This window comes from Podarcis melisellensis, assembly GCF_964234715.1.
Source record: "Podarcis melisellensis genome assembly, chromosome: 5".
Taxonomy (NCBI): domain Eukaryota; kingdom Metazoa; phylum Chordata; class Lepidosauria; order Squamata; family Lacertidae; genus Podarcis; species Podarcis melisellensis.
The window spans coordinates 83,330,406-83,474,584 of NC_138537.1; the positions used below are offsets into that span (position 1 = coordinate 83,330,406).

General features: G+C 45.2%; 2 protein-coding genes and 6 long non-coding RNA genes across 9 annotated transcripts in view; 4 read left to right on the forward strand and 4 right to left on the reverse strand.

Moving 5' to 3' along the window:
* Positions 1-3,150, reverse strand: part of LRMDA (leucine rich melanocyte differentiation associated) — a 733,109-nt gene extending 729,959 nt beyond the window's left edge. Inside the window, 1 exon segment of the mRNA XM_081913871.1 lies at positions 2,896-3,150. Coding sequence (XP_081769997.1) covers positions 2,896-2,925 — 30 coding nt within the window. The 5' untranslated portion in view covers positions 2,926-3,150.
* Positions 3,151-9,730: 6,580 nt separating this feature from the next.
* LOC309371200 lies at positions 9,731-21,606 on the forward strand. Of its 2 annotated transcripts, none has more exons than XR_014168902.1 (4): positions 9,731-10,486; positions 17,429-17,561; positions 19,844-20,003; positions 20,455-21,606. It is a non-coding gene; the product is annotated as an uncharacterized lncRNA (long non-coding RNA). The 2 variants fall into 2 exon arrangements; XR_014168903.1 differs by having other exon boundaries at positions 9,761-10,486; positions 19,844-19,966.
* LOC309371266 lies at positions 15,416-17,528 on the reverse strand. The gene is made up of 3 exons (XR_014168989.1): positions 17,418-17,528; positions 16,881-17,144; positions 15,416-16,666 (listed from the first exon to the last, which is right to left on the reverse strand). It is a non-coding gene; the product is annotated as an uncharacterized lncRNA (long non-coding RNA).
* A 6,294-nt stretch (positions 21,607-27,900) lies between the features above and the next one.
* ZNF503 (zinc finger protein 503) lies at positions 27,901-34,881 on the forward strand. Its single transcript, XM_081913620.1, has 3 exons — positions 27,901-28,811; positions 30,551-31,025; positions 32,453-34,881. Exons 2-3 carry the CDS (start codon positions 30,639-30,641, stop codon positions 34,004-34,006), a joined length of 1,941 nt encoding a protein of 646 aa, XP_081769746.1. The 5' UTR covers positions 27,901-28,811; positions 30,551-30,638; the 3' UTR covers positions 34,007-34,881.
* Positions 34,882-35,912: 1,031 nt separating this feature from the next.
* LOC309371033 lies at positions 35,913-50,208 on the forward strand. Its single transcript, XR_014168799.1, has 3 exons — positions 35,913-36,232; positions 46,332-46,472; positions 50,058-50,208. It is a non-coding gene; the product is annotated as an uncharacterized lncRNA (long non-coding RNA).
* Positions 49,674-56,743, reverse strand: LOC309371032. Its single transcript, XR_014168798.1, has 3 exons — positions 56,652-56,743; positions 50,818-50,923; positions 49,674-50,104 (listed from the first exon to the last, which is right to left on the reverse strand). It is a non-coding gene; the product is annotated as an uncharacterized lncRNA (long non-coding RNA).
* A 1,533-nt stretch (positions 56,744-58,276) lies between these two features.
* On the forward strand, positions 58,277-82,332 carry LOC309371251. Its single transcript, XR_014168970.1, has 4 exons — positions 58,277-58,436; positions 58,669-58,781; positions 78,056-78,124; positions 82,046-82,332. It is a non-coding gene; the product is annotated as an uncharacterized lncRNA (long non-coding RNA).
* Positions 82,333-86,843: 4,511 nt separating this feature from the next.
* On the reverse strand, positions 86,844-98,243 carry LOC309371254. Its single transcript, XR_014168974.1, has 3 exons — positions 97,921-98,243; positions 87,222-89,025; positions 86,844-87,173 (listed from the first exon to the last, which is right to left on the reverse strand). It is a non-coding gene; the product is annotated as an uncharacterized lncRNA (long non-coding RNA).
* Between the last annotated feature and the right edge of the window lie 45,936 nt (positions 98,244-144,179).

Genomic DNA, 144,179 nt, shown 5'->3' on the forward strand with positions numbered 1-144,179 from the left:
AGAACCGGAACACTCACTTCCAGTTTTCAATCGTTCGGGAGCCGAAACCTTCAACTCTGAAGGTGTTCGGGAACAGAGGTACGGCTGCATAGTGAAGACCATCAAGCCTATCAAGAAAGAAGGATCAGAGAAGGATTGCTCAACAGCACAACTTATTTAGGACAAGAAAATGGACTTTTCTACACAATAGATCATTATCAAAAGAGACAGTGGTGACTATTAGCATAGGGTGTTAAGACAAACCTTGTGGAGAGCATAGGTTTTTCAACAGCTATTACCAAAAATAGAACATCCATGTTCAGAGGCAGTAAAGCTCTTTCGTCTGGTACAGCAGAGCTCTTTTATGGTTGTAATTCATTAGTTGCTGTCTCAAAGAAAAGTCTATTCCTCTACCCTCAGACGTTTTTGTAATCCGTGCAAAATGTTTCTCAAAAAAAGGAAGAAAATTGATACATAGTTTGTAGGTATCTTTGCGTACTGTTTAAGTATGTTTCTATCTTGCAGAAACAAATACACACAAACACCTGAAAATGGTTACAGTACTACTATGCTGAAAATGGAAGTTGAGGCATGGGCAGTAAACCCCCTTTTCAAAATAAAAAGAACACACATACACCATATTTAATTTCATGACAGCTATGTGCAATTTTATTATTTTCTGTTTTGCAAGCAAAACTTCAGTGTAACTATGTCAGCACCCACAACTGATTTGAAACATGTATCGGACCCTCCCCATGGACACATGGCTTTTAAGTGCAGCATGTTGTAATGAGGACATTGGTAGCGGCTGCAGCATAATGGCAGGAATAATAATTAGTATTACCACCTGGGAAAAAGTGCATTCTGCAAAACGTGTTAAGAAAGCAAGCCTTTCTCAATGGGCTTGCTGGAAGCCCCCTTGGTCCAAATCTTACAACTGTTGTGAACTCAGTAAGTGGCCCTTAGGCAAGCCACTCTTCCTCAGCCTTTTCCCACCTGCAACAGTCAAGATAAAATAGCTGGCCTATGTATTACAGGGTTGTTGCATACAAAGCAATGTGTACAAAACTCTACACGTGCTCCTTATCCATATGAGACATGCACAGACCCTTTAGCAGCAATGGGAGTGGGGACCTTAAGAGCATGCTTGGTTTTGATCATTTTATCTGTGGGTCAGAGAAACTTAAACCTTCTGCTAGTAAGCGGAATATATACTCTGCATCCACAGTGAAGTGTAAAGCAACAGTTAGAGGACATTACCCCTACAGTAAGAGTTTGAGGGCACAGCCCTGTTCCAAAGAGGTGATGTCTGGGAACCCAGGAACACAAATATTGCTTATATCTGTTACCTCCAAGGAAAGAAAGAAGAGACTCCACTCAAAGTTGCAATCTATCACCTTCTAAGACTATTGGGGGGGCCTGTTTGTTTACTCCTTAAATTCATAGAGAATACATGCGGCTACAGACATAAGAGATTCTCGCATATGCCCATGGCCTTGTACAGTACTCAGGAAACGTACAGATGCACAGGCACACTAAAGAGGTCTGAGGCTTCAGAACACCATAGCCATGTAGAGCTCCCAAGCTGCATTAGAAAGGGAGAATTTTGGCAGGTAAAGCTTCTTATAACTACAGTACCTTGATGGGAGAAGTTGCATCTAAATCCCTTTAATGCATTAGGCACAGGGGCCCTGCTTCACACTCAGTCTGACAAACAGCCTCATAGGAGAGTATACAAGCCTGTACTCCAGAGCTTTCCAAACTTTTCATGTTGGTGACACACTTTTAGACATGCATCATTTTGCAATGCAGTAATTCAGTTTTGCATCATTTCATGACACAGTAATTCAGTTTTACTAGCAAACCGGAGGTTAAACTAACCCCTTTCCAGCCCTGGGAGGAGCGTGGGGAGCATTTGCACAACACACCTACACACTGCAGCTGACACACTAACGTGTCCTGACACATAGTTTGGAAAGCTCTGCCGTAATCCTGTGCACACTTACTTGCAGTGTAAGAAACTCACATAGATAAGCTAATTGCCAAATGGCACCTTAAACAGAGATTATGGTCACCACAAGAGAATATCTAGGCACCTTTTCTTGCAATGAAATTTATTATTATTATTTAGGGTTGTCATATTTTGAAGAGCAAAAAAGGGGACACTGTGATGACTCTCGTTTTAAATACCACTACAGTGGTACCTCGGGTTAAGTACTTAATTCGTTCTGGAGGTCCGTACTTAACCTGAAACTGTTCTTAACCTGAAGCACCACTTTAGCTAATGGGGCTCCTGCTGCCGCTGTGCCACTGGAGCACAATTTCTGTTCTCATCCTGAAGCACTATTTCTGGGTTAGCAGAGTCTGTAACCTGAAGCGTATGTAACCTGAAGCATATGTAACCCGAGGTACCACTGTACTATATGTAGGCTATAGAAGCTGTGATCTATTGCTGAGGGGGGCAGGAGAAGTGAAGAGGAAAGCAAGTCTTCAACCACCAGTCATGACTATGTCTCATCCTGAAAGTTCAATGAGCAGGAATTGCTCCCCATTAGATGCAATAATAATAATAATAGTCATTTGAGAGAGCTTTCCCATACCCAGCTTGAACCCATGACTTGGGACAAGGGGGCCTGACGCCATGAGGAGAAAAGGGAGGGGAAATTCTTCCCCTTCTTCATCTTCTCCTCGTTGCGTTGGGGGAGGGAGAGAGAAGTCAGGCGTTTTGGGTAATAGGAAGCACGAGAGAGAAGTTTTAAAGGACTCCAAGCAGAGGCTGAGAAAGGAAGGGGGCGGGATAAGAAAGCGAAACTGAGAGACGCTGAAACGAAAGACGCCGCCCGTCCCCCCCCCCCAACCAACCAAGTGTTTCTGTCAAACAAATAGGGTTAGGTGGGTGAGTGGGGAGGCACTTACTTGAGTTCCATTTACCACGACCCCTGACATCTCTGCCCCCAAAATGTGCTGCCTCTCTCTCCCCACACGCCCCACTCAAGGGAGAGGCAAGACTCCTGAGGGGACTTTTCGCTTCTCCTAAGGTGGCCGCCCCTGGTGGGCTGAGGGGAAGGAGCGCGACGGGCGGGGGAGGGGGGAGGAAAGAAAAAAAAGGCGCGAAAAAGAGCTCCTCAGCCTTCCCCAGCTGCGCCTGCAATTAAATGCCCTGGGAGGAAGCCCAGCTGTCGTCAGCTGATCCCGAGGCGGAAGAGCCCGTGTTAACTGACGCCGCGCGCTATTCCGGGTTCCTCACGTGAGCGAGGCGAGGGGCCTCTTGCGCGTCGACCCAAAATTGTCGGGGGCTGAGGTGGGATGCAACTTCTCCTCCCAGGATGAGCTTACCTGGGAGCAAAGAAGCCCCTCCCAAAGACTGCCTTTTTTTTCAAACTTGGGTGCCCAGATGTTGTTGATAATTTTTATTAATTTTTCCTCTTTTATTAAGTTTTCATTTTACAATCTTTAAATACATCCTTCCTGGATTTTTCACTTTTTTTGGCTCATATGAGCTAATCGGCTTCCTTCCCTCCCTCCTCAAAAGTAAAGGACCCCTGACAGTTAAGTCCAGTCATGAACGACTCTGGGGTTGCGGCGCTCATCTCGCTTTACTGGCTGAGGGAGCCGACGTTTGAAACGTCCGCAGAGTTTTTCCAGGCCATGTGGCCAGCATGACTAAGCCGCTTCTGGAAAACCAGAGCAGTGCACCGAAATGCTGTTTACCTTCCCACTGGAGCTGTACCTATTTATCTACTTGCACTTTGACATGCTTTCGAACTGCTAGGTTGGCAGGAGCTGGAACAACGGGAGCTCACCCCGTCGTCGGGATTCGAACCGCCGACCTTCTGATCGGCAAGCCCTAGGCTCAGTGGTTTAGACCACAGCGCCACCCGCGTCCCTCCCACCTTATGGTTGCATTAATTCTTTATTGTGGTTGCCGCAGTCACACCTCTTCCTGATTACTTTATATCATTCCAATTAAGCAATTTTTATTCATTTTTCAGTTACAATCCAATAATCGCCTCACTATAACAATACCAAATTATAATGCAATTACCAATACCAATCATACAAATACCGAATTATATAATTCAAGTCCACACACACCCCGCGTGCTATTTTTGATAGTTTGATTATTTTCTTTATTTCTGCATTCCAAAATCTTACTAATTTCAATTACATTCCAGTCAAAATAATAATCCCTTATGCAACAACTGCAATATTAATAACTTCCATCCGTGCTTGACACATTAAATGATTTATAGAACTACAAGTGAGGCACTCAAACTATATCCTTGTTCTTCCTGTGTGTGTGGCAATTATTCTGTCCGTGGTATTTCTTCCTGTCCTTGTAAAATGTTACGTCTATCTTTTCCCGGTTGTTGTTGTTCTCCATCAGATGTTGTTGGGCTACAATGCCTATCATCCCTGACCACTGGTCCTGGTAGCTAGGGATGATGGGAGAGCCAGTGTGCTGTAGTGGTTAAGAGCGGTGGACTTGTAATCTGGGGAACCGGGTTCGTGTCTCCGCTCCTCCACATGCGGCTGCTGGGCGACCTTGGGATAGTCACACTTCTTTGAGGTCTCTCAGCCTCACTCACCTCACAGAGTGTTTGTTGTGGGGGAGGAAGGGAAAGAAGGTTGTTAGCCACTTTGATACTCCTTCGGGTAGTGATAAAGTGGGATATCAAATCCAAACTCTTCTTGTGGTTGAGCTGCAACTCCCATGATCTCTAGAGAGCAGGACCCAGTGGTCAGGGGTGATGAGAGTTATAGTCCAAACACAGCTGGAGTCCCAAGTTTGGGAAACAGTAGTCTAGCCCTTGCAGCTGCTTCCATTGACACATTGCTTGCTGTTAGGACACAGGAATAGGTTAAGGCTGAGAGAGATACTGGGTGGTCTTACATCAGCTAGTGAGCTTCATAACTGAGTGGGGATTTGAACTCAGGTTCCACTGGCCCAAGTCTAACACACTTCCATACTGTCACATTGTCCTCCTGAAACCAAAAGGGGTTGTAGCCAGAGAACCAGCTGGAGCTTGGAAAAGCACTGAAAAAAAGGTGGGGCTGGGAGAGATACTCCTGCTTGAACCCCTAGAGAGCTGCTGCCAGCCAGTGTAAACAGAAGTGAGCTAGAGGGGCTGATGGATCTGATTCAGAATAAGTCAGCTTGCTATGCTCCTATGGTTACAGAGACAAAAGTAAGGGCAGATTGTCTCCAGTCACAGAACAAGCACTACTAGAAATGCACCTGCAAGGGAGGAATATCCTGGATTTAAACTGGGTTTAAATGCCTCTTAATAACTTGCCTCTGAACTACAACACTATCAACCTAATTTCCTTTTCATGATCCTCGGTACATTCACCTCTTCTTGTGTGTGTAGTCCAGGCATGGGGAACCTGTGGTCCTCCAGATGTTGGACTATAGCTCTCAAAATCCTTGGCCATTAGTGATGCTGATGGGAGCTGGAATCCAAGAACACCTGGAGGGCCACAGGTTCCCCATGCCAGGATTAGCCTATGTTATTGGAAGCCTGCGACCAGGTCTGTGCTTTTTATTTTAGTTGATGCCTAGCTATTAACATCATTTTAATATTGAATTCAATGGTGCTTATGCAGAACTTCCTAGTGGCTTGTGTGCCACAGATCATCCTGTCACTCTGCCAACCAGATAAGCAGATAGCTCAGTCAGTAGAGCATGAGACTCTTAAGGTCAGGGTTGTGGGTTCAAGCCCCATGTTGGGCAAAAGATTCCTGCATTGCAGGGGGTTGGACTAGACTAGATGACCTTCGTGGTCCCTTCCAACTCTACACTTCTATGGTTCTATGGTTCTATGGTTCAACCTTAATGGCACCCAACATTCACCAGCTGCAGTACAGGTTTAACCTTGCCTCATGGAATAGTTACTTCTGGTCTGACAACATTTTGTTATTGTATGTTATTAATGCTGAGTCACCTGATTGTGGTGTTGTTTGCACATGGTTGCTAAAATTGTTAATCCACCCCATGCACTTGTGTGCAGGACCAGCCTGCCCATTGGACAAAGTAGACATTTTACAAGGGGTTGAGGAAGATGGGGGGGGGGGAGAGAGGTGGAGGTGGAGGGAGAGTGGAAACTATTTGCATTTATCATGGATAGCTTGCTGCCTAGCCACTCCAGCTAACACAGAGACATACATATAAGAAACTATGATATGGAGCGCTTACATGGATGCAGACCTCTGGCTAGGCCGCAGGCACACTCAGATCTGGTCCTGTGTTTAAGTTTATTCTTGAGTGTTAATGCTATGCCGATCCTTAGAGAGACAAGCAGATAAGGGGATATCTTAAACTGGATCAACTTCTATTGGTGATGTGACATAGTACATGTCATCACCTTATCTAATGTGTGTCCTGCAACATATTCTCAGTTTTGAATGGGTTTTACGTTTCCTTCCTTATCTTGGGCAAAGCCCCAATACCTTAATATATAAGGTGGTTGCTGTTTCCTTTTCTACCATGCTTCATTGTCCTTACATAGCTGTCAGGCATAGTAGCACATTCCAATATAAAAATGTGTGATCTCTTGCCTCCCAGAGCTGAACACGTGCCTGGAAGCAAAAGATCCTTTGGAAGGCATTCTCGTAATAGTGTCCTATCTAGAGTTCTGAAAAAGTGTGACAACCACAAAGGTAAGTATATACGTTCGTATTACGAAAGTCGGCATGCATTCTGCAAGTATATACACATGCCCCTGGCTGCTGCAGGGAATTGCTTGTCCATTTCCCTCACAAAAAAGGCTGGAACTTGGGGAAAGAGCTGTTGCTCCAGCAATGAAGTAGCTCAGACTGGGGACTTACATAGAAGCTGGAGACTCTGCTCCTTCCTAGCACTTGGGCAGACCCTGATCCATGAGCTACCACCTCATCCTGAGCCTCAGATGCAGCTAGCCAGGCACCTGGGTGGCAGCACTGAAGCTCCCATCTGGATCACCATCTCCTCTGCTCCTATGACCCTGAAGAAGATGGGAAGGGGCGGGTCAGAGATCCAGCCAGGGGAAGCCATGCAGCAGGTGTGGTGACCTCTAGTCCTTGGCAGGTATATCCAGAGTCAACAGCGCTTCAGAATCATTGGCATTGTGGAGATCTGCTGGAGGTGGCTCCTCCTCCTCCTCCTCCAAGGTCTGAGTAGGCTTGAACCTTGAAGGACTGCTCCCAAAGGCCAACCACCATCTATCTTCAATTTGGCTTGCACTGTGCTTGAGTGCTTTTGCATTCTGCCAGGGGGTAAAGCAATCTAGTTGTCCAATATTTATTCATTTTCTACATTTTTCAGATGCCCAATAGCTCTTTGAGCATCATACAAGAAAACAGCAAAACAACATAAAATCCCAACAAGATACAATAAAAAGCAGCTTTACACAATTATAAATAGGAGCTAAAAACATAACAAGCAGCAAAATGCATTTTTAAAATACCAGTGAGTAAAAGCACTTAATAAAAACAACAAAAAGCAGGAGCAGATAATTTAAAACAGAGAATTTAAAAATTAAAAACATTGGATTTGAACTTGGGAGGATCCAGGGAAGCTGAATACCAGAAGATTCAAGACACCAGTTTACCAAAAAAAAAAAAAAACCAACCCACCCAAAAATGGTTGCTGGGGAGCACAAGTGGGAAGTGTGTTGTTGGGTTCAGGCCTTGCTCTCAAGCTTCCCATCTCATTGGCCTTTAGTCAGATCCAGTGGGGCCCATCTTATATTCTTAACAACAACAAAAAATGTTGGAAATACATCCAGTTAGGTACCAGGCAGACCACTCTGGGTAAACAATATAGTGGTACCTCGGGATGTGAACGGGATCCGTTCTGGAGCCCCGTTCGCATCCTCAATGGAACGTAAGATGGACGGCACGTCTGTACGTGCGTGGGTCATATTTTGCCATTTCCGCGCATGCGCATGGCCTCATTTTGAGTGCGCATGCGTGAGTGGTGAAACCCAGAAGTAATGCGCTCCGTTACTTCCAGGTTGCCGCAGAATGCAACCCAGAAGCGCTCAACCTGAAGCACATTGAACCCAAGGTATGACTGTATTGTACCATTTTACAGTCATGTCCTCCATTTTGAAGGCGTGACTTACAAACAATTTTAGATTCCCTCACCCCCTCCCACCTCAAAACAGTACATTTTGGACTATATATGTGTACCAAATGTCAGGTTTCTAGCTCATGAAGAAATATCCTTATATTTGATACCATCTTCAGTAAGTCAACCAGCCCATTCAAATTCCCCATATACAGTGGAACCTCGGGTTGCGAACGTGATCCATGCGGGAGGCGATTTAGCACTTCTGCACATGCGTGAGTGCTGAAACCTGGAAGTAACCCGTTCCGGTACTTCCAGGTTCGGCGCAGTGTGCAACCCAAGAAAGCATAACCTGAAGCGTCTGTAACCCGAGGTACCACTGTACATACAGAATGGCTATAGTTACAACTATTGATGGCTTTGGTGCTCTTAATAAACCAAGTATGTTGCTTAAACAAACAAATGGAAATTTGCAGGTTGTTTTTTAAAGGCATGATGGGTTTTCACTCACTCACTGAAATATAGAAAGAATATATACCTGTAAAATTGAGCAGGTTACCTGAAAACGACTTGACAATACAGCGTATGGAAAGAGCTCAGACTCTGGTCTTTCATTTTTAAAAAAATATCTTGCCCTTCTAGACAGAAAGGTATGAAGCAACATATGAAGATACCTTACTGAGTGATGTATATGAAATGGCAGAAAGGCAAAAAGAGCAAAATCCAGAACCACTGAAGCCAGGCAAGACTACGATGGTCTTCATGGTCCTCAAACAAAACAGTGTAGGCTTTCTGTGAGCTCCTTTAAACAAATTCCTGCCCAATAGTAACAGAAGGTATTTTCTAATCTTCTATCATATTCACACTTACATGAGAGGAAGCCCTCTTGAACACAGTGTGACTTCCATATGTTATGATTGCAGTACTAGAGGGTTTTGGGGCGGTTAGTTTCTTCCCAGAGGGACGCGGGTGGTGCTGTGGGTTAAACCACAGATCCTAGGGCTTGCCAATCAGAAGGTTGGCGGTTTGAATCCCTGCAACGGGGTGAGCTCCCGTTGCTTGGTCCCTGCTCCTGCCAACCTAGCAGTTCGAAAGCCCGTCAAAGTGCAAGTAGATATATAGGTACCGCTCTGGCAGGAAGGTAAACGGCATTTCCATGCGCTACTCTGGTTCACCAGAAGTGGCTTAGTCATGCTGGCCACATGACCCGGAAGCTGTACGCCGGCTCCCTCGGCCAATAAAGCGAGATGAGTGCCGCAACCCCAGAGTCGGTCATGACTAGACCTAATGGGCAGGGGTCCCTTTACCTTTACCTTTACCTTTACCCTAGTTTCTTCCCTTCTTGTTACCCTATCACAGATGGCACACATAGAGATACTCACTTCTTCAAATGCATTTGTCTTTTCCTGCCCCCCTATGGTGCATTAACCTCTTCTCTATTTATATTAGCTTTCTTTTATTGTTTCGTCTTTGTCTATATATCTATATGCCTATGAGGTAGTGCATTTGACTGAGGTCATTCTGTCTGCAACATCCATCACCTCATTGGTCACCAGGGTTGATTTGATTGACTTGGTTAGCTAGGCAAGTGTTACCTTCCTCCCTCATGCTCTGTGGAAGAAGGAAACCATCCCAGAAAACAGGAATTTATTGCTTTTCACTTAAGGGTTTGAGACACTGGACATCAGATGATCCAACCCCCCACAGTAGGTTGCCAGGAATGGATAAAACAAGGAAAGTTCTTACCAATGTTTTTTATTCAATATTCACAGAGAGAGGCTTAGAAATCCAGCCTCTTGGAGTAATGGTGTTGCTTCAAGTGAAACCCCACCCCCTCCGTCTCTCCCACTTCCTCATGAGTCATTGCTACGGGTGCTTGAAAGGGCCTTTTGCCTTTGAGCTCTTTGCTCTCCTAGTTTCAATGCTCACCGGGTTTGGGAGAGGGGTGGTCTGGAATGCTTTCTAAAGACACTTAGTCTCTCAGCTGTGTCTCTCCTGGTGGTGCTTCTTCCTCTTCCTCCTCCTTTCCCATTATTTCCCAGTTTGTCCCCTCATCTGCCTCTGAGCTGTGACCTTCTTCAAACCCCTGTTGTAATTCTGAACTGTCTCGTTCTTCTCTGGAAGGGTCAGGCTGGGGAGGCAGTCTTCACCATTCCTCTTCTGCCCAGTCCCTGACACTGAAGAACATTCACCCCACATAGGTGAATGTTTCTAGCCCCCTCCCTAGAAACAATGGTGACATCACTGATGACTTCATAAGGAGCCTACTCTTATACTAAGGTCAGACCCACTGCCTACCCCAATAAAGTCCCAGACAATGCTATTACCCAAGATCCTCTGACTGGAAATATCAGGCCTTGAACCCGGGGTTTTCTGAATGTGCAGCATGTGTTTTACCACTGAGCACAGCACTTTTCCATCTGCTGTCATAGTATGGGCTTAGACAGCAAGAATACGGTATGTGATGTTGCCATTCTAAGACTTTTTTTGTAACCAAGAAGTTGAACTGTTAGACTGTTAGATCACCATCATGATGACCCCGGTTAATTCTGAACCCTGTTCCCTATTGCATTTCACTTTGCAACAACTTTAACGTTTTCCTGATTCTGTTAGTTTTTATTGAAATATTCTATGGGTAAAGTGTTCTAATTTATAAGAAATGTAATACAAGTAAATATCAGTGTTTAACAGGCCTGGCTAATTGCTTGGCTTTTTTGAAGACCAGTTTTGAAAATGTGTTGTCTCAGTGTTCAAAGGAGATGGACGCCACATTGTAGTTATCTTTTACATACTTCTATCCACGTTCTCCAGGTATGCATAATTTTGCAAACCTCTCACTACACATGTCTCACTTCACCTGTGTTTATTCTGGGACTGAATCCCTGTTCTTAATAATGCTTCACTCATTGCTGTCATGGAGATATATCTCATTTGTCTTCTCCTGCCCTTTGCAACTGGTGCTTTCTGCCACACTCTCAGACGGCGAAATTAAATGGTTTCTGGTAATGAAACGGTTTCTGCGTAACAGGCAAAGATCAAGTAACTGAGGAAGTGACTCTGGGGGCCAAGGGAGCATTTTTTGTTAGACCAGGAAGCTGTTATCGCTTGTTACAATCCCTCTAGTGTTGGTTAACTTATGTATCTGAAATAGCTAACCAATTACAGCTGGCGAATAGTGAAGTGTGGTGGAGGAAAGCTGATTCATTTGCAGTCACCATGAAAGTGTGGTCAACATCTTTCCTGTGTAACATCAGGGCACACCTCTGAGAGAAACCCGGACTTGGAGAGGGTTCTACCATGGAAGTGCCTGAGGTTCTTGCCAGCAGATAATCAGTTAACAACACCCACTACTTCTCTCGTCAAAACTGCTTCCTGACAGTGCTATCAAATTTCAAAACTATACTGGCAATCATGACAGATTACCATTAGGTAGCTAGTGATTTTTTTTCTCACCTTCGAAATCCAAAGAACTTCTCTTTTCTTTTCATATCTAACTTCACCACTGTAGATACATATAAAAATGAAACTGTAAAAAAAAAAATGGAATGGGTAAGAAACAAAGAGTAAGGTTAAAAAGCAAACACACCTTTACAGCACATCCTAAACCATGTCTAACTCAGAAGAAAATCTTATTGAATTCAAGGGGGCTTAGTTCTAGGTAAGTGGGGTTAGGATTGTAGGCTTGGTGGTTCCTTTTACAATATAAAAGAAAGGATGGAGAGCATCTGGTCCTCCAGATGCTGAACTGTAACTCTCAGCAGCCCCAGCCAGATGGCCAATGGTCAGGCACAGTTGATGGGAATTGTAGTCCAACAACAACTGAGGGCCACAAGTTTCCTCTCCCTGTTTTATACTTCTGTTGCTTGTGCTAGCTTGATCATCCTGCTGCCTCATTAAGTGAGTGCCAGGGGCACTATTTCATGTTTCATTGAGGAAGAGACTATCGACAAGGCTCAAAAGCTTACTCTTGAATGTATTAAAGCCTAATTTACAACACCAGCCATGTATTTTAACCCTATGTTGTTGCTATACAATGTCTTATAATAAGCAAAGTCACTGACGCTACTGTGAGTGTTTCGGGGGGGGGGGTTCATTCACCCTTCACAATTGATGGGTATTTTGTACTTTGGTCTTCAAATATGCAATGCCTAATGAGAAGAAGCAGCTTTCAGTGCCATGGCTGCCGTGGATTCCTAGGAACTTGTCAAAGGTAGAAGTCTGGAGGCATGCTGAGAAGCAAGCAGGCAGAGAACTCAGTCTTCAGCTCAGACTAATGAGCCAGGCTAGAAGCAGTTTTATAGGACAAGGTGACATCCTTTTGGCCCCTTTTTAGCATATGATCTCTGCTGGTAGCTGCAATACCACCCATCAGCAGCAATAGTGTAGTAGAAAGTAGGCCCTCCCTTCTCCGCCAAGCTACCATGATGGTGTAAAACATACAAGGGTCCTACTGTGAGAGAGTCCCCAGGGCCTTACAGAATTGTAGCACTATGTGAGAGCTAAGGATTTTTAACAAGAAATCCCTAATCCACTTACAAGACTGCATTTTCCCCCAAATGTCTTTATGTTACAGTTAAACCAGCATAAAACCCATTAAAAATTATAGTGTTGATCAGGGATCAAGACCAGTGACCCTCCAAAAGTTGTTGGACTCCAACTCCCATCAGCCTAAGCCAGCATGGTGGATGATGGGAGCTGGAGTCCATCAATATGGAAGACCAGAAGTTCCCAATCCCTGCTGTAAAGGTAAAGGGACCCCTGACCATTAGGTCCAGTCGTAGCTGACTCTGGGGTTGCGGCGCTCATCTTGCTTTATTGGCCGAGGGAGCCAGCGTACAGCTTCCAGGCCATTGGCCAGCATGACTAAGCCGCTTCTGGCGAACCAGAGCAGCGCACGGAAACGCCGTTTATCTTCCCGTCGGAGCAGTACCTTTTTATCTACTTGCACTTTGACGTGCTTTCAAACTGCTAGGTTGGCAGGAGCAGGGACCAAGCAATGGGAGCTCACCCCGTCACGGGGATTCGAACCACCGACCTTCTGATCGGCAAGTCCTAGGCTCTGTGGTTTAACCCACAGCGCCACCCGCGTCCTAATCCCTGCTGTAGATGTACTCAAAATAAAACAATCATAGTTGCACAATATTTGAATTGGTTTGGAATCCAGCAGAGCAAGTGGTCTCTTTACATATCCCCTGCCCCACACCAAAGAGATGACTGTCTGGAGGAGAAAGCCAGTTCAACACAGAGTGCATCCTTTCCTTGGTCCCTGTCACACCAAGGTGGGAATCCTTTGGCTCTCCAAATGTTGTTGAACTACAACTCCAATTAGTCCCAGCAAGCATGGCCAACGGCCAGGGATTATGGGACTTATAGTTCAGCGCAAAGGTTCCTCACACCTGCTGTAGTGCAAGGGAGCTGCACATAGAAAGCTGAATTGGGGGCATACCATGCAGAAAAAAGGTCAAAAATAAAAAAGGAAACTCAGAAAACTCTTAGATTTTAGAAATTCGATTTTGTGTTCAATATTACAAGTCAACATTGGCACCTTATGAACCCTTATCCTGAATTTGTAAAAAAAAAAAAAGCAAAGAAAGGAAAAAGCTGTATCTGCAGGGAAATGGTTATTAGTGTTTCTCTTTTTTCTGCCTTAGTGCAGAAAATATTCCCTTTTTTCCCCCTTAATGTCTTCTGCTTCACTTCTTCCCAAACTTTATCCCCTGTGGTTTTGCTAAAAAAAATTATCTACAAATGAGAGATCACAAACAAATGGGTCCCTACATATTAAAGTGGTACTTCCCCCACTTAATGATTGGTTTATTATTGCAATACTGCTTCGTTTAAAATACACAAAGGAGTTTTTAAAATTATACTGCTTCTAAAGGACCTTCCCTGGGAATTTTCAACATATTCTTTGCTTCCAGACCATTCTGTCATTGGCTTTATCTGCAGCGGCACAAAATGAGGCTGCAGGTATTACTTGGGCCACACAAAGACTTAGCCCACTAGATTGGCTCCGAATTCTCCTTCGACTCTTGGTCAAAGCCAGGCTCAGAGCCCATGTTATGCTGGTCAAAGGAACCAATCCAAATGGGGTGATCACCAGGAGGAGCTAGCAGGGTGCAAACACCAACAAACAGGTTAAAGGCTTGATACCTTAGGAATGGATATGGAACAACTGATTGGTTCAAAATTGGGAAAGGAGTACGCCAAGGCTGTATATTGTCTCCCTGCTTATTTAACTTATATGCAGAATTCATCATGTGAAAGGCTGGGCTGGATGAATCCCAAACCAGAATTAAGATAGCCGGAAGAAATATCAACAACCTCAGATATACAGATGACGCAACCTTGATGGCAGAAAGTGAGGAGGAATTAAAGAACCTTTTAATGAGGGTGAAAGAGGAGAGCACAAAATATGGTCTGAAGCTCAACATCAAAAAAACGAAGATCATGGCCACTGGGCCCATCACCTCCTGGCAAATAGAAGGGGAAGAAATGGAGGGAGTGAGAGATTTTACCTTCTTGGGCTCCATGATCACTGCAGATGGTGACAGCAGTCACGGAATTAAAAGACGCCTGCTTCTTGGGAGAAAAGTGATGGAAAACCTAGACAGCATCTTAAAAAGCAAAGACATCATCTTGCCAACGAAGGTCCGTATAGTTAAAGCCATGGATTTCCCAGTGGTGATGTATGGAAGTGAGAGCTGGACCATCAAGAAGGCTGATCGCCAAAGAATTGATGCTTTTGAATTATGGTGCTGGAGGAAACTCTTGAGAGTCCCATGGACTGCAAGAAGATCAAACCTTTCCATTCTTAAGGAAATCAGCCCTGAGTCTCACTGGAAGGACAGATCCTGAAGCTGAGGCTCCAGTACTTCGGCCACCTCATGAGAAGAGAAGACTCCCTGGAAAAGACCCTGATGTTGGGAAAGATGGAGGGCACAAGGAGAAGGGGACAGCAGCCGTGCATGATCATACGAGAACATGATCCGGCCCACAGAGGGATCTCTGCTGGAGTGAACCAGCCCAAACGAGGTAAACCTTGCCGACCTCTGGGTTAGAGCAACACAGAACTTGTAGTAAAAATCAAGTCACAAACGATCCCTGGGCATCCCTGTTCTTTCAGATTCCATTGGAAGCTGGAGTGGAAAACCACTTCAAGTTTAGACCAGATGTGCCAATACTAAGACGTCAACAGTGTGTGACTTGTTGTGTTGTGTTATTGCTAGTACTGTATAGATGGGCAGCCTGAGAGAGCACAGCTGGCCTTGAAGCAGGAAGTGGTGTGCGATTGGCGCTCCTGGATCACCTGACTCCCAAGCAAAGAAGGAATCTGGCTGGCTGTCGTGTCTGTTTCCTAGCTTGAAATTAATAAGGAGTAGGTAATGGGCATATGGCCAGATAGCTGTCCCACTATGGTTTTTAATCACAATCACAATAATAAATTCATACTAAATGCAGCATAAAGGATAAAACTTGACAGTTTCCTGACAGATTCAATACATGATGCAGACTCCATTTTAAAAACCTGAGCAGGAGCTTGATAGCAAGAGCACAAGTTGAGTTAACATTCCAAAAAAAGAAGAAAAAAAGAAGTGAATAAACGTTTGGTTTAAAAACCTGATGCTTTATTACGTCTCTAAAAGAGGCTTTACATTTTCACATGATGAATAAAAGCTTTTAATTTAGACACTCAATCAGCTTATGTAAAGTGGTATAGATTAAGATGAAAATCATTTGTAAATGTATTTGTCAGTGTTTCAAACTACCACCCTTTTCCTAGAAGAAATATTAATCAGAGAGAGCAACCCTAGTTGCTTGCAAAAACTACATAAAGCTATTTCTCATTCTAAGAAAGGACTTGTTCAATGCATTGAGTATTTATACATTTTTCTACTTATTCAAATCCATTTACACGAAATAGCAATGGCAGCCAACCTTAAGTTTACATTTACAAATCTTTAGTCATCTGTCATGTAAGGAGAATAGCTATCTCAAGATAGTACATCAGATCTCCTGAAATTTTTCCTTTAAAAAATGAGAGAGGAGGAGGTTTTATCATTTTAAGTCCCCGAAGGAACTAGAAAATTAAAGGTAATACTGTACATGAATTAAAGCTCTTGAATGGCCAAGATACAACAGCAGCCTTCTCTGGAGGTAGATATCTCTGCATTAAGTTACATCTCTGACGTAGCTTGTTCCATTCAGACACTGCAAGTAGCAGAGTGGTCTCTATGCCACATGTAATTTGATAATTAAGTAATTCCTCACAGAGAGACAATGCAAAGTGCCCACTGAGGAGCCTCACCATTGTATCTCTGTATGAGCCAGAATGTTGACTCATGCAGAAACTTAGAAGGGGTGGCGTTCCATTTAGGGTAGATAAATTAATAGTGTTGCAGGCAAGTAAAGCTGCCTTCGGTTTTAATTCAGAAAAAAAGATGTCTCAGCTATCAGATGTTTGGGAAGCAATGCTCTGAAAGCTGCTTCCCATGTTAATTGCTCATCGTAGGTGAACTGAGAAACGTTGGCTGTAAAAATGGCCCCAACAACTGCACAGCACACCTAAAGAAGGTGGGGGGGAGTTAATAAACAACATGCATTGCCCCCCTCAGAGCAAAACACTGAGATTTTAGCCTTTGATTTGGAAAACCATTAAAAGGATATGCAATGAAATTCAACCAAGGGGAAGCGAGGAAGTCACTTAACAATGTTAATAAGTGTAATTTTCAATAAGGCTATGATTTATGTTTGTTTGTCTTATGTGTTTGTTTGTTTGTTTGTTTGTTTGTTTGTTTATAATGTTGTGAAAACCAATAAAAAAAATTTGGGGGGAAAAAGAGATTTTAGCCTTTGGCTGCCTTAATCTATTTGGCATTGGGTGAGGAATGACTGGAACCTGGCACTGCAGACAGCCACCTGTATGAAATACAATGGGCAGAGTTAATCCATTGCCTAGTGGGCAGCTGCATCCATGAGAACATTTACACTGTGCATCTGATGTCATTGAAAGCTGCTTTGAAGGCTTAACCGCCCTTCTCTCTCCACATGCTTTAAAGTTACAAAACATGCATGTATACTCAGGATCTCATCTATATCTTATCTGTGTTATGTACTCCAGTGTGTACTTGAGCAGATCCTGAAGCTGAGGCTCCAGTACTTTGGCCACCTCATGAGAAAAGAAGACTCCCTGGAAAAGACCCTGATGTTGGGAAAGATGGAGGGCACAAGGAGAAGGGGATGACAGAGGACAAGATGGTTGGACAGTGTTCTCGAAGCTACCAGCATGAGTTTGACCAAACTGCGGGAGGCAGTGGAAGACAGGAGTGCCTGGAGTGCTCTGGTCCATGGGGTCACAAAGAGTCGGACACGACTAAACAACAACAACATGTACTTGAGCATGTACAAAAAATGAGAAGTGCCTTCCAGCATCAGACCAACATTAATCTCATCTAGCATTCTTGAAAGAATCCCAGGAACCAGGTAGGAGACCACAGCCTAACATCTGCACAGCTGTTTCTGCTGCTGTCTGGTAAGTTTCGAAGGAAAAGGGAAGTGAATGGGATGGGATGGTTTTGGCAACAGCAGAGAGAGAGATGTCCTAGATAACAGCACCAGATTATCCCATTTTGAATCAAAACCTCATTTCAAGGCAGGGGACTGGACAAGCTTCAAAACGAGCCTTCGAAAACAGAATAACTAAAGTTGTGTTCCAAGCCCCCACCCTCAATAAGTCAGCATTGCACATACAGTTTAAAGAGAAATATATTGTTTGTGTAGGACATCTCTCTCTTACCACTGAAAACTCCCCCACTTTCCTTACAGTAAGATTATTTACCACACCTTGATCCAAATATAGTTATAGCCAGATAAAGTATAATTATGGGCCAGAGAATATTGCTCCAGTGACCACACGGTGCCAGTTGGTTATCCCTGCTGAATAATAAAAGCAACATGCTCATCAGCTATAGTCTTATCTTTCATGTTAATGAAAATTGCTTTCAGACATTCTTCCAACAACTCAGGTTAAAAGCAACCCTGCCATCTTGTCATCATTTACAGATTTATCTTTCTTATTTCCCACTAATGGAGTTGCAAAGGCTCACTTGCTTATATGCTTCAGTTGCTTCTTCTCACCTCACTGCAGCCCACAAGCTGTTTCACAATATTCACTCTGTTTCAGTTGGAAGTTTTTGCAAGCGATCCCTTTTTATTTGTTTTTACATAACAAGATTTATATACTGCTTAATCAAAAAATCAACAGATTTTAAAAAGAAGTAGGCATAACAAAATTCAGATTCAAAGACCAATATACACAATAAGATTAAATGTGTTTAGATGTGTAAATCAAAAGGGTTTGTGACTCTGACATGCATAGGAAGTACACAATCTCATTTTAATTATTTATAATAATCTTGATGCGTGTCAAAGAGTGAGCCAGCAGTAAATCACACTGTTCAAAGTTATTAGCAAAAACACAATCTTCACAGACTTGGCTGAGTATTAGACCTAATGAGCACAGCAGCTCATCTCTGGTGGGTCTTACCCCATGAATCAGTTGCAGAGACTGAAAATCCCCTCCTCTCCAGGACTTTTTCCAAGCAATCAGAGACTGTGCCTGCATGCAGCCTGCTGCTGCTCTGCCCATTTCACCCCTCTTCTGGTTCTGGGAGACAAGGAGGGAGGAGAGCTTGTCACAGCAGGAAGGGAAGACACCTGTGACTCTTCACCCAGCTGACTCATCTCTACGTCTTGGCCTCCCTCATCTCCTGCACCAGCTTCTGCCTCTGAACTTCTCAACTTCTCTCTGGCACAGACTCTCCCTGATCACAAAGCCCCGTTAACTCTTCAGCTTCTGACATCTTCTCTTCCCAGTCTTCTCCCTCTTCACACTCATCATTGTTCCACCACTACTATCTGGGCTCTCAGCCTTCTTCCTTTGGTAGTTCCCCAGTGGGTTCCTCTCCTCCCACCATTCCTCTATGCCAAACCAGTCCATGGCAATGTCGTGTGTAGAACCTGTGTCTGTATTGGCCAGAGTTCAGGGGTGGAGAACCTCAGCCTGGGCCTCAAATGTGATTATGTATCTCTGTCTGACACTTGGGACATCCCCAGCACATGCTCCTCACCATCTCTGACTTGTACCATCCTTGAGTGTTTTTGCCTGGTTCAAACCTGTTCTGATAATGCCTCTGGCTCCCCTCAGCCTAAAAAAGTTCCCAACCCCTGATACAGGTCATTTTGAGGCATCGTTACATGTGGTGTGAAAATGGGAAACTCTGCCATGAAACCAGGATGACCTTGTAAAATAGGTTAATATTATTGTTCTCATAGGGATGTGGGTGGCACTGTGGGTTAAACCACAGAGCCTAGGGCTTGCTGATCAGAAGGTTGGTGGTTCGAATCCCCATGACGAGGTGAGCTCCCGTTGCTCGGTCCCAGCTCCTGCCAACCTAGCAGTTCAAATGTGTGTCAAAGTGCAAGTAGATAAATAGGTATCGCTCCGGCGGGAAGGTAAACGGTGCTTCCGTGTGCTGCTCTGGTTCACCAGAAGCGGCTTAGTCATGCTGGCTACATGACCCGGAAGTTATATGCTGGCTCCCTCAGCCAATAAAGCGAGACGAGCGCCGCAACCCCAGAGTAGGCCACGACTGGACCTAATGGGCAAGGGTCCCTTTACCTATTGTTCTCATATGAGGTCTACTCCATGCACGGCACACAGGCAAGATCTGAATTGCAGGTTAACAGCTCAACTATTTTGTGCTAGCCTTATTGCATTCTTGGTTTTATTTTTCTATATTGCCCTTTCTATAGGAGCCCAGAGCAGTGAACAAGGAAAAAAGTGCAATCCCATACATCTCATTTATGCCAGAACCAGAATACATCTCTGCTTGAGGGCTTCCCAAAGGGCCCCTGGTGAACAGGATGCTGAACTAGGTGGACTTTTTTGCTCTGATCCAGCAACGTTACAGGAGTAAGAACCCCCCCCCCCAAAAGCAACAATGTAATGAACGGTTTAGGGACGTGGGTGGCGCTGTGGGTTAAACCACTGTGCCGCTTGGGCTTGCCAATCTCCTGTTGTTCGGTCCCAGCTCCTGCCAACTTAGCAGTTCGAAAGCATGCAGTGCAAGTAGATAAATAGGTACCCCTCTGGCGGGAAGGTAAACAGTGGTTCTGTGCACTGCTCTGGTTTTGCCAGAAGTGGCTTAGTCCAGCTGGCCAAATGTCCCCGGAAAAAATGAGGCCTCAAATCATTGCCTTTGTCATTGCCTTTGAAATGGTGTGCATGTGCCGTATCTTGGGATCGATTATGCAGGATGGGGCTTACCTCCCCGCCCCCCCAAAAAAAATATTACTGAAGTTGGCACCCCAGTGAGGGACAAAGGCCTGGCGTGGTGTCCACAGTACTCCTTTCCTACTTGCAGGAAGGGTTGCCGGAGATGGTTCTGAAGCGGGAGGCTATTCCAAAACACACCCTACGCCTTTCGTCTAAAGCGCTACAGTGCATTCTAGCAACGCCTTATTCTGCCCATTTCCATTCCTGAAGCTGCAGCCTCCAAGCCATTGCTCTGGCGGAGGCAGAAACGTAACCCGGCGGGATTTAGGACCTGGGAAAGGCGTCCCTAAGAAACCCCACCCTTGGCGGAAGTGTCGCCAACTGCCGCGGCGGCTGCGCCTCTCGGCTCCCCCTCCCCTCTCCGGACCAGCTTCGCCTGCCTTTCGCTTTCACGGTTGTCCCTTTCCGCCGCGCGGAGAGAAGGCTGGGGCGGTGTTGGGGTGGGGCGGGGGGTGTCCTAAGCTTCTCCCGTGCCTTTTCAATCCCTTCCCATTCGTTTGCAAACCCTCCCAGCCACATTTTTATTTTTAAATGCAACACCAACATCTCCAAAAAAAAAATCAGAACTGAATGTCCACGAAAGCATATACATTCTCCTGGTTCACTTTGGAGAGCAGTGTTTGGAAACAGACGCGCGGTAGGAAGGTGCAGGTAACGTCAGATCGGTGCCTAGGAGTGGGGGGTGGCGGGGCAACGGACGGCGCGGCAGCGGCAGGATCTTAGGGGACGATTTGTTGCTGGGGCCTCGCTTGTCGTCTGTGTTTTGCAGAGCAAGGGATGTGGCTCCGGCGCTCCGGCTGTTCGCTCCGTTTGTTGCGGTGGGGTGCCTGCGCTGGGAACCCAGGTGGCGGGGTGGGAGAGGAGTCGCTGGCCCTCTTCAGACTCCCGAAAAGCTCCTTATGGAAAGTCTTCTATTTAGCAAGATTCAGATCTTTTTTATTTTACGTTATTAAAATGTGACTGGCCAACTGATCTCCCTCTTGGATCTCTGCAGATATGCCTGAAGCGGAGGGATGAGGGAAGCTGGCGTCAGAGGGGAAATAAACAGATGCGCGTAAAATGAAACGCTGCTCAACATTGAGGGGGAAACGCTGAACTGGTTTGCAAACACATAATGCAGCAACCGTGGGCAAGTAGAGATGTTTGTCCCTTGCACGTCAGACGATATACCTTTTTTCACCCTCTTCTTTCTTCCCCGTTTTTATAAAGCACCTAAATAAATAAAGCGGATGTGTTTCAACTACGATTTATAAGAGAGTCCTTTGTATATTTCCCACCTGGTAGGTCAAGAGGTTGAGACGAAACTAGGAACCTACATTTTGCAGGACAACATATGTACCCTGTAAGCAACAAACGCTTAGCTTGGTTTTTGTTTCCTTTTATATATATATAGGGAAGCAATGCATCTGGGACAGAGATTAGTGTATCTTTCATTAACCTAATAGTAACTTGGCTCAGAAGTCTCCTTTTTGTCAGATCTACCTAATCAAGCCAGAATCTCATTCTCTCTCCGAGACAAAATTAGCAAAAACTTTACCTTTGACTTTATTGACAGGTAGCCAGTCCTCTCCCCTTCCCGCTCCCCACCTCTCTTCCCCTAGCCAGGCTATTCAATTTAGAGGATTAAAAGAAAGTCACTCCACTAACAGCATTTGGTCCATTGCTAACCCATATGTCAGCCTCGGTGCTTTAAATAATTATATTTGCATGCAGGGAGTGATTCATAAATATGTCAGGCCCGTGAAATATAGGCAAGCATTTCAAACTTTCTATTTAAAAAACATGAATTATGGCCGCGAAAAATGTGTTCCCATTTAAGGGTGATACGAAGTATTTGGTGTCTAGTACGGAGGCCCATCCATCATACAGACAATAAAGAGAGTTTTTGCCTGACGCTGGAAATTTATGGTTGCCCTTCTCTGCCCTAATAATTCAAGCATTGTGTCAGCCCGTGACAGCCCTTGCAGAAAAACAGCAACCCCTGTTATCAATCAAAAAGCCCTTTTACATTTTTAGCAAAACTCTGATCATCCAGACACCCTTTTAATGTATATATTACATCATTATAGATCATTCCGCACTCTCCTTCCATTCCACCCCCCCTTACTGCAACTCAACAAAATGATCCATCATTCCTGGGACAGTCCTGATGAACGCGGATGTAAATTATTCTGCACGTCACTAAAGTACAGTCCCAAGTGACAAATGTACTTTAGGTGGAATTAATTTTTAGGGTGCACGATGAAAGCACACGGGATCTGGGGTTTTAGGAGGGAGACAAGCAGGTAGATGTATCATCTTGGAGGAGGACTGCAAAACTGGATAAATTCCCCAGTCTAAATTATTTTCGCAAGATAAGATCAAGGAGCTGTTTTGGACCCTCACACGCGCGCAATAATTTTTATGTGTGCGTATGTGTATGCATATGTGTAACAGCTCCCTGAGTAATATGCCTCATTTAGCATTTTAACCTTAGAACAACTTTTCTCCAAGGGGAAGTATCTTGTCGGGCTCTCGAGTTTCAAACATCGGGGAGAACTGCGGAGTTTCCATAGCAAACATACTCATGAGGCCAGGGCACGCAGCCCAGGGCGCAGTTCTTCTGATCCCATCCTGCGGTCCTGACCGGGAACGGGGCAAGGAGCGCGTCACCCTGCGGAGCCCGCGTTCATGTCCGCGGGGCTTGCGCCGGAGAGATTCCCGCTAGATTGTGCGCCTTATGTGGATCTGCAAGATCATCTCCCTTGCGTGCGGCATAATCGTAGGACATGCTCCCCTCTCTGTAACCAAATATGCGTTTAGCCGTCTTTTGCCTCACTCTGCCCTTAGGCTTGGAGCGGAAAATACACAGTGCTTCTTTGGAGAGATGTGCGCCATTAGCTCAAACGCTTCCTGAAACCGATAAGTCTTGCCTTGCCTTCCCTGGCTTCAACTCTCTGGGCAGAAATTATTCATTTGTGTGGCTGAGAGCAGGCGTTGGGCATGCTTTAATTACAAATCAGCATTCCCGATGAATATTTTTGGTGCGAACGTTAAACGCCACTTGGGTTAGCAAACTGAGAGGCGTCACATACAGCTCTGAACTCACTTTCCTCCTGCTGCCAATAAGGTGCCTACTTTTTTTTTAGGTAGCAACCCAAGATCTCCCCAAAATGACGTTCTGCGCCTAAAGGAACAGGGTGCTGTTGGATTGGGAGACGCACAGCCGGGTCCGATTAGTGAAAGGTTTCCAAAACATTGGCGCATCAATCCCGCGCTCAGGCCACCAAAGAAAAGGGACGGATATTAGCTGAATAAGCAGCTCGTCGAGAGGGTTTTAAAAAGAAAAGTTTCATTTTGTTAAGCGGCGCTACTAAGGGGCTTTCGGATTCCACCCCACCCCCACCTCGCGGGAAACAAAGCGAAAGAAGATTAAGCAAACCACCTTGGAACAGATTTCGACAGGAACGAAGAACGCGCCCTTGAAAGAGGGGAACCAAAGACGTGGTTCTCAGTTGCTCGGTTCAAAAGACCACAGCCGAGGATGCAATTTACCCTTTGCACACTGATTACTATCTAGCTGATAGGTCTCTAAAAAATAAAAAAAGGGGGGGGGGGAGTCGTGCAATGTTATCCTGTAGGTCTTTGCGTCTACGTGCATTTTAAATGCCCCTGTAAACCTTTACACTTTTTTTTTTTTTGGTCCCTCAGAGAAACTAGTTTGCATATCTAGCACGACGGCTGTCCACATGATTTCGCGATCAACGCGCGCCGCTTTAAAAACCAGAAAAGCAAAAGAAAGAGGCGGCGGCGGCGCAGGAGTGATACAGCTCTCTTTTGAACGCACGGCCAGGCTGCGGTGGCTCCGTGTGTGTCTGCCTGCGCGTCCCCCCCCCCCGCGCGCCCCCGCCCCCGTTCGGTGGGGAGTTTCTTCCTCTTAGTGTAGTACTGTATTGCATTCTTCCCGGATCTCAGATATGCTGAAGTTTTATTCCCCCCCTCTCCCCACCCTACTCCCGCCACCATGCCAATATATTTATGCATTTCCACATGTACTGAGTATAGAACATTTGTGAAAGTCACAGCAACGCGGGCATATTTGATGGTCGATAGAGGAGAAGCGAGACATAAACGTAATAAACGCCGTCAAACACAAGCAGGTAGGGAATGTTTGTTACATCTGGCTACTCCAGTGAGACCAGCCGCCTTTCCCCCTCTCCCTCTCGGTTTAAAAAGGTCTAGGAAATAAGAGAGATGCAGAGGCCCGGTTTGATGCTGGTCTACAGTCATTCGAGCTTTTACTCAAAGACTGCCTACAAAATCTGACACTTAAGTGTCAAGATAGGAGAGAGCAAGATTGGAGGCAGGGTTTGCACTGTAATCGAAGGGTTTGCACTGTCTTTTCCCGAAGGGTGGAAAAACCAGAAGTCAGTCCGGGTTGGGCTGGGGTACATATCTTATTTTGTTTTTTGGGTGGTGGTGATCCTGGCCAGGTTTTGCAGCTCACCAGCCTGACCTGTCAAGCGGATTATTTTAGAAGGAGATTAATAGGGGAGGCGGGCCGCAATAATAATCGTTTTGTTTGATGTGACAACTTTGATAGGCGTTGATTTACTTACAAACTGATAGGGTTTTAATTGAGCGCCTCCATCCAGCTTGAGATGAAAGGAAAACCGCATTGAAAAGCTGCCCGATTGCCCTCCAGCCTCAATACTGATTAGCCATCTCGACAGTGAATAGTTCAAGGCATTTTCAAACTTTTCCACCACTCCGCCCCACTCTCTCTCTCTCTCTCCTCCTCCTCAAATATCTGCCAGCCCACTCCCTCCGCCCCCCCTCTTCTTCAGTGAAAATAAATCATTTCCATTGTGTGCAAATAAAATCGACTTGACATCTTTGCCAATAGCTGGTAGGTAAACGAAAGTGTGGACTGGCACTTGCTAATTAATCCCTTCACTCTTCTCCCCCCCCCGCAAAAGAATAGCAGCTCCTCCCTTCCCTTTTGTCGAAGGTTTAGCTGCTGCCCCCAACTCTTAAACTGGGGGGGGGGGAGAGAACAAAAAACAAAAAGCATCCCGCGAAAAAAAAAACCCACCCCAAAACGCCCCCACACCAACAGCGACCGAAAGAAACATTAACTTTGAGCAAGACTGTACAAGTAATAATAATTGCCAAACACCAAACGGGCTATCTGAGTTTTTGACAGCGTTTTTTTGCCAGTGTTTCGGTGGTGGTGTTGGGAACTGGCGCTCTAGGATTCTTTTTTTTATTTTTATTTTTATTAATTTTGAAAGCCGTCTTGCAGCCCGTCTTGGATGCGGTCCTGTGAGGTGGAGCAGAATTTAAGGAAAGAATTTAAGGATCTGAGATTGACCCTTCTGGAGCTTATTCTTTGATTTTATTTATTTATTTATTTACGCATTTTTTTAAAAAAAAAACAGCAGCAGCAACAACAAAAACAAACTGGCTTTTGCAGACCGGGGTGTGGTTTGAAATCGCACATCAAAGGCTCTCTGCCCTTCTGAAGTTATTAATTGTCCTCGTGGAGCTGAGAATCTTCCTCCCTACAAATCCAAGGCAGCCTACCGATATATTCTCTCTCTCTCTCTCTCTCTCTCTCTCTCTCTCTCTCTCTCTCACACACACACACACACACACACACACACACACACGTGTCAATACGCCGCTTGTTTTACACATGTCCGGAGAATCACCTTTGATTCCCCCGGTTTAGAACTGTAACAAGGCCCCTTTTCCCGACCCCCACCTCCACTCCCAGCTCCCGAGGGGGAGGAGAGAGGGGAGGGGAAAAAAAACCCCTTTCCCACATCTAACTCTACCTTAAGACAATTAATCTTTTAGTCTTTTCACCCTGGGAGGCCGGACAAATAACAACGAGAAAACAGATAGAAGTCTCTCCGGTTTTGTAAGGAAAACAGCTGTTCCAAGCACTTTAATGCAAATGAACACACATGAAGAAGCGGTTGGACGGGGCTTTCTGCTTCCCTTTCTTCCCTTCCTTTCTCAATTTTACTGCTCTCCACCCATTTATCAATTGGTCTCGACAACAAAAGAAAGGACAGGGCGTGTGGGGGCTGGGGGCACCCCCTAGGACTCATTTTCAAGGCATTTCCACGCGATCCACAAATGGAAATATCCACGGAGGGTGGGTGTCCTTGGGAGCAAGTGATGGACTCTTGCCCTGACTCCTTACGCTTTTCTAGATCATGTTGTATTATATCTGCCTATCCTTTTCAAAGGCATCTACCGTAAGTTCCCCCTCCCTGCAGCACTTTACGTCTCCCAAGAGATCAGACTACTGATTTCAATACCTTATATAGTGGACAATGAGTACGAAGAAGGTCGTTCTGGAATATTTTACTCCCGGACACACCTAGAGGGGGAAATACTCGTGTTGTTGTTATTGTTGTTTTCTTTTTAAACCTGGGGAGGCGGGGATCCTGAGCGCAATTCCCTGGGAATTCCTGCGCAAGCCACATTGAAAGCATGCTCCCAGTAGGAACTCACTGTGCCCCAAAGGAGCCTGAGATCTTAGGAACACTTACTTGGAAGTCAAGTCACTTGAACAAAGTCAGCTTACTTCCAAGTATACGCGGATAGCCCTAGATTCCATAGTGGTCCTTGCCCAGAATCTTATAGGTGGTCTTTAGTAAGCCACTCGCACTCCCATCTGAAATTTTGGGAATAGTAGTAAGTCAGTGCTGTTGTAGCGGTAGTTGAGACAAGGCATATGAAGAGCTTGAGCAACAATAAGATATGCACTGTATTATTATTGTTGTTGTTATTATTATTATTATTTCAATTTTCAAAAGGAAAACACACAAGACTGGCAAGTCTGAACAGAAATCAGAAAGGGGGAACATTCCTGGGTGAAGGCGCTGGATCCCTGATGCCTCCCCCAAAATACTCCAAGCTTGCTTTCTTGGCTGCCCGCCCGCCCTGGCAAGTGAGCCAAGGGAAGGGCGCCTTTCCGGCCTCGGCCTCTGGATCTAAGGAGGATTCCAGCTCAGAAATTGGCCGCGACCCCTGAAAGCCCTCCTGCCTTGTTCTTCCCTTGTCAAACGTGTTTTATATCTCCCACTGACCTTTTTTTCCCTATCGTTGCAATGTGCGCAAGGCCACCCGGGCAGATCCGGAAACAAAAGGAGACACATTTCTCTTTCGATCTTTTTATTTGGGCCCTGTGGAGATACATACTTATTTACATTATTCCTTCGAAGGGCAGCTTAAGGTAAATGAGGAAGTTTGAGAAGAAAATCAGAGTAGCTATTTTTGTTATTATGATTTTACTGCAAACTGGAAAAAAGCACTAGGAAATGGTCGACCCGGAATCTTTGAAGACAGAGCGAAAGTGGGAGAGTCTTTTGATCTTCAGTCGCCTGGGCATCACCCTTAAAGCTAGCCGAGGGTAAAACGGCCAAGAAAGAACCTTTGCTTTGCCTACGAGCGCGCAACTGACGTCTCCCCAAACGTCTGGTTTTGCAGCCCAGCCAGACTAACGTTTTACTCCGAAGTAAGCGCGCGCGGGGATCGCGCTGGTTGGACTCTGTTGCAAATGAACGGCTCTTGGCCATTTGTTTCGCTAGGGTGTTGTTGTTTTTTTGCCGCAGGAGAACTTCCCCGCTGGACCTGCGCCGGTTATTATTTCTGTTTTTAAGAAATCGTCTTGGTGCGAGCAAGGTGTCGAGATACACACACCGCTCACGGAACCACGTGGTAGATCAATAGGGCAGCGCGGGGGCAAAACGCGAGGGGTGAGTTAGCGGTGTGTGTGTGAGAGAGTGGTGAATCCAGTAATTGTGGACAAATACTTCGAAGGCTGCAATGAATCGCCTCCGCCGAGCCTTTGATCCCGGGCCTTTCCGCCTCTTCTCCCCCGCCCCTGGCTCCTTCGTCTTCTTCTCCTTCTCCCTGCGAGCTCTTGTCAGTATTGGCATTCCGCGGGCTGCTCAAGATGTCAATCTTAATCTCATTTTAAACATTCCGCCGTGCCAGCCGATTGAGAGACGGATTGGCGATAAAATTTCAATAATGCGCCTGCCTCCTCTCTCTCTCTCTCTCTCTCTCTCTCTCTCTCTCTCTCTCTCTCTCTCTCTCTCTCTCTCTCTCTCTCTCTCTCTCTCTCTCTCTCTCTCTCTCTCTCTCCCGCCTCCAAATCCGGTACCAACTCGCATCTCCCTCCCTCCCGCGCCACCAGGGTCAGTCAAAGTCACCTCTCAACAACCTGAGCTCGGTACGTTTACTCGGAAGTAAACCCTGCACAGTTCCGCAAGGCTTACACCCAAGTAAGAGCGCGTCGGGTCGGGGCCGAAGTCGTTTCGCGAGCGCGCTTACTCCAAAGTAAGCCCCACGGAGTCCAGTAGGGACTTCAAAGGGGACTCGCGCCAGGGCGAGTGGATTGCCTCTGCAACGTGACGGCCTCATCCTGTTCGTGTTTACTAGGAGGTAAGTGCCCCTGAGTTCAAGGGGACTGAGTCCCAGGGTTGCAATCTTGATTAGTCAAGTGAAAATATGAAATAACACCAACAACAACAATAGTGACGCAGCGATCGCCGTGGGGGAAAAAAAATCTGCCCGGTCACTCGGCTCTTTCTCCCCAAGGTGCGTCCGCCAAAAGAGAAGTGAGAGTCGCTCCTTGTTTTGTTGGCATACAAATTGCATTTACTCGGAGAGCGATTTACTCTTTAAATTGAATGGCTCTTTTTTCCAGGGAGCTCGTCTGCCTGTCTGCCTGTCTCTCCTTGCTCCCCTCTCCCTCTCTTCCTTCCTTCAAGTCGCACTAGGCTTGTAATCAGCAACAAAACCTGACATAAATCAAGGGAGGATTGACAGGGGCTGACAAATAACTGATTGATTGCGGTTGGGGAGCATTGACAACTGATGAAGGGGAAGAGAGAGAGAGGGAGGGAGGGAGGGAGGCTCCCCACCCCAAAAAAGCGGGGAGAAAGGGAGACGAGAGCGGCTTAAGGAAGGGCGGAGTGTTGCGAGCATGTGACGCGCGCCTCTCCCAATCTCCGTCCAGAGCCTCCAAGAGTCACCGAAGACCCGATTGGGCGGTTTTTGACTCGTACTTCAGGAGGCAAGAAGCCTATTAGTTCTTTAGTTTCGCGCTCCAGAAAAAGAACAAAAATGCTGCGCGATGGGCAAAGATTTAGAAAAGGGAAAGAAACCCACGATATAATTTTCCGGTGTGCGGAAGAAGGGGGCCAAGGAGAGTGCGCCGTCATTAATAAGAGGGGATCAGTGTGGGGTGGGGGTAGTGGGGGGACCCTAAGAATAATTTCCCTGCCTTTTTTTACGGAAGGCGAGCGCACTGCGGAGGCTTCTAAGGCACCGCACAAAGCGCGCAATTGCGCAAACCTACCTGGGGAACTTGACCACCTTGTCGTTTTCCTAGAGGAATTTACAAGCCTCCCCCCCCCCCCCAATAAAAAAAGATCTAGCGCGGTGCGGAGGAAATACTGGAGGGGAGCGAGTGAGAAAATCAATAGCGAGAGGCTTACGTGAAACACAAAATTGATGCCCATCCATCCTGTCCTCAGGAGCAAAAACAAGAGAGGCGGGGAAGGCGAAGGGGAGGAAGGAAGAAAGAGACCATTAGAAAAAAAGCCAAAGAAAAGCGATCGCGGGGGGGGGGCGAGTGGTGGAAAAGCCCCTGAAGAGGGAAGGTGACGTCACATCCCCTTGACCCTCCAATCACCTCGGGGTCCCATTTGATTGGAAGGCGGCAAAGGCTTTAATCTCCGACTAATTCAGCTGCTTTTGAAGTGAGTTCCTCTGCCAGATCCGACGCTGGATGGGCAGCGGCTCGCATCGCAGCTGAACAGGGAGGCGGAGGAAAAAAAGGAGGCGGCCGGCCGGGGAAGAGCCCGCAGCCAGCCAGCCAGCCAAGCAGCCCAGGGAAAGAAGAGGGACTGGGACAGACAGGGGGAAGCAGAGCTCCAGATTTCCCCCCCATACCTCTCCACCCTCGTCGTCAGCAGCAGCAGCAGCAACAAAAAAACACACACGAGGATTATTTCTGTTTTGTAGCATTCTTCCGTTTTGAATTCTCACGCACCCCTCCATCAAAGGACTTTCTTTTAAAAAAATATTATTATTATTATTTTGGACGAGTCTTCCATTATTATTTTTTTAAATTAAATAAAGTGCGCGCATCTACGTGTGATCCCTCCTTCCCGTAGAGATTGGAAGCAGACGCCCTGCTGGGGCTCCTGATCCGCGCGCCGGGCGCCCCCCCACCCCGCCAGTTTTCATGCGAGGCTTTGGGTCATGATTACATCCCCCTTGCTTTCTGCCGTAAGAAGTAGTCAGCACGGAGGAGGAGGAGGAGGCGGTGGTGGTGGAGCAGCGGCGGCGGCGGCGGGAGGAGGAGGCGCGAGAGATCTCGGAAGCAGCAACAGCAACAGCAGCAGCAGCTCCGGCTCTGATCTTCCCTGGCAAAGCGGACACACTGGGATTTCTACCAGCGGCGGCAACTGCAGCAGCAGCAGCAACAGCAGCAAACCTTTCTTCCACTCTGTCCCACCCTCGGACCCTTTGCGCCAGGCGAACCGGCTCCCCATCAAAGTCCTGAAAATGCTTACGGCACGGACTGGACACATTTTGCACCCCGAATACCTTCAGCCTTTGCCTTCCACCCCAGTCAGCCCCATCGAGGTAAGGGCGCCGCGATCTTGGGCGGACGGGTGTCTGTGTTGAGTGTGTGTGTGTGTGTGTGTGTGTGTGTGAGAGAGAGAGAGAGAGAGAGAGAGAGAGAGAGAGAGAGAGAGAGAGAGAGAGAGAGGAGCACCGCGAGAGACTGACCACCTTCCCGGACGGGAATCCTTTGTAAAAAGGCGCTTTTCGATTTCCATCCGTCGTACCAGCCCAGCCCCCACCTCAACCGGGGGCTTCCCCCACGTCCGGGCAGCGGAATTCTGCGCGCGTTTACTCGGAAGTAAGCCCCGCTTCGTGTTTAATGGAGGTTGCATGCTCCTAGAAAAGTGCTCCCCAGTTCTGAGAGGTTTGCAAATTTAAACAACCCTCGTCATGGTTATGTGCCCATTGGTTTGGTGGCCTCCCCCATAAAGGTGATTCTGCTGCAATTATTGGGCTCCACTTTTCTCCAGAGGAACGTGCAATGTAATGCAGAGTCGCGCCCACTCTCGGGTCCTGTCTCATCGCCCCCCACCTCAATCGCCCTCGTCTCCCCGGTTCATTTCTTGTGCCTTATCATTGGAGCAAAAAGCGTCTGTAATGTAGATCTAGCGAGCTTTTCGCTGGTTCCCAACGCGCTGCAGTTTGAAAGAAGCAGTTTACCGATCATTTTGTGTGTGTGTGTGTGTGTGTGTGTGTGTGTGTGTGTGTGAAAAAAGGGGGAAAAAAACAAGACGTGCTGGCGTGACTTGTAGGTTGGGAGGAGAATTGCAAGGGAAGCAGATCGGATCTTCGGGATGATAACGTTGTGGGGTGATACTGAGGAGCACTGCAGTGGGGCGGCGGCAAAGGGAAGCGGGTGGAAAGCGGAATGTACGGAAGGAGTAGGATTTCTTGGCTATTTCACCGAAACGGCTTGAATCTCTTTGACTTGGGATCTGTTTATAAATAGTATCACTGAGGGATCCACTCAGCTGGACAAGCGTTGCTTGGGGAGAGCCAAAAAGCTTGACTTCTTACCAACAACGGCGCGGGGAGGGGGTTGCAGCGTTGGGGGAAGGACTGTGGGGAAGCGGGCGGCAAAGTTACTCCCGGGTGACCAGCCTGAAAGTGAGTCTGCTTCCTCATAAAGACGCCGAAGACTTTTACATTTAAAAAAAATGCAAAAGTATTGCCATAAGTACTATGCAATTATGAAGTAATCTGCCTTGATAAAACAAAGAAAGCATGCTTGTGTAAGCCCAGAAAAAGTGTCCGGGCTAGTGATTGCGCCTCTCGGTAATTGCCAGGGGCTTCCGGATACTTTTGCAACTTTTTTTTGTTTCCTTTAAACTGGCACTCCGCCTTTTATCTCTCTCCCCTCACCCCACCTCCCAGCAAGACCCCCATACTAAACGTTTGCGTTTCTCCCTCTTTCTCCCCTCGCCCCCACCCCTGGCCTTCTGCAGTTAGACGCGAAGAAGAGCCCGCTGGCTCTCCTGGCTCAGACTTGCTCGCAGATCGGCAAGCCCGACCCGTCGCCGTCCTCCAAGCTTTCGTCTGTCACGTCGAACGGCAGTGACAAGGACTCTTCCAAGTCGGGCCCGCTGAAGCTCAGCGACATCGGCGTAGAGGACAAGTCCAGCTTCAAGCCTTACTCCAAGCCCGGCGCGGACAAGAAAGAGGCGTCGGCGGGCGTCGGGGGCTCGGCGGCCGCCTCGGGGGGAGGCTCGGGCGGCGGCGGCGGCGGCGGCAACGAGAAGTCGGGCTTCCGTGTGCCGAGCGCCACCTGCCAGCCGTTCACGCCAAGGACAGGCAGCCCCACGTCCAGCGCCTCGGCCTGCTCGCCCGGCCTGCTGTCCGGCGCCGACGGCAAGGCCGGCGACGCGGACAAGAAGGACTCTTCCGACGGCTGCGGCGCCAAGGCGGGCTCGGAGCCGTCCGGGGGCCACGGCCGGCTGGGCGCAGGCTGTGGCGGGATTACGGCGGAGCTGAGCCAAGCAGCCCACGAGAGCGCCAAGGGCCTCCTGGCGTCGTCGTCGTCGTCCTCCTCGTCGTCGTCCGCGTCGTCGGACTCGTCCTCCTGCGGCGGCAGCAACACGGTCACATCCTCGTCGTCGGCCGCGGCGGTGCTGAGTTCGGGCCTGGTGGCCCCGGTGTCTCCCTACAAGCCCGGCCAGACGGTGTTTCCGCTACCGCCAGCCGGCATGAGCTACCCGGGCTCCCTCGCTGGCGCGTACGCGGGCTACCCGCCGCAGTTCCTGCCGCACGGCGTGGCGCTCGACCCCACCAAGTCGGGCAGCCTGCAGCTGGCCGGTAGCCTGGGCTGCAGCAAAGCGGCGGGCTCCAGCCCGCTGGCCGGCGCATCCCCGCCGTCGGTGATGACGGCCAGCCTGTGCCGAGACCCCTATTGCCTGAGCTACCACTGCGCCAGCCACTTGGCCGGCGCCGCCAGCGCTTCGTGCGCGCACGACCAGGCGCTCAAGTCCGGCTACCCGCTGATGTACCCGACGCACCCGCTGCACACGGTGCACTCGTCGCTGAGCGGAGCCACGCCGCCCTCGCTGGCCGGCCACCCCTTGTACCCTTACGGCTTCATGCTCCCCAACGACCCCCAGCCGCACATCTGCAACTGGGTGTCGGCCAACGGACCGTGCGACAAGCGCTTCGCCACCTCGGAAGAGCTGCTCAGCCACTTGCGGACTCACACGGCCTTCCCGGGCACGGACAAGCTGCTGTCCAGCTACCCGAGCTCCACCTCCTTAGCCAGCGCGGCGGCAGCGGCCATGGCTTGCCACATGCACATCCCCACCACCGTTGCCCCCGGAAGCCCCGGCACCCTGGCTTTGCGCAGCCCGCACCACGCCTTGGGACTCAGCAGCCGCTACCACCCTTATTCAAAGAGCCCCTTGCCGACCCCGGGCGCCCCCGTGCCTGTCCCGGCGGCCACGGGACCGTATTACTCCCCTTACGCACTCTATGGGCAAAGACTGACGACAGCGTCCGCTTTGGGATATCAGTGAGTTTTTTGGGGGCTTCTTTTGAATTTTTTTGTTTTTGTTTTGGTGGTCGAAAGGGTGCGGGGTGGGGCGCGAGGAATTTCAAGCAACGGTTCTCGTTGGGCGGGGGAGAGACGGGGAGAAGAAAAACAAAGGAACCCTTCAAAACTTTCTTTAAAAAAATCCCACAAAAGAACAGAAAATTGAAATTTGACTTTTTTTATATATATATAAAGATAGTGTTCATCTTGAGGACTGGATCCATGGGCACTGTATTTATTTATGTTAGCTTCAAGCGGGACAATGAATCAATAAAAGTGCATTACATAACTTCAGCTCGATAGGCTTAAAGGAGAAAAAAAGAGAGAAAATTAAAGTGGAAACACCCGTTGTAGAATATAAATAAATAAAACGAAAACGAAAATAGAGGTCTTCTCTTTAATGTTACTTTAAAATTGCTATGATTGTATTGTATCTTCTTATTTAATGTCTCATTGGGGGTGGGTGGGGGGAAAAAACCCTAAATGCATGTCTCTTTTTAAAAATCAAAATCAAACAAACAGAAAACCCCTTTACCACTTAACTTGCAATTTGTCGACTCGAATTTCAAATTGCATTTATTTTTTAAGATGTATGCCATCGCAGAAAGAGAATTGGTATTTTTTTGTACTTATTCTGGAAGAAAGGAAACCCAACAACGATTCCAAAAACCTCCATTTGCCTTATTTTTGTTCTTTAAAAGGAACACTGGACTATTTTTTAATTTTTAAGTCCACCCTGTAGAAGGGGCAGAAGCAAGGATGACGTCATGTATTTAAAATAATAGACAATGTATCGCTTTAAAAGATTAAAATTCCGTATATTTGATGTATTAAAAAGGTTTTACTTTTCTTTTGCAATTACCTTCTGGAGTCTGTTATAAATACACCTAAGTGTGCGGTGGACGGAAAGTGACTAGGGAAGAAAAACTAACAAACCTCTAAGTGTTGATTTAATTTAATAATAATTATATAAAGTTTTATTTGTTAACTAACGTTTTTCCTCTTCTAACTCAGAACAGTGTGTTCCCCCCTGCTATACCACAACTGGCAATTAAATTAGAAAACCCAGGAGTCAATTTAAACCGCTCCCCGCTTCTTCTCAGGGAAAAGCAAGGCTTTTGATTCTAACTAGGGAACTGCTAGCCAGGCTTACAATGTTGGCAACCGTGGGGCAGGGGGAAGCGAACCTCTGTGGCTGGGAAGAGGGAGGATGAGAACGGCAGTTTCTCGTCTGGAGTAACTTTCTGTGACTTTACCAAAAAGTTTAAACCAATAAATGGGGCGCGCGGTGGGGCGGAAATATCCAGGAAAACTTCGGGCATAATTCGAGGAGGAGTTCTCCTGTAGAAGCCCAGTAAAAGTCGGGGGAATTGCGTAAAGGCGCTTAGTTCTCCTGCGTTTCAGTAGGGCTGGCGGAGGAGAACCTCCAGCTGGATAGTTTCCTTTACGACTTAGACCTCAATCCACCATTCGACGAGTGGGACAATTCTCTGTGGAAGAACCCCTGTTTCAGTCGCTTCTCAAGCCTCCTAAAGGGGTCCGTGTTATTTCTTTCTCGGTTTTCCGAACACTCTGTCCCCAAACTGGCTTGCGGCAGTTAAAAAAAGCAGCGCCATTCAGTCGACTTCAGTTGGGCTGACGCAGACTTCTCCCTTCCCTTTCTAAACCCCGTTTAGTTTTTTGGGGGTGGGGGCACTATTTATGGATTTCAGCTTTCTGAAAGGCAAGCATTTTGGTTTCTCCGGGCTCCGTCGCCGGAACCCAGCTGTGAATCTGGCTCCTCTGCCCACTCTTTCCGCGTTTCCTCGACGGCAGAGATAGCAAAAGGGTGACAAACGGGCTTTTAGCTTAAGAAAACAGTCTGCAGTCATCGCTGTTTACCTGTGCCTCTGAAGGAGGAGAGTCCCGCTTCCTGCATTGAGTTCAATGGGACTTACTCTCGGGGAAGGTTGCACAGCACTGCAGACCTCCTCCGGATCTGCAAGGGACGGACTTCGCTTCCATTTAAGGGGCGTCTAAAAACAAAAAACAAAATTGCCACATACAAGGAAACAGTCCTCCTTGTATTCAGCTGCCTCTTACCCCCCAAATTCCCGTGCGGAGGGTGACCCGGACCAGGCATGCTCTCAGCCAAGCAGGCGGTGCAGAGGATGGCTGTTTAAGGGTGCGATCCTAAGGACACTGGCTATGGAAAGCGGGGGGACTTTGTGTGAGTAAAAATGGGCTGTCAGTGTTTGGAAACAGCTATTCCACCCCAAGAGGGTGGTGTGGAGGCGTCTTATCCCCTTTATCTCCTTTTAAGCAGCAGGGGGTGAGAGCCGAGAGCCCCATAGGCCGAAAACCAGCCCTTAGAGAGGAACGAGGAATGGCAGCTACGGCGGAGGGGGAAAAGGAACTTCATAACGGGGTGGCCTCTAGGTAACCTGCTTGGTTTGTGCAGACGTTCTTCTGAATATGCCTTCGCCCATAACGCACAGATTGCCTCCAGTAATTAGAAGTTAGCTTTGCCGTAAACCGCCCCAACCCCCCAAAAAAGGAGGGAGAGAAAAAAAAGAGAGAGGAGCTATGTCAAAGAAGCGACGCCAGCAAATGCCCAGCTCTTGCCCAGGCATTTATGCCAAGCAATTAGGAGCAGTAAATGTGCAGAGGGTAGAAAACAAGAGACCCCGTGGTTGGAGTTTCCGGCGCTGCAGAACGTCAGGCTGTTTTTCCTGCTGCTGGGGGGGGGGGGTGACGGTGACTTGACTCTACGCGGTGCCTTGAGACGCACCGACGGGCAAGGGCGATCTCCCTCTTTCTCGACCTTTGCTGTTGCTAATATTATTCGTTTTATTTCACCACCAAGGAATTTTAACTGGGCTCTTTTGGTAATGGGAGGCAAGGAAGGAACTGGAGGTCTTTTTCAAGCCAAGAACAATTCCCAAATGCAGGAGTAGGAGATCCAGAGATGTGTACAAGTCACTAGAAGTACGTGGACATTTGGAAACGAGGAGTCGTGTTTCTCTAACTATGGAGGAACCCAAACTGTTCGTTGCGTGTTGCAATTTATTTGTAGTGTAATGGGGTTGGGTTCCCCCCCCTTTGTTTTGGCTTTAGAAAACGGAATGAACCCAAATCTCCCTGGTGTGGAGATTTCCTATTTTCAGAGAGGGGAAAATCCGTCTTGGAAGAATTAAAAGGGAGCGTTAAGTTAAAAGCAGCAACAGTCAAGCAAACAGGGGCGCATGAGATGAAAGGTGACCTTTCTTACAAAAGAAGCGCCCGCCCTGCCCTCAACAAAGGACCCGCTCCGGCGGACAGTTCTCCTGCGCAAGCCTTACTGAAATGAATGGGAGCCAGGAAAGACTGTCTGACTGAAGGCGCCCCATTCATTTCAATGGAGCTGGCGCAGAATAACTTTCCGCCGGAGAGGTTCCTTTGTTATTGCTGCGTTAGATAAATATAAATATATATACACACATTCACCCGGCAATAGGCTCCATTGTACTTAAAAGAATTTCTGCCTGGGCATATATAGGATTCCGGAGTCTCTGATCCTAGAGCGTGTTTACTCAGCAGTCTGTCCCATTGTGCGCCATTGGGCTCAGCCTCCGCTAAGCCTGCGTGAAAATGGCAAGAAAGCTGGAAGTTAGTGATCTGTCTGTCTCACAGCACGGCTAAGCCCAAATACCTTGGCTAAAGCCAATTAAACTGAATGTTAATTTTGCGATGCAGCGTCTTTGAAGTCAATGGCTCTCCTAATCACGTCTAAATCTAAGTAAATCGGCTTAACAGAGTTGTGGATAAGGCTGGAGTCCGAGCAAGCGACTCTGGCGGTGCTGTTCACGCTAGCCTGTATAACTCAAAACTTTCAGTCGCTTTTTATAAACTTCCTGAGCTGTTCAAACATTTGCTCTGGCCCAGTGTCGCCTACATATATTTTTTAAAAAATATTAAAAGCCAATAAATGGGCGGAGGGGACGAGTGGGTGACAGAGCTGACACACTCACACACAAGCAATATGCGGATAGGGTCCCGAGTCCATTTCTGTCTTGCTAATGTGGAGTTGATAGCAAGCCGCTAGTCCCTGCGACGTACGTCGGAGAATTTCAACGTCAAAACCGCCTTCAAGAGGACAGGCAACAGAAGGGCAGCCCCCTCGCCCTCCCCAATCAAGAGCTCAGCCTCGTCTGCATCAGACAGACGCTCAAGTCTCTCGGCTTCTCTCTGTGTGTGGAGCGCGGGGAGAACACGGACCTACCTCTTTGTATTTCTTTCCGTATATATTTTGTATTTGCATTTCCATCTGAAAAAGATCCGCCTAAAACCATTATTTTGTACCTTTCTATGGCAAAGGTACACAGACGGCAATGCCTTTATTAGGCCCAGCAAAACATGTCGCGAAAATAGAGAGGGAGCTTTGGAGGGAACTGTGTATCAGGCCAGATGTGAACTAAAGTTAGGGTGCGCACGGAGTGAGAAAAAAGGTGGCTTGATGTTGGTTAGCAGCTTCTTTAAGCTCTTCGGGCAGAGAATTTGCCTTTCTCTGTAAACTGTACGCTGGTTCCCTTAGCAGTCCTAACAGCATGACTATGATTAATTATTTAGTTGTCCTTTCTGGTTTGCAAGGGGTTGGACTGAATGACCCTGGGGTCCCTTCCAGCTCAACAATGCTATGGTTCTGATTCGAATACTGAGGGCGCAGAATGCGTAGGTATCTCTCCCCCCCCCCCGTTTATTTTCTCCACGGGGAAACGTAATGGAACCTGGTTTTGGTGAAGCACAGCAATCCATAGAGAGGCCAAGACTGCGCGCTGCCTTTTGCGCGCTGCCTTCTTTCAGGAGAATGAGGTCAAACCCGCTTACCAGTGCACGGTGCGGAAAGAAAATGGGCAGGTGAGGTCAGGAGAGGAGAGGAGGACTTGGATGCTGGTGGTGACGGTGTGTGTGTGTGCAGGATGTCGTCCAAAGCCTGGTGTGGACACCAGAATTGGAGGTCTTCAGCTTGGACTGTGTCTCCTGACTCTGGGGAAACGTGGAAGATTGGGAGAAGGTCCGACGAAACGCGCACGGTTGCGTGTTGTTCATAAGCCCCCAAAGAGACCCAAGGAACAGATGTGTTGCGTGTTGGGTGGGGCAGCGTGGGAGCAGAGGGCTGGACAAAGGGCACGAATGATCGCCTAGAGAAATGCATGTAGTTTCATACAAAAGCGGTTTTTAAAATTTCCCTTCAATATGGGAAGCCGGGGAGCATTCTATTTAATAATAATAAACAACCCAACGTGGGTTCGCCCCTCGCCAATGTCACGAGTCTGGAATTTAAAATTCCCTTCCCACACAGTGGAGAGAAAGAAAAAAACCTTAATTATATATAGAGGGTAGTAGTCGTAGTACTAGGTGTGGGGTGTCGCAATAATGCCTTTTATTCGACGCCTGGCGTGCAACCTGTTAACTCAGTAACGTCCCAGTCTTCACCGCGTCTGCTGCGTTTTGCAGTCCGAAGCAACTTTAAGTGGTCCTTAGCGATTAGATCCGGATTGCTTTTTTTTTATTATTATTATTATTATTATTATTATTATTATTATTATTATTATTATTATTATTTATTATTTATTATTATTTATTATGCCACATCCCTCCAGGGCATGGCGGTCTTTCCCTCCGCGCATTTTGATGGATAAAGAGACAAGTGGCGCTGATGGGAAGCTCTTTAATCCCTGTGAAAGCAGGTATTTGCAGTTTATGTCCCAGAAAGGTAAGCTTATATGGTCCAGGAGGAGCAGTTTATTCCTCATGAAATGGTGAATTAAGGAACGGTAATCAAGGAACAGGCACAAATTCATCAGGAAACCCCACCACCCCAAGTTGACAGACCGTGGGGGGGGGGGGACTGAGAGACTTTATGGTTTAGAATATTACATAGCCCAGAATATTTCCCAGAATTTCCAGGGTCCTCGCTACAAAGCTGTACCGGAGCCGAAGAAAGGTCTTGTTCCTAGAGTTAAATACTTGGTGGGTTGCATGTGTCTTGGTGCTTAAAATGCAGCTATTTTTGCGTGTCTTCAGTTATGTTCAGCTCTTTCTCCGTATCTTCAACCGCTCTTGTGGAAAAATGAAAAGGGTAAATCCATTTTGGCTGGCTGGGAGATCACCCTAAAAACCTGGTGTGTACCCCCTCCCCCCAAGGAATTAAAGACAACCAGACAATACTGGCCTCTGCCTTCAGCGTCACGTCGAGGCACGCAAGAATGGTAACCCAGCAGCAGGAAGACGCCCATTGGAAGATCGCGAAGGTTGGGCTGGAGGAACGGCTGGAGAGGTCGCACGTCGAGGCCAAGCCTCCTAGGCCTGCGCACCACCAGCCTTGGCAGGTTTGCTCAGAACTCAGTCCCACTGAGTCCAAATGGGGCTTCCTTTTAGATATGAGGTCACAGGAGCTCTCTCCTTCCTTGTACTGTCCTCCTGGATTGCACCGCAACCGTGGTCAAGCATCCCCACCGCCCTTGTTTCTTTGGCCGCAAACTTTTCGAAGGACGAGGAAGAAGCCAATGATTTGGCCAAATAAAATAAAATATAATTAAAAACTATTAAACGCAGTGACTCCGCTTAGATGGTATCCTGTGCGTCCCAATCGGTTCATGTTCCACTTTTATGCCGTACTGGGATGCTATACAAGGGTGCCCGAAGATGGGGAAAATGAGACGGACCCTTAATTCTCTTATTATTTTCCTTAATTCTCCGGCTTTGTTTTCCCTGGGTGCCCCCGCCCGGCGGAGTTCAAGCCTCTGAACACCGCCAGGCGGCGCTGTCCATTCCCTCCATAGCAAGGCAGTGAAAGCAAAGGAATGAACTGCCACCACTATCCAAATGTGGACTTTTGCTCTTTTTTTGTTGCGCGCGGGGGAAATTGAGAACTAGTTGTTTCTGTCTCCTGTGTTTTTCCTTCCTTCCTTCCTTCCTTCCTTCCTTCCTTCCTTCCTTCCTTCCTTCCTTCCTTCCTTCCTTCCTTCCTTCCTTCCTTCCTTCCTTCCTTCCTTCCTTCCTTCCTTCTGTGTTTCGCATTGCTTTACCTCCGTTTAAAGGGAGAAGCAACGGCCTGACCTCTCACACTTCGGAAACAAGAGAAGTCTGGAAGCAGATAAAAATCACATTTTGTTATTTTTAAATGGAGGGTAGGAATAGGAGTAATCCTTGATGTAATCGGAAGGGAACGAGTGCAGTATAAAAGGAGGGGAGGGAGATAAGAGTAGATAAGACTGAGGGACGGGGAGGAGGAAGAGGGGGTCCCTCCCCTTCTTTCTATTCGAAATCTTCCTGGGAATCTCACTCCGAGGGGGCAGATAAAACTGAATTTTCTATCCGAAGCAATTTAGGACTACAGGTGTTCAGAACAGATGGCATCTTATCAGAGATTCCTTGTAATAGATTTCCTTTCCACCACTTTTTGGAGATAGTGGATTTTTGTCTCGCCTTTTCAAAACAAGTTGCAAAAGTTTTGGGGAAGTACAAAGGTTTTGCAAATCCTAGTGATGCAATGCAATGGAACCTAAAATTTATTTTTTATTTTTGGAGGGTGTGGTGTTGCGAAAATTCAGGCCAGAAAGGCGAAGATTGACATGAAATTACATAATTCCCCTCCTGGGGGGGGGGACCGCCACCATAAACACTATAAACTAAGCAGCTACTTGTAGCAAGCTGAATTTGAGCAAAACTTCCAGAGGAAAAACGCTTCCCAAATTTGTCTCACTCCACCCCTCCGCCAAAGAATAAAAGAATCCAGCCAGCCAATGGAGAAGCCCAGAGTGAGATCAACCCGGCTGTGCGCCAGATCTCCTAATTAAAACAATAGACGTAAACCACTGAAAGATTCAATACGTTTCCTGCGTGTGCCCACCCAGGTCGTTGGGGCTGATTCGCTCCACATTTCACCTCTCTCCCTCCAAACTGTGCGGTCATATTCTCGAGATAAATAATTGCAAAGGTATTCCATTTCCACGCAACAGCTCACCCTCGCTCCCCAGACTCAATCTTCGTTCAATGCTTTTGAGAGCTTTCATTTAATCCAATGGTCTCAGTGGTGAAGCGCATTTCTAGAGCGGAAGAAGTCGGCGAAACCGATCGGACCTGCCCCTAAATTTCGCCATGTAACGTAACACCTTTCTAGTGACCTATAAATGCTTTTTTTAAAAAGGGAGGTTGGAATTAAAACCAAAACAGGAGTTTAGGCGGGGGTTTAAAAAGTTATACAAGTCGGTTCTCCGGCACCCACGTACCAGTAAAATACAGAAGAGTTGTATCCATTTTAAGGCAAGCTCATTTAATGTACCGGGCTGTAATATTAGTGTTTTTAGAGAGCTGCGGAAGAGCGAGGAAGGCGGAACGAAATGAGACTAGAAAGGGTAGCTTTGTGGATGTTCTGCAATTGTTGCAGGATCTGCTCAACGCAAATCCACTTTGGAATCCCCTTTGCTCTTGACAGGCGAGAACTAAGCGCAGGTTTAATCGTCCCATTGAAACGAATGGGGCAGGATCGTGCCCTTCCTAGTAAGTTTATTTGCTCAGCGATTCAGGCCTCGGCCTGTCGATGCTTCCTTGGGGTGAATGGGTACCGAATCAAGAGAGTAGCCCTCCTCCATCCATAGTAATGGTGCTGTCCAGACTTACCGCACCAGCTTCACTATGTCTACTACTTAGAAGTAAGTCCTGTTGATTTCAGTGGGGCTTACTCCCAGGTAACTGGGGTTAGGAGTGCAGCCCAAGTAGTTAGCCCAGCGAGCAGCTAAAATAGCCACTGAGATTCAAAGCAAACCTGGGGTGGTCATTTTAAAAATCATAGGCGTGAAAGAGAGCCCAGCTATGGTGATGTTGCTTTGAGGAAAGGTTTTTAAATTAGACTGTTGATTTCTCTAGCCCTAAGCGTAAAGGCGCAATGCACCAGGAAGTTCTCCAGCGCAAAAAAGGATGCAGCTGAACGAAAGCCGTGTGTCCACACCCTTCTCCTCCAGCTCAGGCCCCATACATCTAAATGGAGTTAGGAGACGTTCCCGTTGGACAGAGTCCTTCAGGCCCCCCCCATGGAAAAGCCTGCTCTGAGACCACCTTTCTTAGGCATTTTTCGCAGGGAAGAAAGGTCGTGGCTCAGAGGTAGCGAGCAGGCTTTCCATACAGAAGATTCAATCCTAGACTCCACTAGGAAGGACTGGGACTCTGGGAATGCCTCCGGATTGAAATCTTGGAGATTTCTGCTACTGGTCAGTGTAGACAATCTGAACGGGACGGACCAATAGTCTGACGCGGTACAAAGCCGCTTCCTCTGTGGTGTGTACACCTGTCCTTTCCAAGCGCTTTAGCTCCGTTCTGACGCGAGCGGGCCAATACCTTTCGTTCGAGCCATCCCTGACGCGTCAAATCATTCCTAGCTTCGCAGGTCTGACAGCCTTGAACAGGCCGACCATTGCACGATGGAGAGCAAAAAAGAATCCCTGTTCTGAGGTCTGAGGATCCCTCTCAGATCTGAGGGGCAGGTAAAGGAAGGGAGCTTTTCCTAGCACCAGAAGTCCGAACCCTCAGTGTGTATTCAAAGACAGACCCGCCAAATCTCCAGGGAAGGACAGTCCCGGATTTACAGAAGGCGTCCTGGTTTCTGATTTGATTCCGGAATGTCCGACTTTACCAGGGTGTCCCTATTTACATCGCAGAAATGTTGGAGGAGGGTATGGTAGGATGTTCCTCTGTTCATCAGAGAAATGTTGGAGGGTTTGGAGTTATGCGACTCCAGAGCTATGAAGATAAATACTGTAACTATATATACAAACTTTAGAAGACATCTGAAGGCAGCCCTGCATAGGGAAGTTTTTAAAAATGACAAATATTTTATTATGTTTTTATAGATATTTGAAGCTGCCCAGAGGGGTTGGGACAACCCAGTCAGATGGAGGGTATGTCATTTTTCCAGGTTAATGTGCAGGAATGGCAGCCTTCCAGGTTAATGTTTCCAGGAATGGCAGCCTTAAGACTGATCTAACAGGAAGTTCTCCTGCTCATGTCATGCCAGCTCTCTCATATGACTCCCATATATTTCAGTGGAGAGATGTCTAGGCAACATGCTCTCCAGCTTGAGAAACAGTGCAATGAAATTGCAACCCGCAATTCTGCAAGGTAGGTTTTTTTTAATACGGAAGTGACACACTTTCCACAAAATGCACCATTTTTTCTCACCTGCTGCCCAGAGTCCCACTGACTTTCTCCAAGGAACCCTCTGTTGCGAGGTATCCCGTTTTCCCCAGCTGCAATATTTTGTGCTGGAAAATGCTCTCTTTTTCCCTCCTCCAGCTAGCGGCACGTACAGCTGAGTGAGCGTTAAACATTTATTCATCCATTTATTCATTCATTTAAAACATTTGTAGCTAAGTGCTGGGAAACGGTTATTTTTCTCACCATGGAAGTGCTACTTTGAGGAGGGTGTGTGTGTGGATCACTTGGCAATAATTGTGCAAGCAGTGGTGAATTATGCTGTACGCATCATCTGGAAACACCCTTAGGGTCTTTCTCTGCACAATAACCGCCTTCCCTTTTGAAAGCACGTTTATCAGTTTGTACCACTCAGTTTTCATGCCTTCCCTCAGGAAAGCCCTATTGCTTGAGGGGTATTGAATCCGCCTGTCAGGAATTCCAGGAACTGAACCAGTAAGCTCAGGGGAGGGCCCAGCTTGCTGAGGCACCAGGGTTTGCATCTGTGGTCAGTCCCTGCAATTGTCAGGCAGTATAGTGCCTCTGGATTGGCTGGGCCTAGTGCTGAGGTAGCCCCTGCCCTGCCCAGCAAAAACCTACCACAATTGGTTTAGCAAATGGTGAAAATGCAGGCAATTAGAGCTGGCCCAAGACATTTTGGCACCCGAGGCGAACCACAAAATGACAACGTCCCTCCCTACCATGGAAGAAGGAGCGAGTGACGATCTACATCGGGAACAAGGGGAGGATGAGGATCTACATCAGGATGTGCTGCCCCTGGAGATCCTGCCACCTGAGGGAGTCACCTCATTTTGCCTCAAGGTTGGGCTGGCCCTGGGGAGGATTTTGCGCGTTGTGTGTGTGTAGGGAAGCAAAATTTTCTGCATCTATCAAGCTTCCCCTATACCTTTGGCAGTGGCGAGTGTAGCAGTCCCTCTTATCCTTCCTTAAAACTGCTGTGGCAATGGTAGTGGCTACCATTAGTAGTCCTGGTAGTCCTTGGCTACCATTGTTTCCTTACCATTGTTTCCTTGGTAGTCCTTGGCTACCATTGTTTCCTTCTAGAATGCCCCTGGAGTATGACATAGTATCATAACATAGCATTAGTCTGAAAATGGAACCCACACTCCCCAGTCATGAATGCTTGGTTCAGCTAGAGGCTGGTCCATTAGGACAAGCAGCCCCCACCTACCTGTCTCTAGCTGTACCTACTGTGGGTCTCCCTGGCTTTTGCCCAACCAGTCCCACTCCTGCTCAGCTTTAATAAATACTAGCCACCTGACTTTCTGCTTTGCCCTCTTCAATGACACTGTATTTTCTGCGCTTCATTGTCCAGCTTCCTGACAAAATAATCCATTCGGGTAAGGCCTGCTATTGCCCCTACACTGCCACTATTGCACACTTAAAGACAAAAGGGACAACTCTTCCAGAATTCACATTTGCTTATATTGTGATTAAAAGGGGAAATTTAGCATCATAGATATGGCTCTTGTACAGCTGGTGCCAAGGGTGGCAGGAAGGGTAAATAACTACCCCCCAAATTGCTGGCTCCCTCTGTCTGAATTAGAAATACAGAAAGGTTTGTGTCTGCGAAGGTTGGAACAACATAAGAACACGAACCAACCACAGCACTGCCATGAGAATCTGCCTCAACCCTTCCTTGCCCTTTTCTCCCCCCCTTTTCTTTCTAGACCTTTTTCTTTGTAGAGCTTCTTCTGAGACTGAGATGCAATTGGAGGCCACAGGCAGAATTTCTCCACCCTTGCTCTATCACATTCAGTTAGCAACCAGCAGCACTGAGGCCTAGAGACACTGACATGTGCCAATGACACCATCATTGCTAGTCAGGGCCTAGGGGCCTCTCGGCATCGACAGGGATGCCCAGAATCAGATAGACCCGACAGGGGAATCCAGTCACATTAAAAAAGAAGAAGCTAAGAATTCATGAAATCGTCCTTGTTTCCTGAATGGTAGCAGCCTTGTTTGTTCCAGCTCTGATGAGCACCTGTAACTTATAGCTGCAGGCATATTTGAGGGTGCACTCCTGCTGAAAGCCCTACCGGAGTCCAAAACCTTGCCATTTCTATGGATTTCCCTAGAATGCCAGAATTTGACGACGACCAGGAAGACCTTCCACCAGCTCCATCTGTCGAGGACTGTAGCCTTTTCACTCAGATTCTAATGTGACCAAATCACTGTAATTTGTAATGCAAGGAGCTCTCCGTGGGATTGTCCAGAAGGTGTGGCTGTTGTAGAACTTTGCAGTATTGGTGGGCATGGCCCCTGCTTAAGTTGAAATGAGATAAACAGTGCCGCTGTGCATGCACAATGTTGGGGTCCTCAGTGGGTCGCCTTGGGCCAGTCATGGTTGTGGTCTCTCACCTTAGAGGGTTGTTTTTGAGGATAGAACGGGGAGGCGGAAAACCATGCACACCTTGAGCTCCTTGGAGGGAAGCTGGGCTATAAATTTATAGGAACAAAGAAAGTGGATTTCAGATAAGCTGGGTTCTGATCCCTCTCTTGTTCAAAGGCTTTGGTTTTGCAAACTGTGTTGCTCACACTGCAGTCACTTGCATGCTTGCTGAGATATATGTCTCACTAAGTTCAGAGAGACTTACTTACCCCCTAGTAAGTATGTTTATAAAAAGCAGAGACATCACCTTGCCAACAAAGGTCTGTATGTAAAGCCATGGTTTTCCCAGTAGTGATGTATGGAAGTGAGAGCTGGACCATAAAGAAGACTGATCGCCGAAGAATTGATGCTTTTGAATTATGGTGCTGGAGGAGACTCTTGAGAGTCCCGTGGACTCCAAGAAGATCAAACCTCTCCATTCTTAAGGAAATCAGCCCTGAGTGCTCACTGGAAGGACAGATCCTGAAGCTGAGGCTCCAATACTTTGGCCACCTCCTGAGAAGAGAAGACTCCCTGGGAAAGATCCTGATGTTGGGAAAGATGGAGGGCACAAGAAGAAGGGGACAACAGAGGATGAGATGGTTGGATAGTGTTCTTGAAGCTACAAACATGAGTCTGACCAAACTGCGGGAGGCAGTGGAAGACAGAAGTGCCTGGCGGTGCTCTGGTCCATGGGGTCATGAAGAGTCGGACACGACTAAACAACTAAACAAGAAGTATGTTTTGGATTGCAGTCTTTCTTCAAAGACTTTGAATGACAACTTTCTGCAGGGTTCCTTTGCATGAATGTTGACCTGGAAAGGGCTCTCTGCAAGTGGACTGTTGAAAACCGCTGTTCTGAACAAAACATGCACAGATTGCCTTGGTACCTTTGCCCTTGCTATGTTCTCTGTGACTCAGATAGAACCCGTTTCCCACCTTTGAAATCCCCAATGTCTGTTCTCTGATTATGTATATGGAGAATGGGAGCTGTTGGATCCTGGCCCCTCTAGAAAACTTGCTGTCAGTAATGTTCTGAGGCAAGGAGCCATGTTCTCTCTTTTTGTGCAAGCTCCTGCATTTCACTCTTACAATAGCTGCCTTTCAATGATGGGTGAAGTGATTCATATGTATTTTTGTGTGTGTGAGTAAGTAACCGAGCACTTAGAGCACTGCTGAGTGATTTATCATCAATATAAACCATCATTTAGGAAGTCACTAGGAAGATTGGGGTGGGTGGGAGGTGGGCAGAGAGAAGACCTTCCAACTTGAAACCATGAAAGTAAAACAAACAGGAGAGAAGGAAGGGGAGAAAATATTTGGGCACATGTAACTCCTCTGAGGTGAAAAGCAAAAATGACTTTGAAACAAATAAATATTTCCAACATCAAATACCAGTCCATTTGAATAAAACACCTATAAACTAATAGATAGGGCTCTATCATACAACTTGCATCACACAAAGGAACAGAACCCAGAATGGAGCTGTGTAGATCAGAAGTTCCCAAGCAAGGCAATAAACTTGTACTGTAAGTTAACTATACAGAGGATTCTTAAAAATTGCCTGGTCTTTCCAACTGAACACAAGGAGACATGCCCAAGCCTCTTTCCCAAGTTTTCACATTTTGCAGTTACCATTTGGTGGTGGTGGTGGATACTTCAACATCTATCCACAGTTGGTCATAGTTGCAGAAAAATAACTTCCAGTGACTCCTGATATCAGATGAACCCATGATGGGTAAGATGCATCCTGGTTACTATGGGGGGAAGGAAGGGCAAACTAGAGATTCCAAGGACTCATTATCAAGGTGGAAGCAGGAAAAGGGGACAACAGCTGCCCTTTAAGACCCCAGGGATTCCTATGGCCTGGTGTCCCAACAATTAACTCCTCTATCTCAGTTCTGATTTCACTCATTGGGTAAAAACACTGTCAGGCAGGATAATTGCTTAGAAGGTGCCTGCACACTTTGTTTCATAACTTCGTTTCTAGGAGGGATAGATTCTATTTTATAGCAAAAGTCAGAGGCCCCTGTTGGCTGTGGCTCTGGTACCCTCTTTTTCCACTGAAAGTGGCAGCCTTCTGCAGCTGCCATTCTTTTTATTAAACAACAACAACAACATGGTAGACTAGTCTTCAGCATATTGCTTAGTTTGGCCTTACAGTGCAGGGATCTGCAGACTGAGGTTGCTGGTTTAGGCACTTAAATGAAGCCCAGGCTGCAGACAGGCTAAAAAAAGGGATGTGGTGTTATGCTGATGGGGACCTGCTGAGCTTAATGGAACAAGGTAAAAAGGTAAAGGTAAAGGACCCCTGACCGTTAAGTCCAGTTGTGAACGACTCTGGGGTTGCGGCACTCATCTTGCTTTACTGGCCGAGGGAGCCGTCATACAGCTTCTGGGTCATGTGGCCAGCATGACTAAGCTGCTTCTGGCGAACCAGAGCAGTGCACAGAAACCGCCAGAGTGGTACCTATTTATGTACTTGCATTTTGACATGCTTTCAAACTGCTAGGTTGGCAGGAGCTGGGACCGAGCAATGGGAGCTCACCCTGTCGTTGGGATTCGAACCGCCAACCTTCTGATCGGTAAGCCCTAGGCTCAGTGGTTTAGACCACAGCGCCACATGGCTGCAATATACATGATAAAGGGGAAAATATGCTTCTTGCTCTGGGAACATCATGATCAGGGGACAGGTTGGGTCCCAAAGGGCTCCTTTATTTTCTTCCACATGGCTGCCATCATTGGCATGGGTTCAAATCCAGGCACTATAATCCCTCATACTGGGCTGAGTGATCTCCACAAAGAGTGTGCTCTGCAAAGAGACAAACTGCACCTCCATGTCTGTGCAAGCAACAGGTCCTCATGACGGGCGTTTTGCAAGTTCTTGTGAAACTAGAACTAGCATTATGGTATAATAACTCAGTCTCTGGTGTATGTGCACACACAATTCAGGATAGACCAAAAATGAGAACAATCATCATACAAAATCAAACTGAAAGGAGGGAGCTATGCTACTTGCAGGATGGGAAACAATTACTGCATCATAGCATTAAAGTCTATTGTTTTGTTGTCTCTTAAATGCTGTAGTCATTTGTCTAACGTTATCCAAGCCTTATTGTAGCACTCATCTTTGATGAGGGACTTCTCTCTTCTTTTCAAATGTGTAATTCTCTAATATGTTCCCCTCCCCCGGCCCTTGTTGCTGTCTGTTAAATTTGTAAATCAGAGGGAGGAAAGAGGGATTAAATTGCTGAGGTGTACAAAAACAGAGGAAGAAAAATGTATCTTTCACATGACAGAAACTGGCTCCAAGGCCCATTGAAATGACTGGTAGCTGCACCAATGGCCCATTCATTTCAGAGGTTTGGGTTTGTGCAGGAGAACTTATTGGAGGATTGTGCCCTCATTAATCCATGCTTTTGTGTCCATGCAGCAGGGCAGGACCTTCTCTGGAATAATGAGATGGTATTCTTCTTTCATCTGCAACAGAAAAGGATGGCATTTGGAGTTTAACTGCATCAGCAGAAGTTTGAACCGAACACTGAATTCCTGCTGGAGAAGCACACTCTATTTCTGGATGTAATCACATTAGTTTAGGGGGAAATTATTATTATTATTATTATTATTATTATTATTATTATTATTATTTGTATACCGCTCTATATCCATAGATCTTAGGGTGGTTCACAATATTAAATTACAGTATAAAAACAAAATACGCACATAATAAGAACAAAAACAAGCCAATAATTCCCCCTTCCACAACACATTAAAAAGGGCACCAGATGTCAATCAGCCAAAGGCTAAGTTTATTAAAGGAAATACAGTGGTACCTTGGGTTAAGAACTTAATTCATTCTGGAGGTCCATTCTTAACCTGAAACTGTTCTTAACCTGAGGTACCACTTTAGCTAATGGGGCCTCCTGCCGCTGTGCCGCCGCCACACAATTTCTATTCTCATCCTGAAGTAAAGTTCTTAACCTGAGGTACTATTTCCGGATTAGCGGAGTCTGTAACTTGAAGCGTCTGTAACCCGAGGTACCACTATACATGCTTGATTGAACAGATCCTAGTTCTAACTACGCTGGAGAGACAAAGTTCTGTGCTCTCAGCAGCAGACATACAAACATCTCCCCAAGGTAAGGATGAAGGAGGAGCAGGAAATGAGGTCAGCAAGAGTATAAATCTAGTACCTTAGGGAAGGTTAGCACAGGTTACATCAGAAAGGGTGGTCGGGGAAACTTGGAGGTTCCTTTCTCTATCTACTCTTTCCATTGCAAGTAGAGTTGCGTCCCAATACTTCCATAAGAAACAGGGGAAGGAGGATATTTATTTATTTATTAGTTAGTTAGACTTATACCCCACCTTTCTTACAAGACGGAGCTTAAGGAAGTTTATGAAAAACAGAAACAGGTATGTGTGACACACCCATGTGCCCCACCATAGGATAATATCCTGTTAGGATATGCCCCATCTTAGGAGAAAAGCCAGCACAAAAATGGGTAACTGAAAGGCAACACGATATATAAAAATGTATGAAATATCAGCTGAACGATAACAGCACCACTCTGGAATTCCAAAAAGACAGAGATGAAATCCAATACAAGACAGAGATGAAAATCCAATACCAAACCGAAACAGTGAACTTCAAAAGTCATGTTGGAAAATGTCGATACGAAAGATGCCCAAAGGAGAATATAATCTACTTCAGCGATCCTGGCTGGCTCTTTGGGCTTTCACCGTCTTCCTTCTCCCACACCATCGCCCTGTGGCCTTTCCTGGCCATTCCACTTGGGACATGCGTGACACTGTTGGATTCATTTATCTTTTTCTCTCTTCCTTCTTTTATTTTCCTTCTACCCGACTCTTCTGCTCCTTTGATGTTCTTTTTTGTTGTGTGTGTACGAGTATGTGGCTGGATGGATAAAGGACTCAACTAGATACAACATGCCTTTTTTTTTTCTAAAGCAGGGGGTCGATTTTGGAGTAGGACAAAATTGTTGTGGCAATACTGGAAGGGAAGAGTGTGGGATCAAGGAAGATTTTTTTTAAATAATACAATGAAACTGTTTAAAGCAACTTTTATGGATCAATACATTCACATTAAAATTGTTGTTGTTGTTTAGTCATTTAGTCGTGTCTGACTCTTCGTGACCCCATGGACCAGAGAACACCAGGCACCTCTGTCCTCCACTGCCTCCCACATTAAAATTAATAAAATGTAAATTTATGGATTGCTGACAATTCTGAGGGACTTTCTCTTTGCCACATCTGGTGGTCCTGCAGAGAACCTAGCTGCCTTCTGAAATGGAGCAAAGATCTAGGTGGTCCAAATGGTCTAGCCTACACTTCCTCTCCTGTCTGCAAGAGCCTGATCAGCAACCTGTTTTGTTGTTGTTGTTTGAGAGCTTGGAGCAATGCAATAGCAAGGATGGTTGATGGAACATCGATGGAGAAAGACTAGCGATGAATCTACTGGCTGGACTTCAGCAGTCCTGAAGAAGACATGATAAGATGTACTGAAAAATCTTTAATTAAATCCTGAAAAAGCTTTAATTAAAGTTTTCCCTAGTATGAACTGATTCTTTCTGTTTCTGCTAGTTGGTATGTTGTTATGCCTCCCACTTTTGATTTTTGTTTAGCGGTTTTTTTAAAAAAATGATAGTGAATTATCATTCTGTGTGGGTGGAAAGGCGGGCTAAACACTTTACAAATAATCATTTAATATTATTTAACTGTTCCTTCTTCACCTTCTATTCCTACAGCTCAACCATGCCACCCTGCTGCCTTTTGGGAGGTTCATAGACCTAAGCCAACACAAACAACTGTACACACTGAGGAATGCTGTTTTACCAGAGTTTCCAAATGCTTGGAGAGGAGTTGTGTAGACATCCATGCAACTGTATGTCCAGGGGTCTTTTCAGACAGTACAATGAATGTATACATGTCCGGGACACAGACTGCCAATGTGATGGCTCCCTGCATTCATAGTAAAGGTAAAGGGACTCCTGACTGTTAGGTCCAGTCGTGAATGACTCTGGGGTTGCGGTGCTCATCTCACTTTATTGGCCGAGGAAGCCAGCGTACAGCTTCCGGGTCATGTGGCCAGCATGACTAAGCCACTTCTGGCGAAACAGAGCAGCGCACGGAAATGCCATTTACCTTCCCGCCAGAGCGGTACCTATTTATCTACTTGCACTTTGATGTGCTTTTGAACTGCTAGGTTGGCAGGAGCAGGGACCGAGCAACGGGAGCTCACCCCGTCACGGGGATTCGAACTGCCGACCTTCTGATCAGCAAGTCCTAGGCTCCTCACCCAACCCCAGTTGAGTTGGCAAAGCTAGGATTGCTGTTTCTCTTTAACAATCTGAGGGATGGTACATGGATGTTTTGCTTTTATTTATATAGGGGTCTCACATATAAGGTACAAAGTGGCTGCTTTGCTTTGCTTTATTTATTTTTTAAAAGAATCACAGGGACTGAAACGAGCAAAAAAGGGGTTGAATGACAGAAATGTAACAGCTGTAACCTCACCACCTTAGGAGCAAAAGGTTTATTAAGGTTTCTGCGGCATGGACAGGAAAATACAAATGGCAAGCCAAGGTGGTTAAGCTGGGAGGGGAGAAACAAGCCTTTATGTTTAAAAGACCTCCGTTTTGTCTTTCTTGTATGAAAAATGAAGAATTAGAAAGAGATTCTTCTTTCCTTCTTTTTGAAATGGCAGGCTCTTTTCCTCCTGTGGACTTGCCCTCCCCCCCCTTTTTTGCAGACTGTGCTGGAGTGCATGATGGAGTGCTGTCAAACCAAACAACTATCTGTCTTGTCTGTTCAGTGCTTTTTCCTGTCTCTAATATTGAACCTGCCAGTGATCCTGAATGCACAACATATCAAAGACACTGCTTTTTATTTTTTTAGAGCTCATCTTCCTCCAAGGGATAGGAAGCTCTGAGCAGTCTGTACAGGGTCACTTTCACCCGGAGTTGAGGAAGCTTGGGAGATCTATTGCATGGAAATCTGTTTACATGAGGCTAAGCCTGGTCCCCTGTGATGCTGAAGACTCTCCTGCAGACTGCAAGGCAAAAGAAGCTTTTGCCAAACCAGGAGAGAGAGAGAGAGAGAGAGAGAGAGAGAGAGAGAGAGAGAGAGAGAGAGAGAGAGAGAGAGAGAGAGAGAGATGGTTCTTTCCTTTTCCTTTCACATTATGAATGTGGCCACAGAGAGGTTAGGCTGGCCTCAACCAGAGCCAGGGCTTTTCCAGCTGTGGCTCCGATCTGGTGGAACGCTCTGCCACAAGAGATTAGGGCCCTGTGAGACTTGACATCTTTCCACAGGGCCTGCAAGACAGAGCTGTTCCGCCAAGCCTTTGGCCAGGGCACAGCCTGACTCCCTCCTTGGGCAATCTTCACAGAACTCTAGCCCAATGGTTGCCATCAATTTGATTTGAAGTAATTTTTTAATGAAATGATTTTAGAATGTTGTATTATTTTATTGTTGTTAGCCACCCTGAGCCCGGCCTCGGCTGGGGAGGGCGGGATATAAATAAAAATTTATTATGATTATGATTATGAATGTGGACACAAAAAGGCAATGTTGAGCAAATAGACCCAACTCTGTGATCTGCTAATTTACTGTCTATCATGCAGATGTGGATGGTTATTTGGGCACAGAAAGTCAAGGCAGTTATACCTGAAAAGGTAAAGGTAAAGGTACCCCTGCCCGTACGGGCCGGTTGTGTCCGACTCTAGGGTTGCATGCTCATCTCGCTCAAGAGGCTGGGAGCCGGCACCGTCCGAAGACACTTCTGGGTCACGTGACCAGCGTGACGAAGCTGCAGCTGGCGAGCCAGCACCAGCGCCGCGCACGGAAACGCCGTTTACCTTCCCTCTATAAAGCGGTACCTATTTATCTACTTGCACTTAGGGGTGCTTTCGAACTGCTAGGTGGGCAGGAGCTGGGACCGAACAACAGGAGCTCACCCCACTGCGGGGATTCGAACCGCCGACCTTACGATCAGCAAGTCCTAGGCACTGAGGTTTTACCCACAGCGCCACCCCCTGAAAAGGAGCACTGTTCAAATTCCAAAACCTGCCCACTATTAGAACTAGAAAAGCATGGACCAAGGCATCAGATTATCCATGACAAGAAATGCAATGAGGGCGGAGGAAGGCATATGGCCTGTGGGGACAACTTTGCTGAATTGACCAGCTATTATGAGTGACAGGTGGATTGATAAAAGGAAGCTACTGCAGGCCTGGACTAGAAGCATTGCAAGTGGCTTGTTCCATAAAACTTCTTGGAAGCCAAATGTTCCTTCTGTGCATTTGAAGCAAATGATATTTCCTAATCCACTTCAAGTGTGCTTTGTCCTGAAAGGAGACACATAAGCCTTATAAGCAAACAAAACATTTTAATGGACTAGAAACTTCTGTTGATTGGTGTGCAGGAAACTCTTCCAGAATACATTTTTCCTTTTGTTAAAATGAAACTGATGTGACTCAGCCTGGCTGTCTGAAACCCACTTCGTTTGTACATTTCTTGACATGGTTGTGGCAGCCTCTGCTTTGGATAGGCACGAAAACATCTGCCCATGTGGTTTCGCTTCCTGACATGTGCATCATCTTGTAAGCTTTCTAGGAAACCAAACTGAGTGGGTAGAAGCCTCTCTCTCTCTCTCTCTCTCTCTCTCTCTCTCTCTCTCTCTCTCTCTCTGCAAAGGTGCTATCCTTGTGCGCACACACTCATAACTCCAAAATCTACTGGTGGGAGGAACATGAGGGTATGTTGGGGGTGTGACTACGGCCAAGAACAGGCTGGATTCTAATACAGTGGTACCTCAGGTTAAGTACTTAATTCGTTCCAGAGGTCTGTACTTAACCTGAAACTGTTCTTAACCTGAAGCACCACTTTAGCTAATGGGGCCTCCTGCTGCTGCTGTGCTGCCGGAGCCCGATTTCTCTTCTCATCCTGCAGCAAAGTTCTTAACCTGAACCACTATTTCTGGGTTAGCGGAGTATGTAACCTCAAGCGTATGTAACCTGACGCATATGTAACATGAGGTACCACTGTATCTCAAAAAGTCATGTTATGTTTTAGAAAGCAAGATGGGCTATTCGGTGAGCTCTTGGGGGCAGTGGCAGAGCTTCATGCTCTGGCACGGGGGGGGGGGCGGAGAGCAGGCGGGGGCGGGGTGGCGCGTATCCTGGGGGCGGGGCGCCCAGCGCAGGCAGGGGGACAGCCGTGATGGCACCCTGGGGATCGCACTGCCAGGGGCGGTGCGCTCCCCCCTCACTCCTCTTCCTCCACCAGTGCTTGGGGGTGGTGTAAAAGGTGTGATTCCATCCACTGTGCTATAATATAGTTGCCATTCATTTTATCGAGGCCTGGACAAGGGAACTCTCTGATGCATTGCAGTCTCCATTTCTGCTAGGGAAGGAACTGGCCTTGCACTGACTGTTGCCTTATTATATAAAAGATATATATATATGAGAGAAACTACTTCAGTTCCCAAGAAAACATCCCACTTAACAGGGAATCCATAATGCTAAACATGTTTGTTTAAAGAACTACATTACTGCTACATATTATAAGTGAGCGGCTTGAGTCACACATTGCAATTAGCAGATTGGTCATAAGTAATCTATCGAGCACGTTGGAATGCCAACAATTGATCGCTTACTGGTATTTTCTTTAATCATTAGTTTGTATTGAGTACCGTAAATAGAATTTTAACATCATAAAGCAGGCCAAAATTTACCCCTCTCTATGTATTGCAGTAATATGTGGCGGGAACAAATATCCATGTAATCAACTGCTTTCAGATCCAAAAATGGAAGCACACAAATGTTTTCCTGAAATGCAGGCAGACTCAGTGAGGTGAACCTTCTTGCTAATCAGCTACAAAGAAGCATTTTATTTATTTTTTTAAACTTCCACCATTCTTCCTAGGGAACTCCAGATCGAGAACATCCAATTTTTTGGGATTTAGTCTTCACGGCATTCCTGGGAGGTAGGTTAGACAGTGACTTACCAAAGGCCATTGGGTAATTTCATGGCTGAGCAAGGAAGTAACTCACCAGTCCAACCAAGAACGGATAACTCTTTAGACCAGTGGACATTCTTTTGTTGTTGTTGTTTAGTCGTTTAGTCATGTCCGACTCTTCGTGACCCCATGGACCAGAGCACACCAGGCACTTTTGTCTTCCACTGCCTCCCGCAGTTTGGTCAAACTCATGCTGGTAGCTTCGAGAACACTGTCCAACCATCTTGTCCTCTGTCGTCCCCTTCTCCTTGTGCCCTCCATCTTTCCCAACATCAGGGTCTTTTCCAGGAGTCTTCTCTTCTCATGAGGTGGCAAAAGTATTGGAGCCTCAGCTTCAGGATCTGCCCTTCCAGTGAGCACTCAGGGCTGATTTCCTTAAGAATGGATAGGTTTGGTCTTCTTGCAGTCCATGGGACTCTCAAGAGTCTCCTCCAGCACCATAATTCAAAAGCATCAATTATTTGGCGATCAGCCTTCTTTATGGTCCAGCTCTCACTTCCATACATCACTACTGGGAAAACCATAGCTTTTACTATATGGACCTTTGTTGGCAAGGTGATGTCTCTCCTTTTTAAGAGGCTGTCTAGGTTTGTGGACATTCTTACGGCACACTTAATATTGCAAATTCAGGTTCTTTTTTTATGGATCGTCTTGAGAGATGTCACCAGAACTACGTACTTCTGTATTATCACCCATCCTAAACATTTAGGATGGAATGAAGAAACAAATAAAATGAAATAAATATTGGAAGAATTTATGTTAGGCTAGCTTCTTGCTTAGGTGTTGTTGTTGTATTCATTTATTTATTTTTTAAAGTTTTCTTGGTTGACAAAGGTATGTTCAAGGTAACTTTTTTCAAGTTACATTTTCCATAGGTCAGTTTCATTTGTTGAGACATTAGGGTTACATTAGGAAGAAAAGGGGGGGGGGAGAGGTGGAGGGGGGAAAGGGGAGTGGGGTTGGGGTTGGGAGGCGATGTGTCTAATTTGCTTAGGGGTTTTGTGTCAGTGTCGTTTGTGCAGGTTCTCTTTGCTATTTGCTTGTGTTCCTTTGGTGGTGAGAGAGGTTGGGGTTGACCTAGGGTGTGGTTGTTTGTTTGTGATTGGCTGTGCTGAACTTTGTTTTCATGTGTGAGTGGGGTTTGTGTGTGTGTGTTTGAATCAGGTTAGCCATATTGATTCGTATGTTGTTGATGGATTCTTGTCATTGTCTTGTTGGGCTGTGTGTGTGATAAAGGGGAGCCATACCAGGGTGAAGGCATCTTCTTCTATTTATCCCCATGTCAGTTTCAGTTTATTGGTTAATTTTTCTAGTAGGGCTGTTTCCCATACTATTTGGTGCCATTGGTCCATGCTTACTCCTGACAGGTCTCTCCAGTGTCTGGCTATGATGTTTCTGGCTGCTGAGAGTAGGTGGGTTATGAGTTCTTTGTGTTGTTCTAGAATGTTGGCACTGAGTTGAAAGCAATTTCTCTGCCCCACATGTGGTTTTGGCAATGTCAAAAGCTCTCTCCTTTTCTTAGGAACTTTTTGGCATGCCTTGCAAAAATGGTTCACCAAACACCAGAATTGCCCTCGCTTGCCACCACTCTCAATAGTCTTCACTTGCTGTAACATCATCACACACGTAGTATTAAGACGCAATCTCCAATTGTGTGGAACTATCACACGTGACTAATCCAAGAAGCAAAAAGGAGCGTCAGCCAAAGGAAAAACCAGTTGCAGCAGCAGTAGCTTGGGAAAACAACAACACTGAACAGGATTGAAAATAAAGGTGAGCATTCTCACATTCTAGATAGTTTGGGAAGAAAGTACTAGTGTTGACCCCAAAATTAAAAATGACAAATAGTCAGTGCTGCGCTAGTAGTTATATACCTTTAATTATATCCATCTAAATACTGACCTCAATAAAATACCAGGGAGATGTTTGTCCTTAGTTGAAATTCACTTAAAAATTGCCCAAGCCCTAATCTTTCACTCTGGATCTCTGCTTTTCTTTCATATAGGATCCAACTCTTGACTGATGTGTCCGGGCAATTATCTGAAAATAGTGATGAATGTTACTGCGAGAGTGTGCAAATGACTGTTTGGAGAGTTTAAGCTTGGATCTATATTAAAGGTCAGTTATCAAAGGAAAAAGGAGGCAAGAATGGATTATTTGCTGCTTGCAGTGAGTAGAATTTTAATGTCACTAATGTTGGTTATTAAGCGTAAATACACAAAGGTTTAAGGAAATCAAAGGATGAATGCAGTCCAGGCTTCTGGCAGTGTCCCCAAGGAGTGCTTGTGCTCAGGGAAGAGCTAAAAATACAAAATGAAGCTTTTTAAGGCAATTGGGTTTTAAAATATACCCTCTTTGTGAATGGCCCAATTCATTTTGCAAAGCATTCTCCTAGGGTTCAGAGACCCCTGGCGCACAGGAAGCCAAGCCAAATCTATCCTCGCGGGTTCCTAAGAATCAAGAGCTCGACAGGTTTTATGTTGAAAGAAAACCACTTATAAGTCAATTAGCTTTTTAAAAGACTTTGGAACACCCTTGTGAGCTTGACCGATGGTTCAGAAGATAAAGGACAAAGCAAGCCTCTCAGCAGAGTTCAGTTCTTCTGTTTCAAATTTCTGATGTGTAAACTTAAAGAGAAAGAGAGAAATTGTTTATAAAGCAAAGCATTCATTGTCCAGTAGCCAATGATACTGGGTAACCCTTGTATTAACAAATGTAACACATCACAATTGCAGACTCTGGAATCTTCAAAAGGCAAAACCAAACCCAGTGTCTTCGATATGCTTTTATATACTGAGTGGACAACTAGCAGAAAATTCCAGTTTTAAGAGAGAGAAATAATCACCAGTTTGTCTGAAAATTAGGTCTCACTGCGGTGATTAACCTGTATCAAGGCTACACAACTTCAGACTGCAGATGGGGAAAGTGGTCAAAAAATGCATAACCTGTCATGAAAACTAGATATTGCAGAAACGAGTTTTAGCCTAGTCTTCTCCCTGACGTGCTAGTGTTCTATGTGCAGGGATGGCTTGCCTGGAGGAACAATCGATTATCTGATTCTGCCCCGCTACAGTTTGAACTGGTACATGCCAGACAGAGGTTTACCAAATCTGTCAAAATGAAGCCATTTCTGCTCATTGCCAGGTGAGTTTCCTTTATAGAAAGTTACTGTGATAATACACGAAAACAAATAATTAGAGGGTGAATACAGACAACCAATGGATGTGGTTAACGTGGTGAAGTTTGCCTGCTTAAATGTGCAGAACATGCAGCAAAACAATAGCAGCTGGCTTTGTTGCTAAACAGAGGGATGGAGGTGGTGCTGTGGGTTAAACCACAGAGCCTAGGACTTGCCAATCAGAAGGTTGGCGGTTCGAATCCCCACAACGGGGTGAGCTCCCGTTGCTCGGTTCCTGCTCCTGCCAACCTAGCAGTTTGAAAGCATGTCAAAGTGCAAGTAGATAAATAGGTACTGCTCTGGCGGGAAGGTAAACGGCGTTTCCGTGCGCTGCTCTGGTTCACCAGAAGCAGCTTAGTAATGCTGGCCACATGACCTGGAAGCTGTACGCCGGCTCCCTCAGCCAATAAAGTGAGATGAGCGCCGCACACCCAGAGTTGGCCACGACTGGACCTAATGGTCAGGGGTCCCTTTACCTTTACCTTGTTGCTAAACAGTGAAGTCCCATACCTCCATGCATGGCTGCAATGCTTTCACTATTCTCTGGTTCTTTGTTTAGGGCAGGGTATTTCATAGGTCCATTGATTCTTGAGTTCCGTATTCCCCCAGAGGTTCTGTGAAATGTTACAAACTCTTACCTTAAGCACTTCGCTTTCTTCTCTTGCCAGTTCCCCCACCTCTGAGAGTCAGAGTGCCCACAATTAACATGTCGTCTCATGGCGTAGTTTGCCAAAGTAACCAAGTTTCATGTTGGGAACTCTCAGAATAGTGTTGCTTCAAAGAGGTCAATAACAGATTTCCTCATCTTTCCGGAGTTGTCCTCCCACTCACATACTCTTGGGGGGGGGGGGTAAAAAAGGCTTTTTAATTTTGAGCTTGTGAATTATTGCATGTAATTTCACACTTTCAACTCAAGAATTAAACGCGTACAACCCCACCCAGCCCTTTCGGTATACAACACACCTAGAACTGTAACTTGAGAGATATGGCAATCTCATCAAGAAACAGGAAGTTTGCTTAATCTGGAATAAAGAGCATATGAATTTTATTTATATATTTCATATATAGAGATGTATTAATATTACAAGGTGTTCCTCTCAAGCCAAGCCAAACCTTAACAGAATATTAAAAATAAATCAGAAAAATAAATATTTCACGATATACAGGACCGGCTCTTCCATTAGGTAAGTAGAGATCCCTGCCTCAGGTGGCAGATTAAAAGGGATGTAGACAAGTGACCCTGACATATTTGCTGCTGCCTTTAGCCACTTGCAGGGCTGCTCACCACCATTTTGCTAGCTTACGTTGCAAGTTGCTGTCTCCTTCCTTACTCAGGCTCAGCTGCTGCTGCCTAAACCCCTTGGAATCCATTCTCAGTGTATTTCCCTGCCACTTTCCAAACTTGCAAAAGTCTGTTGTTGTTGTTAAGTGGTTTTGTTGTGCTAGGGCGACAGGGCACTTTAATCTGCTTCAGTTGTGCTAACCTAAAATTCCAGGATGCACCTCAATCCCTCTTACGTCTTAAAGAAGGCATTTAGATGAGTTTAGTTTCTGTTATTGTATTATGAAAAAGCTTTAACAAAATCTTAATTTTTAAAGAGCAAGGTTGTAGAGCAGGATGGCATGGGACAAGAGAGGGAGGGAAGGGCGGAGAGGGGCAGCAGGGGAACATGACCTGACCTCAGGTCCCACCATACCTTGTTCTGAACATGAAAACAAATAAACAGCACTTGGAACAGGAATCTTGAACATAAAATCTGAAAACTATGATGTAGAAGCATGGAAGACAACATATCCTCCAACATTTCTCCAATGAAAATAGGGACGTCCCATTCCAGAATGATAATTTTATTATTTATACCCCACCCGTCTGACTGGGTTGCCCCAGCCACTCTGGGTAGCTTCCAATATATATATAAAACACAATAAAACATTAAACATTTTTTTTTAAAAAACTTTCCTATACAAGACTGCCTTCAGATGGCAGATAACACCATATACCCTCCAACATTTTCCCAATGAAAATAGGGACATTCTACCAAACCCTCCAATGAAAATAGGGACTTACTAAGGAAAAGTGGGACATTCTGGGATCAAATCAGAAACTGGGACAGCTTGTATACATTAGGGATGTCCCTGGCAAATAGGGAAACTTGGAGGGTGTGAGACAAGCTGCTCCTTAAAAAACAGCTCTAGCCGCAAGGACTTTCCTATTGGAGGTCACCTGCCACAGATTATTTTATACAGATGGTGAACTTGCCAAGTGGTTAAGGCAGAAAAGACTTAGCACTCAATAACATAGGAAAAAGGATATATTGTTTTGCCTGCAGCACATAATTTGCTGAGAGAGAAATTCCTCTTCATACTATAACCTGCATTACATAAGATCTGTTCCATTACAGAAAACAATCACATTTCCTTTCTTTGGTCATTTAATTATTACAATATTTATTCTGCCCACCCTCCAAGCTGCTCAGGGTTGTTTATGAGGTGTTTCCTGCCCTCCCAGTCCCCTTACAGTTTCACAATGTGTCCTCAAAATAACTGTGAGGTGAGTTTGGCTGAGGGAAACTGACTGGGCCAAAGTCACCTCAGCCGAGCTTCATGGCTGAGAAGATACTTGAATCTCTGAGTCTCTGTAGGTCTAGTGCAGCTTTCTATTGACTTGAATTAACCACACTGACTTCCATGTCAACCATTTTATTGGTGTACAAGAGAAACAAAGCTTTCACTTGCTATTCTCTGCTCTTTTGTTTCCTCTCTTTGGATCCCACAAACAAGGAAATATAGCTATCCATTTCACATGTTTTTGCAGAAAGGCATCTTGAACTCATCAAGGAAGCAGCAGCAAATAACGGCTCTTTAAGGTGTGGAATCTGTATAAAGCCCATGTTTTTATCATACTTTTTAAAGAAGTATGCTTATGTTTTAAGGTGTGCGCCAAAAACATAATGCATGAAGCGACTCACAGTCTCTTGCTCTGTTTTCACCAAGAAAGAGGGGCAGACAATCGTTACTGCTTCTCTATAGCTATTTCTTTCAGCTGTATTGAAAATTGCATTAAAAAACTAGTTAAAATGAAGCCTAAGATGTCGCGGTGATTTTTTCCTTGCTCTTGTTTTTAGCAGTGATTTCAATGACAGTGATAAAGTAGATTAAAACCAGAGAGACCGAGTGTGGTTCTGGTCCTTTGCATGCAAATTTTCTTCATGTGAACAACAACCCATATTTATCTCCAGTCTTTTCATTTCCGACGAAAAAGGGGGTAGGCATTATAATGAAAATATTCAAACAGTCTTAACTACAGTGTCATTAGAATGGGCTAATTACTAGCGCCTTGTGATTTACGTGTTTTTGGATTCATCAAAAGCATTTGGAGCTGTTCCCCCTCCCTTTGTTAAAAAAACTTTAAACAATTGAGGGCATAAGAGAGGCTGATAGAATCATGAATGCTGTGGAGAAAATGAGCAGAGATCCCCCCCACCCCAAATTTCTCATTTAATACTAGAATGGGGTCCTCTAGTGAAAATGATTGGGAGAAGGATCAGCACAGATAAAAAGAAGTACTATTAGACACAATGCAAGGATATACAATGATGTTTTCCACTGCCACAATGGCAGTTGAGTTCCCTCCCCTCTGCTCACAGTGTTCAGGCACAGTTACTGTGATGACATCCTATCCCATGTTTCCTTGCCTTTGCTTCTCATCGCTGGCTGTCACCAGAGAACTGCTCAGTGTGATGACATCACAATACTGGGAAGAATATGCAAATGTTGCAATGGGGTGGGGAAGGTGGGGAACAACCTGACATGCAAGTATAACATCCAGTGGCATTTGTAAGTAGCTTGGAGAACAGGCCTAACAATAGGAAACAGCAATCATAGCAAAATGAAATATCTCTATATGAATATATCTCTGAACACCAGTAAAGGTAAAGGTAAAGGGACCCCTGACCATTAGGTCCAGTCGTGGCCGACTCTGGGGTTGTGGCGCTCATCTCACTTTATTGGCCGAGGGAGCCGGCATACAGCTTCCGGGTCATGTGGCCAGCATGACTAAGCCGCTTCTGGTGAACCAGAGCAGCGCACAGAAATGCAATTTACCTTCCCGCCAGAGCAGTACCTATTTATCTACTTGCACTTGATGTGCTTTTGAACTGCTAGGTGGGCAGGAGCAGGGACTGAGCAACAGGAGCTCACCCTGTCGTGGGGATTTGAACCGCTGACCTTCTGATCGGCAAGTCCTAGGCTCTGTGGTGTCAGGGCAAATAGCAAGAGATGGACAAGGGACTAGTCAGATCATTGGTCCATCTATGGTCCACATGGACTGGTAGAGGATCTCCAGGGATTCAGGCAGGAATCCCCCCCCCCACTTTATTAATGATTGGATCTGGGATCTTCTGCATGCAAAACATTTGCTCTAGCATTGAGCTATGGGCTTATTCCAGCATCTTCAGATATCCTGCTCATAAGCTCCTGAACACTGAGTACGAGAACTGACCTGTGGTTTGAGTCCGTCTGATAGGTTTTCAAACGTTTGTGTCGTTTTCACTGTGTGTATATACTTAATTGTTGTTAACCGCTTTTATACTTTTTATGAAATTGTGGCACGCAAGTCCTTTTTTCACCAGCAAATACATAAATTGGGGCTGTTCTCATGCTACAATGCTCTTATATATATTACTGTTATTGACCCATATATATTATATATATTACTGTTATTGACCCAGCGGTTTGCAGTGGCACTGTGGATATTCCCATAACCTCCAGCCTCTGGGGCGAAAGCACTCTACTCTTTTTAAAGCGGGCTTCTGATACTTTTTACTGAAATGCAAAAAGTAAGTAGGCAGAAAATATACTTTGCTTGCAAGCCTCCTTCATCGTAGTTTGGCTGTCACGTTTGCATTGATTTATGATAATAATTCTTGCCACACATGGAATTTTTTTTTAAATAAAAAAAACACAACTGTTTATTTTGCTGTCTAAATAATAAGGCAATTTGTTACAGCTAATTACTCAAATGCTTCCTTAATCTCAATTAAAAGATAGAGGGCAGATTCCCCGCAGCCCCCGCAATGCTACTACCTTTCTAAAGCCGTATGCTCCCCAAAAATCTTTTTTTAATGTGTTCCCAATTACATATTCATTAAGGAATGTGCGGCCTATGGAAAACTGAACTGCTAAATACATAGCTGCAATCTTAAACAATGATTTATTGTGACATGGGATGTGGGACATTTCCACAGCTTTTGTGATTGCTGTGATGAAGCTGTAAACCAAATAGCATGAAATGAAGCAAGGCCTCACAATTTAATCAGCTCGTAAACAGATCTACCGCATCAAGCAAATGACATTATTATCCATCTGAAGTAAATCTTGCTAATCTCAGGAGATAAAATCAACATCATTAATGGTCACATGTCATATTCATCAACACTAAACCATCCCTTTTGACAGATTAATCCTAACTACAGCTCCCACGATGTATGGTAATCGAGCCTGGAGCCTGCAATTCATTCCGCGGCAAGGCTAACCAGTACTCTTAGCGCAGCTATTACAAATAATTTTTTTATTGATTTACATATTTTAAAATGCATTTAAGGTGAGGCGCCATTAAAAATCCTGTCACTATTGCAGATTTCTTCCCCCGCCCTGTGTACAGTCTGCGTTCACAGAAAAAGGGAAGCGAAAAGCACTTTTGGTACAGCCCAGCACAAAGCCCATTGAAAGGAATGCGAGCCGTGCTACAACAGCTCTTGCAAGGTTCCTATTCATTTCAATGTAGCTTTTAAAACATCTCAGTTATTAGAAGTTACGTCTCCATCCTGCCCCTCCTCCAAGGAGATCAGGGCAGCATACAAGGTTCTTGCCACCTCTTCATTGTATTCACACAACAACCCTGTGAAGTAGGTTAGACTGAAAGCTTGCGAGTGGCCCAATGTCAACCAGTGAGCTTCTTAGCTAAGTGGGGATTAAACTGGCATGATCAATCTGCTCCTAGTCCAATGCTTTGGAGGCTTCTAAGCAGAGGTTGGGTGGCCAACCTGTGATGGATGCTTTAGCTGAGATTCCTCCATTTCAGGGGGTTGGACTTGATGACCCATGGGGTCCTCTTCCTTCTCTATGATTCTAAGATTCTATATGGGTTGGGGAGCCTGCGGACACCCCACCCCATGATGTTGCTGGACTATAACTCCCATCATTCAAAAACCATTGGCTAAGCTGACTGGGGACAATGGCAGTTGGAGGCCAACCATAACTATACATTGCTGTCTTTTGCAGAAGAACTTTCTGCTTGATTGTGCTCCCACTGTCTTTTGCTTATCATGCTGATGAGCTGGAGAGTAGTTAAAGGAAGTATTTGGCACACGGTATCCTATTTGCAAATTTAGGGTGCTTCTAGGCCAGACAACCTGTTTATTGGCCATTTGTCCTGATTTGTGTGCAGGGAGATTAGATGACATTGGCTACTCAATGAGCACTTGTTCTGATTTACTTGCTGGAAGTGAGGGAGATGTTGCACCAAACCAAGTGTTATCCCACACTTCCCAGCACATTTACCCATGACTTTCCTTATGGCAAAAAGTCAGATCTTTTTGAGGAAGTGGGCATGCTCTGCAGGAGGACCTCCCAGTCAACTGCACAGCCAGAATTTGCTGTCATGTGATCGAATCTCCCCCCCCCCCCAAAAAATAGCAACAGTCTGGAAGCACCCTTAGATTGCAGCCCTATATGCACTTACCTGGGAGTAAGCCTTATGGAAGTCAACAGGAATTTCTTCTGTATAGACACATGCAGGATTGCACTGTTAGTTATTCTGAGGGGGGGGGGAGTCAACCCACTCAATGTGTTGAGTGCTGAGCCACAAAGATTCTGTAAATTGGAAGCTACTGGAGAGCTTGAGTTGCATGGGATCTAAACACCCCCTCGTGTCCTCTTCTGGCTGGGCTGTGAGCTTGCTGGGCCTTAAAGTTCCTAGAGGGGACTAGGAGTTGCCCTGCAGCAAGCAAGAGGTAGCCAGGATCACGTAAGAAAGGCAGGCTCTGTAAAACCAGCTCCCAGGCAAAGCAGATGTTGCTTTGACAGTTCAACTGCACTCCTAAATAGCAGGCATGAATATTCCCTGGCAAGAAACAAGCAGGGATTTGTACACTGAATTAGACCATAGTTCCATCCACACTTTGACTAGCAGTGTGGCTCTCTGAGGCCAAAAGCAGAGAGATCTTTCCCAACCCCAGTATCTGAGTGGGTGCCTAATGGGCCTGGAGATACAATGATTGCAAACCAGAGCATTTGAAGAAGCTGACACAAAACAGCCCAGTGACCAGCATGCCACTGAAGCATATTTTCAGGGAAACGTAGATTCTCAGCCACTTGGCAAAGAGCCACCTCCCTGCCTTAGTTTCCCCTGATGAAAATGACCATAGGACTCTTAAGAGGCTAGGCTAAACAAATTCTTGTAGAACTACAATCTTGTACAAAATGAGCAACCAGAGCGGCATGGTCCTTCTGTAGCTTTGCTCTTTTCCTGGCAGTCTACAACAGTTCTGTCTCTGTTGCCCAACCAGGACTTCCAAAGTTGAATGCAGAGGAGCAACAGACTCTCTGGCAGCCTTTGGGAATAAGTTTTCCATGAAGGCACGAAGGTTGCCATATTCCTGGGCTTACCGCTCACTGCCCAAAGCTGTGGACAAGGGAATAAGCACAGTGGCGTAGTGTGGGTTGTCAGCACCCAGGGCAAGGCAAGTAATTTGCGGCCCCTAACCCGTGGATATGCACTCCCTAACCCTAACCCCCAGATGTTGCACCCGGTGCGGCCGGCCCCCCCCGCACCCCCCACGCTATGCCATTGAATAAGCAAGGTGGATGTGCACCCTATAGCCAAGGGAAGAGTACAGTTACTTCCTGAGCATATGAAAGAATGGTCAAGCTCAGAAGTAGACAAATGCTGCATTGCTTCAGGCAGTTGATCAACAATGGGTAGTCAAGCAGGAGACAGTAAGCTCACCATGGACTGGCAATTACTTAAAATTAATCTGTGAATCCTCTCTGGGCTGGAACACACACAACTATCTTCCTGGGGAGGCCACTGAAAATGACAGCCTTCAATTATTTGATATGCCTTGCACACTACCTTTCTACCAGTTGGTTCTCAGGGCAGAAAGAGAAAGAGCAAAGGAAACATTTGCTTACATTGTGACTTGTTTCCATTATGCATTGTGCTAAGCAGTGTGCCCTTTCGCCTGCCCTTAAAGGTGGCTATCAGCAGGGCTGCAAAATTGGAACTGCAACCCACAAACTACAGAAGCCTCAGCAAAAAAAGGCTTGACTGCTGATAAGGTGGGTTTGACAATATGAGTGTGCTGATGCAGGGAAAGGCTCTCAATTCACCAGAAAAATCCCTTAAATGCTGACCTTGTTTGCATGGCCTGTTACCGCGTAACATCTTTATAGATCTGGTTGAGTCGTCAGAAGAAACTCTGTAGTTCTAACAAATACATATCACTTGTTGGGTTACAAAGCATCCTTTCAAAGGAGGTGCACACAAATCACTAGATTGGTTCAGGTTGTGATGATTTGATCCTGGTGGTTTCTTCAAGGCCCCCGTCTTGTCAAACAATCTGGGTTTGGTTGAGGATGCTTTTTCTTCCAGAATGCCATGGGCCAACAGCATCCCACCACTGTAGTCTTCCCACCTTCAGGTTTCCCTCCATCTTTTCTTTCATAGCAAGGCTTTGCCTGTGATGTCAGCATGATGCAACAATGGCACTCATTGTGAAACGACTCTATCCTCACCTGCTGTTATGCTAAAGAGACTGGCGTATACAGTTTCTGGTTATGGATATGCTGTTTCATGTTGTTTTCTGCTTCTCTGGGCAGGTAGGACCAGCTTGAAGCCATTCCATTTCTACATTCATTGGTCTGTGGTCCAGAAATGTATCTGTTAAGCCAACTGCCAGGCTCTGTAGCAGCAACCCACATGACCTGATGCCCTGCAGATACTTTGGACCCCACCCCCCAATTTCCCTGGCTAAATACTGGCTAAAGCCAATGGGAGATATAGTCTGAAACACCTGCAGTAGTGGGTAGAGTGCCAGACTAGGACTTGGGAGACCAGGGTTCAAATCCCCATTCAGCCATTAAACCTACAGGGAGATGTTGAGCCAGTCACTGACTCTTAGCCTAACCTACATCACTGGATTGTGGTGGGGATTAAATGTGGAGGAGAAAGAACCATGTATGCCACCTTGAGCTCCTTGAAGAAAAAGGTGAGATATAGATGCAATAAATAAAATAATACTCTAGAGTTTGCCACTTTCAGCATATACGTGTTAAGGCACAGAATGCATACCAAACCCCAAGAGAGATGCTGCATTAAAAGGTGTTGGGTTTTTTTTTTTTTAAAAAAAATAATAATTCTGAAATGTGAAGTATTCTATATTACAATGAGACATGATGAGCTATAATGAGATTATGATGAGATATTGTAATTAATTACACCCATCCTTGCCAGGTATGAAAATAGATTGCTGGAGTGGGTCAAACCAGTTGGACAAGTTTAGCCTGGCATATATTCCCTTTCATTAGGAGGCTTGAACTCCACATAGGATTTATTCTTTCCGGCGTGTGAAGTTATGGGCTAACTTTTTAATTGGCCGTGCTGTTGGGGGACAGATAAAATTGCTTTGAGGGCTGGATCCAGCATGCGGCCTGCCAGTTGGCTATCCTTATGCGAGAGGATTGTGAACTTGATTGCTGTTAAATGTAGTAGTTGCTTTGAGTGTTTACTTATATGCACAAAGCACTAATGTAAGTGCAGCATGATTGGGATCCCAACCCATATCTATATCTATCTATATCTATATCTATATCTATATCTATATCTATCTATATCTATATCATCTATATATCTATATATCTGTATATATGTCATTAAAAGCATTGATTTCTTAGAATTATGTTTATTTATTAAATTCGTACCCCACCCTTCCTCCCAAAGGAGCCCAGGGCAGCAAGCAACAAGTGATAAATGTCCTGACTTTAATGGAGTGGCAATAAAAATAAATAAATAAATAAAGTCTTAAAAACAATTCCAGGACAAGGCTTGTTGAAAGAGGAAGGCTTTCAGCAGGAGTCCAGAAGACAACAGACTTGGGCAGAATAACTTTGGAATAACATTTTTTTAAAAAACCAGAAGCGTTTCTGCTAAGTATCGTTGATAAAGATATCCCGAAAAACTTAAGAGAAATATTTTTACATGCCACGGCGGTGGTCTGAACACTAGTAGCAAAACATTGGAAAGGGGGAAATGTTCCGACTTTAATGGAGTGGCAGAATAAGCTATAAGAATATGTGGAAACGGCACAATTGACCAACAGTTTAAGGGGTAATTCAAGACAAGAATTTGAAAAAAAAATATGGGACAAATATAAGAGATATGCGCAAAAATATGCCAGTGGTTTATTGTCTATGGCAGCACTGACCTTGGATAAAGAAACATATGAGAAATAAGATCAATGGTACAAATTGTTGTAAGAATGTATTAGAGATTATATAAAGAATAGAGTAATAATGGTAGGTACATTCACTATCAAAATAAAATTATACAATGGGAATTGACAGTCCAAAGTCCTTAGGATATTTTTTGTTAATATTTTTTGATAAGGATTTTTGTTAATAATTGCATAAAAGGCAACATAAATACAGCAGAAGTTCAAGGTTTATATATAGGTAAGAAAAGATAAAGTATATGTTTTTCTTTTTTGTGTGTATATGATTGAAACTTCAATTTACTTTATGAGATGTATCATATATTTATATAATGTATTGTAAGACTATTAATAAAGGAAAAGAAGAATAAGACAACAACAGACTTGGCAGTGGTCTAATATTCAAGGGGAGGGAACTGCAAAAGTGCCACAACACTAAAGACCTGATTCCTACATTGTGCAGAATGCAGCTCCTGTTATGATGGCATCTGCAGGAGGTCCTCCCTTGCAGAATGAACCTTTTCTCCAGTTTCCTCCAGTCCAGGGCAGTGTACATGGTCTCCTCCATTTTTTCATCACAGCAACCTGTACGGTAGGTTAGGCTGAAAGGAGGTGTGTGGTTTAAGGTTGCTTTTGAACTTCACAACTGAGTGGGGATTTGAACCCGAGTCTTCCCAGCTCTAATCACTTTATCATGCTGGGTCTGTATGTATTTGCAGAGATACCTGGCCAGTTGTCTAAAGAGAAGGATGTTTAGCCTGATCACAGCATCATCCATTGTACTAAATTTAAATAAATGCTGACTAAACCACATTTGTATGTTACATAGTGTGCTGCCCATACAACCGCCTTCTGTGTCTGTCTGTATGCATATACGGTAGATAGATTCACTTACATGCAAGCCACTTTGAGACCATGGGCCAGAAAAGTGTAAATTTCTGTAGCAATAAAGCATTAGGGTGCGATAGGACTTGCACAGAGAACTTCTTTAATTAGTTGGCAGCCATAACGTATGTTGGTTCGGGTATTGCCTTGTTGCTGCACAATGAAAAACTTATTTATCAGAAAGCTGACCTTATTGGGGGCAGGGAGGGTCTATTATCTGGAACACTACATCCTCTAAACAAGCACAGAATTTCATTGGCAAGCACATTAACAAGGGCTTCTGAATGACAACGTGAATGACTGCAGCGGCCACAGTTGTGTTGCCAGTCATTGACTAAGTGTGTGCAAAAAAGAGAGAGAAAAAGTCTACAACCTTTGCAGATTGCAAGTGGTCTGAGCCGAGACAAGGAAAGATAGATCGAAGTGATTTATGGAGACAGCATTTATCAACTTAGTGCAAACATTACCCTTGCTAATGTACTAATTCATTAATGGCTTATTCTTCTCTCCTGAGACTTAGTGATTTTTTATTTATTTTTTAAAAAATACATTTCCTTTATAGAAACTGTAGCCATCATTAATATCGTGTCTATCATAATCTATATTTATGTTTTGCTGGGGGAATAGGTGATACACACATGAAGCAGGAGGGGTTGGAGAGAAGAGACAGAATGCTTCTAAGAACGAGAGCATTTGGTTAAATTCCTCCCTGCCATGATGCGCAAAGATAGATGACTACATGGCTCATGTGAGAACCAGGCCCTGCATTTGGCAAGAGGGCATTTTCAGGGGTGGAGGCAAAGATATTTGTGTGTGTGCAACTTGCAGTAGAGGGATGGCTAGGCCGCCTTGCCCAATCAGCCCCTCCAATCATGTGCTGGTTCTGGCAGAAATGATGCACAGAGTTTGAGATTCTAGCTGTAGATTCTGGGACAAGTAGTCCTAGACACTGGGAAGAAAATACGTTCCACTCGGACTCTGGGAGTACCAGCACATGCTTTGCCACTATTGGAGATGGAGGCCAACCATAACTGGAGGGGCACAGGCTCTAACCACTATACATTGCTGTCTTTCGCAGGAGAACTTTCTGCTTGACTGTGCTCCCACTGTCTTTTGCTTATCATGCTGATGAGCTGGAGGTTAGTTAAAGGAGGTATTTGGCACACTGTATTTCCTCCTATTTATGGGACACAGGTGGCGCTGTGGGTTAAAGCCTCAGCGCCTAGGACTTGCTGATCGAAAGGTCAGCGGTTCGAATCCCTGCTGTGGGGTGCGCTCCCGCTGCTCGGTCCCAGCGCCTGCCAACCTAGCAGTTCGAAAGCACCTCCGGGTGCAAGTAGATAAATAGGGACCGCTTACCAGCGGGAAGGTAAACGGCGTTTCCGTGTGCAGCTCTGGCTCGCCAGAGCAGCGATGTCACACTGGCCATGTGACCCGGAAGTGTCTCCGGACAGCGCTGGCCCCTGGCCTCTTAAGTGAGATGGGCGCACAACCCCAGAGTCTGTCAAGACTGGCCCGTACGGGCAGGGGTACCTTTACCTTTACCTTTTATTTCCTCCTATTTGCAGATTTAGGGTGCTTGCAGACCAGACAATCTGTTTATTGGCCATTTGTCCTGATTTGTGTGCAGGGAGATTAGATGACTTTGGCTACTCAATGAGCACTTGTTCTGATTTGCTTTCGGGAAGTGCAGACGATGTTGCACTAAACCAAGTGTTATTCCAGTGCATTTACCCATGACTTTCCTTATAGCAAAAACTCAGATCTTTTGAGGAAGTGGGCTTCTTCTGCAGGAGGACCTCCCAGTCAACTATTACTGCACAGCCAAAATTTGCTGGCATGTGATCAAAAGTGTGACCTTTCATGACCTCACACATGAAAGTGTGGGCAGGCTGTTTTGGGCTCATGGCTGCCGCTCCCCTGGCAGCTGTGTTCATGAAGGTCATTGCCAGCTTTTCATGTCTGTGGCGCTGTTCATGCTAAGCATTCTCCATATGATCGTGCACTCACATGACTGAGTAGAGTGATTTGATACAACAGTGTGAATTAACCCTAAGGCTGTGGAGAGAGCAAAATGGGATGCTGTTGTTGTCATCTGGAAAGACCATCAGATGCCATTTCTGAATTCTGTAGAGCTGAGGCCTATTTCTCATGAAGGTGATGTTCATGTGATGGTGTTGTACCACTGAAGATGGTGGCACAATTGATTCAATGCTCCCCTGCACATAGAAAGCTGGGAGAAGGATTCCATTCCATTCCATTCCATTCCACTCTACTCTCTATTCTATTCTATTCTATTCTATTCTATTCTATTCTATTCTATTCTATTCTATTCTAACCTTCTTTCTAACATAGTAGGGAACTGTTTGATGGCTGAATAATGAACTTTCAGTGGTTCATAAGAGTGGAAGAATTGCCTTGGATCAGACCAAAGCCTATCCAATCCTGCACTCTGCCAGCCATATGCCTCTTCATGCTTATATGCAAAAGATGAAGATGCTGGCCAACCCATTGGACTTTATGTGTTCTGCCAACACAAGGATTTCTGCTTTTGCAATAGAGCTCCCCCACAACTCTCCACTTCCCATATGCACCTTCCCGAAATCTACTCTGGAGGTTAATGGAAATCTCAGAATAGATAATTGGGGGGGAGGGGCGTGAGAGCAGGAGGGGGAGAAGTTCCGTTGTACAAGCAAAAATCCTCGCACTGACAGAATGTGTTACCCGATGCTACGTTGGCTACAACCCATTGATTGTCCACCAGCATTGGATATTCAAATATATCTGCTCCTGGACATAGAGGATCCAATTAATTGTTATAGTAAATGGTCATTGAAAGACACAACCTCTTTCAGTTTGTTTTATTGTCCTAAGCTAGTAACCATCACCAAACCACATGGTCGTGAATTCCATATGTTAATTCACAATAATTTCTTATTAGTTTTCAATTACAGTCCCATAATAGCCTCATTATAACAATACCAGTTTATAACACAATTATTAATACCAATCGTTCAAATATCAGATTATATAATTTAGATAAAGTGGCATGCTAGATTTGATGCTTTGATGCTTTTCTTTATTTCTGCGTTCCAAAATCTTATTAATTTCTATTACATTCTGGTCACAATAATAATTCCTTATACAACTTCTGTTCTCGTTGACGCATTAAATGGTTTATAAAACTACAAGTGAGGAACTCAAATCATATCCTTGTTCTTCCTGTGTGGGGCAATTATTCTGTCCATGGTATTTCTTCCTGTCCTTGTGAGATATTATGTCTTTCTTTACCCTGGTTGTTGCTGTTATATGTCATGCCTTGGGCGGAGCTCATATCCCATTGTTGTTCCAGAAATTTTTCCATTGCTGCGTCCCGTGATTTATTGCTTTGCAACTTTAACAACAGCTGCAAAAATCACTCAAAATTCCATACGTTACCGTATTTTTTGCTCTATAAGACTCACTTTTTCCCTCCTAAAAAGGGAAAATGTTTGTGCGTCTTATGGAGCGAATGCAGGCTGTGCAGCTATCACAGAAGCCAGAAGAGCAAGAGGGATTGCTGCTTTCACTGCACAGCGATCCCTCTTGCTGTTCTGGCTTCTGAGATTCAGAATATTTTTTTTCTTGCTTTCCTCCTCCAAAAACTAGGTGCGTCGTGTGGTCTGGTGCATCTTATAGAGCGAAAAATACGGTAATTCAGTGCTGTGTTGTGCAGAACTTCCTGTTGTCTGTCCTGAGCCACTGGTCGATCAGCTACATTAAATGAACTCTTGCCTATTATGATGAGAGAGGAAAAGGACAAAATTCTCCTCTTTCAACACCATTCATATCCTCTATCATGCTTTCCTTCCTTGAACTATAAAGCAGTTTAATTCAGTTTAAAGGTGTTCCAGCTTCTTCTCATTGGGGAAGCTTCTCCAACCCCTTAATCATTTTGCTTGCCCTTTTCTGCAACTTTCCTGGCTCTTTTATATCCTTTCCAAGATGAGATGACCTGAACTATATGTCATGTACCAAATGTGGCTGCACCATAGACTTAAATGCAGCACGACGATGCTTGCTGTATCCTCAGTCCCTTTCCTAATAATTCCCATCATTAACTTTCCTCCTTTCCTTGCTCCAACACACTGATTTTATATGTCCAGTGAGCTGTTTGCCACAACCAAAAATTTATTCTGGGGTAGTCATACCTCCCTATCTGCTCCCAACAGGCCACAGACCTCATACAAAAGCTCTTAAATAGTAAAAGGTACAAGGGGTGAGGAACTGCAGCTTCAGGGGTGAAATGTGGCCCTCCATACATCTCTGTCTGGCCCTTGGGTATTTCCCAAAGACACACCACTCGCTGGTCCTGCCTTACAACCTTTCAGAATATATCTATCTGCCTAGAATGTTTCCTTGAGCTCTGATAATGGGCAACTGCACTATACATTAAAGGCAGTACCATGCCACTTTAAACAATCATGGTACCCCCCCAAGTAATCATGGGAAGTGAAGTTTGTTAAAAATGCTTAGAGGTGTTAGGATACCCTTTCCTCCTCACAGAGCTACAGTTCTCAGAGCTCCCTGAGAAGAGGCGTTGTATCTGTATCTATCTGTATCTGTATCTGTATCTGTATCTGTATCTGTATCTGTATCTGTGTATCTGTATCTATATCTGTATCTGTATCTGTGTATCTGTATCTGTATTGTATCTGTATCTGTATCTGTATCTGTGTATCTGTATCTATATCTGTATCTGTGTATCTGTATCTGTATCTGTATCTGTATCTGTATCTGTATCTGTATCTGTATTGTATCTGTATCTGTATCTGTATCTGTGTATCTGTGTATCTGTGTATCTGTGTATCTGTGTATCTGTGTATCTGTGTATCTGTGTATCTGTGTATCTGTGTATCTGTGTATCTGTAATGCTGGCCCAAACCATTTAATGCAAAATGATGCCTGAGCTAGGAAGATTGTGGCCCCCTCTGCCCCTGTGGGCAGGATGGAGATGAATTCACTGGTGCCCAATTGCAGTTACAGTAAAATCCTGGATTTCTCTCCAGATTTCTAATATTTGTTTTTTTTAAAAAAATAATATTTTATTAAGTTTTAACAATAAAGAAATTATAAAACAACAAATAGAAAAAACACAAGAAGAATACAAAAACACAAAAATACAAAGATACAAAGCACAACAATACAAACATTTAACATAAAAAGGAAAAAGAAAAAGAACACAAAAAACAAAAATCCCTCTTTTTAAATTTCTCATCTTTGATTAACTTATTTTCCTGACTTCCTCACGCCTCCCTTTTTTGTACAGTATCCCATTTAAAAATTGGTTCAGCAAATTCATATCCTGTTAGTTTATCCTTAATTTTTTCCCTCACATATTATAGCTTCAAATTTTCATCTATTATCAATCCAATCTGACATTTTACCTTGTTACCAGAACCCCTTCATTTCATTTCAATGTCATCAACATTCAAAAATTTTACAATATTTCTGTAAATAAATTTTAAATTTCCTCTAATCTTCTTCCACTGGGATTTCTAATATTTGTAAACGACTACCCTGAGATCTGGTGATGAAGGGCGGAATATAAATCTAATAAAAATAACTAAATAGATAAATTCAATATTACACCTCATTGACATGCATTCTTAACAAGAATGGCTATGCAGGATTCTGCCCTCCCACCCCCCAAATCCAATTTCTTCCTCTAATTCAGTAGGAAATTGGTTAGAGCAATAACATTTTGTCTGAGTGGCAACTCTAATTTTCAAAGTGTTGTTAGTTTTCAAAACTTTTGGGGGGTATAAGGAAAGGAAGGACTTTCTAACGGGGTTCTTTCTCTTTTTTGGTAAAAATAGAAGGTGTCTTGATAAAGGTGCCATGGGTACCAGCACAAGATGGCTGTCATGGTCAACAAAAAAGAGGAGGTGCCAGTACTCTGCACACACAAAAACCACGGGGTCTTTCCCCATCAAGCCTTTTCTGGTGCATTTTGATTTAATCCTACAAGGCGCACTGGGCTTGACCCCAGGAGCTCCTGCTCCTGGTAGAAAGGGCTCTGCCATACACTTCTGTTCCACCGAAAGTGTCATCTCAAGCTGTTAGTTGTCGAAAAAGGGCTTCTGGCTATATTTTTATGCGGAAGGTATCTTTCACTTGAAGTAAATGCTAAGGCTCCAACGAGTGCACTCTCTCTTAATTGGTGCCACATAAAAGCTTTTTCATTTACTGTAAATTTGTTTCATGTACATAAAATGAAATATGCCATTAACGTGGGCAAAGTACAGTACCTGGAGACTCAGCACATTTTATTTAGATTATTATGTGAATATTAAGACGTAATATTGTGTGCTCCTGTCATTCTCCCTGAAAGTTGTTTGATGATGAAGGGGGAGAAACAGAACCCAGGGTTAGGAAACAAATGAGCGGAGAATTGGCAGAACATGGGCGTGAATTTATTGGATGCAGCGAAGGAGGGAAGGAAAGTGAGAGAGGGGGAGAAATGTGTTACAGGGCTCAGATTGTTTAAATTAGAACATGCTTTATGCAATCAACATAACCATGTTACAATTATCTATGAATGGTACAACTTCAGGCTGTGGGGGAGGGGAGAGAATCAGAATTGCATGTTTAGTGATTCCTCCACAAATCAAGATGCCCTACACATGAAAAAATAGCCAGAGCAAATTGTTCTCCTTGGTGTGCTACCGTTCTATGCCCTGGGACTGTTATTTGTTTTGCAGACCCTCCAAGTGTCTGTATTTTCCAGAGACAGTCCCAGATTTACAGAAAACTTCCCGGTTTCTGATTTGATCCCAGAATGTCCCGCTTTTCCTTAGGATGTCCCTATTTTCATCAGAGAAATGTTGGAGGGTATGGAGTTATGTGACCCCCATCAAGTCAAGGAGGTAAGTAACTATACAACCTTTAGAAGACATCCAAAGGCATAGGGAAGTTTTTAGATGTTTAATGTTTTACTATGTTTTTGTGTATGTTGGAAGCCGCTGAGAGTGGCTGGGGCAACCCAGTCAGACAGGTGGGGTATAAATAATAAAATTATTCTGGTTATGATTATATGATGGAATAGGATGTCCCTAGTTTCATGGCAGAAGTGTTGGAGGGTATAGTTTTGTTGGGGGAGCATTCAAAGATACCAGTTCTCAACATGCAGCCACAAGCAATTTTCCTAATTAAACTGCTGGTTTTCGAAGTTGGCCAAAATGTGTTAGAAGCTGTGGAAGGAGACCTTTCAAATCCCCTGAAAAAGTACTCACCTGGATGACATAAGAAAGTCAAAAAAGCAGCAGGCTTATTACAAGGGACTGAAAAAGAAAATCAATGAATGCAGCGTAAGAGCATATTCTGTTCTATGAACTCACACGAGGAGAACATTCTTAGTGTCTGTCTGCTTCCCAAGTATTGAACTGTCTTCCTCCCAGACCTGACTAAGGTTGTGATTCTATAGGGTGGGATTTGTGAATGTCAGGTGCACAGAATAAGTGTACCTGATCCCTGCAATCTGTGCTAAACCCATGCCGATTGCATGCTAAAGAGTGGGATAACAGAGGCAATAAATAAAATAATAATAATAATAATAATAAATGCCATTATTTGTGTTTTGCCTTTGGCAGCCTCAAAGTTGCTGAAGAGACACTCAGATTCTCTGTGTTGCTAACTGGCAACCTTAATCATGATGCGCTTTGACATTCTTTGTGATTTGGCATTCTTTGTGAGTGCATCAATAGGCTAACCAAGGTCATTTCCTAAGCTTTATCAATTATTCCTGATTGCTTTAATCCTGTAATTGCTGCAATGGGGAATGACAGCCTGCATACTATTCCCTCTGACTTAGGTCATTTCCACACACGAGGCTTAAATTGGCTTTGTTTTAAATAAGTTCCTAAAGCAAATGCAAAGACCACCGTTGGCTGGGATGCACATTTGATTTTTCTTCCAGGTTCTCACAGCATCACATGTGACACAAAAATCAATAAGGAATGCAGATGTGTTTCTCGGTGCAATGTATGAAAAAATCCTTAGCCACACCGGAATCTCTGTAAAGCATGTGAAGTACAGATTAGACAAGACATGAAGCTATTGCCAGATATGGCAACGCCATGCCAAATTCTCTTCCTCACACCCTGACACAGAGTGTCACTTAATGAGCTCTGCGATTCCATCACACCATCCATTTCTCCAATCCATCCTTGCCCCAAAGCAGCCATTTATGGGCAGGGAAACATACAAAGTGCTGATGTTGAACAACCTTATGCCTGACATGAGAGAGGGGAGGACTTAACATGGTGATGTCATTTCAACGACGGCTCTGTTTCATGTGCAAGAAGCCATCATGCAAAAGGTAGCAGGGGGAAGAACCTCTTTAGAGAGAGAGAGAGACAGAGAAATAGAAGAAGTAGAAGTTGGCAGCATAGGCCATAAGCTCAAGTCCCAGATTCGAGATCCAGCATCTCTAGGCAGGGCTAAGAAAGACCCTGGACACAATGTACAGAACGGAACTAAATGGGTCCACTGACTCTGCATAGGACAGCTTCATATGCTCCTCAATCAGGGCTGGACCATACATGAGGCATGGTGAGGCGACTGCCTCAGGTGGCAAGGTCCCCAGAGGCAGCAGATCCTGATGTCAACCTTTCTTCTCCCCTTGTTCCTTACCCCTTGTTCCCTGGTGGGGAGGGGGGACCACCATTTTGGGGTTTGTCTCAGCTGCTAAAATGCAGAAGATGTCCTCAATACATCTTCAACGGCCTAAATTCTGCTGGCAAGAGAATGCCATTTTCTGAAATCATGCCGATTCCTCCTTCTACAGAGTGCTGTGGAGCACACGCTGATCTTCACCAGCACAAGCTCCTTACTTGTTCATGCTCTGGAACTGACACAATGACCTCTTGATGTGCCAAAGTGGGGCTTCTGAAGGCCAGGCACCAGGGACAGTCCTCCTATACCTCCATATTGGCGGAAGAACTTGCAGGCTGATTGGTGCCTTTAGGCAGCATTGCAAGACCCATCAACAGATTGAGAACTGCGGCCACCTCCTCAGGCTAAGGAACCAGGCTGATTTATTTGCTGGGCTGAGCTCTTACCTGCCCCCACAGTAACTGACACTTTGAAACCTGAATGGCTGCTTGCCTGGACTACGGTTCTTGCCTCTGGCCAATCTTCACCTTAACAGACCCTCCAAGTGTCCCTGTTTTCCAGGGACAGTCCTGGATTTACTGAAGCCATACCAGTTTCTGATTTGATCCCAGAATGTCCCGCTTTTCCTTAGGACGTCCCTGTTTTCATTGGAGAAATGTTGGAGGGTATGGCATCATAAGACCTCCAAGCCAAGGAGGTAAATACAACCTTTAGAAGACATCTGAAGGCAGCCCTGTATACGGAAGTTGTTCAATGTTTTATTATATTTATATATATGTTGTAAGCTACCCAGAGCAGCTGCCTCCTTCTTGGGAGAAAAGCAATGACAAACCTAGACAGCATCTTAAAAAGCAGAGACATCACCTTGCCAACAAAGGTCCGTATAGTAAAAGCTATGGTTTTCCCAGTAGTGATGTACAGCAGGGAGAGCTGGACCATAAAGAAGGCTGATCGCCGAAGAATTGATGCTTTTGAATTATGGTGCTGGAGGAGACTCTTGAGAGTCCCATGGACTGCAAGAAGAACAAACCTATCCATTCTGAAGGAAATCAGCCCTGAGTGCTCATTGGAAGGACAGATCCTGAAGCTGAGGCTCCAATACTTTGGCCACCTCATGAGACGAGAAGACTCCCTGGAAAAGACCCTGATGTTGGGAAAGATGGAAGGCACAAGGAGAAAGGGATGACAGAGGACGAGATGGTTGGACAGCGTTCTCAAAGCTACCAGCATGAGTTTGACCAAACTGCAGGAGGCAGTGGAAGACAGGAGTGCCTGGTGTGCTCTGGTCCATGGGTTCACCAAGAGTTGGACATGACTAAACGACTAAACAACAACAACACCCAGAGCAGCTGGGGCAACACAGTCAGATGGGGGAGGGGTAATAAATAATAAAATTATTATTACTATTTTTATGATGGAATAGGACACCCCTATTTTCACTGGAGAAATGTTGGGGGGGGGGTGCCCTAATTGCCATTCTGACAACCGGACCATTGCCTGTTTTCAATGACACCATATGAATGCAGCCTTCCACATGGTTGACAGCGTGCTTTCTCCTGACCTTGAGGGCCCTGATCCTGATATTACTAGAGAAGCCATTTTCCCTGGGAAGAAGAAGAAGAAGAGTTTGGATTTGATATCCCGCCTTTCACTCCCTTTAAAGAGTCTCAAAGCGGCTAACATTCTCCTTTCCCTTCCTCCCCCACAACAAACACTCTGTGAGGTGAGTGGGGCTGAGAGACTTCAGAGAAGTGTGACTGGCCCAAGGTCACCCAGCAGCTGCATGTGGAGGAGCGGAGACGCGAACCCGGTTCCCCAGATTAGGAGACTACCGCTCTTAACCACTACACCAAACTGGAAAACTCTGCTATCACAGTATCAAGTTCAGCCACGAATCCTAGAGTCAGTTCCTCTTTCAAAGCCTTCCTGCCATCTAAAAGTAGCCTGTCAAGGAGCATTTTCAGGCCATCCTTCCAAACTATTCTAGTCACAAGATAGGCTATTGTATGGAATTTTAGAGCAAAGTTTGCTAAGTAAGGGTTGCGTGGCCATGGAGATTTGTCGCTCTGGGACGTAGGTCAAAAGCTAATTTTAGTACTCTCAATGCTTCTCCTTATAGTAGCAAGGCAGCATATCAAAGAAGCTCTTTAGCTCCATGCTTGCATTGGTTACAGGGCTCGTTTTCATGATTCCTGAAATGCCTGGCCTTCATCCCAGCATGAAATTGAGCCTTATGCCACATCTCCAGTGTGTGGAGAAAAAACCCCCCCAAAGAATGAAAAAGCCCTTCCTCTGCATTGTATTCATTTGCTTTAGCCAACTGAAAGCCCCCCGCCCCCCAAACAGAAACCAAGATGACACTACTGATTTACTGTAAATAGGTGCCACAGGCAATTTGCTGCACGGTATGGTTTTCTTGAGAGTGCTAGACCACATTTGAACAAAGACACCAAAAAAAAAAAATCAATGAGCCCCGTTGCAGCCTAAATGCTTTGTTAGCCTTTGTTACTACAACATTACATATTACATGCAAATAATGGGAGAAATTTAATGCTACTAGCCTTGCCAGGCAATTCCTTCGGATCTTTTATATATATATATATATACAGATTTTGAACAGTAACATTTTTCTTTTTAGCGTGAAGTTGCTCAAGGTTCACTGGAGACTTTGAAATTGCTGCTTTCAGAAAAATAACAATGTAAAATGACATTATGATATATAGCACCTTCCTGTGGGCTTGAACCAGTGCAAGTGCCAGCTGCTAATGCCTCTGGGAATGAAGCAATCTCCAGGGCACCATTGTCCAATTGTCCTTCTAACTGTATCCTGTTTAATTAGTTGCAATTAATTTCAAGCAGCAGCCTCCTGGAACATCACATCAGGAAGCACTGGGAGTGGATATGTGGAAATGCTGGATATTCAAAATTACGAAGACTGGAGAGTGCGTGTGTTAAGAGAAGTGAGCAAGCAGCAAAACGTTTTTGGCTTAACCAATCTGGAAGCGAACTATACAAAACTTCCTGAGCTAGATACTATGGAGTCACACACACACGCAAACGAATAAGACACAATGCCACTAAATAAAAAAAAAGAAATATTCTGTGTGTTTACTCAGAAGTAAGTCCTGCCCATGCTGAAAAACCAGGCCCATTAAATGGTGTGATTCACATGCCACCTTAAACCATAGTTAACTATGGTCTGAAGGTGAATTTGCAGCGTGCCGATGCAGGGGTCAAAACTGCAGGTGCTTTGCTCCTTTTCTGCAGTGGTAGACTTTCTACAGCATTATTGCAGCTGCACCGGTTGAATTACCCTCAAACCGCCTCTGCTCCTTTGCTCTTGCTGCTGTTGTGCTGCTAGGAGCTAAGCCATAGAGTGGCTTAGTTTCCTATCGAAACCTGAGCCCAAGGTTTGTTTCAGGGGGAAATTAGGCACATGTTTGAAATGTTGGATGAATAATCAGATCCCAGCTTGCTCAGAGTCGAAGAAAGGGACTCAGGTCAGGCACACTCATGCTGCTGTGGTTTTGCACACTGAACCCCTGCATACTGCTGGTGGGAGATGGGGAAATGGGGTGGGGGGAGAGAGATTTGGTGTGCAGCATTGGAGAGCAGCGACACTTTTGCACCACACCTTCAAGCAACAACAGTAGCCTTCCTGAACAGTGAGAACTTGTCATTTCAGCAGCAGTAACCTTTCACATCAACAGCCATTCTTAATTCACCCTTAGGGGTTCCCAGGGGTGGAGTGGGGGCATATTATTTGAACCAGAACTGTCTAGTTATGGCACTCCATGTTCCCTGTTAAATTACAGTTGCTAACATGACTTCTTTGTGGGGAAGGTTTGGCTTGAGTTATAGCATCAACAAATCCACCATTTACACTCAATAAGACATTCTTGTTGGCAAACAGTATTAATTAAAGACATGCAGAGCCTTTAATTAAAACTCCCATGTTTTTGTGTTCTGTAGCTTTCAACAACAAAATGTCTAGCCTTTGTTATTGATTAAAATGAGCTCGCTTCTTTTCAAGATACGGAGAAAACCCACGTGACGAGTGGTCTATCACAGAACTGAGACTGAAAGCAGAAGAGGGGCTGTTTTTTCTCCAGAGTAACTTGCAGGTGATACAATTGTCTGTGGTATGTATGCTCATTCCAGTATTGGCAATTGTTTCTTGGCTTTATGGGTGTTTGCCATGCTCCTGAAAAGCCTGTTTGACAGGAGGCAAGAGAACATGGTGCATGTTTGTGTATCACAAGGCGTGAAGTCTCATTTTGGAGACCTAAAAGCTACTGCATGCCTCCGGCCCAGAGAACATGTTTTTAAAATGTCTGATCCCTGTCACAAACAGAATTTCGTTTTGTGGCACCAAACGTCTGCTGTGGTTCTAATGGACTCCCCTAACCCAACCTGCTTGCCAACTGCCCTTCCCCACACCTGAACAAATTCCCGTCTCTCACTACTCACCCACCCCTTCACTTATCCCCTCATAGCTTGCCCCAAATCTCCCATTTTAAGGGAGCAGGGAGGTGCTCCTCAGAGCAGCTTGCTAAATTGCTCTGTGAAGTGCCTCTCCCCTCTGTTAAACCTTGCTGCAGCTGCATTTAACTGGAGCTGGCATAGCCACCTATCAGCAGCCACATGAGCTGCAGCATGACGATAGTCTTACACTTTTATGTATATAGGAAGAAAGGCACTGGCCTGATTCACGTGCAACAAGAAACCATGGTTGGCTGCAGTATGAACAAACCATGGTTGGTCTTGGATTTACATACAATTCCCCGATTTTTCACGCCCATAAGGAGGAAACGTGAAACTTTTGAATGTGGTTTGAAACAAGCAGCAGTTGCTCATGATATCCTGGGCTTGTGGGGATTTTGCTTTGCTTAAATCAGGGGTCACTGACCTTTTAGGGCCAATGGGCATTTGGAATTTCCAAAAAGTGCTGTGGGCGCCAGCCACAAACAGGCTGCTGTGGGGGTGTGGCATAACACAAAATGGCCACCACATCTGAAGGAGTAGAAAAAGAGACAGGACTATGGAGGGGGAGAGGTTGCTGGTGTTCAAATAGGAAATGTTGTGATGTCCTGAATGTGCACACCAACTTTCATTCTGAAGTCTCAATGTTCAAGGGAGATACTGTGCTACAAACAACAAGAGAATAAAAAGCCATCGGTTTCACTCAGCCAAACCAGAGTTCAGAATGTGAGAATGTCTTAAAGATGAAGTGGCCTTCAGTATTGGGCCATCCAAAATAAACACTTGTGGTAAGAGGCCAGTCTGTATAACTTGTCATTCACCTTTAAATCATGGGGGTTTGAGGGTGAAGAAATATTTGTTTGGGTTGCTTAAATAAAGAAATTCAAGATAATAATTTGACCTTTGAGGCTGGTCCATAATTCATTGCTTCCAAGACAGTCTATTTTTGTTTTGTTTTTTCCCCTGTTTTGTTTTTATTATACTGGTGCCATAAATGGTTATCTTCTCTCCACACAGTGTGACAGTAGTTTAATTCCTGATGCTATGAATCAGGGATGGAGCTGGGTCGATGACAGAGAGTTAGTGATTTACAATAGACCAGGCACTCTATAAAAACCTATGGCAAGGGGTTATGAGTTATCAAGATGTGCTGAGCTGGCATCCGTGGTCAGCAATATGCAGGGCGGTGGAATCTCGCCTCTCATGGCTGCCCAGCATTCCATTACTGCCTGTTAGCCTCTTGAGCGAGAGCCAGCGAAGGACGGGCAATGGAGGGAGGAGTTCTCCGAAGGATCTGAAGGCTGGAGAAATGGAGGGGGAACTTGTGAGGGAAACAAATGGCAAAACGGTCACGCTGTCAAGACCCGCCGCAGCTCATAAATCTAAAATGGGAAAATTGTATGTTCTGGAATATTAACAAAGCTGTTTGGACAACAGCAGCAGACTGAGGGGCTGAGAGAGATTCCCAATTATTATTTTCCCCGCAACGGCCATAGTCCCATGTTCCGGCAGGGGGGGTAAAGCTTAGTTTCTAGGAGGTTCCAGGTTTGTTCTCAAAATAGCCTTGGAGATGGGCCTTACCTTATATGCCCAGAGGCTTCTGGCATGGTTGCCAGGATCAGGATCACGCCTTCCTCAGCATGCTGAATGTCTCTGAGCATCCGAGGCTACCCTGAAACAAACACCCATAAGTGCAACCTTGTGATGCCTTTCTTCATAAACTCGGAAGCTACCAGCGCAACAAGGGAGCAGCGATAGTGCCATTTCCGGAGTGGACTGTGGAATCCATTCTACCCCCTACCCCACTTGCATGGTTTTGGTGGAGCAGAAGGCAGTGCTTTTTCTTTCTTTCTTTCTAAAATAATGTTTAGGGGTACAGTGGTACCTCAGGTTACATACGCTTCAGGTTACACACTCCACTAAGCCAGAAATAGTGCTTCAGGTTAAGAACTTTGCTTCAGGATAAGAACAGAAATCGGGCTCCGGTGGCGCGGTGGCAGCAGGAGGCCCCATTAGCTAAAGTGGTGCTTCAGGTTAAGAACAGTTTCAGGTTAACAACGGACCTCCGGAATGAATTAAGTACTTAACCCGAGGTACCACTGTACTCTCATTTTGACTCAAGAAAATCGTCATTTTATAGTTCAAATCAGGAAAAATAAATACGGTAAATGGACAAAAGTACAAAGATTCACAAAATGTTTAGGGATATGCATACCCCTGTGTCCCCCCACCCCCCAAAAAGCACTGGCAGAATGTAAAAATTATATTCTCTACCAAAATGTTTTGGAACAGAACCAAGCAGTTCAGCTGATCCCTTTGGCTTTTGTTTCCTCCATGGCATGAACGCACACCAACAAGAGACAGTTCCCCTGCAGATCCAAAACAGTATACAGTGGTACCTCGGGTTAAGCACTTAATTTGTTCCGGAGGTCCGTTCTTAACCTGAAACTCTTCTTAACCTGGAACACCAGTTTAGCTAATGGGGCCTCCTGCTGCCGCCACACCGCCAGAGCACGATTTCTGTTCTCATCCTGAAGCAAAGTTCTTAACCTGAAGCACTATTTCTGGGTTAGCGGAGTCTGTAACCTGAAGCGTATGTAACTTGAAGCGTATGTAACCTGAGGTACCACTGTATATACAACCAGGACATGGAATCCTGAGCTTCAAACACTCTACATTCTGGAATCTGAAAAACAAAGCAATTGGAATAGCAGTGCCTCTGTGTATGTTCAGTTTTCCTACTTAAGTGAATGATTCAGCCAAGGATAAATACACAAGTCTAGTTCCTTTCAGCAGAAGAGATTTAGGGAAAATATCTGACTTAAACTTCTAAAGGAAACCAGTAGGACATAAGGTGTTCACATCCACTTTGTGGAGATTAGGCAATGAACATTTTGAAACAAGATTGCACAATGCGCCACTATGCACATTTACCTGGGAATGAACCTGATTAAACAGCATGGGACACTTATGAGAAACATATATGGCTGCTCTTGTTGGAAGTTTCTTCCTCTTGTATTTTGAGGAGAAACAGCATGGAAAAAAATATTACACAGTTTTATCTTTACAAGAAGCAACTAAAATTAATTATATAACAAGAAGCTGAGAGGGTCTGGGACTATCACTGTCGTCTCAAGCCTGTCTATAGATCTGAAAATTCCAATATAGCCATCAAATAATCCTGCTCATAAGAGGATACCTCTTAATTTCAAAGGGGTGTCTGGATCCCCACACATGTGGTCTTTGAAGCAGGAGAGGTGCACTGAGTGGATGGGGCGAGAGGCTACGTCTCACTTCGCTGCCATGCTGGGGGGTGTTGAGTATAATCTAAACTAGGCCTTGATTTAGAAAAATCCCATGTAAACTTTTACATAGTTTCAGGGAGCTTCAGTTTATGGCTCGACTTCCGTCTTCTTTTGCTTCCTTTCTTCTTAGTGGGGTTGTCTCAATGACTGTAATGTCTTTTGAAGGGACAAATTGGTGAGCCCAACTATTAGCTGGGTGACATCAAAGAACATTAATCTTTTGTTCTATAGCAAGGCCAATACCACATTAGTGCATTTCACCCAGTCATTATTAAGCCTGTAGCCCAAGGGTGTAATAAATGTTTTATGGCATGCAAACCAAGGTAATGGAATGCAAATTCCACAATATATCCTTACATTTATTTTCTAATAGAATAAATGATGACGTATTCTCTCCAAGAAAAAAGGTCCGAATGAGAGCAATAGCTCAGAAATTCAGAAGGGGCTTAAATACAGACTGTCCCTGTCCCCATTTAAGGAAGGCAGGAAAACAGAGGGTGCAATCCTGTACCACGTTAGGGTGCGTGAATCCCATTGGCTTCAAGTAGCTCTGTGCAAGCTGCCTACTAATTTGCATTTTGGAAAACCATTTATGCTTTTAAGTGCATCTGTTTCCCTCTAGCTCTATAATGTAAACATCCTGGATATATATGCCTGTGTGAATACTGGAATCTTACATTTTAATTTCTAATTACATTTCTCCCTCTCATTTGCTCTGTAATGTATGGGAAGCATTAGCGGTAAGCATAGTTTTAATACAGGCCAAGGAGAGGATTTCTGCCATCAGAACTTGTCACGATACAGTGGTACCTCAGGTTACATACGCTTCAGGTTACATACGCTTCAGGTTACAGACTCTGCTTACCCAGAAATAGTGCTTCAGGTTGGGAACTTTGCTTCAGGATGAGAACAGAAATCGTGCTCTGGCGGCGCGGCGGCAGCAGGAGGCCCCATTAGCTAAAGCGGTGCTTTAGGTTAAGAACAGTTTCAGGTTAAGTACGGACCTCCGGAACGAATTAAGTACTTAACCTGAGGTACCACTGTACTAGGAGAGGCCTTTTAAAATGCAACACATTTTACATTTCCCCACCCACCTTTGAAGATGGGTGCGCAGGGGTCAAACAGGTGCAGACACATGCTGCTGTCCTCCCTCGGAGCAAGGCAGCGAGAGGGTGGAAGAGGCAGCAGAGAGCCTGGTCAGGTGGGTGGCCACTGGCTATAGCTGGAGTAGGAAGGCTGGCTGGCTGGCGGGCAGGCAGGCATGTGTGTAATAATGAGGCAAGCACATTTCCTGCCCTGCTGCCAGTTCACAACTTCCCTGCGTCCGAGACAATTGCTCCCAGTACATTTCCAAGCACAGTTCAGTGCTGGTGTGAACTTTAAAGTCCTAAATGGCTTCAGCCCTGTATACCTGAAGGAGCATCTCCACCCCCATCGTTCATCCCAGACACTGAGATCCAGCACCGAAGACCTTCTGGATGTTCCCTCACCACAATAAGTGAAGTTACAGGGAACCAGGCAGAGGGCCTTCTCGGTAGTGGCGCCCACCATGTGGGAAGCCGTCCCAGCAGATTTCAAGGAGACGAGTCACTATACAACCTTTAGAAGACATTTAAAGGCAGCCCTGCATAGGGAAGCCTTTTAATGTGTAATGTTTCATTATGTTTTTATGTGTGTTGGAAGCCGCCCAGAGTGGCTGAGGTAACCCAGTCAGATGGGTGGGGTACAAATATGATTATGATTAGTATTAGTATTGCCTCAGATTGACTCGTTATATTGAACGTCTTGCCTGATAAGACATTTGTGCCATTTCGGTCGGTACTAACTGAGGATTTTGGAAGCTTTCCTCCTTGCTTTTGGACCAACACTTTGCTTTTATACATGGAATTGTGACCTAAATGCGCACACTAAATTTCACTCCAGTGTTTCCCTCTTCAGAGTAGGCATTGCCATATCATCAAACCTAGATATGAATAGCAAACTCATGCTCTTGAGTTATGATATGTAGGCAAAAGGCGTTAGCACATTCAGAGGGACTGGAACCCCGAGGTTTGCAGATACAGAAAAAGGTTTTAGGGGGGAAACAACGAGGGTGGAGTGAAGAATCTCCCCAAAACAGTCCAATAATGACTGAACATGCTGTTGTGAGGGCTGGAAAATGGCAAAGGAGGGGGAATGGAATGAAGTATGCTGGAAAAGGGCTTCCCTGGTTAGCTGGAACATGAAAAACAAGCTCTTCCATACACAACTTTTAGTTGCAGCTCCCACTTGGTGCAATGTATTTAGTGACTTTTCCTCTACCCCTTGAAATGTGGAGTGTGTTGATCTAGTATTTTATTCTAGGACAGAATATTGTTTTGAGCTCGTATACAGTATAAAATTTCATTCTGGTATCTCAGTTTTAAGGTGCAGTAGGTACACTGCAAGCTGACATACATAACTGCAAACAGAGTGCCTATCAGGTAAGGTAAACTTCACTTCACTGACAATTAATATATCTCCTCCTTCCCCTGGGATAGGGGAATACAAAATGCATAAAACAAATGCCACCAAAATACCCTACTATTGCTAACTTGTCAGCAGCAGTTGTTGGGAGTTCTAGTGCATTTCATTGCAAGTTGTCTGGATTAGTCTTTGGGACTCGAGTAAGTCATTTTATCGGTCCCTAAGAAATGGTTTCATTTTATCTTTACCTTGTTTCCTGATGATGTTCAGTGCTTTTGATGTGGCCTAATAGAGTTCCATGTTCATTCATTCCTGTGCTTCTCTGAGAGAAATGCAGTCACCAAGAGAATAAATTGTGTTATAGTACAGCATCCAAGTTGATCCTTGGGAGTGATAAGTGAGTTCTAAAGCAGCGAGGGCAGTCAGAGTTAATAAAGGGGGAATGGATGGGCAAAGTTTCTGAGCTGCTCTGGCTTATGGAGCTCTGCCTCGCTTGAATCCCAGTAAGTGGCAGTAACACAACAAGATCACACAGATGCTCAACAGGAGAACATTTCAGTGCTCCTTTTAGCAAAACCCACAAGTACAGAAAGGGTTCACAGGCGAAGGTGTAGGAAGTGTTGTGATGCAACTCAGCTTGGACAGGAGACAGAGATGTCTGCCTGGGAAATGGTAGAGAGAGAGAGGAACCTCCAAGTTTTCTAGACCATCCTTATAGACTGGCCAACAACATCCGGCTCCAGCTTCTCAAGATGATTGAGAGGGCCCAACCAGTGTTGGAGGAAGGGGGCAGGGGGGGGCAGTCCGCCCCGGGTGCCATTTAAAGCCCTAAACGGCCTCGGTCCTATATACCTGAAAGAGCGTCTCCACCCCCATCGTTCAGCCCGGACACTGAGATCCAGCGCCGAGAGCCTTCTGGCAGTTCCCTTATTGTGAGAAGTGAGGTTACAGGGAACCAGAGAGAGGGCCTTCTCGGTAGTGGCGCCCACCCTGTGGAACACCCTCCCTTCAGTTGTGAAGGAAATAAGCAGCTATCCTATCTTTAAAAGACATCTGAAGGCAGCCCTGTTCAGGGAAGTTTTTAATATTTAATGCTGTACTGTTTTTAACACTGGGGGAAACTCAGCCAGATGGGCGGGGTATAAATAATAAATTATTATTATTATTATTATTATTATTATTATTATTATTATTATTATTATCTCTGAGGGGGGGAGACAAGAAGGCACCCTGCAGGGGGCTCGCCCCGCTGCCGCCGGGTGCGGTGGTGGCGCAAGCAGCCGCCATCATGCCACTGCTGCGTGCGGAAGATCCCTCCGCCGCCGCAGCCACAAGCAGAGGATCCTGCTGCTGTCCATATGGGGCTCAAGCGGCACCGTCGGCAAGCCACCCTGCATGTGCCGCTGGGCAGTTTGCCCCGCACCGCCCCCACACCCCAGGTGCTGGCTAGCCTTCCTTCGCCCCTGGGCCCAACACAATGTCCTCACATAATGCACATGATGTTGCGCAACGTCCTGACACCACACATACGACGTTGTGAGGAGCCAGGGGGTGGAAGCGAAAGCATGCTGAACATTGAGAGGGCATTGCCCCCTAAAAGGGGGGGGGGTGTCTCAGCCTCCAGGAGCTAACACCCAGTGCTTTTTCTGGGGGTACGCATACCCCTAAACATTTTGTGAATCTTTGTACTTTTGTCCATTTACTGTATTTATTTTTCCCAATTTGAACTATAAAGAGGTGATTTTTCTTGAGTCAAAATGAGAGTACCCCTAAACAGTTTTTTTTTAAAGAAAAAAAAGCACTGCTGACACCTATTACTGGTGGATCCTCAGTATAGGATAGGAACATACCCTAAAATTATGTGCTTCATTTAAAATGTGAGCAGGTTTTCTCTGAGAGCAGTTTATACACCAATATTTTAATTAAGGTTTCTAAAATGATTTAGTTGAGTGCGCCAGCTATTAGATCCTATGGAAGCAGCTTGTTCTCAGTCCAATGGTAAAGAGTGTATGTAATTAAAAACAAGCATGCTCATTATCATCAGATGATTGTAGGAAGTTACAGGTAGACAAGCTAATAGACAGGAGGCCATGCAGATGACATTTTAGAGATTAGGGCCTAACCCCCAAATTCACTGTAGTTTCTCAACAGTAATGCTTTAAGTATTTGGCTAGAAGGCCCCAAACTTTTATTAACTACAGTGCTAAAAGCTATCATGAAAAAAAAATCAATTAACACCTGGCGTTTTATTTCAAAATCGAACAATTAAAACAGTCTTTGGCATGATGTAACCACTCACTGTCTCAGTAGAGGATTTACTGAATATCTGATATGGGGTGATGGCCTTTGAAGCCAGCTGTTAAAAAGCACTTAAATTTACTGCCCGCTTTTAAAAGATTTCTAAAAAATAATTGTTGTAAGACATGATGCTAAGTTAGCAGTTATAAACCCGCCCTTCATATAAATTAATTCACGATGGCATCTACTTCGCCGTGAAAGTCCAGGCAGCTATTTGGGGGAAGAAGGTTTCAGTTTTGCTGTAAATTAAAAAGTGCTTAATATCCAAAAGGAATATTTGCGTCACCTTGGGCTTTGAGGGAAGAAGGAAAGTTTATATTGGAGTGAGGAATCCATCTTGACAAGATGTTGCAATGAATTCCCTGGCCTCAAGTCTAACAGCATAGCTCCTGTTCAGGGCTCCAGCCAGTCTGGGATAGGAGCCTTGGGGTGGTGTTTGGCATATTCCACCTCTTTTGCTTTATTGCGCTCTATATTGCAAAAGGCTCAGGGCTGGAGCTAGCAGCCAGTTCTCAGCATGGGAGTTGCACTGGCATAGAGCTGATGTGTGGAGTTTAATGAGGGGAGGGAGAACTTTAAACCTCCGTATACATGTTCCCCCATCCCAAACTATCACTTCCAAGAGCAGCATCCTAGGTGCTCAAGTAGAAACAGTACCCCCCCACACACATTTCCATCTTTCTCCCCCCTTTTCAAGGGACACCCAGGGCATATCAGGAAGTGGCCAGGAAAGCATTTAGTCCAGATCCTCAAGTTCAAAAGGGGCCTCAAGTTTAGACACTTGTTAATTTTTTGACATTTGATCATAGAATCATAGAACTCTAGAGTTGGAGGGGCCCCTGAGGATCATCTAGTCTAACCCCCTGCAATGCAGGAATATGCAGTGGTCCCATGCAGGGACCGAACCTGCAACCTTGGGGTTATCAGCACCGTGCTTTAACCAATGGAGCCAGCATTCCTATGATGAGTTGGGGGGGGGGGGATTTTGTACTTTGGGCCAAAATGTGACCGTCTCACAGCTTAGAACCGTAAAGTGAAGCAAATGAGATTGGGGTTGGCTAAAATACAATTTATTTTGTTGTTCACTGATATGGATGTAGGGTGGTTCTAAACACTGGGATGCAGGTGGCGCTGTGGTTTAAACCACAGAGCCTAGGACTTGCCGATCAGAAGGTCGGCGGTTCGAATCCCTGCGACGGGGTGAGCTCCCGTTGCTCGGTCCCTGCTCCTGCCAACCTAGCAGTTCGAAAGCACGTCAAAGGACAAGTAGATAAATAGGTACCGCTCCGGCGGGAAGGTAAACGGCGTTTTTGTGCACTGCTCTGCTTCGCCAGAAGCGGCTTAGTCATTCTGGCCACATGACCCAGAAGTTGTACGCCGGCTCCCTTGGCCAATAAAGCAAGATGAGCGCCGCAACCCCACAGTCGGCCACAACTGGACCTAATGGTCAGGGGTCCCTTTACCATTTACCTTAAACACAGGAGAAAACAGGCTATAAATAAGTCAGAAATTAGACCATTTTTAATAATAATAATAATAATAATAATAATAATAATAATAATAATAATATATACCCTACCCATCTGGCTGGTTTTCCCCAGCCACTCTGGGCAGCTTCCAACAAGAGATTAAAAATACTTTAAAAGCTCTATGGAAAGCCGAGTTTTAAAATTTCCTGCTCTCTGAAGCCATCTGGTGTTGCATGTTCATAGCACATTCAAATCGCTGCTTCTTTACTAATGTAGCTGAGTCCCCAGTCTTATTAAAGACTTTAAAAAGTTGATGACTCTGTAGAGGGCCAACCCCCTTCCTCTGATTAAGACCCATCTTGTCTGTATCACCCCCCACAACCCATACCCCCTTCTTCCTATGGAAGGGGGGCTGAAGAAAATTGTGAGGAAATTGTTGCTATTAAATTGACCTAGCACCATCCATTCATACAGTCCTTTGGTGTCCATGACAAAATTTGTAGATCTGGCACTAACTACTTGTAGCAAGATGATGGTTGCTATCCTTTTGAGTTTGTGGGAGGATGTTTGGCTGGGAGAGAAGAGTTCACTTTCCTTTTTCATCTGAACATGGATGGGGCTTTTTCGCTTGCCATCGTGCAAGGGAGTGAGAGAGAATGAGCCCATGCATGTCCACTCGTAGGGTTCTAAATCTCACAAGGAGCCTTGTCGCTACGGACGTTAAGTCTCCAGGATGTGGATTGCTGCAGGGATAGCAATGGTGCTGACCTTTAAAGCCCTAAACGGCCACGGCCCACTATACCGGAAGGAGCGTCTCCACCCCCATTGTTCAGCCTGGAAACTGAGGTCCAGCTCTGAGGGCCTTCTGACGGTTCCCTCCCTGTGAGAAGTGAGGTTACAGGGAACGAGGCAGAGGGCCTTCTCAGTAGTGGCGCCCTCCTTGTGGAACGCCCTCCCATCAGATGTCAAGGAAATAAACAACTACAGTGGTACCTCGGGTTACATACGCTTCAGGTTACAGACTCCGCTAACCCAGAAATAGTACCTCGGGTTAAGAACTTTGCTGCAGGATGAGAACAGAAATCGTGCAGCGGAAGCAGGAGGCCCCATTAGCTAAAGTCGTGCTTCAGGTTAAGAACAGTTTCAGGTTCAGAACGGACCTCCGGAACGAATTATGTACTTAACCCGAGGTACCACTGTACCTGACTTTTAGAAAACATCTGAAAGCAGCCCTGTTTAGGGAAGTTTTTAATGTTTGGTTTTTTATTGTGTTTTTATTGTGATGAGAGCCAGTGTGGTGTAGTGGTTAAGAGCGGTAGTCTCGTAATCTGGGGAACCGGGTTCGCGTCTCCGCTCCTCCACATGCAGCTGCTGGGTGACCTTGGGCCAGTCACACTTCTCTGAAGTCTCTCAGCCCCACTCACCTCACAGAGTGTTTGTTGTGGGGGAGGAAGGGAAAGGAGAATGTTAGCCGCTTTGAGACTCCTTTGGGTAGTGATAAAGCGGGATATCAAATCCAAACTCTTCTTCTTCTTCTTTAGCATTCTATTGGGAGCCACCCAGAGTGGGCCGGGTATAAACTAACTAACTAACTAACTAACTAACTAACTAACTAACTAACTAACTAACATTGTTATTGTTATTAGCAGTTGCAGTGGGGGAGGGAGCTTACACCCATTTCCTCCTACTGGGTGTAACAGTGATCTCATGGGAGGAGAGGAGGAAGAAAAATAGCAGGGGGAGCTTTGCTAAAAAGGTGTCAGTAAAATGTAAAACTAGTTTTTAAAGAGCTGGGGAGAAAGTAGAATGGGAGGGCGAAGGGCTGGAGCCTCCCCCATTACATTTCTTAATTATACAGCACATTTGAGTGTCCTTTGCACTTCCTGTAGAATTATCTCAAGTTATTGTTGCAACAACCTTGCAAGGTAGGCCACTAATAGGAGGGTGGAGAGGGTAGACTAAAATGAGAGGCGATGAGTTGCTGAAAGCCACCTACCGAGTTCATGTGAGTGGAGACACTTGAATCACAAACTTCCCAGCTCAGTTTCTTAGCCGCTATACTTCACTAGCCAACTTGTTAAATGTCAGGAGCCTTTAACTAGCATGTGTGCAAAAAGAGTTTTTTGGGTTTGCTTCATCAACTGTGAAATTTAAATGTAATCACCCTGAAAAATCCCTTTGCTTTATTTGTATTTTCTGCAGGGCGCTTGCACTTGCAAACACGGAGTATATTAATCATGGCTTCATCAGCTCGTTCCAGTGACGGCCAGCATTAACCTTTGCTAAGTGATCAGTTGAACGTGCTTGCCTTCCCAGGTGCCAAAGCCACGATCACATTTACTTTGAGGGTCTTTCCTTAGGTTCAGTGAGAAAGGAATCTTTCGTCTCCTTCTGCACCTCTGATTACGATGACATTTTATCAGTATTCACCCATAGGGATGGGGGAAGAGGAAGAGGAGAAGGGGGAAAAACCTGAAGATACAAGATTGAATCCGTTTTGAGCTGGCATCCAAAGGACTGTGGATTGAGTTGGTTATGGTGGACCATGGTTTTCATGCATCATAACCATGGATCAACCCTCATCCTAGTAGCCAATGTCTGCTGCCTTGTCCTGACTAGAGGTTCTCATGTCAGCCTCGACTCTTTGCCTGTGCGATGGGCGGCTGCTGTCACCCAGTGCCGCTACTGCTGATGCCCTGGCCATTTAACCCCTTTTGCGACCCTCTGATGAGGACCCACCCACCCACTTTGTCATCATACCATATTGACCTGAATATAAGCCTCACCTTCCCCCCAAATTCCAACCGTGAAAAGTTAAAGTGCGGCTTATATTCGCGACCTTACAAAAAATGGCTTTTATGATACCGCTGCTGAAACAGACATACGATAAAACAGAAGGAGTGAGTGCCTGAGGCTTATATTTGGGTATGGTCTTTTTTCTCTCTCCCCCCCCCCCTGAATTTTAAAGTTGTGGCTTATATTCCAGTGCGGCTTATATTCAGGCCAATACTGTAGGTGGTTGATTTCATCTCTGCTGCACTGCTCAAGGAGCCTTCAGGATGGAGTTGCTGCCATGGGCCTTATGTGTCTGTGTCTTTTAATGAACTGAGAATTGTGAAAGGTTTTGAGTCATGGGGGCGGCGAGAGCGTGTGAGTGAATTTGGCAGTGCTTGGTTTATTTTTCTGTTCTTATTTTGTTCCTGCTGGTCTACTTCAAAGTTGACTTCCCTGCCTTTCTGCCTGATGATGATGATGATCTGAATTTATAAACCTTCCTTTACCCGGAGGTCTCAGGGACGTTCACAGAACAAAATCAAAATATAAAACCACAAAACATATAATCAAAATAAAAAACAACAACCCAATACTCCCCCCCCAAAGCCCCCTCCCCAAGCTGGATGGCTTTCTGGACTCAGACACGAGTTTGCAGTTGAGGTGTTCAAGCCCGCTGAAGAGTGTTGCAGTTAAGGTGCTTTCAGACACATGTGTATTATGGATTCATCCTGATTTGTTTGTGGGGAGGTTAGATGACGTTGCATCAGAGCAAGTATTATCCCGCAAAAAAGCCTATCTTTTTGGAAGTAGCCTTGTTGTACAGTAACTCCCAGTCAACTATGGTGCCATCTGTCCTACACATTTAAAGCAGCACTGTACCACTTTTTAAAGAATCATGACTTTCCCCAAATAATCCTGGGAAATGTTGTTTGTTAAGGGTGCTAGGAGGTGCCTTTTCCCCTTGCAGAGTTACAGTTCACAGAGTTCCATGGGAAAAGAGGGACTGTCAAACCACTGTGAGAATTCTAGCTCTGTGAGGGAAATAAAGGTCTCCTAGCAACTCAGCAACTTTAACAAACTACCCTTCCCAGGTTTATTTGAGGGAAGCCGTGTCTGTTTCAAGTGGTACCGTATATTGCTGTGTCTAACAGAATTCATTTGATTTTTCTCCCACCTCCAAATCCCTTCGTTTCCTGTCTGTAAAATGGAGGCAGTCTTCCTGCAAATATTCATATATGTGCAAATGCTGATTGTTTAACCTTTAAAGCCCTAAACGGCTTCAGCCCTGTATACCTGAAGGAGCATCTCTACCCATAGCATTCAGGCCAGAAACTGAGGTCTACCTCCGAGAGCCTTCTGGTGGTTCCCTCATTGTGAAAAGTGAAATTATAGGGAACCAGGCAGAGGGCCTTCTCGGTAGTGGCGCCTGCCTTGTGGAACACCCTCCCATCAGATGTCAAGGAGATAAGAAACTATCTGACTTTTAGAAGACATCTGAAGGCAACCCTGTTTAGGGAAGTTTTTAATATTTGATGTTTTTGTGTTTTTAATATTCTATTGAGAGCTGCCCAGAGTGGCTGGGGAGGCACGGCCAGATGGGCGGGGTATAAGTAATAAATTATTATTATTGATCCGTACTAACCCTCTTGTAGATTTGTCCTAGCACTCATGGAATTGTCCACCCATGGACCATCATGGTCAATAAAAACCTTTGTTTTGTTTATACAGCAGGCAAGAAATGCTTTTAATATATTTGCAAAGCTAGAAATGCTCTAATTTTGTGTGTGTGTTTGTGAGGGTATATATGAAAGCACAATTACATCCGACATTGTTAATTCCTGCTACCCCCTCTCCCTTGCTTTTCTGCAATTTGGATCTTTGATTATGGTCTAAAATGCTCTGTGCCACAAAATAGAGGGCTCGATTAAGCTGTGCCTTACCAGCTGTAATGAAGTAATTTAAAGTAAGAGAGATAATATGTTGCATCAACCCCCGCCCTATTAATACAGGCCAGATAAGTAGGCACACCTCTGAAGACATCCATTTATCTAGAATGATAATGCTGTCATGCTCTTATTGTGCTCTGGCACAGCTCAAAAGCATTCTTGAAAATGCTTCACAAATGACACACGGCAGATAAAAAAAGTTGATACACTGGCATAGGGAAAAAAGAAAATTAGGTTCCGTGATATTGTTTACTGGTTCAACTTACTTTTGTGTAGATGTCTGATGCATGCAAGTCATAGAGATAGACCAAACTGTTCATCAGGCAGAATGCCATGATTCTGCAGCCGTTACAGCTCCCTTGGGACACAACTAATAGCCAAGAAACCTAGGCAGGCACTCAAGGCACCGCCATTTATAAGGCACATTGAATGCCACTTCTGGTTGCTTTGCTCGAAGCTTTCAGCCCTTGGGAATGCTAGTCTGAACATCTAATCATGAGATGAGGGGTGGTGCCTCATAGGTCATGGGACTGAATCTTCCAGTTTCCAAAGAGAAGCCAAGCAGAGCCTGAGGGGAGCAGAGCCTCAGCTATTCCTTCTGGGACAGGGTGTAGCTCGATGAACATGAGAACAGAACTCCTTCCTCCAGAGTCCCTGAAAATGAATCCTGAAATCCTGAAAGACAGATCCTGATATCGAAACACCTGTGAGGGGGTGGACTGTCCATGACAGTCAGATTATGCTTCGGGAGGCTTTTGGCTGAAAGAAGTGATGGGGAACCTCAGAACTGGAGGTCAACTGTAGACACTTGTATGACTCTTGGGATTTTCTGAGGCCACACCTCCCCTGGTCCAGTCATTTTGTCTGGCTGGAAAACCCTGCTGTTGCCTGTTGTTTGCCTGGCTGAATAATAATAATAATAATAATAATAATAATAATAATAATAATAATTTCATTATTTGTACCATGCCCATCTGACTAGGTTGCCCAGCACGTACAAAAACTTAATAAAACATTAAACATTTATAATGTCCCTATACTGGGCTCCCTTCAGATGTCTTCTAAAGGTTGTATAGTTTCCTATCTCCTTGACATCTGATGGGAGGGCGTTCCACAGGGTTGGTGCCACTACCAAGAAGGCCCTTTGCCTGGTTCCCTGTAACCTCACTTCTCGCAATGAGGGAACCGCCAGAAGGCCCTCAGAGCTGGACCTAAGTGTCTGGGCTGGATGATGGGGCTGGAGATGCTCCTTCAGGTATACAGGGCTGAGACCATTTAGGGCTTTAAAGGTCAGCACTAACACTTTGACTTGTGCTCGGAAACATACTGAGAGCCCATGTTGTTCTTTCAGGACCGGTGTTATATGATCCTGGTATGTGTAGAAATGCTTGTGCCTCGACTGTATCCTACAGTACGAAGATAAGTGTTGCATTCCTTGTTCCACTCACACTTGGCATACGGCCCCCGGAAGGCTGCTTGTGTGGCAATGTGGCCCTTTGGGCTCAAAACAGCTCTTGTTGAAAAGCACCATATAAAAGTGACTGTACAGAATGTCTTCAGTTAGGTCTCATAACTAACCCTACGTATATGCTACCGAATTCTTAAAATGCTGAAGATTTATTCTGAGCTGGGTTCTTTATATCATCTTGAAAATATAGCAATGGACAAAGGTGGAATGGGAAAGACGTGCTTTAAAGTTCACCTTTCTGCTAATTGCTTGCTTGTAAAAATGGTGTGTCCAGGCACACAGACCTTTTATAGACTACTTTACGATGGGAGAGCGAGTGATTCAGCATATTTCTTTTATGTCTGTTCATTCAGTATTATAATATGGCAGCATTCTAAAGGATTCAAAAATGTGCAAGTAGGTCTCTTGCCCCTCCTACCCAGACTGAAAGCTGCAGTAACTACTCTTCATTTCCTCCTCCCATCTTGTTAAGCTGGAGACAGAGGCAACACAGCACTCTCACCCTGGGGTAGCTTGGTCATCTGTATAATTCTGCCAAGTGGTAAGGAGAGTGAGGTCTTATTCACGCTTTCCTCCGCTCTTTCCAAGCATGCTTTGCGCTTTAAAGCTACATGTCCATGTGCCCTTTTTGTTTGTTTGTTCTGGAGCTTTCCCTGTGAAAACCTGTTCTTTAAAGCTCAATCGGAGCAAACAGCAATCTGCAGAAAACTTGAAAAAAAAAATCCTTCCAGTAGCACCTTAAAGACCAACTAAGTTAGTTCTTGGTATGAGCTTTCGTGTGCATGCACACTTCTTCAGATACACAGCAGAAAACTTGAATTGTCATTTGCTCCGATTGAGCGCTAAAGAGCAGGTTTGTGTGGGGAAAGCTCTGGGGCAAAAAACCCCAAAATGCTTGAACAAAAGTGTGGATAAGGCCTTCTTCTTCCGTCTAAGGTGAAACTTGTGCAAATGGGTGCAATGTGTTTATCTCTGCTCCAAGCAGAAAGATAATGTTTTCTGGGACCTTGTGCATGCAAATACTCTGCCACAAAGCTCTGTCTCTGTCTGCACTTCATGGCTGCCTTCAGGTGCAACCATACAGAGGTGTGTGTGTGAGGAAGATGCATATTAGACAAAAAGCCACAAGTCTCCTAGCAACATCCTGCACCACTTATGGATGCCCTCCCCTCATTTTGAGGATTCATTATGCAACTGAACCTAATAAAATATGATCAAAACCATTTCTAAAATGTTGACTGGGACAAATATGCATTAAACTACTTGTAGGTGATAGCAGAACCAGTGGGGGAGCCTTTCTTCACCAGAACACAGCTCGGAGCACAGTTAGTAAATTGGCCCATAAAAAAGAAGGGGAATGTTTTATTGAGAGGTTTGGAAGGCCCAGATTTGTTACTGAGTCAGTTAGCAAATGATAATAGTGATAATAGCTACATTCTGTTTGCTGAGTTCAATAAATGATGAGCATACATACTGTGTGTGTTGTTATTAGATTTTCCGTGCTCATCAGAAGCTGAGTGTAGTTTTGGCTTGCTAAATACATCTTCGTGCTGCAATCTATAGAACGGTACACTTTTCATCCCAATCAGACTTTAATATTAATTTGTTCTTATTTATACACCCCAGAAAGACACAGAACATCTTCAGATCCATGATAAAGCTTTCATTCAGAATAAAGTATGGCTATATCATCGCTAGGGTTAAAAACATTTTACGTTTGCTACTCGAAAGATTAATGGGTCACTCAAGCATTTACATTCTCATACATTTTTATGACGGCACCACAAAATGAATGTGATGCATGTTCAGTAGAGAATGATGGGCTTAAATATCTAACAGCTGCTCTTTGGAAATTCAGCAATGTTTTAAGTATTGTTCCCATTTAGCACTTTCAGTGAATGCTGCCGTTCACTGTTCTTAGGTATGACTTCTTTCATTTGTCTGTGCACCAGAAGGCATCCTCACTGCAATCCCACTGAAGAAGGAAAGGAGGGATATAGTCAAAGTAGAAGGAGCATCAGTGCCCCAAACTTAGGACACAAGCAATGATGCTTGCAGACCTTGATCAGAGCCGTCTTTCCCATAGGGTTTAGTGGTGCGTTGCACCAGGGCGCCGGCCTCTCAGGGACGCCCCAGCAAGTGGGGGAGCTGCGTGGCTTTGCCGATGGCCTCCCCTTTCCCTGCACGCCTGCCAGCTGCGCCCCACCAACCATAAGGCTGGCAGGCATGCAGCTTCCCTCCCAAGCCTCCTCGGAAGGAGAGCGGTCCTCGCAGAGGCTTGGGAGTGAAGTTGCGCCCCTCCCAAGCCTCCATCCTAAGCCTCTGTGGGGATCGCTCTCCCACAGCAGCATGGGGGAGAGTTGCGCCCCCCGGTGTCTGGAGGTGTGCAGCTACGGCCACCCCAACACTATCCGTGGTAATTTGGGGGCGCTGGGCAGATATTTGCACCCCGGTGCCGCATCTGCTAAAAATGGCCCTGACCCTGATGACGCATCTCCTGTGTCTTGAGTGACTTGACATGCCTGTTTCATTCATGTATAAATCAGGTGGGTAGGAGGGTATCTCATTTTAACCTAAAAAGGGGAGTGCAGATGAGGAGAGACAATTCCTCTTTGCTGCCTTACTCCCCAGTGGTTCTCTGTCCAATAATAATAATAATAATAATAATATATTATTTATACCCCGCCCATCTGGCTGGGCCTTCCCAGCCACTCTGGGCGGCTTCCATAGAAACAAAAAATACAGTAAAATATCACACGTTAAAAACTTCCCTGAACAGGGCTGCCTTAAGATGTCTTCTGAATGTCAGGTAGTTGTTTATCGCTTTGACATCTTCTGGAAGGACGTTCCACAGGGCGGGCGCCACTACCAAGAAGGCCCTCTGCCTGGTTCCCTGTAGCTTTGCTTCTCGCAATGAGGGAACCGCCAGAAGGCCCTCGGTGCTGGACCTCAGCGTCCGGGCAGAATGATGGGGGTGGAGACGCTCCTTCAGGTATACTGGACCGAGGCCGTTTAGGGCTTTAAAGGTCAGCACCAACACTTTGAATTGTGCTCAGAAACGTACTGGGAGCCAATATAGGTCTTTCAAGACCGGTGTTATATGGTCTCGGCGGCTGCCCCCAGTCACCAATCTAGCTGCCCCATTCTGGATTAGTTGTAGTTTCCGAGTCACCTTCAAAGGTAGCCCCACGTAGAGTGCATTGCAGTAGTCCAAGCAGGAGCTAACCATAAACTTCGCTTCCAAATTGTTATGTATTCAGTGGTCTGTGTTTGCCTGAGCTTGAATCCGGACTAAGGACTCTGAGCTCCTGTGTTCTGATTCGATACATGATGTCCAATCACAGAACATTTCAGGATTTGGGCCTTTGCCATTGGCCCTTGAACTCTGAGTCGTGATTCGCAGCTTGGACGTTTAGACAGCCAATCACGTTGGGAGTGGGAGTGGCCCAGGCTTTCAGAAATGTATATAAGCAGTTGCTTTGCCCCTGTTTCCCAGCTATGTAGTTCAATAAAGGTTCTTGCTGTTATCACTGTGTTTTGCCTTGTGGGAACCCACCCACACTTTACAAATCCAGCTCACTTCTGAGATCAGAGCTGGGCTAGGAAAAAAAGTTTAGGTGACCAGCAAGTTAAACAAGTAAAGACAGAGGCATCAACTTCTATTATCTTTTGATTGTAAGCCAACAGTATATAAACTACAGTACATGGCTGATGGGTCGCATGTGACTTGGTGAATCACAAGTTGTGTTGCCTTGTATTTATTAGGGTGCCCTTCTGATCACAGGACCACTTTACACTTTATGTTGAAACTATTTTCAGAACTAATTTGGTAAAGTTTAGTGTTTTGTCCCGAAGAAATAACTGCTATTTAGAGATGAAGCAAATTTGTTTCCCATAATTCTCCTCTAACGAATGTCTATTATAAATATTCACTAGATACACTCAATATTCTCTGAATATTCACTGAAGAGCTGATATATGTACATATGTGACGTTCGATTACATTTGCTTTCAGTGTTTGATATTTTATTTCTTTATGAGATATTGGACACTTGCTATGTGGCAATACTTAGTAGATGGCATATTTTAATGGGATTGACCGTGATTTGCTAATTTATGCTAGGTCCCATGGTAGGTATTTATTTATTTATTTATTTATTTATTTAAAACGGTTCTAGCCTGTGCCTAACTCTGCCAGAGTCAGCCTACCTATGAGGCAGGGTGAAGCTGCTGCCTCAGGCGGTGGAAAAGCAAAAGGCGGTGCCCCACTGCTTCCACCAGAATGCAGAATACAGAACCAGGCTGGATCTAGACACATCAAAGAAGTGCTTCGGAAAAATGGGTTGTAACCTTTATAAAGAAAATTCACGTCGGCAAAAATGGAACTCCACAGCGCCATCTGGTGCTACAGTGTTATATCACATCTAAAACGTTTTTTCTTTACCAATCTAGTTGAGTCGCCAGAGTATACGTGGTTAAGGTTGTGCTGCAGATATGTGCCCAGAGATACTTTTTTAAGCTCAGCAGGGATGAGGCCATACATATTTCCCTGGTGAGGGAATTCCAAGGTGTGGAGTCACAAAGGAGAGACCTCCGTTTTGGATTCATTTTGAGAAACTTAAATTGAAAATAGTTTTGTTATGCTGAAAAACTCAAGTTTTTGAAGGTAAAAATTCCGAGAGGAAGCAATAGACTTGTACCACATACATGTAAATTGATGACTGATGATGCAGCTACTAACAGTCCAAAGTGCATTTGAAGAGAAAACGTATGTAAACATTTTTAAGAATGTACATTCTGATGTCAAATGTGGATTTCCCAGCTCACTCTTGTGCTATACAAAGAGATTTTCCTAGAATTAACATAGCCTCTTCATCTACAGAAAAATCTTAGCCACTTTGTATATGGCATAGTTCTATCACCTCCTGGCAAACAGAAGGGGAAGAAATGGAGGCAGTGAGAGATTTTACTTTCTTGGGCTCCATGATCACTGCAGATGGTGACAGCAGTCACGAAATTAAAAGATGCCTGCTTCTTGGGAGAAAAGCAATGACAAACTTAGACAGCATCTTAAAAAAGCAGAGACATCACCTTGCCAACAAAGGTCCGAATAGTAAAAGCTATGGTTTTCCCAGTAGTGATGTATGGAAGTGAGAGCTGGACCATAAAGAAGGCTGATCGCCGAAGAATTGATGCTTTTGAATTATGGTGCTGGAGGAGACTCTTGAGAGTCCCATGGACTGCAGGAAGATCAAACCTATCCATTCTGAAGGAAATCAGCCCTGAGTGCTCACTGGAAGGACAGATCCTGAAGCTGAGGCTCCAATACTTTCGCCACCTCATGAGAAGAGAAGACTCCCTGGAAAAGACCCTGATGTTGGGAAAGATGGAGGGCACAAGGAGAAGGGGACGACAGAGGACGAGATGGTTGGACAGTGTTCTCAAAGCTACCAGCATGAGTTTGACCAAACTGTGGGAGGCAGTGGAAGACAGGAGTGCCTGGCGTGCTCTGGTCCATGGGGTCATGATGAGTCGGACACGACTAAACAACTAAAGAAATCATGGGGATCAGTTGACATTACTTCACTACAAATAGATTACTTGCCAGATTTCTACAAACCTACTTTGCTTTGGCTAATAAAAACCAGACAAATGAGTGTGGATACACAAATTAGGACAAATATAATGTTATTAATGATAGTTTAATTTACAGTCTCAGGGAAAGTTCTAGTGAGGTATCAATTTACTCACCGAAGAAAATAAATGAAAAGATAATTATGCTGTAATTAAGGCTCTGCTTTGATGTACAGCATGTTCATAGCTACAGTGCTATTAACTCAGCATGTACAGCATTAGTCCGTCTTTCCTTGCAGCCATGGACATGCTTATGATCGCCAGTTCAGCAAATGCTGGATTATCTTAATTTCTAATTTCTTGTGGGTTTTTTTTGGTTTTTTGGTTCTCATATTGAGTCGTGTCTTTTAACAGGCTATTTTATACTGTCCTGAGAACCTCTAACTGGAAGTACAGAAAATATTAATGCGTGGATATCCCCATCACTGGGAAACCCTCTAAATGTCACATCAGTGACCTGGGAGCTGATTTTTTGTGGGTTCATTCCACGGGTGCTGCTGTAATGTCGAAAGTCTTGCAGCTGCATGGTGTCAGCCATGAGGGATTGGCCTATGTCTTTCTCCTTCTTCTTTGGCAATCTCTCGTAGCCGAGTAAGATTGCCTTCCATAAACACGGTTTTAACAATGAGCCTGTAAGTGACTGTGGAGGCCAATTCTGGACCCACACATCCTTCCACAGTGGGGACATGGGTTCCCGGGTGGGAGCTGCCAAGCGAGTCTTCCTCTTAGCATGTTTCTCCCTTGCAGTGGCGTAGCGTGGGTTGTCAGCACCCGGGGCAAGGCAAGTAATTTGTGCCCCCTAACCCGTGGATTTGCGCCCCCTAACCCATGGATTTGCGCCCCCTAACCCTAACCCCCAGATGTTGCACCCGGTGCGGCCGGCCCCCCTGCACCCCCCACGCTACCCCACTGCTCCCTTGCGTCCTGAGTTCGAGTGTCTTCAAAGTCCACGACACCTTTGGTAAAGGCTGGAGTGCTCACAGGCCAGTATTTCCCAGTTGTCGGTGTTTATACTACATTACTTTTAGATTTGCCTTGAGACAGTCTTTAAACCTCTTTTGTTGACCACCAGCATTACGCTTTCTATTTTTGAGTTCAGAATAGAGTAGTTGCTTTGGAAGACGATAATCAGGCATCCCTATAACATGACCAGTCCAACAAAGTTGATGTTGAAGAATCATTGCTGGTGATCTTTGCTTCGTCCAGCACACTGATATTAGTTCGCCTGTCTTCCTAAGTGATGTGTAAGATTTTTAGGAGACACTGTTGATGGAATCTTTCGAGAAGTTGGAGATGGCGTTTGTAAGTGGTCCATGTTTCACAAGCAAAAGTAAGGCTGGTAGTACAATAGCTTTGTAAACAAGCATTTTGGTTTCCCCGCGAATGTCCTGGTCCTCAAACACTCTCCATGCACTTCAGTCGGGAGAAAGCTGCAGCCAGCAAAATTGGCTTATGTACCCATGTAGCTGCCAGCCTTTAAACTTTACAATTGTATCACAGTGTGTCTAAAATGTCTCAGGATAGAAATCAGGGCACATCTATGTAGGGTGACTAATGAGTGAGTACACCCAAGCATCTGCTATTGTATATTTCATGTAAAGTAATTTATTATTCTATTTAACATAAACAGTATTCTAGGGCTGATGGTTTAAGATTAATGAGGCGTTTATTCCTATCCAAGAAGTGAGTTCCAAAGACGCATTTCCCTTCACAGATTTGGGCTGATAGTTTCGTTAACGTAATTATTGTCGCTGCCCTGAACCCCTTACATTTTACAGTAAGATCAATGGAGGCATTATTTTGAATGAACCTGCAAAAAAGTAAGATTTACAGCCAATCTAAATACATCCTCTTGCGGCTTGAACTTATAGAACTTAATAAGAAACAAGTGATCTTAGAGCTGAGGCGAACATCCTAAGGGAGCTATTCACACATCTCTCTCACACTGGTACTTTGCCATTCACTTCAATGGGGTGCTATCTAGATTAAAAAATATTTATTTTCTGCCTTTTGACCCTGTCAGGGACTCCCAAGTTGGCTCATGTCATAAGATAAAGCATTCCAATACAGAACAGAACAAATAAAACTCGATCGATAGCGAAGCAATTCAGATTTACACAAAACAAAAATGAAAATAACCACCAATGCTTGAAGCACACAGAAACACTACTTATTTCAGATTTTAATCACCAAGCTGCAAAGGCTTGAGAGAACATAAAGGTGGGTTTTTTTGTTTTATTTTTTGCATCTGAATCAAATAACATTGCACCTGTTGAATATGAGGAGGGAGCTGTGCTGTGGCAGAGCCCTTTTTGGCCGCCACAACTCAGCACCTCACCCCAGCCCCCCTGCTCCCTTAGAATAACACTGTATGTGGAGTCACTGTGGGAAGAAATGGCCGTCCCTCCTCTTGTGGCTACCATTTCCCCTCTACATAGTGACAGAGTGTGGTTATGAAGGGGCTGGTGTGTGTATGTTATGTGGCCGTTTCTGAAATGTGGGCACCGAAATTAGCTGGCTAAACAGCATTCTTAAAAAGAATGAACTGATACTACCCTTGCGGGTACCTTTCCTGGGAAAATCAGAGGCTCACTATGTCAGGTTCCTATTGGAAGACCAGACAAATGCCAGAACATTAGCAGTGGCAAAGTTTTTATCGGTGGTTGCAAGAACACATGACCCCTATATTCTAAACAAAATGCTTGTTTAACCTGGAGGTAGGCTGTATGAATTGTGTATTGCTTTGTAATGATTTGTTGGGTCTTTGGACCGTAATAAAGATTGATGATGATTCTTAAAAAAAGGTAATTGTCAGTTGTATCTAAAAAAATTTTTTGGAAGATGCATAAGTAAAAATTTAAAAAGCATTTTTCAAAAGAAGCCGGTGCTCCTCAATAAGCCCCCTCCCCTCAAACTGGCAAATTGATTTGGTGTTCTCCTTAAAAGTTTATTTTATTTTGGTACTTTTCATTTATGATTTTCAATTGTATACATTTCAATAATTTTACAATCATTTTAGCATTTTGAAACCCAACTTCCTTTTCCCTCTTTCTGCAGTTTCTTAAACTTATTCTTTATATTTTCTGCATATTCTGAATTAATTTACTCATTTATTCATCTACTTTAAATATATACTCTTATAAAACTGCAGGTTATTGCAATAATCCTGCCAATGTTCTTTATCTGTTTCCAGTTTGTTTGTAATTATTCAATAAGCCATTTCCATTCTTTTATAAAAAGTTTGTTATCTTGATTTCTTATTCTTCCGGTACGTTTCGCCATTTCTGCATGTTCCATAAGTTTTTGTATCCATTCTTCCTTTGCTGGGATTTCTTCTTCTTTCCATTTTTGGGCAAGTAACATTCTTGCCACTGTAGTCACATACATGAATCAATTCCTATACAGTTTGGGTAGTTCTGTCCCTATAATTCCACTTAAAAGTTTAACTTGGTGTTACATGCATTCGTTTCCAAATAGGCAGCTAATGTTTACAGTAAACCATTTCCCTGTCTTTTCTGCGGGTGGGTGTGATCATTTTCTTTGAAACTCTCCCCCTCACTGACCTCCCAAACCTGTAAAAATATGTGTTGCTGGCACCTACAGGCTGCTTTATGCATAATGGAATTAAACATGTACAAAAAAGGTAAAGGTAAAGGACCCCTGGACGGTTAAGTCCAGTCAAAGGCAACTATGGGGTTGTGGTGCTCGTCTCGCTTTCAGGCTGAAGGAGCCTGTGTTTGTCCACATACAGCTTTCCGGGTCATGTGGCCAGTATGACTAAACCCTTCTGCAACAACAGAACCCTGTGACGGAAACCAGAGTGCATTCAAATGCCATTTACCTTCCTGCTGCAGCAGTACCTATTTATCTACTTGCACTGGTGTGCTTTCAAACTGCTAGGTTGGAAGGAGCTGGGACAAAGCAACGGGAGTTCACTCCGTCACAGGGATTTGAACCACCGACCTTCTGATCAGCAAGCCCAAGAGGCTCCATGGTTTAGACCACAGCACCACCTGCATCCCTACTATCCATGGTCAACCTTTATGCAGACAGGGGACTGAATTTTCCAGTTTGATTTTATGTTCCTTAAAATTTATTTTATTTTTTTATGCTGTCTATTCTTATGCCTTTCATTATGTCTTCATTATTGCACTACATAAGATGTTTTCTTAATGTTCTACACTGTCCTGGGCTCTTTCTATAAAGGGCGTATACAAATTGAATCAATAATAACAATAAATTTATACACTAAGCTCACAATGTGGCAAAAAAATGCTAAATGAAACCTCAGCTACAAAATACGAACTGTGCACACTGAGAAAAAGATTAATGCCATGTACATATACAAGCACAGCCAGGAAATATTAGAGAAAATTATTTTATTTTTTTGCTTAAGCAACAACAAACAGAAAAATGAGCTCACCGCGACCAAAGCTACCATTCTCCCAAATTGTAGAGAGAAATCAGTTTTTGATGAAATGAAATAGAAGAAATCTTTTTACAATTTCCATCCTGCTTAGAGCTTTTAAAATCCCCGGGCCAGCTATGCTTCAGCTCAAGGAGAAGAATAAAGCCATCAGTTGACTTTATTATGTTTGGGAAGAGTAAAATAAATAAATAAAAGGAGAACTGTGATAGATGTTTGAAGAGAGGCCCATTGTATGCCACATCAAGGCTCGGCTTATACTTCACACCCTGTTGACCATGAAAAGGGGCTCCTCATGACTTTCGAAGGCCCATTGCACAAAAAGGGAGAGAGAGAGAGAGAGAGAGAGAGAGAGAGAGAGAGAGAGAGAGAGAGAGAGAGAGAGAGAACTTTTCTGGATGTGTTTTGCCCTGGGGAGAGGTGGGGGGTCTGACTGCTACCATCCTCCATGATTAATGGCTTGTGGCTTTATTGTGTGGACGCTGCTAATTAGCTTCAGACTGATTAAGGACGAAGAATGCAAACTTCAGCTCTGTATACCTCCGTCACCTCTTTTCCACCAGAGTAAACTTGGCATGTGGAAAAACTCTGACACCCAGATTTCTTCAGAACATGGAAAAAGGTCTCAGCAGGAGAATAACACAGCTTTCAAGTGGTTCTCTATATGCCACCCGCCAGAACAATGGCTACTGGACAACGACCTCAAATTGTTGTGTTTTTATGCTAAGGTTCACAGTAGCTTTTTTTAAAAAAAATTGATTTTAAAAAATAGATAAAATAAAAACATTTGAGATCTATACAGGTTGTCTGCTATAATTATTAAACATTCTTGGCATGTTTGTTGAGAATTCCCTGCATATTAACTAGTTTGTGTGTGTGTGTGTTTAAAACAGAGCCTGAAAAAAAAAAAGAATAATTAAGCTGTGAGTACTTATTTTTGTGTAATTATTAGCAAATGAAAGACAGTTAATTATGCTTCTGTAGCTTCACCCAGTCTTTTCAGATACTCATCAGGGATGCATTTAAGAAGAAAAATGGACTAATTGTTATTGCTGGAAACTCTGACCACCTGTAAAAGCCTGTAATAGTAAAAGCCCCTTACCCATGTAGATGTTGTCGTATCTCACACTTCTAAAGCTTTCTGTCTCTGCTCTTTCTCTCTTGCTACTGAGTATGATCATGAAGTTGTTCTTCACACCAGAAACTATAAACTTGTTCTATGAACACAGGAAAGCCAGACTTCCAGCACTCAACAGACGGTAAAGGCTGATCAGGGTAATAATAGATTGTTTGTCCTTTGGGCACAAGCAAGAAAATGCATTAAAAGAAAACCTAAAACCAACCCTTAGCAGGTCAAATAGCAAAGTAATCAGGCATTCCAAATTTGAGGTGAAGGAAATACAACAAATATGCTGAGTTTTCAGAGATTTTTTTAAAAAATAAAAACTCATAAATGCTAATGAAAACTTTTGTTGATCAGTGTGAAACTATTTGTACCAGATGTCTATAGGTGTATGTGCAGAAATTATTTAAGGACTTACTATAGATGAAACACTTACTGATTGCTTTGAATGACGTAACTGGACCACCCAGCCAAAAAGCCTTTTGTTTGTTGAACATCTTTCTCAGTTGCCTTGATTGTATCCTATGAATGTTTTATACAGTTGCTGTCACCCAGCCAGACTTAAAATCCTTTCTTATTCCCAGATGTGTTTGATTTGTTAGGGGTATTTCTGCTCCTACCTGGACAGTTATCTTTCCACAAGGGCTGACATTGATGGCAAAATCCAGCATCACCTGTGAAACATGGGCCACTTATAAATGCCATCTCCAACTTCTTAAAAGGTTCCATCAAAAGTGTCTCTGAAAAAATTTACACATCACTTGGGAAGACAGGCGAACTAATGCCAGTGTACTGGAAGAAGCAAAGATCACCAGTGTCAAAGCAATAGTTCTTCAACCTCAACTTCGTTGGACTGGTCATGTTGTGTAGATGTCTGATTATTGTCTTCCAAAGCAACTACTCTATTCCGAACTTAAAAATGGAAAGCATAATGCTGGTGGTCAGCAAAAGAGGTTCAAAGACTCTCTCAATGCAAATCTTTAAAAATGTAGTGTAAACACTGACAACTGGGAAACACTGGCCTGCAAGTGCTCCAGCTGGAGAACACCCTTTACCAAAGGTGTCATGGGCTTTGAAGATGCTCACACTCAGGACGCAAGGGAGAAACATGCTAAGAGGAAGAAACGCTTGGCAAACCCTCACTGTGATCAACTCCTGTCCAGAAAGGTATGTCCCCACTATGGAAGGATGTATAGATCCAGAATTGGCCTCCACAGTCATTTACAGACTCACTGTTAATGGAAGACAATCTTACTTGGCTATGAGTGATCACCAAAGAAGACGAAGAAGAAGGGGTATATCTGTTGTATTGCCAAGATGCCCTCACACATGGCTGTTACTGGGGACTATAATTTCCAGGGGTACTATACAATAAGGTGCCTATGCACAGCACCATAAACATGTAAAGTGAAAACGCATGAGAATGGTTACTACTCCCCCCTCCCATGTTGAATACTCAATAAGCAAATTTGTAAATACAGGTGGTGACCAGTTCGTATTGCTGTGCTCATCAGCCTGATGATCATGTGTCAATCATGCTTTTGCCAATAAAGGGTTAATTCCAACTTGCACAGTGTGATTTATTGCTGGTTCACTCCTGACACTTGAGTGGAATATCTCAACCATGAAGGAACTCTCAGATGCAAGGCTATTTTTCTATAGCCCCACTCCAGGCCCTTAAAGTGTGGTGTAGTGGTTAAGAGCGGTAGACTCGTAATCTGGTGAACCGGGTTCGCGTCTCCACTCCTACACATGCAGCTGCTGGGTGACCTTGGGATAGTCACACTTCTTTGAAGTCTCTCATCCCCACTCACCTCACAGAGTGTTTGTTGTGGGGGAGGAAGGGAAAGGAGATTGTTAGCCGCTTTGAGACTCCTTCGGATAGTGATAAAGCAGAATATCAAATCCAAACTCCTCCTCCTCCTCCTCCTCCTCCTCCTCCTCCTCTTCTTCTTCTCCTCCTCCTCCTCCTCCTCTTCTTAACCCTACCCATTCGCCTTACCTCCCGTAGTTGGTCAGATCAGGACGCACACCAATGGCAACATAAAGAAATGTGAGGCTGTGCCCTGGAACATAATGTTTTAAATGATTCTTCATTCTTTGGTTGTAATTTAGAAGATTCTGTGCAATAAAATGGATACGCTGCTCTCCTAGGACTGATTGTAAGTGATTAAGAGATACCCAGGGCCTGTATTTCACGCGTACAGCTGGGGGTGGAGAAAGAAGAAACTAAAGTTAATCTGTACTCCAGTGATTCCTAAGACAAAACTATTTAAGACTAACACCAAATATAATAATAGATTACAGATACTTCATGAAAATTAGCACCCGTGAGAGGGGAAAAACTACAAGTACATACAGTTAGTAATTGAAAATATTAATAGTGGAGAAAAAATGTATCCATTCTCTGAACAATTTGTAGCAATGTTAAATAATTGATAGCAGTTTCTCGTAATTAAATACTAATGAATGCATTTACTGGGTAATATACTTTATGGCTATTCTCTTTATTTAGAAACACTTGTATTAATCTTGCATGAGTAATTTAAGCATATCAAATGATTTCCAAAAACATTCATTCCAGCAAATTCTTTTTAGTAAACATCTAATTGTTTAACTTTTTTCTGCAATTAAAGCTTTTATCTGGGTGATGATGGGACAAAGGCAATAATTACTTAGCTCTTATGCAAACATGGAAATGAATAGAAATTTGCCTCTAAATTCAGTGGCATCAGAAGACCCAATAAGGCATACATAATGGGTGGTTATGTGATTGAACCTTCTAAAATGAGCACCAGGAAATGCGTAATCAAATGCAAAGCTTTGTTATTTATTATTACTAAACAGTAGAAATGTTGCACATTGTTATTATTATTATTATTATTATTATTATTATTATTATTATTATTATTATTATTTACTGTTAAATATAAGTGCTTCTTCAACTGTATGTCACTCCTATGACTTAATTTTTAAAAAATCTGTTCTGGGTATGAGATCTTATGCATTCAAAGTGCTCTTAAACCCAGATCCCCTTCCCCATTCATTCTAATGGAGGCAGCTGATTGTTATTACCACAATTGTTTTAGTTATATGCTGCTTTTAAAATTAAAAATTAAAAAACCCTCTAAGGATTATAACCGTGCCAAAGGGAGAAAAGAGCAGTGTAGCCATAACGAATCTCCATTAAAACTTCTCAAACTCGGTTTCAATCTCAGACCATATAATACGTCTGACAAATCCCAGAGATTGCAGAGTCTGAACAGAATGAGGAGAAACCAAAGTCCTTACTGCAATTGCTACAGCGACTGAGCATCAAACAAGCAACGAGGGAGGTCTCAGTGCTGGGAGCTGTGGCTCTCTTGTAAGGTCAATAGGGAGGCATACTTCTGTTCAGGTAGGCCATGGATGTGTCGTGATGACAGGAGAGGGTGGGAACTAAGATTTGTGAGACCTGCCAGCAGGGTATTTAAATCTAGGCAGGCCAGTGGCGTAGCGTGGGTTGTCAGCACCCGGGGCAAGGCAAGTAATTTGCACCCCCTAACCCGTGGATTTGCGCCCCCTAACCCATGGATTTGCACCCCCTAACCCCCAGATGTGGCGCCTGGTGTGGCCGGCCCCCCTGCACCCCCCACGCTACGCCACTGAGGCAGGCCTGGGATAAAGCGTATTAGCTGTGGCTTTTATTCCATCAGACAAGTGGTAACAGGAAGTGGGAGAGGCAGGAAGTTGCAGGCAAGTAACCACATCGCCTTTCTCTAACTGCGGTTCTGCAAGATGGAAAGGAAGCATGGCATGGACTAGCAGGAAAACCTTTCAGAACTAGTATATGGGGCTGATACCTACTCAGAATTTCCAACAAAATATGGTGCTTTATCCTGCTAAATTATGCTGTCAGATTAAAGGCAAAAAGGTAAAGGTAAAGGACCCCTAGAGACGTGGGTGGCGCTGTGGGTTAAACCTCAGAGACTAGGGCTTGCCAATCAGAAGGTTGGCGGTTCTAATCCCTGCGATGGGGTGAGCTCCCGTTGCTCGGTCCCAGCTCTTGTCCACCTAGCAGTTCAAAAGCACGTCAAAGTGCAAGTTGATAAATAGATACCGCTCCGGTGGGAAGGTAAACAGCATTTTTGTGCACTGCTCTGGTTTGCCAGAAGTGGCTTAGTCATGCTGGCCACATGACCTGGAAGCTGTACACTGATTCCCTCAGCCAATAAAGCGAGATGAGCGCCGCAACCCCAGAGTTGGCCACGACTGGACGTAATGGTTAGGGGTCCCTTTAAAGGTAAAAAGGTAAAGGTACCCCTGCCCGTATGGGCCAGTCTTGCCAGACTCTAGGGTTGTGGGCTCATCTCACTCTATAGGCCGGGAGCCAGCGCTGTCCACAGACACTTCCAGGTCACGTGGCCAGTGTGACAAGCTGCATCTGGCGAGCCAGCACAGCACACGGAACGCCGTTTACCTTGGCTATCATTGGCCATGCTGTCTGGGGCTGTTGGAGTGTTTAACATTTGAAGGGCACCTGGCCCTGTCTTAGACTAAAGAGCAGGGATATTCTGATGATGTGTTTCACAATAATCAAACATGAAGGGGAGCTCTGCAGCTGTTCACTCATTCATCATTCCAGTTAGCTGGTTGGTTTCCATGCCAGCACTAGCCATCTTTAATGATATTGATTAAACAACAACAACAACAACAACAACAACAACAACAACAACAACAACAACATGTGATGAATTTAACCATTTTCGAACCCAGGATATATTTAACTATGATTTATTTCACAAATGTCACTCTGTTGTCATTGTTCTGGAATTATGCTGCTGAAATGTCCATTCCATTGAACTCTGTTTTATTGAGGTGATGATGGTAACCATTAGCATTCATTATTATGTTTCTTATTTTGACTCCCTACCAATATAGCACTTGATTACATGGCTGTATGTATGTGTGCGCATGTGTGGAAAAGGGTCAAGGCAATAATGCTTAATGGAACTAGTAGCTTTATAAATATTTGTGCCAATAATCTTTCAAAGAAAGAATGATTCCTTGAGGTCATTCTGAAGTATGCAAGATTCCAACCATTTGGGTCAAAATGACATTGTCTGCATTGACTTGGCAGCTGCCCAGAACATCCCAGATAATATTCAGGACAATGATATGAGCCGTCTGTGCCTCCGTTAATGAGTGTAGGGATGAAACATAACAACAACAAACAACCACAACAAGAACGTTCTGTTCTTCTGCTAAAAGTATCCAGAGTGGTATTCTGCATAATCATAAAACCAAACAATATAAGCAAGTACCTAAATATGGAAGAGATAATGTGGGGATTAGGAGCAACTGCAGTGAGAAATTGGCGCACTCTCCCCAGATCTAAAAGATAGCTCTGCAAGACATGATGTTGCCCTTGAGCTGTGCTGCCATCTTCTGCCCGATATCCGCTCCTGGGGTCTATTCTATTGGGCTGTACCGGGGGAGAAATTATGCTCAAGGCCGCAAGGACTTCTGTAAGTAACAACATCGGAAAGTCTGCCTGAAGCCAGGCCCATGCCAACACAATGTGATGTTGCATGATGTTACTGGCATAGGAAACATACAGCCACATGCATCAAGACTGTGAATCACAGAAGATAGAGTTATGCTTTCATGCAATTACACGGCAATGTCACACTCTTCCTGGAAACAAAATATAAAAGTACCCTAAATATAAAAATTGGTGTGCTTTTCAAGGGGTGGGGATGGGGAAGGAGGGGCAGAAACCAAACAAAATTTTATTATTGTTTTTTGCAAATTGCAAACTGGTTTGCGAAATCTCTCTCTCTCTCTGTGGGTGTTTTGGCTAGATCTAGTAGTGATGTAGCACAGAAATATCATTCCCAATGGGCTGTTGATGTTTACCAATGGGTGAGCCAAAGGATCAAAAGGTGAGATCACCGCCCCTTAAGCACTTAGGGTATTTTTAAATGTTGAAATAAGATTAGCAATGGAGTGGAACAAGACAGATGTCAATGAATGTTGTGAGGGAAATGGAAAGAGAAAAACTTTTCTCCCCTTCTGTCAGAGACCGTGCTGAGGAGGGCTGCACTGAGGAGGAATGGTGAGAGTCTCTCTCCCCTCCCCCGCTCCTGAATCTTCCCAGGTGCAGGAGGACAGTATCAATTTGGAACAGTGGTTTGCAGAGGGGCATAGTTCAGAAGGCAGAAGCTGGGAAATACTGGATGGGGAACAGCTTGGAGAAGAAGCACTGGGAGAGAGAGGGTTAACACATTCACTGTCTCTGGACAGCATTCCTCCTCTCAGCCCAAGGTCAAGAAGAGCTCAGAAAGTCTCAGAACAGAAAGCACAGTGATTATAAGCTCAGATTACATGACATAGGAGTGACATAGATTAATAGGGACATAGATTACATGACATAGGAGTGACATAGATTAATAGGGACATAGATTACATGACATAGGAGTGACATAGATTAATAGGGACAGAAGTGAGTGTGATCCTTAACTGGGAGCACCGCCATTCTAGGAGATGTGTTATTTGTTCTCTTGCTGTGATTATTAAAGTTTCTAACTAGTAAGATGTTCCTTTCTTTGATCTTCTTATCTACTGCGCTGGGAGGGAACAGATTCCCCAAAGCCTGACACCTTCTCATAATAAAATTTGGATACCCCTAATTAAAATTATTGGTAATAAGTTGAAGACGTGGTGTATTTGTGTGTGTGTGTGTGTGTGGGGGGGGTAGAACAGTATTTCTTAGGATTCAACACATGGCATCCGTACAGGGACTCACCACTGGAGAAGAGTTGAGCCTGACCTGACCCCTCTTTAAAAAAATTCCTGACACTCACTACTGGGCAGCTCCCATTTATGTTTCCCACAATGCCCGTGAGTGACACTACAATGTTGGTATTGTGGGGAAACTTAGTAGAAACTGGGGGTGCACTGGGGGAGGAGAGCTGTTGCCAGGTAGGTCTGTCAGGGTGGGGACTACTCCTGTAGGAGGGACCACTTCTGGAGCTAGATCTTCCACTTCTTCACAGAATGCGTCATCCACACATGGAATTTACGGATGCAAGATAGCCAGTAGTTTAATTGGTTTTAAAATGGGATTAGACAAATACGTGAAAGATAGAGACATCAATTGCTATCACCTGTGTACTATGGTAACTAAATGGAAGATCCATGTACAGGTGCAGAAAATTTAGGAATCTGATACGATAAGGATAAACAACAGGGGATGGTCATCGTCTTTTCTTTGTGAGACTGGCTCGCCATTCTGGAAACAACAACAACCATTTTTATTATTTATATGCTACCCATGTGACTGAATTGTCTTAGCCACTTGATGTGCCTCCCAGCAAAATATTGAAAACACAGTAAAGAATCAACCATTAAAAACTTCTCTGAACTGTGCTGCCTTCAAATGTCTTCTAAAAGTCAAATAGTTATTTTTTGATATCTGACGGGAGGGTGTTCCACAGGACAGGTACCACTACCAAGAAGGCCCTCTGCCTGGTTCCCTGTAGCTTCACGTTTTGCAGTGAGGGAACCACCAGAAGGCATTCAGAGGAGGACCTCAGTGTCCAGGCTGGACGGTGGAGATAGAGACGCCGCTCCAGGTATACAGGGCTGAGGCTGTTTAGGGCTTAAAAGGTGAACACCAACACTCTGAATTGTGCTCGGAAATGTACTGTTGCATTCTTAAGCCCTAGGAAAGTTGTATCTAATTCTACTCTTTAATTTTTAGTAGGATTTAGTGATTTAACTGGGTAGCTGAATCAATAAAAAATATTTTGCTTGACTAAAAACATGCCTGATTAATTTTCTTTAATCAGGTGACAGCCCTAATTTTTAGCTATTCAGAAAGTAGTTTGTGCTCCCCCTAACTTCATCCACTCATGGGAGCTGAACCTTTAAACAAAGTTTTACAATAGTACTGGAACAGATATATTTGTTTTGCCTCTGGTGTTGACATCATGCCTGATTGACAAACTGTAATTTGAGCGATAACTGTTACATTGCAAACGTCACCTGGAAAACCCCTTGATTGCTATTCAGCTGTACATGCCGCACATTCGAGGCTGGAAGTCATCATTTGCAAATCATCACCTTTCTAGAAGGACTACCAATTCAAGTTTCAAAATGCACGAATGCACACACACACAAGCACTGGTGAACATGTTGAAGAAACATTAACCCAAGGAAGTGAAGAAATCTGAAATACTTCACGAAGTCATGGGTTTCTCATTATAGGAATATTTGACCTACTGTGTATTTGCTGAGGTATTAAAGCTGTAGAACATTTGGTTTAAAAAATATTAGTTGCTACAAGGCATCTGCCCCTCTGTCTAGTATGGGGTGACAATTCATTCTGCATGATAGACCTGTTTAGAAACATGTTACTTATCAGATAGAGGTAGTTTGCGTTAATTGTATATAGCTGGCATAAGAGGGTAAGTTCACATTGTCATTTCTGCTACTGAATTGTTTTCATGGAAAAAGAGGTCTCTGTGTAATGATGCCGGTGTTGATGAAAATTATTGTGTTATGTATGTTATCCCTAGTTCATACAGGAACCAGGCAGGGGGCTTTCTTGGTAGCCCAGCCTGTGAAATGCCCTCCCATCAGATGTCAAGGAGATAAGTAACTATGCAACCTTTAGAAGATATCTGAAGGCCCTGTATAGGGAAGTTTTTTAATGTTTCATGTATTATTATGTTTTTATATGTGTCGGAAGCTGCCCAGAGTGGCTGGGGCAACCCAGTCAGATGGGGGGGGGGTATTATTATTATTATTATTATTATTATTATTATTATTACAAAGACGATCATGTGAACTAGCCTCAGTTGGTGGCCATAACACCATACATTTTAGTACTCTTGCTTCCTTAGTGTTTTGGGACAACACACTAGATCAGGGGTCAGCAAACGTTTTCAGCAGGGGGCTGCTCCACTGTCCCTCAGACCTTGTGGGGGGCCGGACCATATTTTGGGAAAAAATGATGCAAGAGCACCATGAGCCCTGGTGGCTGCTTACCTGTGTCTTGCGAGCAGCAGGGGCTGGCAGCGGCAGCAGTGGTAGGATGATGAGTGGGGCTGCTTAAAATGGCGTCGCTTGAGTGCTGCTGCTGCTGCTGGCACCAACAAAGCCCAGCCCCCTTCCTCCTCTAGGCAGGGCAGGGAGAAGCCAGGAGGAGGGAGGGAGGAGGCACCGGCATGAGGGAGAGGAGAGAACGTGCGTGCTGGCGATCCATGAGGCGATTCCTGGACTGTCCGCGGGCCGGATCGAGAAGGCAATTGGGCCTGATCTGGCCTGCGGGCCTTAGTTTGCCAACCCATGCACTAGATTAATTCAAGGGCTTCAACGATTTGCATCAAACAGAGTCCTGAAACCTTTCGAGGATTGAATGAAACTTTTCTCTCTAGGTTAGCCTTGCCTTGCTACAGAGTGCTGAGCAAAGTGCGGTTATATTCTGCCAGCCTCCCTCCTTTGCTGCCTGTTGTGACATGCCAACTCCCGCTCTGAACCACAGCAGGTGGTGGCAGAAGGAATCAAAATGATACCAGACTGATAAAGCAAGTCTGATAAAATGAAACTCAGCACCAACAAATGCCACAAACGCTACACACGGGAAGGAGAAATCAAATGCACAAGTTTGAAAAAGAATTAGAAGAGAGGAAACGCCTGTCAAGGTAGTCTTGCCAAAGGGGATTTATGGGATTGCACACACATATACAGAGAAGAGTCAGCTTACTCTCATGTGCATATTTGCAAGCGTTCCTGGCTTGGAGGCATTCTACATGTGGATATCTATATGCATGTAAGCTCCCTTTCACACTAATGCTGAGCGTGTGGCCACTTGGGGAGTCAATCAGTTGAGGATGTGGCCAGCAGGCACACTGGTGTCAGAAGTGTGGCTAGCAAGCACAACCCTGCTCTCCTTTCGCACATTCATGGAGCATGGGGTGGAGAATGGCTGTGCCTGGCTCCTGAGAAGGTGACACCCAAATCTTCTCAATAAATCCTATATCTAATCACCCTTAGGATGGGACAGGTTCTATCTGGAAGCACCTTCAAGGGAGGCTGCCCAGCAGCTTTCCAGATGTTCCTAGAATCATAGAATTGTAGAGCTGGAATTGACCCCAAGGATGATCTGGTCCAACCTCCTGTAATGCAGGAATTTCAACTAAAGCATTCATGACGAATGACCATCCAATGTCTGCTTGGAACCCTACAAAGAAGGAGAGTCCATCTCTCATGGGAGTCTGTTCCACTGTCTTAATGCCAGAAAGTTCTTGTGATGGCCTGGGATTCCGATTCAGAGGATGAACCAGAGGAATCCCAGCCTGCACAGGAGTCCCCGCCTCCAGGGCCGGCTGAACTGGGGCAAGGCCTAGATGCTGAAGAGCCTGCACCTGTGACAGAGCATCAGGAGCTGGCCCCAGGTGAAGCCCTTCTGGCCCCAGAGGGGCTTGACGACTCAGTGGCCACAGGTGAGCCTCCTCCAGGGCCCAGTAACCCTTCGGCCTCTCCTGATCTGCAGAGGCTTAGGGCAGAGAGGCGAAGGGAACTGGTTGCCCCCAGGAGGAGTGCTCGCCTTAAGGCCAGAGGAGGCGGGGCTCCTGGGGGCCGGGGCCGCCCCCGGCCTTAGAAGAGGATAAAAGCCCAGTCAGCCCGGCCCCAGGTTGCGGGAGCAACGTCGTTGTTGGCTTCAGACCTTCCTGTGTTCCTGATCCCTGCTCGGCCTCCTGTTCCTGACCATCCGGTGTTCCTGTTCCCTGCTCAGCCTCCTGTTCCAGCGTTCCTGTTCCCCGCCCGGCTCTCCGCCTCGGACCTCGCCCCTCTTCGTGTGGACTCTGCTTACACCCACGGTACCTTACCCCCGGGAACAGCACAGTTCTACCTGATTCTTAGGCAGAATCTCCTTTCTTGTAACTTGAAGCCGTTGGTTCAGGTCTCCGGAGGAGGAGAAAACAAGCTTCTTGATGGTCTGCAGCTTCCACCATCCCCAATCAGCATGGCCAATGGGAAGAGATTATGGGATTTGTAGTGCAAGAAAGTCTGGAGGGCCCCAGGCTAGCTATACCTGCTCTAAGGGGGTTTGCAGCATCCACTGTCAAGCTTGGATCCTTGGTACTACTCTGGTTGTAAATGGCCTAGTCAGACACTCAGGTCTGAGAGCAGGAACAGAACACGAGTCACTGGGTAGGCTGAACATCAATAGGCTGCTGGCATGGAGGGAGAACCTGGAGTCAAAGCTCAGAGAAGGCAGCACTCTTCATGTGAGACAGTTGCACCAGACTGACAAGGAGGAGTTGGCGTTCTTGTGAAAATCAAGCATCTCTTACTAGTGCACCAGGACGGAAGATTCTCCATTAGGGGATTTCAGGGTAAAAGTGTCTCTGGTTGCCATTAGTTTCAGTGAGGAACCCATCTTGAATTGAACTTTCAGGGCCAATCTTTGAAAAAATGCAGAGCGACAGCCCTCAATTCACCCCACAGCTATGACAGTTGGTGATTTGTTACAACTGGGGCAGAATTTCAACCTTTCAATCTGTTTAAAATGATCGGGCTGCTCGTGGGCGGACTTTGGTAATATGGCACCCTGAGCGAGGACAAAATTTGGCGCCCTCCCTAAATATTTTAATTTTTGAGTAGGTACCCCTATAAATATGGGTCAGTGCCCTGTGTGGGGGAACTGCCTGCCCTGCCCTAAATTTGGCTCTGGGCTGCTGTCCTCTGAACAGAGCACCCCATCCCTGTCCCCAATAGGCACAGATTATTTGGGCTGTCAATACATTTTTCAATATTGGATGGAGGTTGATTTCCCATTTATGCAAAAGTCTCTGATGCTATTGGCTACTTGACCTTCCCTTCTCCAACCAGAAGTCCTGGTGGGACAGGGAGTCTCAGGGCCTGATCCTCAGTGCTGCCTGCTCAAGCCTTGTGGCACCTCAAAGCTCCTACCTCCCCCACTCCCTGTCTGAGACTCTCTGAAACACATGAAACTTAATAGTAAATAAACATCCAATACTGAATAATCTTACAGACAGAGAGCTGCTGAAGAAGGACTAGGGGGCAATTTTGGAGTTCCTTTGTAATAACTTTGCCTTCAGGCATTTTTGCAACCAAAAGGAATGTGGATGGAAGGCTGTTTGTAGTTCACACTAAATATCGTTAGCAACTGAAGTCTCATGTGGCATTTTTGCCTTCAAATCCCCTCTGTCAGTTTCTTTAAAGAGTTTTGCTGGGGCTGCTTTACTTCACAGGAAAGATTTTGCTAGTGGCTGCTCTCAAAAATATTTCATTTACAAATGAGATTCTCTTTTATCAGATGCCAGCTTATTTCTACATAGCCTGAATAATAGTAATAATAATAACAACGGTCTAAACAGTTCTCCCGTTTTTGCAGAGCCTCATCCTGAAGGATTCCCCAGTTTATAAACCAGAGGTTGCACAATGCTCAGCTTTTCCATTTTATCACTTGTCTCTAAGAAGCTATTTTTGGATCGGAACAGTTTAGACAAAAAAAGAGGGGGAGAGCGCTATCTTCCCTGCAGAGGTTGTGATCGACTAAACGAAGAGCAGCTCTGCATAGTAAGATGCAAACGGTTTGAAAGATATGCCTAGGAAAGTAGAGGATGAAACACCAGCCTGCTCCGAGAGCCGTCATGCAATTGCATCTCCTGTTGACATTCAGCAAATATTGCAACTTCAAACTTGGGGGGGGGGGGAATTGCCGCTAGCATTCGTTTCAGCAATATACTTGAGAGGTGGAAAACCCATGAAGGTGTGCAAGAGTTTGCACATGTGTTGCATCGTAAGAACATACGATCATAGGATTGCAGCGTTGGAAGGGACCACAAGGGCCAGTGTGGTGTAGTGGTTAAGAGCGGTAGACTAGTAATCTGGTGAACTGGGTTTGCTTCCCCGCTCATCCACATGCAGCTGCTGGGTGACCTTGGGGTAGTTACGCTTCTCTGAAGTCTCTCAGCCTCACTCAGCTCACAGAGTATTTGTTGTGGGGGAGGGAGGGAAAGGAGATTGTTAGCGGCTTTGAGACTCCTTAAGGGGAGTGAAAGGCAGGATATCAAGTCCAAACTCCTCCTCCTCCTCCTCCTCCTCTTCCTCCTCCTCCTCCTCCTCCTCTTCTTCTTCTTCTTCTTCTTCTTCTTCTTCTTCTTCTTCTTCTTCTTCTTCTTCTTCTTCTTCTTCGTCTGGCCTCCTGCAACTCAGGAAACTTTTGCCCAACATGGGGCTCAAACCCACAACCCTGAGATTAAGAGTCTTATGCTCTACCAACTGAGCTATCTCAACATAAGAAGAACCACCTGGATCTGATTAGTGGCCCATCTAGTTCAAAATCCTGTTCTCACAATGGCCAACTGGGTACCCATGGGAAGCCCACCAGCAGGATCTGAGCACTCTCCCCTCCTGCAGTTTCCAGCAACTGATACTCTAAAGCATTAATGCCTCCAGCAAAGGACATAAAACATAGCCATCAGGGTTGATAGACGCTGACAGCCTTACCCTCCATGAATTTGTCTAATCTTCTCTGAGTGGCCAGCACCACCTCTTGGAGGAGCAAATTCCATAGTTCAACTGAACAGTGTGAAGAAGTACTTTCCTTTGTCTGTCTTGAATCGTCAGACGTTCAGCTTTGTTGGATGTCTATGAATTCGAGTGTTATGTTTCTCTACCCACTTCCTCTATGCAATGCATAAATTTATACACTTCTCTCATGTTGCCTGTTATGTGAAGAAGAAGAAGAGTTTGGATTTGATATCCCGCTTTATGTTCACTTGTTGTAACCTGCCCTGAGACCTTATAAATAAATAAAATAATAGAAATGTAATAGAAAGGGGTGGTGAGTTTGTCTGTCATACCCACTCTGAAATTTGAAAAGTTGTACATGGGGCTCCAATGAGCACCAATTTCCCACTCAAAATGTAAACATCATTTTTAAAATGTGACTAGATGTTCATGATTATACTGTCCTTTTAATAAGCTCTGGATGTCCTATGGGCAGTCCATGCCCCTAATTTCTCTCTCTCTCTTGTCTTCGCCCAACAAAGGACTCACAATTCTCATTCAAACCATCCCCTTGTTAGCTTGCCATATAATGCAGCCTTTCACCCAACTGCTACTCCTTATATTTAGTCCAAAACACTTTCCTACTGCGGTGACATGGCCAAAGACCCTCCTGTTGCCCCTTTAGCCATGATCCCACACTTGATAGTGAAACTGAAGCTGGTCAAGAGACCTCTTGATGGAGCTGGTCTTGCTGTTATCACAGCAAGAGCTGAGGAGAAGCTGAGGTGCTTATATCCTCCCCTTGCACCTCACCTGCCTGTGCTCATTGTTTTAACGTAAAGAGACCCCTGATCATTAGGTCCAGTCATGGCCGACTCTGGGGTTGCAGCGCTCATCTCGCTTTATTGGCCGAGGGAGCCGGCGTATAGCTTCTGGGTCATGTGGCCAGCATGAGTAAGCCGCTTCTGGAGAACCAGAGCAGCGCACGGAAACGCCGTTTACCTTCCTATTTATCTACTTGCACTTTGACGTGCTTTCGAACTGCTAGGTTGGCAGGAGCTGGGACCAAGCAACGGGAGCTCACTCCGTCGCAGGGATTCGAATCGCCAACCTTCTGATCGGCAAGTCCTAGGCTCTGTGGTTTAACCCACAGCGCCACCTGGGTCCCTGTGCTCATTTTTTTAGATGCCTGCTAAACCCAGACAGACAGATAATTTAGTATTCACTTCTACATATTGCTGGTTTCTTCCACACATTATTGTTCATCATTTTATATTGTCTTATACACACTGCTTTATTATTATTATTAAGCAGTTTATAATCCTTTATAAATGAAACAAAGTTCTCTGGGTGGCTCAGAAAATAAAATAAATAACTGGTATTTTTTTAAAAACAGAAATGTTTATCTCTCAATTTTGAAAGCCAGTTATGGGCAAGGCAGCCCTGTTTAGGGAAGTTTTTAATGTTTGAAGTTTTATTCTGTTTTTAGTCCTCTGTTGGGAGCCGCCCAGAGTGGCTGTGGAAACCCAGCCAGATGGGCGGGGTATAAATAATAAAATGAGGATGAGGATGATTAGGTAAAGCAGGTTATAATTTCAAACGACAACAAACAGAAACAGAAACAAGCAGGACCACAGTAGCGTGGGATTCACAAGGTTAAAGAAAACCCAGTTTTCTCTCTCATCATTCACATTTCTGCTCTTTCGTAATTTTAATTCTTCCATTGATCTTTTCAGACACGTCCAGAAGGGGAGCGTTTGTCAATACCAGAAAGACGACCTAAGAGGAAGCCCCAATGAGCTTTTCATTGGCAATAGCACCCTACAATCCTGTCCCCTCAGGGAGCAAAACTTGTTTTTCAAGACATGACCTCAGAGATGTGCTCCACGCATCTTACACAATTTATCACCATGTTGCCTATAATTAGGTTTGTTAACGTACAGCCCAGTGCAGTCTTGTTGACTGGGAACTTAATCAAGTTACTATTGAGTTCTTGTATGCATGGCTCCGGGTGACTGTTTTACTTGTAGAATTATAGCCACAACCAATGTGAGGAAATTAAGCTCTGGACACAACTTTTTTTTCTCCCTTTTTCTTTTTAAACTCTCCTCTCCCCCACAATGTGAAAATATTTAGCAAACAGTGACAATGATGGAAAACAGTAGGAAACAAAAATGTTCTACATTAGTATAAAACATGAAAAATTGAGCAAGGACCCTCAGTGGTACAACATGTGTTATGCTGGCTGGCAGTCCATTAGGGTTGATAGACATTTCACTTACCTAAGTCAAATATAACAGTCTAGAATTCATTAATATAAGAAGGGGGCCGCAGAATCAAGCCTACCATCTGGTTAGAACGACAGAATAATCTACAACTCATGATTAGGTCTAAGGAGTGGAATTTCACTTTAATCTTTTTCATTGCTCGAAATTTCCATCTGCGGAGTACGGCACATCATTTTTCTTCAAGACAAATGTGCTGTTTTTCATGTTCCAAAATTAGATCAGAAGAAAACGATTAATCATGTCATGGCCTGGGAAAGGAAACAAAAGCCCTGATATTTCTCTCTCTCTCCCTCTCTCTCCCTCTTTTCCTCTCTCTGGCTGTTTGCAAGTTCTTTTCTTTCCCTCCACTGTCTCCATTTTCACTGCAACTTTTAAGAGGTGAACACACCCTAAATGCAGCAGGGCAGCAAATATGGGGTCTGGTGTGTGCACAGCCATTTCTAGGCTTTCCGTTGACCTGTTGTTTTGAGTCTACCACCCACTAGCACCCACTCCCTGTCCCACGCTGTGATGATTCCCCCTCTCCCCGCTCCCCCCCCCCCGGTCTCCCAGCGCAGGACAACAGATGGCGAACTGTTTGTATGTGACACCAAAACCGAGCTGAAAAATTCACGGAAACAAGTAGCCGGGCTGCAAATTAGTGAGACCACACAATTGTCAGGTGGCAGTCCCCTTTGACAGTTGTAGGCCATTATAGGAACATTGATGTTTTCGCAGTGTGACAAAGAGGAATCCTTTTAGTGCGGCAGGCCTGCCTGTCAGCCGGCTCTCAAGTCATAACAAATCTCTGGCACTCAGCTGAGGCTGAACATTTGCAGCGTCAGGAGGATGATAAATGACCTGCAGGGCTTTGAAGTGCCTTGGCAGTTCAGATGGGTCCACAGTGCTGACAGAGAAATATACACAACAGCGTAACCAATAATGAGAACATTAAACATTCCTGCCTTGTGACAGGCTGACAGAAAAACCCAGCCTCACATCAATCATCTGTGGAGATATAACCTTGACAATTAGCCCCCTCTCTGATACTTGAAATAACCTTTCTCCCCCACCCCCCACTCTCTCTTTCTCTTATTTCTCTCTCTCCCTCTCTCCTTTTATTTATTTATTTGATTTCTTTTGGGGTATTTTATTTTTTTAGCCGAGCTTATCTGCCATGATCGTATTTCTGGTGTTTTAGGACAGGGAAGGAAGAAAAAAAAAACAGCACATGGAGCCAGCACTCAGAAATATCTTTCTTTTTTCTTCCATTTGAAAAATAAAACATGCCAAGGGAAAGTTTATTTGGTGGACTTCCACTTATTTCCCTTTAGGAAAACAGAATATACATTTGGTGTCCTATCAGCTAAAAGCATCTGTCGGTACAAATATTCAGAATACAACTTTGATTTACATTTTATGCTTATTTTGTCCCCCCTTTTTTTAATGGTTCAGACTATTACACTGAAATGTTGTGTGTGTGTGTGTGTTTGTGTGTGTGTACACACTCTCTCTCTCTACCCAGTGGGCCACTCCACATAAGAGTAAGGGCACAACTAAATGAAAGAATAAAAGGTATAGGTAAAGGGACCCCTCAACATTAGGTCCAGTCGCAAACGACTCTGGGGTTGCAGCGCTCATCTCGCTTTACTGGCCGAGGGAGCCGGCGTACAGCTTCCAGGTCATGTGGCCAGCATGACTAAGCCGCTTCTGGCGAACCAGAGCAGCGCACGGAAATGCCGTTTACCTTCCCGCCGGAGTGGTACCTATTTATCTACTTGCACTTTGACATGCTTTCGAACTGCTAGATTGGCAGGAGCAGGGACCAAGCAACAGGAGCTCACCCCGTCATGGGGATTCGATCCGCCAACCTTCTAATTGGCAAGTCTTAGGCTCTGTGGTTTAACCCACAGCACCACCCGCGTCCCTAAATGAAAAAATGATGGGACTCAAATCAGGGCCTGCCCAATTCTTATGAAGTCGGGTGGACCTAATTTAAAATATAATAGCTAGGCTTTCTCTATTCTGTAGGATAACCAGCCTCATATAACCAAAATGCTAAAGTTTAATTAATGTATGAATCAAGCCTACTGATGTGCCCAATCTACTTGAGAAGCTCAGTGTGTGAAGAGGTTCAACCTAGTTGCTCTAGCTCAGCCTTATGGCTTTCACAAGCCACTCTTAAGTTCCTATACCAATAACCTAGGAACTTTTGTCACTTTGTAAGTAAGTTTTACTGCCTGTGCAGCTTTTCTGAAACACATTAAAACAATTATTATTATTAATTTACATCCATACACAATCTTAGGTACATGTAAAGCCTTAAATAATTATACCATTAAATATTGATTTAAACTTGCATTTGTACATGCATTTTCTTATAATTTGTATCTAAACAAAAATAAACCAAAGTAAAAAATCCAATAAACTATAGAATATGAAAACAGACTTCCCGTCATTTCCCGATGTAAGTTACATTTATGACATTGAATGTACTTATACTTCTTACCTTACTCTTACTATAGTTTCTAGTACTTTCTTATAACATATTGTACCATTTCCCCTTGCTTAGTAGTATTTAATTTACACAAGGGTCATTCAAACGCTGCCATAGATGTTATGTCATTGTTATATTTTTGTAGGTATTTCTTGAACATATCCCATTTTTGCATGAATGATTGTTTTGCATTTCCCCTTAATCTGCCAACTGAGCCAATTCTGCATAGTCTGATAACTTATTCTGCCATTCCCTTAAGTAAGTAAAATAATTTTAAACTTACCAAACGTGAGGTCTTTTCCTAAGCTGGGGGAAGAGGGAAACTTTGGAAAGAAACTTTTTAAGGAGACATTTTGGAACTCACTTGGAAAGACCTATTCTAAAGGTCTAACATCCTATATTTCCACACATTACTTTGCTGCCTGTTTTGTGACTTTAAATCTCTGTGGGTGTTCTCTCACTCAAGAGTACTAGCCCCAAACTCTTGGCATCCAGGGAATTTTCTCATATATATTCAATGCCACAAAAGGAGAGATAAAGTTCATTCTTTCAAGCTAAAAATGATTGTATGAAGGGGAAATGCTTCATTTGCAATCATCATCATCATCATCATTATCATTATTATTTACAGGTATAATACCAATTATAAAAATATAGCCACACATAATTAAAATAAACAATAAAACAATAAAACAAAACATTAAAAAAAACACCCACAATCAAAATGTGCCATAAACAAGTCAATTGAAGGAGCATAGCAATTAAAACAGCTGGTTCAAGTCAGGAGATAGGAGAATTCCTGTCTAAACAGGTGTGTTTTCAGGAGCCAGCAGAATACAGATGCCAACGGGGCTTATCGTATTCCAGCAAGGAGAGCATTTCACAATCCTGGTGTCACTGGTGAAGAAGCCCAGCTCAGTGTTACCACAGGCCAATTATCAGGGTTCCATTCATTGGTCTTACTGCTGTTACTGGGCTGCAGAGGGGAATATGGTCTTTCAGGTAGGCTGGTGAGGTCATCTGAAAGCAATCAACATGTGGCATCCTGCTTTCAATCATCTCCCTTGCTGGCTTGGGGCAGTGGACATTTTTGAAAAAGTTAAAAAAAACCACTTTTGTATACAATACAGCTTTCATGGTACATCTGCCTTCCCCTGTCATCCTGCATCTCCACAATGCCGAACATCTTGTCCTCTGGTTGCTGCGGAAATAAGCTATTGCACCATCAGAAACTTGCACGGCAATTTTAAGACCTAGAGCAGGCATGGCGCTCTACGTGGGGCTACCTTTGAAGGTGACCCAGAAACTACAACTAATCCAGAACGCGGCAGCCAGACTAGTGACTGGGAGCGGCCACCGAGACCATATAACACTGGTCTTGAAAGTTCTACATTGGCTCCCAGTACGTTTCTGAGCACAATTCAAAGTGTTGGTGCTGACCTTTAAAGCCCTAAACGGCCTCGGTCCCGTATATCTGAAGGAGCGTCTCCACCCCCATTGTTCTACCCAGACACTGAGGTCCAGCACCGAGGGCCTTCTGGCGGTTCCCTCTCTGCGAGAAGCCAACTTACAGGGAACCAGGCAGAGGGGCTTCTCGGTAGTGGCGCCCTCCCTGTGGAACGCCCTCCCACCAGATGTCAAAGAGAACAACAACTACCAGACTTTTAGAAGACATCTGAAGGCAGCCCTGTTTAGGTAAGCTTTTAATGTTTGATGTATTACATTATTTTAATATTTTTGGAAGCTGCCCAAAGTGGCTGGGGAGGCCCAGCCAGATGGGTGGGGTATAAATAATAAAATTATTGTTGTTGTTGTCCCAAAACAGCTGGAGGGCCAAGTTTGGCCATGCCTGACCTAGAGAGTGCTCTCCCCATTTTTCAGATGATAACGAAAGAGTGTGGCAAAAATCTGGAATGGATATTTTGAGTCCAAAGACATGAAGCTGGTATGGTAGCCGTAAGTAATGTGACTTCACCATCTCACACAGACCAGGACTAAAGTTATTGCAGTGCAGATACATTGGCTTGAGGGGAAGCACAAGTATAATTCAAGCTCAGGGAGATGGCAAACATGAAGGCCCCTTTTAGCCCTGATTTACAGGGGTGCATCTGCTCCTGACCGTCTTCTGTTGCAAAGGCTACAAGTTTACAATGCTGGAATTTGAAACAGTTGGAAGCTTTATAGATGACCAGACCCTGATCATAAAAATTCAATTGAATCTTCTCTATCCATTCTTTCATTGCAGCCCCTGCAAATTGATACCACATGAAGCCATATTCCTGACATAACCCTGTTACAGCTAAGAGTTAATTCAGGATCATCACTCCATGCAACAGAAAATGTCCTGCTCATGTAAAATGCCCAAGTAACTAAAAAATAAACAAAAAACCCTGCATGCCTCACTTTTGCCCCTTTATTGTGTGTTTCCGCATGCCAGGAAATAGACAGTTTTTTAGTTTGCCTTTCTACAGAGCAATAAACATGTTAATTTATTTGCAGTGCACCCAATTCTTTTTTCCACTTTCTACCTTGAGGAGTGCCAATCCTCAATCACTCTTCATATTTCCTGAGCAAAGGAAATATCAAAATAAGCAAAATCCAAATAGACCCAGGTAGCGATCAAAGAAATTTTAAAGAGGATGATTCAGAAACAAACATCTAGCTGCCAAGTCATTTTCCATCTAGGATCATTATTTAAAACCAACACCACAACACAAAAGAATATAAACGAAAGGATTCCAGGTATTGGCCTCTTACCAAGAGAATGAGAGAATGACTACCATACTCAATCTAAACAAGTGGGTTAGATGGTCTGGGTCAGGATAGGACAGCATCCTGTTTTCTTCTATAGAGGGCTTCACATCTGTGAAAATCAGGCCAACCTTGAACTGGCTTTGCCATTTCCATCTGAAAGCACTGAAACCTCAGCCCCAGCCCTGGAAGGCCCATCTGAAGTGCTAAAGGATCTGCACAGCTGTCTGATCAGGTCCTCAACCTTGGTGTTCATCCTGGTGGCGCTGTGGTCTAAACCACCAAGCCTCTTGGGCTTCCCAATCAGAAGATCAATGTTTTGAATCCCCATGACAGAGTGAGCTCCCGTTGCTCTGTTCCAGCTCCTGCCAACCTAGCAGTTCAAAAGCACGCCAGTGCAAGTAGATAAACTGGTACCTCTGCAGCGGGAAGGTAAACGTCATTTCTGTGCGCTCCGGTTTCCGTCACGGTGATCCGTTGTGCCAGAAGCGGTTTAGCCATGCTGGCCACATGACTCAGAAAGCTGTCTGTGGACAAACGCCGGCTACCTTGGCCTGAAGCGAGATGAGCACCACAACCCCATAGTTGCCTTTGACTGGACTTAACCACCCAGGGGTCCTTTACCTTTACTTTTTACATATCCACAGTGAGGAACTAGAAGGAGGGAATCTAAACAAAGCTGTCTACCTAATCATGCTTAAAGACATAAAGCTTTACGTGCTGAGGTCCCCCAAAGCACCCTTACCCCAATACCCCACACACATAATTTTTGTTTAAGGTTTTTTGGCATAATTTTTAGGCCACAACTTTATTATCATACAATTGGTGAGTGGTTGCTTAGGCATTGGTTTTGACTAGCTGTCCCCCCCCCCCCGCCTTGGGGACAGCACTGACTTCCGGATTCCAGCGAAAGCCAGTGTGGAGGAACAAGACCAGGGATAACTGGAGCTGCGACACAGACCCTCAGCTTCTCCCCGCATGCTCCTAGGGGTCTTACACGGCCCAAACCCGATTCCAGGGGTTTGGACGAAATGATGGTAAGCCCCTGAATTCCTTTAATGGAATTCCCGTGCACGCCAGCATTGGAGGGGCAGGCACAGCCAATCCATACCCCTCCACCAACCAATTTAAACCAATGCCTAACCGCCAACCTTACAAGTTGTGACGATTTGCTAAGTAGTAGGCAAAACCCGAAAGGCACGCACTAATCAGCCAGTCGGTAAATTCCTACTAGGCCCCCGCACCAAGGCGAACGACCCCATGACAGGCAAAGCAAGGTCAAAGCGCAAGCCCCAACAAGGGACGGCGGGCGGGAGATCCGATGTCCACAGCAAAAGAGAAAGTAGCCTGCTGTGGACCCTGTTTAAATAGTGGCTAATCCCACCCCTAAATTGGCAACATCCATTTTTGCCCAACAACACCCTTTCAACATCAGGCTCCTTGATCTCTACATTGGCCCATTCACAACAGGGTGCTTTGTCCGTCCCCATCCGCAACACGTGCTCTCCTTTAGTGAGAACACGCTTTGCGTGCTGAGGTCCCCCAAAGCACCCTTACCCCAATAACTCACACCACACACATAATTTTTGTTTAAGGTTTTTTGGCATAATTTTTAGGCCACAACTTTATTATCATACAATTGGTGAGTGGTTGCTTAGGCATTGGTTTTGACTAGCTGTCCCCCCCCCCCCCGCCTTGGGGACAGCACTGACTTCCGGATTCCAGCGAAAGCCAGTGTGGAGGAACAAGACCAGGGATAACTGGAGCTGCGACACAGACCCTCAGCTTCTCCCCGCATGCTCCTAGGGGTCTTACACGGCCCAAACCCGATTCCAGGGGTTTGGACGAAATGATGGTAAGCCCCTGAATTCCTTTAACGGAATTCCCGTGCACGCCAGCATTGGAGGGGCAGGCACAGCCAATCCATACCCCTCCACCAACCAATTTAAACCAATGCCTAACCGCCATTCGAGCCCCTTACGCTCGCCGCCAACCACTCACAGACTCAAACACACCCTCAACTTTTCCACCACCGAATTTAACCAAACATCATTCCCAACTGATGACAGATGAACCCCATCCGTCATAAACAATTCAGTGGCTTTGAACGTAACCAAGGGGTGCGGAATCACAAGACCACCCAAGTTTACCACCAGTTTACTCACAGCGGAATTAATCCGTTTCCTAACCCGTTCAGTTGCAGCGAAACAGGGGCTACCCCGCCACTTGCGGCGTTGGAGCAACTGAGACCAAATTATCCTGGTGGTAGGTACCATGGCCGCCAATTCCCTCAAATCTTCCAACATAACAGCTCGTAGAACAAAACAAGAAGAGGAAACCATATCATTTTCACCAAGCTGCACAACAATCGCCGTAGGAGGACCTTCCGTCAGCACACGTCTCTGCATAAGCGGTAAGAACTCCTTCCACAGCATCCCACGTCTGGAGATCCAGGTCACCCTCACATGCTGCGGGAAGCCAAGCCCATCACCCAGTCTGGATTGTCGAGCTCTGCTAGCAGCCCAGTGCACAATACTGTGCCCCACAATCCAAACACGAATCACTGCTGGCCCTAGGGTAAAACAAAACATGTCAGCATACACCACCATCACTTCCGTACATATCCTTTGTACGCGGCAGACTTCCACCGTCCTAAATCCTTGATCCTGTCTACCGATAAGCCCCAGTGGGCAGCCGTCGTCGCGGCCCCAATCCAGAAGGAATGAGGAGCAAATTCAGAACCTGCGAGTCCACAGGCAGATATAGCCTTCCGCAGCACCTTGGTGAACTGGTGCCGAGCCAGAGGTTGCCCATTCTCATGCATAAACAATGGGCCCGGACCTGGTGGACGTAGGGCCAGGTATTTCCTAAGATCCCTAACAGGGCACGGTCCCCGTTCCCCAGTCGCAGGAAGACGGATCACCGCTCCTTTCCCGAGCTGGTTAGTTTTAGAACTCCTGACATTAACTTGCACTTCGGAAGAAGACAAGCTCACGTAATGCCACAGCAAACCCCTAGAGCCCCCATCCCGTTTTGGCTCTAACACTACCTCCCCAATTCTCATGGCCCCAAAAAAGGCTAAAGAAAAAGCTGCGGAAAACAACCGAGCTTCAAACCTGGACCAACAGATGCCCCTAAGCTTACTGCGCATCATGGACAACAGGTGAAATGAGATGGGGCGTCTAGGAACTGTCCAGGGGGGGCGAAGTCGCCCCCAGCCTTCAATCGCCTTCCTCACCACAAACTTACCACACGGGTCCTTATTAAAATACGCCTTACTGAAAAAGGAAATCGCAGCAGAATGCAGCCGAAGCGTTCTATGGGCCCGCCGCCTCTGAAATAAATGTGCCAAATACTGCAGCACCTGTGTGGAAGAATGGGGTCCGGCAACTCCCCCCACCGCCGTCTGCCCTGTAAACCGTACAAAATCATCCCAAGCCTTCTGATAAGACCTCAAGGTGGAGGGGGCAAGAGATGCTGTTACTCCCTGTAAAACTAAGCGCTGCCAAGGTTCCAGAGATGATCTGGGAAAAATTCCGGACGGTCTCGAGCCTCTGGCGCCAGGGACCTGAACCGCTCCATCTGAAAACGGGACAGAGCATCAGCAATCTCGTTAGATACTCCAGGCACGAAACTAGCAGAAAATACAATGTTAGAACGCAAGCAATGTAGCACGAAGGCCCGCAACAGGGCTGATACCCTAGGAGAACGTGAAGACTGCTTGGCTAGCACGTTCACCACCGCCAGGTTATCGGTCCAAAAACAGACTCGCCGATCCCTGAAATGCTCGACCCATAAGTACACGGCCACTACAATGGGAAAAAACTCCAGATAAGTCAAATCACGAGTTATAGCTTCCCCGCGCCAAGCTGGTGGCCAGCGCTGTGCGCACCACCTACCATCCCAGTACAAGCCCAAACCCAAAGACCCCGCAGCATCAGAGTTCACCTGAAAATCAGTGTGGAGGTTCAAAGTGTCCTGCCACAAAGACACACCATTGAATTCCTCCAGAAATTCCAACCACATACGAAGGTCAGCCCGGACTTGGGCTGAAAGGCGCACTCTATGCTGCGGGGCTCTTAAACCTGACATGAGCCTGGCCAGCCGTGAACAGAAAGGTCGTCCCGGGGCGACCACCCTGCAGGCAAAGTTCAGGTGACCCAGTAGCGACTGAAGCTGTCGCAAGGTGACCTTCTTCAAAGGCAACAATTCCTCAATGACCCTTTTGAGCGCGTGAATCTTATCCTCCGGCAACCTGGACGTCTGGGCTACGGTATCCAATAAGATACCTAAGTACGTCAACTGCGTAGAAGGACCCTCTGTCTTCTCCGCAGCTAATGGGACACCCAGCTCTTCCGCCAAGGCAGCAAAGGCCTGTAGCAACGCCACGCAGTGCCCCGTGTCACTGGCTGAGGCCAGTAAAAAATCATCAAGATAATGCGTAACCCCGCTTAAACCAGTCCTCTTGCGCAAAGCCCAATCCAAAAATGAACTAAAACATTCAAAAGCCGCACAGGCTACAGAGCAGCCCATGGGCATAGCCTTGTCAAAGTAAAAACCCCCTTCAAACTGGAAGCCCAGTAACCAGAAGTCATCAGGGTGAATAGGAAGCAGCCGGAAGGTGGATTCTATGTCGCACTTTGCCAAAAGGGCACCCGACCCAAACTTCCGGACCATCTTGATCGCATGATCCAGAGAGGCATATCTCACTGTGCAAAGCTCCGGGGGAATGACATCATTTACTGATGTGCCCTTAGGGTATGAAAGATTATGAATTAGGCGGAATTCTCCCGGAGCTTTTTTAGGAACTATTCCCAAAGGTGAAACATGCAAATTGGGAAATGGGGGGCAAGGAAAGGGGCCGGCCATACGACGTAAAGCCAGCTCCTTTCCAATTTTCTTGCGTGCCACCTCCGGCATGTCCTTGACTGACTTCTGGTTAGCAGGCCTCCCAGCCACCAGAGATGAAACCACCGGAATCCTAAAACCTAAAGAAAACCCATCCCGCAAGTATGACGCTGACTCCTTATCCGGGTAAGACTGCAATAAAGCCAAAAGCGGCTGCAGCCGTACCGGAGTATGGGCTAAGGAGGACAATGTGCTACTTTGCTGCTCCAGCAACAGGGGCCTGGGAAGCGGCTTTGGGGGGCTGCTGAGAGCCCCCCCTCTCCGAAAGGAGCGACGGCCTCCTGCACAGGCCGATGCCGGATGGTTCCCAGAACACTTCTCGCAGGTATGTGAGAACCTGCAAAATTGGCGCGAGCAGGTACCCTTGTTGTAATCCCAACAAAAATGTTTGCGACCCATCTTTGGAAGGATGCCCTTAGACTTCTGCTGATCTGCAGACTTCTTGTCAATGCGTGGCGCCACATACGTAGTCCAGACGTCTAAGTCCTTCCGGTCCCAGCGGGCCGTGGGGATTTTAGCCGCCCTGCGCCTAAAATTCTCATCATACGATATCGCGGCAGATTCTCCAGCCATCGTAAAGGCCGAACGGACAATTGACAAATAAACCCATAGGTGTAAGGATCTCCTGGGATAAGCTGCGGAGACCACTCCGGCGAAAACTTGGAAATTATCCAACCACCGTTCAAAGGTTCTATCGGCTTTAGCTAAAACCGCCCGCTTTTTAACAGCTGAGCTCCCCTCCCGTGGGTCCAGACCCTCAGGAGGAGGGGCCAGGCTGAAAATATCAATATAACGACCGTCCAAGATCCTGGACCGCAGCTTAGTAGACAGGTGGGCCCCAGGTATTAAGTCCCTAGCTGAGTTAGTGGCAACCTTCACGTCAGGTACTAGAACTCCATTTTGACAATCCTGCACTGCACCATATTTTGCCCTGTGGGAATTCGCCCTGCGCTCCCAAGCCCACTTTGGGAGACCTGTCGACTCCCCAAAGCCCCAATAAAGCTTAAGAGAAGCTTCATCATCGCTGCTTGAAGTAGAGGATGCAGTACCTGAGGAAGAGGATGAAGTTCCCCTCCTACTCCGCTTGGCCCGCCTCCTGGAGCTCTTCTTGCGGCGGCGACGTCCACCCGAAGATGTTTTTGGTGGTGGCAGAAGGCTATCCTCCATAGAGGAGTCTGAAACGTCACCTTGCTGAACAGCAGCTGGAACAGACTGAAAAGACAGAATCTGAGAATGACCATGGGCCGGCCGAACAGCCGCAGGTGGTGGGACACCTGGAGCCTGTATTGCCCTGATCCGAGCTGACGCCCGTCTCCTGGTCGTACCCCTGGCACCACCCCGACCCCCTCGAGCAGGCACCGGCACTGCTGGCAGGTCCGGGGTCTGGACCAAGGCGTCAGGAGAAGAATCCCCGGCTGCTCCAATCCCTCCTTCTTCCTCACTAGAGGAGACCACTGAAGAGGCTAGGCCAGCAGAGGGGGCTGGCCTTGCAGTAGAAGTCGATGGAGTGGAACAACGATGCAACAGGTCATCCACTTCAGCCTCCACTCTGGCCAGCGCAGGAGGGTCTCCAGCCAAACCAGTCACCATGGATTGGAGGCGGCTCAGCAACCGGCTTGGCCTAGGAGAACGCAAGGCTTGAGATGGGCCTTTTATCGGTCGCTTCGCTGCGGGCACTGGACCAGGCCTGCTAGGCGTTTTCTTTTTGGGAGCCATACCTACTAGTAGAAAACGAAAACAATAAGACAAGAATCAGATGCAAATACCAGGCAATAATCAAAACAGGTAAGTCAATTAGAACGGACAATTAAGTCAACTGCAACAATTCTAGCCGCCACCAGGTGGCGCACCTCACGACTCAAAATCCACAGACCGCTATTATTCTGCTGGCCACTGGGGGCAGCAGACCAACCGAAAGGCAGAAAATGGCGCTCCCGCCAAAATTGCCTAAAATGGATGGCCGTCAACCAGAAGGGCTGCAGGTGCCAATTACCCAGAAGGCCTCCCGCCACAGGGCCCAGCTCCCCACCACACGCGCCGGGGCGCACCCGGAACTGCCACCAAAGCTGGTGAGATGAAGGACCCCGTGCGCCGGCCTACACGTCCGAACCCGGCCGCCCCCGGCGGGGGGCGGGCGAACCCACAAGACCAGGCCGTAGCGGCCTAACCCGCCGGGCGCCTCTGCCCAGGGCAGCCGCCGCAGCGGCGCCCCTCCAACACCTCCCGCCCACCCGGCCCGCCGCGGCCGCGCCAAGCGCGCTGAAGCGCGCCGCAGGCCGCGCCGGTCCGCGGGGCGGAAGGACCGCCCGCGATCGGCAGGCCGCAACGGCCTAAGATCGCCGGGCGCCGCGGGCCTAACCGCCACGCCGCCCCCGTCCTCCGGGAAAACCGCCGGGCGCCGCCGCCGAGAGCGGCCGCTGCAGCGGCACCTCAGCAACGCCTCCCGCCCGCCCGGCCCGTCGCGGCCGCGCCGAGCCCGCCGAAGCGCGCCGCAGGCCGCGCCGGCCCGCAGGGCGCAATGACCACCCGCGACCGGCAGGCCGCAACGGCCTACGAACGCCGGGCGCCGCGGGCCGAGCCGCCACGCCGCCCCCCTGTCCCCCGGGCCGCCCCGGACACGCGGAGCGCGCCGAAACGCGCCGGGCAGCGTCGGCTCGGGCGGGAGGAAGACCTCGGCAGCGCCCGCTCTCCACGCCTCAGCCAAGGCTCCAAGCTACCCGAGGAGGGAGAGGGAGGCCACCGGGCCCGAAAAGGTAAAGGAAATTAAATTCGAAAAATTTTAGGTAAAGAAAGAAAGATAAAATAAATGTGCTTTAATTATTTAAAATCCGGACCCCCGAGGATGGCCCCGGTATGAGGATTCACTGCCGGGCCTGGCTCCCAACCCACCAGGGCCTCAGCCGAAGCCCCGGCCTAAGGCAAGCAGCCCCCAGGCGCCCTCCGGAACCACACAGTGCCCTAATCCCCAGGGATATGGAAAGGAAAATATAATTAACAACTAAACTAAGAACAATAATAAAGGAAAGACTAAATGAAGAAGAAAGATGGATGAAATGAAAGAAGAAAGGTTTAAAAGTACAACCAGTCCTTCACTGTGTCCGATCAGATCCGATGTCCACAGCAAAAGAGAAAGTAGCCTGCTGTGGACCCTGTTTAAATAGTGGCTAATCCCACCCCTAAATTGGCAACATCCATTTTTGCCCAACAACACCCTTTCAACATCAGGCTCCTTGATCTCTACATTGGCCCATTCACAACAGGGTGCTTTGTCCGTCCCCATCCGCAACACGTGCTCTCCTTTAGTGAAAACACGCTTTGTGGTGTACAGGAAATCTCACTGTTAAGGGATTTCAGTGTAACAATGGGGTTAGGGGAAATGTGGCACTGGAAAAAGATACTCCATCAACATATTTGTACAGTACAGTAGTAGAAGTACATTATTACCTTGGTTCTCATACTTAATCCGTTCCAGAAGTCTGTTCTAAAACCAAAGCGTTCGAAAACCAAGGCGCGTCTTCCCATAGAAAGTAATGCAAAATGGATTAATCCGTTCCAGACTTTTAAAAACAACCCTTAAAACAGCAATTTAACATGAATTTTACTATCGAATGAGACCATTGATCTATAAAACGAAAGCAATAAACAATGTACTGCAGTCACACAATCAATCAGTAGCTGAACTGTGTTCCACACAGTCACAAACACAAAACACAAAAGAGCTACAAAAACGCAAAATAAATAGCAAAACCAGACAGACCTCAGCATAACACTCAAAACGGAAGTGTGGCACTCAAAACAGAAGCGTAACACTCAAAAAGGAGCATGTTCGACTTCTGAAAAATGTTCACAAACCAGAACACTTCCAGGTTTGGGTTCAAAGTTGTTTGAGTACCAAGGCGTTTGAGAATCAAGGTACCACTGTAATCATGCTGATGTCCAATGCCCTTTTAAAAGGTGTTGGGGATGGGTGATGGTTATTGGGTTGTTTTTAATACTATAATGTATTTTGTGTTTTTACATTGTGATCTTATGTCGTAACCACCCTGACAACTGCAGCTAGGGCGGTATACAAATTTAGTAAATAATAATAAACAACAACAGTAACAAATGGTCTGCACTATAGAGCCTCCCCAAGTCTTGCAGTTGCAACATTTTTACATATTTACTAGTGAAGAGCCTCAGTGGAGCCGTGTTGCTCTTGGTAGTTCCAACCGTAAAAGGTAAAGGTAAAGGTACCCCTGCCCGTACGGGCCAGTCTTGCCAGACTCTGGGGTTGTGCGCCCATCTCACTCAAGAGGCCAGGGGCCAGCGCTGTCCGGAGACACTTCCGGGTCACGTGGCCAGCGTGACATCGCTGCTCTGGCGAGCCAGAGCTGCACACGGAAACGCCGTTTACCTTCCCGCTGGTAAGCAGTCCCTATTTATCTACTTGCACCCGGAGGTGCTTTCGAACTGCTAGGTTGGCAGGCGCTGGGACCGAGCAGCGGGAGCGCACCCCGCCGCAGGGATTCGAACCGCCGACCTTTCGATCGGCAAGTCCTAGGCACTGAGGCTTTAACCCACAGCGCCACCTGCTTCCAACCGTAAGCCCTCGGTAAATTGCTACCACTCGTGTCTAATGTTCTGAAATGCCATCTGCAAGTGTGAGTAACCAACGTATTAACTAACTTTGCAGATGACACTAAACTGGAAATCCCAATGAGTGTTTGTGGGGAATGCATAAAGGGACTTAGAGAGAGCCTAGAAATATAGGCAGGAAATAGCCAAATGAAATTCATCCTGAAAATATGCAAAAGCCAGCACACTGTACACATGGGGAACATATATCAAAAATTAAACAAATAAGCATCATCAGATCACATGCCAAAGGGTGTAAAGCTTTTTAAGGGAAGGAAGCGAGTCTACCACCCAGCGGTGACCTTCAGCATTGTAAAACAATGTAGTTCTGTACAGAGGTATGTTAAGAACATATGAGCTTGCTGAATGGTCCGTCTCGTTCAGCATCCTGTTCTCACAGTGGCCTATGGGAAGCCTGAAGCAATCACTCCACTCCAGCCACTGGCATCCAGAACCACACAGCCTCTGACAGTGAAGGCAGAGAGCATAGACTTTGATAGTCTTGGCCAGACATCCCCAACCTGCGGCCCTCCAGATGTTTTGGCCTACAACTCCCATGATCCCTAGCTAACAGGACCAGTGGTCAGGGATGATGGGAATTGTAGTCCAAAACATATGGAGGGACGAATGTTGGGGATGCCTGGTCTTGTCCTCCATGAATTTGTTTAATTCTCTCTCCCCCCTATAATTTTTTTATTACATTTCTTGTTTTACATTTTAGAATATTCATTTAAACAACCTTAAAATATCAATGACTTCCCTTCTTCTCTTTCCATGGTTCATTCTGCATAACATAAATCCCTGCATATTTCACATAAACCATTCAGTATTCCATTATTACATCCATCAAAACTTTTTTACACTGTTGAATTTATCTTAATGCTGCCAGTGTTTTCAAGTGTGCACAATTCCCCCCCCATATATTCAATAAATATTTTCTTCTTTTTTTAAAATAATATTTTATTAAGTTTTTTCCATACAAATGCATATTTAACAAACAGAATAGATTTCATAACATCCTTTCATTCTATTGTGGACTCCCTCACGTCTCCCGCTTCCACTTTCATCGTTACAAACAGATTTTTCCAAGCAAATTATCATCTTGTTTGTGATCTTAAATCCAATATTTAGGTTAAACTCAGATATGAAATTGTAATTTAATGGTAGACAATTATTTCTACTCTGACTTCCTTGTTAAAATTCAACCAAATTACAATACTTTTGTAAATAAATCTTGAATTTCTTCCAGTCTTCTTCAACCCTCTCCTCTCCCAGGTCTCGGATTCTGCCCGTCATCTCAGCTAGTTGCATATAGTCCTATTCAATAAATATTTTCCAGTCTTTTTAAAACGTATGTTCTTCTTCTCTTATTCTATATGTTAGCTCTGCAAGCTGCGCATATTCCATCAGTTTAAGTTGCCATTCTTCTTTGGTTGGGACCTTGCTCATTCTCCATTTTTGGGCTAACGAAACATGGGCTGCAGTAGTGGCATACATAAATAACCTTTGTTGACACCTGGGAATTTCCATCTGAATTATCCTCAACAAAAAGGACTCTGGTTTTTTTTTTTTTTTTGGAAAAGTACTTTTAAACATTTTTTTTAATTCATTATGAATTATTTCCCAATACTCTTTTACCCTTTTACAGGTCCACCACATATGATAGAACTTACCCTCATGGTACGTTTAATTCCCTGCCTCCTGCAGGTGAGAGTTCCATAGTTGAATTACACACTGTGTGAAGAAGTTCCTCCTTTTGTGCGTCTTGATTCTGCCAACATTCAGTTTCACTGAATGTCCATCAGCTCAGTGTTATGAAAGAGGGAGAAAAACTTTTCTCCGTCCTCTTCCTCCATGCCAAGCGTAACATCAAATCATCTCTTGCTTGTCTTTTCTCTAATCTGAAAAGCCCCAAATGCTGCAATATTTCCTCACAGAGAAGATGCTCTGTCGCCTTGATAATTTTGTCTGCCCTTTTCTGAACGGTTTTCCAATTCACAGAATCACAGTATCATAGTTGAGTGCCACAACAGGCAAAATATTCCTGCATTGCACAGAGATAATAATAATAATAATAATAATAATAATAATAATAATAATAATTTATTTATACCCCTCCTAGCTACTCTGGGCATCTCCCAACAGAATATTAAAAACACAATAAAACATAAAATATTAAAAACTTCCCTAAACAGAGCTGCCTTCCGATGTCTTCTAAAAGTCAGATAGTTGTTTATTTCCTTGACATCTGATGGAAGTGCATTCCATAGGGCAGGTGCCACTACCGAGAAGGCCCTCTGCCTGGTTTCCTGTAACCTCACTTCTTGCAGTGAGGGAACCATCAGAAGGTCCTCGGAGCTGGACCTC

Excerpts from the sequence above, each read along its gene's own strand:
- ZNF503 (XM_081913620.1), top strand. The coding sequence starts at position 30,639 with ATGATTACATCCCCCTTGCTTTCTGCCGTAAGAAGTAGTCAGCACGGA. Across the intron at positions 31,026-32,452 it reads CCCCAGTCAGCCCCATCGAG|TTAGACGCGAAGAAGAGCCC; the intron begins GTAAGGGCGCCG and ends GGCCTTCTGCAG.